The sequence below is a fragment of the Cuculus canorus genome, chromosome 16, assembly GCF_017976375.1.
Source record: "Cuculus canorus isolate bCucCan1 chromosome 16, bCucCan1.pri, whole genome shotgun sequence".
NCBI classification, from domain to species: Eukaryota; Metazoa; Chordata; class Aves; order Cuculiformes; family Cuculidae; genus Cuculus; species Cuculus canorus.
In genome coordinates this window covers 7488699-7614523 of record NC_071416.1, presented here as the reverse complement: position 1 = coordinate 7614523, position 125825 = coordinate 7488699, and the positions used below count along the sequence as shown (strand labels likewise).

The 125825-nt window shown below is 46.2% G+C and overlaps 9 protein-coding genes across 20 annotated transcripts; 3 read left to right on the top strand and 6 right to left on the bottom strand.

Annotated features, from left to right (window-relative positions):
• Nucleotides 1–14043: 14043 nt before the first annotated feature.
• SLC35C2 (solute carrier family 35 member C2) lies at nt 14044–32002 on the bottom strand. Its single transcript, XM_009558394.2, is given in 6 exon segments — nt 14044–29766; nt 29913–30042; nt 30740–30915; nt 31245–31327; nt 31602–31774; nt 31930–32002. Coding segments are annotated over 6 exon segments (801 nt in total). The 5' UTR covers nt 31996–32002; the 3' UTR covers nt 14044–29593.
• Nucleotides 32003–32820: 818 nt separating this feature from the next.
• On the bottom strand, nt 32821–50952 carry ELMO2 (engulfment and cell motility 2). Of its 7 annotated transcripts, none has more exons than XM_054081388.1 (23): nt 50817–50952; nt 48253–48335; nt 47581–47706; nt 47404–47444; nt 46854–46926; nt 46465–46515; nt 45902–46083; nt 43456–43549; nt 43095–43246; nt 41818–41896; nt 41165–41200; nt 38299–38349; nt 37845–37967; nt 37112–37246; nt 36576–36680; nt 36388–36496; nt 35590–35726; nt 35100–35263; nt 34902–35014; nt 34485–34592; nt 34068–34150; nt 33660–33737; nt 32821–33073 (listed from the first exon to the last, which is right to left on the bottom strand). In XM_054081388.1, exons 3-23 carry the CDS (start codon nt 47656–47658, stop codon nt 32873–32875), a joined length of 2193 nt encoding a protein of 730 aa, XP_053937363.1. In that variant the 5' UTR covers nt 47659–47706; nt 48253–48335; nt 50817–50952; the 3' UTR covers nt 32821–32872. The 7 variants fall into 7 exon arrangements, with proteins under 7 accessions (XP_053937363.1, XP_053937361.1, XP_053937357.1 ...); XM_054081386.1 differs by having other exon boundaries at nt 43456–43555; nt 48234–48335; nt 50817–50951; XM_054081382.1 differs by having other exon boundaries at nt 43456–43555; nt 50817–50951.
• A 41-nt stretch (nt 50953–50993) lies between these two features.
• On the top strand, nt 50994–53816 carry SNRPB (small nuclear ribonucleoprotein polypeptides B and B1). Its single transcript, XM_054081390.1, has 7 exons — nt 50994–51145; nt 51246–51397; nt 52107–52218; nt 52476–52628; nt 52998–53136; nt 53283–53408; nt 53636–53816. The coding sequence occupies exons 1-7, from the start codon at nt 51143–51145 to the stop codon at nt 53671–53673; spliced, it is 723 nt and encodes a 240-aa protein (XP_053937365.1). The 5' UTR covers nt 50994–51142; the 3' UTR covers nt 53674–53816.
• Nucleotides 53817–54276: 460 nt separating this feature from the next.
• DDX27 (DEAD-box helicase 27) lies at nt 54277–61243 on the bottom strand. Its single transcript, XM_054081381.1, has 21 exons — nt 61103–61243; nt 60897–61031; nt 60716–60775; nt 60429–60582; nt 60035–60081; nt 59785–59871; nt 58907–59012; nt 58640–58813; nt 58195–58345; nt 57941–58040; nt 57313–57454; nt 57085–57238; nt 56889–56970; nt 56636–56813; nt 56393–56499; nt 56109–56214; nt 55911–56005; nt 55683–55809; nt 55345–55429; nt 55086–55160; nt 54277–54836 (listed from the first exon to the last, which is right to left on the bottom strand). Exons 1-21 carry the CDS (start codon nt 61196–61198, stop codon nt 54821–54823), a joined length of 2277 nt encoding a protein of 758 aa, XP_053937356.1. The 5' UTR covers nt 61199–61243; the 3' UTR covers nt 54277–54820.
• A 58-nt stretch (nt 61244–61301) lies between these two features.
• ZNFX1 (zinc finger NFX1-type containing 1) lies at nt 61302–74157 on the top strand. Its single transcript, XM_054081143.1, has 13 exons — nt 61302–61442; nt 62395–64395; nt 65173–65304; nt 65562–65710; nt 65931–66074; nt 66521–66638; nt 66939–67186; nt 67305–67444; nt 67793–67947; nt 68596–68741; nt 69111–69221; nt 69930–70025; nt 71454–74157. The coding sequence occupies exons 1-13, from the start codon at nt 61400–61402 to the stop codon at nt 73884–73886; spliced, it is 5916 nt and encodes a 1971-aa protein (XP_053937118.1). The 5' UTR covers nt 61302–61399; the 3' UTR covers nt 73887–74157.
• On the top strand, nt 73967–80927 carry CCNDBP1 (cyclin D1 binding protein 1). 2 transcript variants are annotated; one of them, XM_054081151.1, is made up of 11 exons: nt 73979–74100; nt 74180–74239; nt 74645–74724; nt 75360–75441; nt 75873–75969; nt 77110–77183; nt 77490–77566; nt 78027–78280; nt 78695–78755; nt 80360–80406; nt 80788–80927. In XM_054081151.1, exons 1-11 carry the CDS (start codon nt 74034–74036, stop codon nt 80894–80896), a joined length of 1008 nt encoding a protein of 335 aa, XP_053937126.1. In that variant the 5' UTR covers nt 73979–74033; the 3' UTR covers nt 80897–80927. The 2 variants fall into 2 exon arrangements, with proteins under 2 accessions (XP_053937127.1, XP_053937126.1); XM_054081152.1 differs by lacking the exon at nt 77490–77566 and having other exon boundaries at nt 73967–74100; nt 78010–78280.
• Nucleotides 80928–81775: 848 nt separating this feature from the next.
• LOC104057054 (protein 4.2) lies at nt 81776–91188 on the bottom strand. 2 transcript variants are annotated; one of them, XM_009558377.2, is made up of 13 exons: nt 91037–91188; nt 89305–89490; nt 88511–88741; nt 87998–88116; nt 87132–87254; nt 86552–86729; nt 86042–86180; nt 85557–85660; nt 84998–85240; nt 83855–84175; nt 83386–83546; nt 82817–82950; nt 81776–81926 (listed from the first exon to the last, which is right to left on the bottom strand). In XM_009558377.2, the coding sequence occupies exons 1-13, from the start codon at nt 91044–91046 to the stop codon at nt 81776–81778; spliced, it is 2100 nt and encodes a 699-aa protein (XP_009556672.2). In that variant the 5' UTR covers nt 91047–91188. The 2 variants fall into 2 exon arrangements, with proteins under 2 accessions (XP_009556672.2, XP_053937121.1); XM_054081146.1 differs by lacking the exon at nt 81776–81926 and adding an exon at nt 81941–82318.
• A 591-nt stretch (nt 91189–91779) lies between these two features.
• LOC104057068 (protein-glutamine gamma-glutamyltransferase 6) lies at nt 91780–110511 on the bottom strand. 3 transcript variants are annotated; one of them, XM_054081144.1, is made up of 14 exons: nt 109306–110508; nt 107408–107581; nt 106390–106629; nt 105759–105877; nt 104438–104566; nt 103814–103991; nt 102876–103011; nt 101707–101810; nt 99408–99650; nt 98402–98737; nt 97208–97365; nt 96843–96976; nt 95500–95673; nt 91780–93734 (listed from the first exon to the last, which is right to left on the bottom strand). In XM_054081144.1, exons 1-13 carry the CDS (start codon nt 109310–109312, stop codon nt 95520–95522), a joined length of 2112 nt encoding a protein of 703 aa, XP_053937119.1. In that variant the 5' UTR covers nt 109313–110508; the 3' UTR covers nt 91780–93734; nt 95500–95519. The 3 variants fall into 3 exon arrangements, with proteins under 3 accessions (XP_053937119.1, XP_009556685.1, XP_053937120.1); XM_009558390.2 differs by having other exon boundaries at nt 98402–98734; nt 109306–110504; XM_054081145.1 differs by lacking the exons at nt 91780–93734; nt 95500–95673 and having other exon boundaries at nt 96944–97080; nt 109306–110511.
• A 934-nt stretch (nt 110512–111445) lies between these two features.
• Nucleotides 111446–124564, bottom strand: LOC104057067 (protein-glutamine gamma-glutamyltransferase 6). Of its 2 annotated transcripts, XM_054081148.1 has the most exons (15): nt 124347–124564; nt 124090–124238; nt 123036–123149; nt 120931–121104; nt 120493–120732; nt 119381–119499; nt 118486–118614; nt 118143–118323; nt 117775–117910; nt 117025–117128; nt 116701–116943; nt 114970–115287; nt 113853–114016; nt 113000–113124; nt 111446–111947 (listed from the first exon to the last, which is right to left on the bottom strand). In XM_054081148.1, the coding sequence occupies exons 3-15, from the start codon at nt 123040–123042 to the stop codon at nt 111797–111799; spliced, it is 2091 nt and encodes a 696-aa protein (XP_053937123.1). In that variant the 5' UTR covers nt 123043–123149; nt 124090–124238; nt 124347–124564; the 3' UTR covers nt 111446–111796. The 2 variants fall into 2 exon arrangements, with proteins under 2 accessions (XP_053937123.1, XP_053937122.1); XM_054081147.1 differs by having other exon boundaries at nt 124090–124564.
• Nucleotides 124565–125825: the final 1261 nt, after the last annotated feature.

Here is a 125825-nt window from a genome sequence, read left to right as displayed (position 1 = left end):
CAGCACTCCAGGTCATGGGGCAGGAACAGTGGCGCAGCTCTGCCTGCCGTAGAGTCCCCTACCAGCAGGATCCAGCTGAGTGCCAAGCTTACAGACCACGCTGGGCACAATGAGAACAGGTGGAAAGTGTAAGCAGGGAAGATACTCAGCACCGGTGAGGCTACAGTATAATTTTGGGACAGATCAATCTGTAAGTCGGGGTTTAGGCACAACTCAGGCAAACCGACCCCTGTGGGACATTTTCCTGTCTCCACTGTCTCTTACGTGGAGAAAATGCTCTCTGGTTTCCACAGCGTTCTCTGGTACTGGGCCTTGGAGCCTGGATGGAACATGAGGGAACATCAGAGAAGGCAATGCCCTGTTGTTCCATGTGTGCAGTGCCTTACACAAGGCAAACAGAGCCTCTGCTTGGCCAACAGAGGCCAAGAAACCATGGTAAGCCAGAGCAGGTGATCCACAAACCACCCTGGTCTGGTGTTTCCTACACAGGCAGGGGGGCCAGCAGGTCAGGGGATGGAATCATAGAATGATTTGGGTTGGAAGGGACCTTAAAGACCATCCAGTTCCAATGCCCCATGGAAAGCAAAAAGAGAGTGGTTACAGCCACAGCATGAATCTAGGAGTGACTCCTTCTCGCGACCGAGTTGAGCAGGGCATGGATCCAGTAGCAGGCTCAGCTCTCCTCCTCATCAGTACAAGGCCTCCCATCCTCACACTGCTGCATGACTCCCACCCTCAAAGGCCAATGGGGCCCTGAACAAAACCTAGGAAATGCTCTATACCAGCTCCTTCTGACATGGAAGCATCTAGAAACATCTTCAACCACAGTGTGGTTGCGAGAAACCTCCCTTTGGCTGGAGGCACTGCTGCCAAAGTAGATCCCACTTGTGCCTGATGCTCTAGTAGGGAACAGAGCAAAGGCTGGAGCACAGCTGCGCCGCCACTAACACTGTCTGCAAACAGAGGCCCTGCTCAGTGCCAGGCCAGCCTAGGACAGCTGCTAGGCTCTCGTGCCAACATTGACACAGGCACCGGGAATACCCAGATCCTTTCCCTGGGACAGCCAAGAGGCTGCCTCCCACAGCGCAGCAGCAGCACTGAGCCCACCTGGCAGAAAGCAGCCGATAAGCTGGTGTGATACTGGGTGGAGATGGTTCCAGCACTTGCCTGTAGCTGTCGTGCCCTTTTCCAAGATGTTTTTGCTAAGACCTCCTTGCCCTGGAGCCAGGGAAGGTTTGTCTCTCCTGTCATCACCCGCTCCCCCGTGTCACAGCTGCTCCATGCCCGATATAGTGGAAGGAGTCCCTGCTCGTTGCAGTGAGGGTCAGATTAGATGACTAGATGTCCCTTCCAGCCCCAACCAGTCAGTGATTCTACGCCCTCTTGCTGCTGCCCAGCAGGGCAGCCAGGCCTGCCCCAGCCCTGCTCCCAGAGAGCGCTGTGACAGGGCATGATCCAACAGTCCTTCCCTGAGACCGGGAACCCGCAACGCTTCAGAGCACGGTCAGGTCACACAGCAGCACAGGCCTGGAGCCACCCTTGCTCTTTGAGGAAGGGATGATGGAGGATGAGGAGAATGAGGACCATCTGTAACAATGATTATTCCCTTTTTGAGCGTGGCTTCCCCCTCCCAACACTGCACCCAGCCTCCACAGCTCCATCCCGCAGCTTCTCCAAAGCTGATGTGTCACTTCCATGTCATGTCTTCTGTTCTCAGTGACAGAAGGATGAATGGGTTATCCTTTGACTTAGCTGTCATCTCCTTTATCTCCATGGGAATTTAGTCCTCATCTGGCTTCTCCTTTCCTCTTATTCCCATCATTGCTTTATCCCAACATTCAAACAGCTCTTTTGTATTTCTTAGTTCTCCTCTACCTGCAGCACTCTTCCCTTAATTCTGATATACTCTCCCCATTTCATTGAGCTCCCTTTGCTTTGTTCTCTCCCTATCTCTCCCTTTCTTTCTGCTAGTTACTTGTTTCTTTCTTGTTGTGATTTCTCTGCTCTGCTCTGTCCCTTTCACTCGTCTATTCTCCTTATCTCTTTTTGCTTCTTCCTCTTCCTTTTCCCAGTCTTTACACTCCCCCCCACCCTGTGCCTTTGTCTGTAAGGAGTTGAAAGTTAAAAGCTTTTCCAACTTGATCCTGAGCAGCTTTCCCTGGTGCTTTCATCTCCACACACATTTGTAAAACTGCTCAGACTGAAGAGCCATGACGTGAACAACTGAAGAAATATCAGAGAGAAACAGGACTCCCAAGACGAGATGGAAATTTGCCTTCTCCAAGAAAATCTCCCTGGTTCACTAGCACTGGGCTTCTGTCTCCACAGTTCCTGTAAACACAACTCAAAGGTGTTTACCAAGATTTTCTTTCCTCCTCCTCCCTGGTGAGTTCAGTGCTGGGAGGGGCAGACACAGAGGTGCCAGAGGGCTCCCCATCAGGTCCTGCCAATAGGTAGCCATGACCACCAGCTCTCCATCTCCTCCCGCTAGCAGCTCCTGCCAGGTTTGTCATTCCTGCTGTACCGCAAACTGCTAGCCAGAGCGAAGAGTGGACCACACCAGGAAAGATGCTCTTGCTCTGGTCCAGTCCTGCTCCCTGCTCCTCCTTCATGCAAAGACAGCAGAGAGCTGGCCAGCTGTCCCAGGTGATGTGTCACCAACTCCTCCCAGTTGCCAAAAAGAGTTGTTTCTTACCACTTCCTTGTGTGTTCCATGCAGCATTCCGCATTGTTTGGGGCAGAGCAGCTGCTGACAACGACTTCAGGAAAATTCAGGGAAGAGTGCTTTGGAGCCACTGCTTTCTTGATGCTTCTGTGCAGCCTGTGCTTTGCAGGGTTCATGCATGAGCATGGAAGTAGAGTCAATCTTACCTGTGACCAGTGGCAAGGAATCCCAGAGTTGCCAGTATAGATCTGTGCTGTGTCATATGGAGCAAATCAAAGTGCTGTCTGCTTACTTAAAAATCTGTTGCTGAGAAGCGTATGAATCCTGGCTATTCTCACAACTCAATGAGATTTATCTCACTAAATCCTACTTCTTCCTTATTGGAGAAACAGATTCAACACAGGACAAGCTCTGTGACTCACCTCTGTTGGCAGAGGTAGCTCCCATTAATCTAACTCCCTGTCTCATGTCCACATTTGGCTGGCAGGCAATCCATCTCCAGCCCAGCTCTCTCCAGGATCCAGCTCCCCTGTCAGTCAGAGCCTCCCTAATGCTTCTCTGTGGTGGGATGGGGGCAGTCTGTAGCCCACCGCCCAGGATGGCAGCAGGGGACAGAATCTGGGATGGATAGGTTCTTGCCAGGCAAAGCAATATATGGCTACAGTGGCTGTCGGTCAAAGTATCTGCCTGGCAGACCTGTTTCTATTCTCTGACCTCACCCTGTCTCATCTCTGTAGAACAAATAGATTCATATAGCTCAGTCCTGCCAGTCTTGCTCTTCCTGGGGTGCAGGATTCAGCCTGCTGCCCTTCAAGATCACCCTGAAAAGAGATGAATGCTGGGTGTTAGAACTGGCAAAGATGGATTTGCTCGCAGAGCTGCAGCTCATGATGCCATGAAGGCTGCATGGAAGCAAGTCCCTCTGCCAAACTCCCTGCAGAGGGCTCTGGGTGGTCACATTTGCTCCTGCTGTGCTTAGCAGCCCCCTCTTTGGAGCAGTGTGCCCTTGCCTGTCTCCTGGGGGCTGCAATGTGGGATGCCACACTACATGCCCAAATTGCTTCTTGCCTTTTTGTGGATGCTGATCTGGCACAGGTCTAGAAAGGTGAAACCCACGGGGCTGGTTGCACCGCATGACTTCCTTCATACCCCATCGCTGGGGAGAGGCCTCTGCACCCACAAAAAGGCCCTGCACTGTGGTTCCTGCTGGAGATAGGCAGCAATTCTGGGCTCATACAGGTCCTGCAGGGTTCGGCCATTCCTTACTACTCCACGGCGCGTGCCCACACAAAGCTTGAACTGACACAACATGGTTGGCAGGGGCACTGCCCAGTGCTGCTCTAAATTTGTTGGGCACACATGGGCCAAAATCCCCAGTCAATTGCCCAGAGCCACGTCTCCTATGCCAGCTCACTTACTGCTGCCCGCCAACCAGCCCTGCCTCGCTGGTGTGGCTTTGAGCCTTTTCCTGGGAGCAGTCCCATTGTCCCACATTTTTAACTGCTGCCTGTCGCCACAGCCTGGCAGCTTCCCCCATCTTTATTCTCCCCAAGTACTGTGTCATTTGCAGACTCCACGGTGTCAGCCTTGTGATTAGATTCCAATGCCTTTATGAATAATTTGTTGCACAATTATTAAGCAAATATTTAATTGAACTTCATATAAAATTGCTTCTGCCTCTGAGCACTGAACCACTGTTTGTGATAGGTGCTGTGTGGCCACTCCAGGCCCCAGAGCCCTGTGAAGAGGCTGGCAGCAACTTGTGGGACCCCATTCCCAGCAGATGGCTCTGGCTGCTTCCCACCGAGCCTGTGGAGCAGAGTGCAAAGGGCTGGTCTGCACTGGGCCCCGGCTGCCACAGATGCACCAGCTGCAAAATTGCAGGGCTCCCTTTCCTTGGGAGCATGTCCTCAGGCACCAGCAGGAGAATGTGCATTCCTCAGGCACCAGCAGGAGAATGTGCATTCCTCAGCTGAGCAGCAGAACCTATCAGCTAGAGCATTCCCACAGTGTGGCCAGTGCTACGATGGAAAAGCTGAGCATGAAGTATGTCACTGTAGAAAACATCTTTGTGACAAGTTGTTGGCAGTCACGTTTCAGCACAAGGTTAAGGACAGATGCAAAGACACCACCTTGCCCTCTTTCCAGTCCTTTTCCTTCCAGGACAAGAATGGAGTATGCAGATAGGAAACTTGCACTGCAGCTGACTCTTCAAAGGTAGGGAATGCCTTTGCTCTCTGGCCATGTCTCAACAACAAAGGGCACCAGAGCTTTGGCACCTGGGTGCCCATCCTGGGAGAGGCTCCTCAGCACACAGTGGGACTGTAGTCTGTGCGGAAATACTCTGGGTCCCACGACACCTGAAGGCTCAGCTGGAGGAGTTTGAAAGGAGGGAGCCCGGACACACCTCAGATTGGCCATGGCGTTGCCTCTGTAGGAGAAAACATCTGTATCAGCAAAACCAACAGAACTGGACAAAATCCTAATTTACCATGGTCTATAAAAGAGGCTGAAGTGCCTATTTCCAGTGAGACGAATTTGAAATTGAAAGAGGAAAACGAGTGCATTGAAGAGATCAGAAGCTCCTTTCCAAGTGCGTATCTGGTGCAGGTAATTGCTAACTGACCTGGAGGGGCTCTTGAAATCGACCTAATGCAGCGGATTCTGTTGCCCGGAGTGACTCCGGGGCTGGGGCCAGGCATGCGCGTGCAGCACCTGCGGAGAGACTGGCGTGACGGGGCAGGCTGCTGCGCAGTCAGGGGGGCAGTAAGGGAAAGTGTGAGGCCTGAGGCCAGGGAGATGTGGTGGAAGAAGGTATCAGCCACTTGTGTGACACACCACTGTGAGTACCCTACACCCAGCCAGACTATGTACAGCTGGAAGAAGGGGGCTGGTTAGCTGCCCCTCTTTGTAGTGATGGGGGAAGGAAGGGGTGTAGCCTAGTCTGGAGTGGTTGTGCTGACACACTGGGAAGGGATGGATGGGAAGCCTGCTCAGATGAGCTCAGCAGCTGAGGCGCTGGATCTGGACCCTGCGGTGGGAGCCAGAGGCCCAGCTCTGGTGCTGAGGGGTGCAGAAATGCAGAGTACCCTGCTGACAGGAGTGTGTGGTTATTAGTTTTTCTTCATAGACCATAGCAATGAACAGCAACCCTCTGGAAGCCTGGGCTTTCCCCTTCCCCAGCAGCACTTTCATAGAATCGTTAGGGTTGGAAGGGATCTTACAGATCATCTAGTTCCACCCTCCCCTGCTATGGGCAGAGACATCCCACTAAATCAGGCTGCCACTTTCTTACCTTTCCAATCAGCCTGAGCAGCCCCTTCACTCAGCCCTGGCTTTTATGGATACGGATGAAGCAGCACAACTTGCCCTTTGGCTCCCAGCCCTGTGCTCCCTGCTGCCGGCTTGCCCAGGAGCAGCTCCCTTAGCTGTTGCCTCTTGCAGCTGACCCTGATTCCCAGCCCTTGTTGCTTTTCACTCACAGGTGTTAAAGTTTCCTTTCAATACACACTTTTCTGCTTCCTCTGCAATTGAGGCATTTCTTTAATAAATAGCATTTTTACTGTCTCTGTGACATCTATTTGGCTTCGAGCTTTCATCTCTACTGCTGGTTGTGCCCAGCGTGAAATGCTGCCACTCAGCCTGTAAAAATTAATGGTTGGGGCAGGTATTTGCAGCAGTCATTCAGAATTTGCCTCGCTGGTCCGGTCCCAGACTATGGCCTAAAGAAAGTCTAATGGCAAGTGTTTGGCCCTGCCAGTGGGCAGGCAGCCAGTATGACTGAGAGGTGAGCTGGGAAGAATGAGTCCCTGCTGTGGGATGAGTTTACCCAATGCCCTTCCCTTGGTGGCACTTGTTCCAAGTTTTTTGTTCCCAAGACCTACAGCTAGAGGCACAGCTACCCACCGAGGCATTGCAAGAGAGTGGATAATTGAAGCTATGCCCCAGATAGCAATATAATAAAGGAACAAAGAAAACAGAGGAAAGGCAGAGCTTCAGGCTATCAGCTGTGTGTTGCATCCAAGGGTCCCAGCTAGATGGAAAGCTTAGGACAGGGCTAACTGGCAGGAGTAGCATGATACCACCTCCTTTTGCCACTCTCTCCCTAGGAAACGCACATGCACGCACACTCTCTCTCTAACACACACACACTCTTCCGTGGCCCTGACACCAGGCAAGAGCTGATAAAGAAGGATCAAAGCAATTATAATCATCCCATAACAATGGTAGGAGAACTGTGGTGCAGTGAAAGCCACAATCTGGCTGCAAAAAGCTGTGGAGAGGATGTAAGCTGGAAAACAGCTGTTTATTTCTGGTACTGGGATGGACTTTGGACTCACATCCCAGAAAGGCAAGGTGATATGACTACTTCTGGAGTTCTGGAGTACCCTAGTACTGAGTCCAGAACTCCGAAGGATTTGGAAGACTACCATGCTGTGGTTGGGAGGGACCAGCAAAGCCCTCCTACACTGAAGGGAAAGGAAGCCCTATCCAGTGCGTATGCCTGAAAAGTGCAGCATCAGACCCAACTCAGCTTATCTTTTATCATGCCCAGTCCCTTCTGACTCAAATCCTGCTCAGCCACCACCACGATCCACTGCTTTTAACAGACAATATCTGTGCATATCCAGTCAATCCACGGCCTCCTTCATCCCTCTGGCAGCCCCTGTTGTACTGACTTCTCTTTAGAGTTTCCTTGTGCCACTAATTGTTCCGCTGTTGCCAGCAGAGGCTTCTCTGCGTATACAATAAGCTTCTACAGCTTAACCAAAGTGCAACTGAACCTCCCCAGAAGGCACGTTATAAGTGCCTCATGTTGAGCTCCTCTGCTCACTGAGTTACCAGGATTCAGAGAATGATTCTATCTTTCTAAAAACGTTAGTATTTTCAAACCGTGCAATTGTGCCTTCCCTGCTACTTTTCAAATGGCCTAGAACAGATATTTTTAGAATAGATTCAAACACAGTCCATCACACCCTTTATGCACATACCTAAGTATTCATCTATTTAGCGCTTGTTTAGTCTTTCCTTTTTCCAGGGATACTGACCTACTATCCTACCTTGAAATTGCCTTCGTCTTGACATTAGCTGTCATACAGAATCACAGAATGGCATCTCTTGACAGAGTGAAGTCTATGAGATGCTCTTGATGGCCAAACGTCCTTCATAGCCATGGCTGTGGCTGCAGCTTTTACAAACACATTCTGAGCCACACTTTGCAGGTTTTTACAAGGCTTTGATTTAGGGCCATGTTTGTTGTAACTTTGAGTTTTCTGGGAAATACTCCTGCTTTCTGTCGGTGCTCCATAGCCATTGCCATTAATGGTTTCTGCTCTCCAATGGGTGCACATCTGGGTGGGCAGAGGAGCCCCCGTGCCCAGCAGACTTCTGCTGTTGCAGCTTCTGGCTTTTATACATACCCCTTGCCATCACTTTCGTGCTGTATGCAGAATTCCACCAGCCAGTGCGTGTTAACAACTCTCACGAATCCCCCAAGCTCCAGGCTTTTACTGCAGGTCTTTAATTCTGTCACGTATTGATGGACTGTTTCTGCTTGCATGAAAAGGATTGGAAATGTTAAACTGATTCATTGTTTTGTGGGATACAGACCCACATTTTGTCATGTTTACATTTTCACTTACACATTTCTTTCCTCCTCCCACCTGAGGCACAGAGACTGGGTCTTTCTCATTAGTGCTCCTTTCATCTGCACTAATTGCTGTTAAGTGGATCTCAAACTGCCTGACAGTTTCTGTTCTCTACTGCATCCCAGCAGGGAAGGATTTAACACTGGACCTTGCGATATGCTTGTTAGTTCTTCCAAGAGCTCCTGGAAACTATTAAAGTTCATACATAAACGTTGTCAGAGCCACCTTGCACAGAGAAGTTTATGTATGAGGAAAAGATTGCCTCCATCGGGGTGCTACTGAACCAGCCCTGGCAAAACTGACTGAGTTCTCTAAACAGTGAATTCCAGGGGGGGTAAAAATAATTTCCCAGAGCATCTTTTTGTGCCCCCCTGTCCTGAGAACTACTTGACACTGTGCAAGCACAGAGACCACCGATGGCAGCAGCCCTCAAGGACCTGGGGAGCTGCTTCCAGACCCTGCAGACTTCAATGCGCCCTGGAAGACTCAAGCAGCAGCGCGGTCTGCTCTCAGCAATAGTGAGAAAACCAGGCAAAAACTTGGCATTGCAACAGCTCAGGACACTGCAAGTCCTTCCTCCCTCCACCACTATTAGACACACCAGACTGGTGAGCCTAGAGGTATCTCCTTTCGCCCAGTAGCAGCCAGCCTGTAAGTCAGTACCCCAGCAGGTCATGTTTGCCCATTGCCACCTTCACTATGTTTCACAGCAGCCAAAACACACGCTGGCATTGAGCCCCTCCTGGCCTTTGGCTGGCAAGCGAGGCCCTGAGTCGCTCCTGCAGGCAGGGGCTCAGTCTGTGGTGCACACAGCGATCCTCCAGTGCTGGCACTGGGTGGGCAGCTGGGTGAAAAGGAGGCCATTGCCCCTCTGGTACCCTGGGAGCCTTGGCCTCCAGGATGTGAGCATCTGGAAGGTCATGCCCGAGTAAAGCCATGCAATGTTCAGAGTTTGGCTCCTTAGGGAATCCTTGAAATTGCGTTTGGGAAACAGCAGCAGCCTGCACCATGGCCCTGGAGCAGGGATTGAGGAGCAGGCTACACATGCCACTTCCTTCTCTTAAAACTTCAAACGTACCATCAGACCTAAATTATTCACTTGTAATCCCTGGAGCTGGCAGCAGCTCAGAGAGGATCCGACTCAGGTGATAAGAAGGAAGAAAGAAAAAAAAGAACCCATTAAATTTAAAAACCTCTGAGACTCATAAAGTGTAAAAATATAGTCAGGACAGGAGCCAAGCCAGGATGAGGAAGCTGGGTGTAAGCAGGTTCTGACACTGGCAGCTCTCTGAGCATGAAGAGGGTACCACAAAAGCTGAGGGAACCTGAGACTGAGAAGGCTTGTGGGGCTTGGTGGTCCTGAATGCTCAGCACTGTTACCTCTTCTAACTCCTCACAGTCCTTTGTGTTCTCTCTGTGGTGTAGGTGGAGTGCGAAAAGAGCAGGAAACACATGCAGAGGAAGTAAAGCTGTGCTAAGGGTGTCCAACCCAGGCTGAGGGTCCATAGCCAGACCCCTGGCTCAGTCTCCCCGGAGAAGGTGCTGAGGGTTCCCAAAGCCAAAGAGCAGCTGTGTCATGGTGCCAGCAGCACCCAGCAGCCTATCCCCAGGGACACGACCGAGATGCCCAGAGCTGCCTTGGCTCCTGCAACGTACTTGGAAAGCTCTTGTTTACTGGGATCTGAGGCAGTTATGAAGCTAACTGAAAAGAGAGAGCAGCCCCTGGCAAAGCATGGGCTACAAAGACCTGGAAAGAAAAGCTCTTAAAATGTCTTGCTTCACCAGCCTGGCTGCCCCATGCCCACTAGCTTCAGTCTGCTCCCACAGCAAGTCCTCCATCACCTCTGAAACAAACTGCATCAATCGAGGAGAAAGTCTCATCTCAGGCCTGGAATCATGTCCTGGCACAGCTCCCTGTGAGCCAGCACAGGGGTAGAGCAAAGAGCAGGCACCTGAGGTTACGTCTACTTTGCCCTGTGGCATACAGAAGCATCTGCAGCCAGTGGCACAGCTGCAGCACAGCTGCAGCCCTCTGTCCCCACAAAACAGAAAGCCCCAGCAGCCCCTCTGCCCTGGCCTGGCTGTGCAAAGACAAGAGGCTCTGACAACAGGGTGGTGGGTGCCCGCTAGCTCAGCCCTTCCCAGAGCCTCTAGAGATAGCTTCAGCAGACATGACAATGTCCTGGCTCAGTCTTAGCAGCTCTGCAGCCATAGAGCTTGACAACACCGTCAGGAGCCTGAGCTCCATCCAGGCATGGGTCAGCTCTCCCTTCATCTCCACCAGCTGCCAGTGGCACATTGCAAATGGCTAAGGGGGACAGGGAGCACCAATGCAACACTGACCATGCCCACCAGCAGATCCTTGTTCCCAGGTGTTCCGTGCCCTGGCAGACCTCTGCAGGGCAGAGGGGAGGACTTGTCGAGGACTGACCCTCACAGCAACTGGGAGAAGTGGTAGCTTTAGAGTCTCAAAGGCCTTGGGCATCGTCTTCTTGCAGCCCACCGGCTCCATCCTCGGTGCTCAGGATGCACACCCTGGCTGAGCTTTCTGTTTCCAGCAGCTTGCAACACAGCTCAAGCTGCCTGAGATGACTCAAATCCCAGGGCTCCATATCAGCTCCCAGCTGCATATCTGAGGTGATCGAGCAGTCACTGCAGGAGCAGACCGAGGCTGTAGACACTGCCAGGTTTGCACCCACCTGACTTGGAAGGGACAAGCTCAGACTGTTCTGCGGACAGAGCAGCTCCACCTCCCATCTTGGCTGCACCTCCAAGTGACGGCTGCCCAGCACCTGCAAGGAGCATGGATCATTCCGCAAAGAGCAGCCAGATGGGAAGGTCTGTGTGCGCCTGATAACAGCTGCTGCTTGGCTCCTCTTGCTGGCAAGCCTGCACAGGGCACATTGGAGCACACACGGGTGCCACTGTCTGGGTCCCAGGAAAAGAGGAACCGTGTGCCCTGAGGCCAGGCTGGCATCTCTGTCCTTGAGAGACGCCAACACAGCTCCTCCTGCTAGAACCTCCCCAGGGAGGGCAGCGTGGATGGTCCCCCAACGGCACAGGTAGGATGTGGGTACCTGCGGAGCAGTCAGGCACGTTGCAGATGCTGAGCCAGTCTCCCCATGCCTGCAGCAAGCACAGAACTGGGTGCTGTGGCGCAGAGTGAGGAATCAGTACCTCTTCCCTGCCAGGGCTCAAGGATTTTGTCCCTACCCTGAGGAGGACTGAAGGACATGGAATGGCTGTCTTTAGACCACCTGGGGCCAGATGGGAGATCAGGGCCAGGCAAGTGCTTTGCTTGCACGGCAATGCCAGCAGAGAAGCTGTGAATGCAAGGGGTTAAGCCAGGTGAGAGAGAAGAGCGAGGCCTGGCTGTTAGTGGCAGGACTGCTGAAATTCACTGTTAAACTACACTCTAAAGAGATTTTTAAAGTTCTCTTTCCTCTGGAGGTAGTGAAACAATGAAAACACGAGGTCAAGTAAACTGCCTCCACTTTTCTGCAAAGCAGTCAATAACTCTTCATTGCATCAAACCAGGTGGAAGTGGGCACCTTCACCCAGCACACACCAATTCCAATTCATTCAACCTCCACCAAAGGCATCTCAACAAGAAAAGCAGCTCTATGCTTCTTCACCTCCTGAACCAACACTGCAACAAAGGAAGGCCAGGGTGCTGAGCAGGCTGAGGCAGGATGAAGGATGTTGACTGGGTGTGGAAAGCGGAGGAAGGCCTGGGAAAGGTCTCATGATGCCCAAGGACCATGGAAGCCACAGGGAACAGGACAAAAAGGAGAGTCGCTAGTTCAGCAAGAGTTTATGCATGCTTCCGCAACACATTCTTGCAATTTAGATGGAGGATATATGTGATGGCAAAGGCAAAATCTGGGGGTTTCAACCCTTTGCACACTCAGAGCCTGTTAGGTAGGCTTGATTTGTTAGGTAGGTGAAGAGATCACAATGGTTATACCTGAAGGAGGTAGAAAACCAGGCAGAAAGAGTGAAGATTGTGATCAGTCACAAAATATCGAAACAAAACTAAAGCCCAAGGTCCAGCACTTGGCTTTTTCTCATGAAAAGCCCTCTGCACCCTTGTCATAAACAAATCTGAATCAACCCCCATTCCCACAGGTAAGGAAGGAGGTGAGAGAGATCAGCAAGGCATTGCAAAATTGGTTCTAGCTTTAGATGCATAGGAAGCCTTTGAAGGAGCAAGGAATTGCCTGTTGCCTCTATTTTCACCTGACAAAGGCACCAGCACTTCCTGGGCCAGCATTGCCCAAACTCTTGGGAGGTTCTGTTCTTGGCTGTAAAGGCAGTACAGGCCTTTCTTTGGGCAATTTGATGCTTCAGGGCAATGGATGTCCCAGCAGGCTCCCCACTACCTGCTGGGACCCTCTGCACCTCTTTCTGGCTTTTCCAGGAGGTTTGGGCAACAGATCCGTACCTCCTGGTCTGGTTCCATGGCACAGGCTGTGCTCAGCTCCTGCCCCACAGCACCAGCGAAGGGTAGGAGCAGCAGCAAGAAGTACACGATGCCAAGGCAGGCAGCACCCTTACCCTGAAGATGGACGCAGCTGACATTTCTGCACTGGTTGGACTTTCCTTCCTGCACGAGGCCAGTGATGTGGTTTTGCAGCAGCCCTATGGTGGTGACATCCAGACCGCAGCAGAACTGCAAAGAACAGCCTCTCCACTGATTCCACCCTTTGCCAGTTCTCTATAACCCACGGGTGCGCAAATCCCAGCACCCCATCCCACCCCAGCTGCTCGCTGCCGCAGAGCAGAGCCAGGCACAGCTGGGCAGGAACAAAGCCCTTTCCTGAGTGGGCTGAGCTGCCTTGCCTGCAACTAAATATTCAGAGGCGCTGTGCACTAGCCCTTTGATCAGCAATTTATCTCTCCATACCACAAGTTTCCTAGAGCCTAGTGTTTCCGCCTCGTGCTCAGCCCAGGCCCCAGGAGCTGGGGAGACAGGTGTGAGGAATTAGTTAAAGAGACTAACACTCTGACAGGAACCAGCACCAAAAGCAGGGGATGGAGTGTAATGTTTATTACATTTGAAGCAAAGCAAACATGTGGCCTACTTATGTATCTACAGAGGATTAATTGGGGAGCTCCACAAAGCAGCCGATTATAAATTAGAATCATTTTCACCTACTTCAGCCCATTCATCTTTTTTTCACACCAGGCCTGTCAGCCCAGCCTGATGTGGCCGCGCGCAGCCCCAGACCCACAGCCCCTGGCTGGTGACGCGGTGGGGCTGAGCCACCGGCCCACGGGCACCGCACGCCTAAACCCACGGGAAGCATGTGGGGTCCAGTCCAGACACACGCCTCCAATGGAAAGCAAACTGAGAGCCTTAAGGATGGCTCCAGAGGTGCTGAGTGCCACCGGCTGTCATCTGCAGGGGGGATCAAGAGTGCTCCGCTCCATGGACTGGGCCCAGAGACTGCAGAGGTGCCGAGCGCCTGCCCTCTGCTCCGCCAGCCCCTTCACTCGCGGGCAGGCAGCAGTGGTGAGGCCAGCAGCACTGTGCCTCTCCTCATCCTCCTCACGCTGTTAGGATCCCAGGTTAGGGACCAGGCTTTGCTGAGGGCAAAACAGGCAGCCTCAGGCCAAGGCCAGGTGGAGATTCTCTTTGCACGGCTCAGCAGTCACTTGCGCTGCGTGTGAGGTGCAGGCACACACCCCGAGCTGGTGGGAGCACAACGCTCTGCGTGCCCAAGGCGCTGAGGGCCCCGCACTCACACCTCACTGAAGGGCAGCCCCTCTGCAGACAGATCCCTGCGCAAGGAGCAGCAGTGTCAGAAATGGGCAGAGCATCTTCTGCCTGAGACACACCAGCCCTCAACAGCCCAGTGCCCAGCACTGCCCTGAAGGGCACTACAACAAAAGCCCCTTTGCCTTTCAGGGATTCTGAAGCCGGAGTACCCACTGCCTCCCAGATGGCAGGATCTGGCTGGCACCTCTTAGAACAGAACATTAGAATAACTCTGAATTTTGCCCATACTTAAAGAAACCAAAGAGATAGCACGCAAAATATGATATTGATGCTGGGATCGTTTCTCTCCAAAAGGTCACCTGCTGCCTTGCTGGAAGGAGTGTTAAAAGAGCCAGTGGAGAAGACTGGGCAACGTCTGAAAAGGAGGAGCTATTCCTGAAGATGCAGTTCAGGTCAGACGACAGCCACCATGATCTCAATTCTCCTGCCCCTCACAGCGACCAGAGGTGGGATCAGAGCCTCACAGCACCCACCTGTGCAAATGAGAGCACTCCCAGGAAGGTGTCTGCAGGGCTCCAAATGCAGCCAAAATCATTTCCACAAGGAGAGACAAAAATGTGTGCCAAGTCTTCTAGACACAGCATGTGTCTCCAGAGTGGCCACTGTAGCAGAACAGGGACAGGGTAAGCAGGTCTCATGCTCTTCCTGATGCTTTTCCTAGACTCCAACGATTTTCAGCTCAGACACACATGCCACATGTTCTCTCCACAAACTATCCAGGATGCCCCAAGAGCTAGCATGCTGCCAAGGGCTTCAGAGATGCATATAACAGCCATGCCTCAGCTGACAGGGCCAGATAACCTTCATTCCATGGCAGGGATTCCCATCAATCTGCTTCCAGCAGCTGTAGCAACCTGCATTGACCCACGAGGCGCCTGGTTTAGCCAGTCCACCAGAGCCCACACAGTGGAGCATGCGTGATCAAGGCAGAGCCCACCAGACCCCATCGCCCAGATGTGGCATGCCCCACACACCAGCGGCTGCCCTGTCTCTCCTGGCTCTGACCATGCGATGAAGCCCTGGGCTTCCAGATGAGCAGCAGAGGTGAGCCCACCACGGCCTGCTCCTGCGCCAGGGCAGCATTCTACCCCTTCACTGCTGCTCCCTGTGTCTCAGCTGCAGCCCCTGCTCTGCACCTGGCTGGCTGATAATTGGTGTCATAAGAGAAAGTTTGTTCAAATGGCTTTACCAATTAGTATAGAAAAGCTATTAGCATCACTAATGCATTCCAAAGAGTTCTACATGCTGGCACCAGATGAAAGCAGCACTGGGGCAGAGACCAAGGTGGCAAAGCCCAGCCAATGCCCGGACTGAGCCCAGATCTGTTCCGTGACATGAAGCAGCAGCGCAATAGCGTTGTCTCTACTCCAGCACTGCTCTTCCTGGCACAGGAATCAGTAACAGTTGGGCTGGGACAGATTTGTATCACTCTATGTGTGTACAAGCACACACCACAGATACCACACGTGTGTGTGGTAGGAAATCATGACAGAAACTACCCAGCACAGGCATTTCAGGACAAGAGAGGGAAACTGTTAGAAAGCAACTGAGGCAGGGGCGTGGGGTAGCAATAAAACCAAATGTAAAGTGGATGAATTATTTACTTCAAGAAACAATTGTGAAGTCACTTACTCCAGCTCCGTGCATCCTAAATGGTGTCTGCAGCGTTTCCCACATCTCCCTAGTGTGCTGAGTGATTTTTTTACAATTGGATGCATGAGGCTGGGGTAATCGCATAAGAGACTCCAGAAGATCAGTTTAGTATTGATCATGCGTTGAATTCAAAGGCTTTCCACATCTATCTGCTGCTGCCGCTGAGGTGACAGCTCAGCTGGGATCTGGGTGCTCGCTGGGTGCCTGCACGCCAGAGCCAACCTCACGCGGCTGCACCCTGTGGCTGGGCTGATGCGCAGCAGCTCGGGGCCACGGCATCACCCAGGAGCCCAGTTTATGAGTCAGCAGAGCCACAAGGCTGCTCCCCACAGAGCTTTTCCATTAAATCCCTGCAATGGATCAGTCTGCTCAGCTTCCCTCATCACTGGGGCCGGCCAGTTTGACTGGAACACAGCTGAAGCACAAAGGGCCCGATGGCAGCGACACAAGGCTATCAAGAGCCTGGAAGAGCTCCAACCCTGGGCAGACAGGGTGACAAGAAAAAGCACACAGAGAGACAGAGCACAGGAAGGAATAAGCATGGAGCAGGACCTCTGACCTATCTTGAAAGTTTACATGGTGTTTACCTTAGACTCTGCAGGTCTTCTAGGCACAGGAGTCCAAAGGGTGAGCCTGGACTCCAGAGGCAATGGCCCGGCAGCAGGATAGTTGCTGTGACATGACCATAAATGTGACAGGAAGAGGGAAAGGAATCGTTAAACATATTGCATCATGATGAGGTTTTAGTTGGGTTTTTTTTTCTGATAGTAATACGTTGTTACGAAGCCATGAAAGCTGCGCACCATGCCGTCCAAAAGACACCCTGCTTTACAGTGCTAAAATATAAAGTGTGTTTTTGCAAAATAACACGTTAAATGCATGAGAAATCTACAGATTTACTGCAACAGTAGATGCGCAGGGTAGAAAAATTACTCTTTCAGGCCCGTATTTACTCAACAGAAGACCTATACACAAATAACTCTTTGAGTAGGTCACTGGCATTCTCATAGAAGCTGAGTGGCTGAAAGTAAGGCTACAACATAAAGAGGCCCTCTTGATCAGCAGAGAGAGCATAAATTGTATGGACATGCTTTAAACCATCAGACACTTCTTCAAAATCCCCAGGCAAAAATTTTAGGCCAAAAATCTATTTTGCAAAGCCATCAACTGGGCTGAAGTGGGCCTGAGCTGTTGCACAGCAGCCCAGAGGTGAAAAAGTGCTGAGAGGCAGCACTCTTGACACAGGGCACCGCCCAGGGAGGACCTCAGTGCACTATACCTGATAGGTGCGTTGATGCAGGTCTTAAACAGAAGCATTGATAAGGCATCCAAATCTTTTGCTGTTGCTGCCGCTGTTACTGTGTTTTCAATAGCTGCAGCTGAACATTTAACCTTTACATTGATGGAATGACCTCAACATGTTCTTCCAGGCCTGTTGACAGCAAGGCTGTCTCACAGCAAACAGAGAAACGCCTTTCCTTTCAGCCTGGCAAATCAATACGCTGCGTGGCTGGCAGACTCACAGGTGTCCCCTGCTCAGCACATACAGAAGGGTCTCAGAGGTGAGGTACAGGCATCTCTCCAAATTGCTAGGTCTAACAGAGAAGGCACAAACCTCCATCTTCTTGGCAAGCAGGAGAGGAGCAGCTCACAATTTGGAAACCATGCAGTTGTTCCACCTGGGAGGCTGTCTCCGGCTGTTGCTGTCCCAAGCCTGTGGCTCTGCCAGCAGCTGAGGCACTTATTCAGCATCCTAGGATTTCAGATGGCACAGAAGGAATTAGAGGAAGGAGTAGCAGAGTAATTGCGAGTTAATATGGAGAGCCTGGTATCAAAGGCCAGAAGCGTCACCTCTCAACAACATGAAATCTATGTAGCCTGTGAGGGAAAAGCTGCAAGCCTCACAAAGGCATCCATAAAATTAACATTTGGATGAGAATGTGAGAGAATAGAGACCATGCACTGCAGCAGCAGGTTGGGCAAGCACCTGCCACCCCTGCCCAGCAATCCCCCTTGACTGGGTACATCCTCCTGCACCATCACCTCACTGAGCGGGGCCCCAGAGTTGCCCTCTTGCCAGGACGGGGCTGCCAGGGAGCTTTCAGGAGATGGTGGCATTTTGGTAGGGCCATGGGGAGTAAGCAACAAGGGCAGGAACAGGCCACATCCCAGCTCTCCTTAAGGGATCACTCCCTGGCCCCAGTGCTGGGAGCATTTCCCCTCAGTCTGGCTCAGAGGAGATAGGAAGGCTCAGACCCTCTCCCAACCCTCAGCTTTGTGCGTGTCTCACTCTGTGCTGTCTGAGCAAGCACTGAATCTGGCAAGGCAATGAGATCCGGGGAACACATTTTTCCACAAATCACAGATCCTGTGTTGCTGTGCCAGGAGCCATGAAATAGTGACCCCAAGCAGACCTCATCACCCAGAGAAGCCAAGAAGACCAGACCTCTCTCTTGCTGTCCCAGGACTCCACCCCACCAACCAAGTGCCTGAGGGCTGTCCCTCAGCACAGCAGAGACACTGGACACCCAGCACCCCGACAGCTTTCAGGGTGCATAGCGAGGTGACTGTGTCCGTGTGTGCATCACTCTGCTGGCACAGGCAAAGAGACTGCTGACATGTGGACCTGGCCAATGCTCTGTTACCGCTGCTTAGAGTAGTATTGCACAGTGAGGGAAATACTCCTTCCCTACCACAGACCTGAGGGGATAGTGTGCTGTGTACGGCCATGCACTCATCCAGCCCGGCTGACCCTGCACTGCCCTGCACACAGTTCCACGCGCAGACCCCACCACACGTCAGAGCTGTGCGCTTAGCCGTGTGCCGCGCTGCTGGCTCACACACCTGCTGCACTGTCTCAGCACCCAGAGCAAATGGAGCCATTCCGCTGCTGCCTGCAGTAGGACTGCCTTGCAATTAAAGGAATGAAATGTTTATATAGGCATAAATCTGTGTTAATGAGGTGAATCCTGCACCCGCCCCAACAGGCTCTATAACAAGGCTAGGAACGTAGGGGAAGGGAGAAGGTTCAGGTGTGTGCTGCTCCCAGTCAGTAGCTCGGCCAGGTAAGGGAGATGGGGTGGGAAAGGGGAGCAGACCCAGGCAGCCGGCTGGCTGTGTGCAGGAGCCACCAGCTCTCTCATTAACATGGAATTAGCAGGAGGGCCCAGACCGTTGTCAGTCTTCCTTAGGTTCAGGAGGTGCTGGAGCCCTTTCCTGCCCTGGGATGGTGACTGCATCTGACGGAAAGATTTAGGAAGAGCACAAGTGATTCAGACAGTGATGCTGCCACAGAGGGGGGACCTGCTGCTTTGGGCCCTTCCACCTCAACCGCCTGTCCAAAGAAGTCCTTTGCTGAAAGCAGCAGCAGGAGGAAATCCCTATGCAGGTCAGCCTCACTCTCCTCTGTTCCTCAGAAACACTGCACTAATCCCTGTCGCCTGCCTACACGGGAAACCACGGAGACACAGAATCCAATTAGTTTGAAATCCTGCTTCTGGCTCCTGCACAGCATTTCCCTCTGATAGAGCTGGGGAGCTGCAGAGATAAACGGTGCATTAGGATTCCAGTGGGGTCTGACAGGCAAGAATGGCTTTGGAACTGCAGCACCAGCCCAGAGAATGAGTGAGGCACCAGTGTGCCTTTCCCAAGCCCCTCTCCCCACTTCTACCAACCCTTCCTCCTTGCTCGTACCGCAGCACCACTCCCTCAGTTAAGCCTGGCTGCTCAGGGTGAAAGCTGAGGACCAGAGTTAGAGACAGCACATCTCCAGGTTGACTTATCTACCACAGAGCCTGCACTCTTCACAGGGGCAGGAAAACCTTGTAGGGGCTGAATAGTATCAAAGTCTCTTCGCTGGTGGGGTTGGCCAAGGTGGCATGAAGTGCAGTGCCAGGGCCCATCTCATCACTGAAATCCACCGGGGCACCTCTGTACCCACAGGTCCTGTCAGCATCAGCACGATACAGGTCACACTCGGCTCCCTATCCCTCCTCCAGCAGGGACTGATCCTGAGTGGCTGGCTCTCAGGAATGATCTGGGGGACAAAGCAGGTCCCAGCTCCACAGAGAGAGCAGGCAAAGGGACTGAAACAGGTGATCCTTCCCTGGACAAGCTCAGCACTGCCTCTAGCCCAGCCAAGCAGAGTGTAAGGGGCAACTGCTGTTGAGTGTGGGCTATACCCTGGCCCTGCCTGTGGCAACAAGTCTCCTGTGCCCAGCGCTACCACTGCCTTGCCTGCTGTACTCACACTCCTCCTTGCACCCTCAGTAAATTACCTGCTTTGCATTTTGCAGCAGCAACTTAACAGTATTAATTCATTGTGTTCTGTCTTTACAAACACCATTATCATATCACCAGCCAGGATTATGCAAATCCTGGAAAGGAATTATTTCTCTCCCCAAAGTCACCTTGATTTTTCCGTTTTAACCCAAAATGAAACAGGAGTTGCCTTGGATAAACTGTTAAAACACACAATCACATGCAGGGGCTCTTATGGTCCCATAGTGCAAAACACGCATCCATGCCAGCCACAGCAGTGCCCAGCTAGGTGACCCTTCACAGCCGCAGGGGACACGGGGACAGCTCTGTGCTGGCCCCACCAAGCCTGCTCCTGTGCCTGCACGCAGGTGGACCTGGACACTAGCGGACAGGACCCAGGACCAAGAGCTGGGGAAACAACTCCCTCACAAAATACTCCTGGGATACTCCATAGCTCCATACCCCAGGCACGGGGCCGTGGGCAGGTTGGACGCTGCGCAGAAGCATGCAGGGCTGGAAACAGGGGAAACATTTCAAAACTGCATTAAGAATTGCTCTGTAGCTGCAACTGGTCTGCCCGCATCCTGTCCCTGCTTTCCAGGCCACCACTTCAGCTTGAGCCTGCACCACACCTATCAAAACAGTGTGTCCTCCCACGCAAGTGTGGATGCTCCTTACGGATCAATGAGCAAGTCTGCACTCCACTCCAGGAATTCGCTCTTTAACAGGGTCCCTCAAATAACATAATGCCTTTGTCCATAACCTCCTTTGCTGCAGAAATAAAGGCCCCTCAGCCTCTGATGCAGCTCAACGTGGCTGCATTTGCCCCTCAGCACGTAAAGAAGCACTTGCACAATTAAAGGTAACCTTTTTCCTATTATTTGTTGATAATTTGAATCTGTCCTTCCACAAAGGGCAAGAACAATATTGTAGGTAGAAGGAAGGACTTCTACTCTTTTGCAGGGCAGACAGCAAGCCCCTGCAACCTTAGCACAGCATGCTCTTGTAACAGAAACCAGGCGCTGGGCTCAGGGCTGGCTCTGATGGCCAGCAATCACTACATGCATTCTGGCTCAGTACAGAGGGGCCATTCTGAAAGAGAGTTCTGCTTCAGATTCCATCCATGATGGATGGTAACCCTGTAAGAGCAGCAAAAAAACCCTTCCCATTAGTCCTAAGTATTTTTTATTTTCAAACTCAATGCGTTCTGGCAGACAAAGAATCAAGGGCAGCAGCCATACGCTGGTGAAGCACCATGTCTGCAGGTTGGTGCATTAAAAAGACATTGATGGGTCTACGCTCAGCAACTCTTGTGCTTATGGCTCACACGTGACTCTAACAGAGATGGGGAACTCCTCCACAAAAATGCACTGTGACAAAGACAAGGATAAAATCAGGTACTGTCAACCTATGGTAAAACGCAGCTTGGCAAAATACATTTATCCCAAACCCTGGAAACAAATCCCTGGCACTGTGCCTGGACACCCTCAGCCCCGGCTGCAGCCTGCAGTCTGCACAGCAAGGAAGCGTTCAGTCTGTATTCAGCCAAATCTGGTGTGGGCCAAAGGAGCAGGGAACTACCCAGGCTCTATGGGAACACCTGGAGCCAGTGCAGAGCTGGATACTCCCTGGCTAGTGCTTGTGGTGTTTCAAACCACAAATGGAGAACGTGAGGAGAAACTGAAAGAACCACCTTGGCCAACCCAGAACAGAGCCCGAGTGCTGACGGGAAAGAGATGCCTCCACCTGGTACAGCAAAGACCCAGGGTTCAGGCTGCTCCTAGTCTCACAGAGAGTCATTCTCATTCCTGCTCTGATGTGTTCAACATGGTCTCTCTTTGATCTGTTCCAGCTACTCTCATATTCCCCTCTGCCTTCCCACTGCTGCACGCCCAGCTCCTCTTTACCAGCTCTCATTTCCAGTTGTGCCTGATGTCTTCTGATCATTCCACACCTCCACTCATGCTGCCAGGCTCCACCAGGCCACCACTGTCCTCACAAGCTCAGAAGAAAGCTTGAAAGAGGGACTACATCCTCCTGGCCTTGACAATCTAAAGGATGAATCTTTCCAGATGCAGTCAGTCCTGCCCACCTTCCAGCCACAACAGTCTCTCTCCACAGACATGCACCCCCTCAGAGGCAGCCCCTGCTCTGCTGAGGATGGAAGGCAGGTGCAAACCTAGAGCACAGGAGGAATGTAATGGCGGAGACAGAAACGGGGAAGGCAATTCAATTTTCAGAGGCTGTCCCACCAATTCAGCTCAGAGACGATAAGAAACCCATTTCCAGCGATAGGCACCCTAATCCCCAGCCATCCTGCATTTCCATTTCTGAGAGGTGCTATTTCCAACAGGGAGGCATTTTCCCATCTAGGTTTGCTAGAAGGGACAGCAATGGATTAAATACCAATTTTTCCAGCACTGTTTAACTCTTTCTGTGCCTACTCCTGCCACTTATGCAAGTGCTGAAAGTGCAGGTCAGCAGAACGGCTGCTGCACTGTGCTGCAGAGAGAATAGAACTAAGGGCCTCTCACAGGCTTTTCGCAGTGGCCTGAAGAGGCAGGGAAGAGGTGAAAAAAAAGTTAAATGCATCGGCAGCGCAGGCTTAGATCAGGCATTTATTATTGCTCATACAGATCAGTGGTAACTAACCTCACTGTCCGCAGGAGGGCCATTCTCAGCACTGGGCAACAGCTGCTGTGTTGAACACGTTGTGTCTTCCCCCGTCGCTGTATTCTGAGGGTCAGCCTTCCCAAGGATGGTTGGTGTCCGCTCCCAGCAATCCTGGACTTTGCTGTTAGCAGTGGTTCTCTTACAAGAGCCACCTAACTTCCAGCATCCTGCAGGACTTTCTCCCACCACTGGGAAGCCACTAAGCTACAGCATTCCTTGGATAACAGCGGTCTTTCCCCAGATGCCTGCGGCCAGCCCTCTTCCTTGTTCCACTGCCCTCACTCTGTGATGAGGATCTCCAGTTATCTCTGTTTCCTGATGTCAGGACTCCTATCCACTGTCTGAACGTCCTTCAGGCAGTCAAAGGGCTGAGACTCCCAGCCCTGCTTCTGTAGCAAAATCGATTGCTCTGGCCCTGGCATCCCTCCCCTATTCCAGATATCAGACATAAAACTCTTCCCGCAGCACTGGAATAAAGCCTGACCACTCTGACTTAGCCTCTCCAAACCCCTCCCTTGATCCCTCTTATGAACTGAACCAGGGAATTCTGAGGGAAAGGAGAGCCCCAGACAGCCACTGCCTCACAAACTGGTAAGGCAGCCTTGGTGCAAAGCTTGCGGGAGCAAGCACCAGTTGCTCTGTAGTTAGAGCTCTCCCGTCCCTCCGCATGGCTCCAGCACCAACCACAACTGCCCATTCATCACCCACTAAACAAATGGAAATTTAAGGGCTCATGGCTCTAAAATACAGAAAAATATTTCCCTGTGTATTTTAACAGTGCTGTAATTCAGTGGCTCAGAAATGATGAATGGCAGCAGAAGGGGGCTGGGCCCAGCATACAGCAGAACGCTGATGCAGTGGAAGCCTGAGAGATGGAAAGCTGATGGAAGAGTCTGAGAAAGCTCCCAGGATTGCTGTTGCACGGGGCTGGGAGAACACCACCATCTACAAAGACCTATTCCCTCCCATAACTCGCTACCCCACCATTCAGTGCAGGATTTGCAGCAGAGGCTTTGAGACATCTACGTGAGGATGAACAGACTTGAGCACTGTGCCAGTCAAGCATGTTCCCTGTGCTCCTGGGAGGCACACGGTTACACTCCCCATGCAGCCCTTGCTGGTGGGTTTGCAGACTCAAGGTACCAGCAAGAAATGCAAAAAATGCTTCATTGCTGGGAGAAGAGGAGCACCTGGTGGAAAGACAGAGAGTAAACAGGAGCAGTACCGGCTCCCCCTGTGTAATCTCCCTGCTCTTTCAATTCAGCAGTAATTGAAACCAGGCTCTTTAACACAGGTGCCAATTACTGCCTGTTAATGCAAGGAGCTCTGATAGATACAGCAATTACTCAGCTATGCTGGGCTGGAAAGCACACGGTAAAATGGTAGGGCTTCCAGCAAACCTTCTTGCAGTGCCTGACAGGGCAAGTTCTTGCACTCACGCCCTCCAGAAAATGCTACTGATGTTACTGGGATGTATTAGGCAAAGCATTGACAGCAGCTCAGTGGAGGGGATCCTTCCCCTTTGGTCAGCACTAGTGAGGTCACGCCTGGAGTGCTGTGCCCGGCACTGGGCTCCCCAGTACGAGAGGCATGGACATGCTGGAGAGAGCCCAGCAAAGGGCCAGAGATGAAAGGACTGGAGCACCCCACATACGAGGAAAAGCTGCAGGGCTGGGACTGCTCAGCCTTGGAGGAGGGTTGGGGGTGGACCTGTCCACGTACATAAATACCTGAAGGGAGAGTGAAAAGAGCACAGAGACAGGCTCTTGTCAGTGGAGCCCAGGGATAGGACAAGAGGCAAGGGGCACAGACTGAAACACAGGAGGTTCCTTCTGTACATCAGGAAAACGATTTTTCACTGTGGGCGCGACTGAGCACTGACACAGGTTGCCCAGAGAGACTGCAGAGTCTCCATCCTTGGAGATACTCAAAAGGCATCTGAGTATGGTCCTGGACAACCAGATCTGAGAGACCCTGCTTGCACAGGGGTTGGACAGGCTGAGCTCCAGAGGTCTCTTCCAACCTCAACCATTCTGTGACTGTGATCTCTAACCATCCACATTCCTTGTTTCCTGTGCCCAGTTTCTTGACCCTTCCTGGTCAGCTGCCTTTGCTCCCTCTTCTCTGCCCAAAGACCCCATTTGTTAGCCTTTCTGGGGGTGATGTGACAGTCAGGAAGGGGTAGTGCAGTGATGACAGGGAGAGGACAACGGTAGGCACAATTCCCAGCAAAAACCTGCTGCTCCTTGGTCTTTTATCCTCCAGTAACAGCTGACCTGGAGAGACAGTGCCTTGGGAGAACCTCAGTGGGTGATGAAAAGAGGGTTGACCTACCTGGTCCAGCATCAAGTAGGGGGGGGAAATTAGTCTTTCACAGGACCACATCAGAGTCCTTTTTACTCTACACAGAGCACCCTTTGCCTCCTACACACCCTCAGTAGGTAATGTGCTGGTAGCAAGCTCAGAGGCGTGTATGGGAAGCAATGAGTGGGAGCAGGTTGGCAAGGATCTCCCCTGCATGGTGCTGCAAATCGGATAGGGTGCCCATATCTCTAAAAGGATTTTGACAAAACGCAGGATTTGCAGAATAATTACAAATGAGATTTGGAGGCTGGAGAAAACACTTGCCTTGGACTGCAGAGACCCAAGGCAGTGAACATGAAAACCTGCACACCCCAACAATAAAAAAACCACGAGCTTCCATGCAGAAGCAGCGGTAGAGAGCTAGTGGCAATTATTTTCCACTGCAAAGATCACATATGAATGCAAGACCTTTGCAGCCCAAAGCTGGGTAAACCAGACCTCCAGTCACCTGTAGCCCAAGCTCCCCTTTCCCCATCTCACTGTGCACCAACCACAAACCACATAATGAAAACTACAGAGATCCTCAGCTGAAACAAGAAATGAAGCATGGCTTGAGGTAGCCCTACTGCTGGACACCAGGCCCTGTGCTGCCGCTCCGCCTTGCTGCTCCTGTGTGGTTTGGAGCCAGGATGGCTTTCCCACAGTAAGCTTGCTGATGATCCCACGTTTGCTGGGCAGAGGACCAGAGGAATGCAGAGGAGTTTGCAAGGACACCTCCCCCTGGGCCCTCAGGATGTTCACTATACTGAAATTTCAGCAGGAAGCCAAGTATCTGTTCTTCAGATAAAGAGGCCTCCTAGGGGAATGAGCAGGGGGGCAAAATCAGCACAGACCTAAACACCTGGTCTTACAGGCAAGAATAGAGTTTGCAACGGGAGTGCAGTGCCTCTGAGATTCACTCAGTTTTGCTTCTGCTGGTTAATTAGCTGAAATGCCATCAATATTCAGTCACAGCCCTATTTCCTGTGTGTCGGTGGGTGCGTGTGGGCCCGCAGATGATGGAAGGTTTGCACATACGAACATGTGTGTGCTTTCCCCAGCAAAGGGGCTGTGTCTGTGCTGCCATGTGCACACGCCGGTCCTCAGCACCGCAGTGCTCGAGTGGTTCCAGCACATTCAGCCTTCAGACGCTGAGGAAGGTGGGCAGAACCAAACGGTGCCACACAATGACTGACTGTACAGAAAATTCCTTCTCGCATTCCCTAGAGCAGCCTCTGATTCAGGGCTCATCAGAAAACAATCTGCACAACCAATGAGCCTCATCACTCCTCCTGGGAAGACCCCAGAGACCACACTGTGGCACAAAGGGACCTCTTCAAGGCCCTGCACACAGGGTTAGATTTACACAGTGTTTCCAGTCCAGAGTGGAACAAGTGGCAGGGAAGTTCAGAAAGTGATAGGAAAGCATTCATCAGACTCTCTATCCCCAAGTTGTTGCTTTTCCAAACATAGGGAATGGAAGTGTTTCTGGAAAGCTCAGAGGTCCAATGGATAGGGGAAGAGAACTGAGACAGACAGCTCTGGCCAACAGGATGGCTGCACCTCACTGCTTTGACATCAGTCTTTGCCCATTTCCCCAAAGTACCAACACTGCTTCCCTGTTCTGTTGTCTCTGTGCCTCACCTCTGCATCTTCTTTAATCAGAGCCTTGAAATTTGTGATGGAGGACTGGTTTCAGGTCACCGAGTGGCAAGTTCCACTCTCCGCAAATCACAGGATGCGCCCATCCTCCATCATTGGTGCTCCTGCTGGTGCTGGAGGAGACACAGAGCAGACAGACACAGTAGATGTGGGTGAACAGAAGTGGAGCAAGCAGATCTTGGACCAAGAACACCAATGCTGGCAGAGGAGATATGGGGAATGGAGAAGGTACACACTGTGCTCCCTCCCTTGCAAAGTTTAGGCTCTCACCAGAAGCAGCTACAAAAGCAAGATAAACCCAGAAACAATAGCATCCTTTCATTTTCATTCCACGTTTCCCAGGCAACACCAAGTGCTCAACAACAGTTTAGAGTGCAAAAGCCCCCTCTGTTTGCCCAGTTAATGGCAGGAAGATGAAAGGACTTAAGCAGAGCTGCTCACTGCTTATTGTTTGGTAACCAAAGTCAGTCACCTGCAACAATGACATTTATACCCAACACTATGCTGTTTTTAAATGCGAACTTCCATGCTGGAGCTTTGAAAGCCAGTGAGGAAGATAAATTTCAATTCTTAAATTACAGATCTACAGCTACCCCTGCACACATGTCTGGGAATCCATGGCAGCTCTGTGAAGGCAGATGCACATGTATCTCAGCAGGAATGCTCCAGGCTAGAGAATGCAATTTAGATCCAGGACTGTTGCTCAGACAAACACACTGATGCACAGATGCCAAAAGAATCCCTAGCCGCAGCAGACCCTCAAAATCAGTCAGGCTGCATGGTTCCCAATACGACTCCAAGAATCCTCTCTTCAACCGAAGCGCAGAACTATGTCTTTAATACACAGCTGGGTATGTATGTTTAGCATTCCTGTTTAGGTCACTTGTGGAATGAGGGTGAACAGTGTCTATTCTCACCTCTTTGTAGCATGCTGGGGCCAGACCATAAGCCTTCATGCCGCAGAGACCTGACTCAGGGCTATTACAGAGATGGACCTCTGCTTGTAACACAACTCTTGATCTAACAGTTAAAGGAGAAGCTAATGGAACAGAGATTCAGCGGCTAAATCACAGGCAAGGTGATTTGAAGAGTCCTAGCACTGGAAGACTCTCAAAGCGATTTAGGCTCAAAAAGAAATTGCATTTTCCAATTATGCTCACCTAGGGGCTTGTTCCTTCTCTCTTTGATGAGTTATCATGCAAATTTGTTATGCCTCAAATCAAATGAGCCCTGAAGATGCTGTGAAACAGCTGCCCCTTCCCACCTTATTCTAGTAAGCCTGACTGAATCTAGATCTTGCGAAAACATTCTGGAGCTTTAGCCAGCAGGGAATACACTATCCCACGTGTGTTATTAAATCAATACGCCATTTCATCTGAATGGTCTGAGTAGTTCTAGCACAAAACAGACAACAAAGGACTTTCAAAGCAGTAGAAAAGCCATGTACACATTAACTTAATCTCCCACGGGTATGCAGGAAAGTAACTGTCCAGGGAAGGATGCAGAACTGCTTGTTCCAAAAGCCGTTCCGAGCACACTTCATTGAAGTGAGTGACAGTGTCGCATTTGTCATCCAAAAGTTGTGCCCAGATCAGGAAAGCTAAACGTGGACACTAGGCCCTAGGATACTGCCCTTCTCTTAAAGAAGAAATGAGACTGGAAACAACAGACTACAGGGTTCTACAGTTCACAAGCACTTGCATTGACACAATCACATTTCATCTACAAACACTGTATATCATGCAAATCTTGTCCTGTGAACAAAGTTGCCTTTACCTTGGATTTAAAGGGATCTGAAATCCCAGTCTGTGTGTGGTACAGTAGAAAAACGCCTGAAGTTCAGATCCAGGAAAGCGGAAAGTGAAATGCAAAGAGCACTGCAGTATAGCTAAACACAGATTCCGTGCAGAAAGCATCCTGCCCCACATCAAGTAGAGAGTATTCAGTGCTTAGGGCTTACACCTATCCGTAGGGTAAACAGGGTGAATCCCGCTGTAAGCATCACAAGTCCCAGCTACTGGAAAATCCAGCTAGGGTAGACCAAGCCATTCTCAGCTCCAGGCATCCTACTGAACGCACAAGATCCCTTCATCTGCCAGCCCAGACTGGAACTGCTAGTTTGATAGCTTTATATGAAGTGGCTGCACCACCTGCTGTCTGCTCTGAAGCAAGACACCAGTGTCTATTAGCACATCATAAAAGATGATCATCAAAAGTGTTCTTCTTCAGAAGCAGTTGGAATAATCTCCCCAGGGAAGTGGTGGATTCCCCAACATTGGACACTTAAGATTCATCTGGACAGGGCGCTGGGCTGGATTGTCTAGACTGTGCTTTTGCCAAGAAAAGGTAGACCAGGTGATCCTTGAGAGCACCACTTGTGGCTTAGCAGGAAGGTAAAAGACACATCTTAAATCTTGCACCATTCCCCTTCCCTGGACAAGGCTGGAGCACCCAATAATTCAATCCAATGGGGCAAAGAGATAAGGTTCCTACAAAAAACTACAATACTAAAAGTCTTCTCAGGATACGGTGTCTTGTTCATGCATGAAGGCAGACAAGTCGGTATGCTCTCCTGGCTGGCACAAATACGACCACCTGCAGGAAGATCCTGCACTTTTAGAGATCCTGTTCATGGGCGAGGATTTTTTGCGCCAGGTCTACACTCTCAATATACAACCTTCAGGATTCCTCAATAGGCTTCCCCGTCTCACCATGCCATCCTGCTTCCACCAAACTATGGCTCAGGCTCATCTTCCAAGTTTGCCCTTGGTGAAAGGCACAGTATGTGCTTCTGGTGCAGCACCTGCAGATCCACACTGTGGCAGAACAGCAGGACCTTCGCCAGGCCTTGGCTCTCCTTTGGGTGGGCACAGACAGAGGCTCTTGGATCTTCCTCCTAGGTAGCTGTCAGGCAGGTCTGGCAAGAACAGAACAGGGGCCTTTGTGCTTCACCTTCAAGTCTTGTTGGGGGCGTTCATCATCCTCTTCCTCCTTCTCCTCAGCTTGTTTTGTGTGGTGCAGCCATAGCTCCAAGTCAGGGTCAGAGATGGCCTCTTTGTGCAGCTTCAGAGCTTTGTCACCTGCATGCAGACAGCCCATTTAGTGACAAACTCAGTAGAGCACCCATCAAACCTGGCGCTGGCAAGAAGCTGTAAGTACACACAGTTCCTAGTGACACTGCGAGAATGCTTACAGAGAAACAGAGAAGGATTTAAAACACAGTCACCTTTGGAATTTATGGCTTTGAGAATGACATGAAAGGAGATTCCTGACAGGCAGACAGCAAAGCCTGGCCATTTCAAGAGACTGAGGCAGTCTCCCAGGAAATGTATGGCAAGGAATAAAATGCAGATTTCCTTGGAAACAAAAACCATGACAAGCGGCAGGGCAGGACCTGAAGAGACATGCATGAGATATTTTACAGCCCAGACCAAGACGCTAGGCTGCTCATTTCCCTCAGCACATTCTTCCACACGTAGAGAATTCTAAAAACAGTTTCTAGAAACAGGATGATCTGTTAAAGTGGGATGTGGGCTTTTGTATCTTCTGACTGCACAGCTTAGCTACATAGGAATGCTGCGACTCCTGGACCAGACAGATTTCACACATCACTCAGAAGTACGTGTAGTTCCTCAAAGAATCGGAGAATGTGCTACAATAGGTTAAAGAGAGCTCAAACCAGGGGGTTGTTCATATCCAGGTCTGATGCAAGAGCATGAACTTCTTACCCCTCCTCCTTCCCACACCACCCATTGCTCATGAAGCCCACATGTTTTAGTCTATCCCAAATACCACCAAACTTTGGACCTTAATGGTATTTTTTATAGAACAGCCACCAGTCTCTGCCCCTCGCTTGTCAGGGAGCCAGGGAGTCAACTTCACTGCAGAGATGGCAAGTCAAAGCATCAAGTTCCCACGCAAGGAGATCGAAAATAATGGAGATGATTTCTAAGGCTTTAATAAAGTTCCTCTAAAGAAGTCGCCAATACATGAGGTCCATTAGGGATGAGGCAGTACTTGCATTCCAGTATTAGCACCAGAACCATGCCTTACCTTAAAAATGCCAGCAATGGAAAGGGTGAGGCTAGATGTTCTGGAAATCAAGAGGAATTCAGAAAAGCCTAAAGCAAAGGCAAGAATTCCACCCAAGAACAACTTCCCTACCAGAAAGAACAGCACTCCTGCTTTATGGAAATGGCAGAGCTTCTCTGATACGGACAAAGGCAGGCCTAGGAATGAGACAGTGAAGAGCAGAGTACCTGTCGCAACTCCCAGGACTTCTCACAACAAGATGGGAGTGGGCTGCTCACATTGCAGTATCAGGAGGATGTGGAGCCAGTTCTGCATAGTCCTTACATTCACAAGGGTGTCAGGCTGCTATTCCTATGCACCCTTTAACGCTCTGCCAGTGTAAGATATATCTGGGTCCTTATAATTCCAAGTCTCTAACTACTTTGTAAAGTTCACAGCGGTTCACTTATCTAAATGACATCTCAAACAAGCTACTATGCAGTCTTCCCAACCACTCTATAAAGCTTTCCCTAATTAACTCACACACCTTAAAACACTGCGAAGAGTGGCAAGAGCCTCAGGAACATGAGCGGCTGCAGGTGAAACATGATGTCAATAGGGTTCTCAAGTCTTGACAGAGAAAAATCAGTAACAGACCAGGTAGCAACAAACCAGGGAATAACAACTCCTACAGCCTTTGTTTACCATTCCTAGACATACACCTTATTTGTAATGCCCATGTCTGTGCTGCTGCAGAGGCCATGCCACCTTCCTCACCCATCAATAGAAACCCCCTGCCCAGGTTCCAAATACTGTCCTTTGCACAAGTTGGTTTGTTTCTGCAGCAGGAGCTACCACCTCCTTACTCCCCGCTACCAGCATCACCCTCTTCCTAACACCCTACATACCCAGTCCGGCCTTCTGCATAAATATCTGTGCCCGAGTCCAGCGAACACTCCCAAGGAAAGAGGTGCACAGCACTAGCATGAAGCCCTGTGTGTTGAAGTGTGTGGACCTGCAGATGAACATGGAGAGCCCACCTGCAACGAGCAGAACCACCAGTAGCAATGACACCTTCTGAACAAGAGCAAACACAGACTCCTGGAGCTGAACAGACACCTCTGCTCTTTCAGATTTATCCATGTAACTGCATTCTTCCTCTCCTTGTATTTCTTTTACATGCACTGCCTGCTTCCCTGGGCTTGATCTTCTCCCTCCCATACCATCCTTACAACTTCCTCCAGCTTGAAGAGAAATGAAAAAACCAGGATGAAGAGAATGGCAGAGGATTTGGTCATCGTGTAGCTGTAGGGACCAAAATATGCTGTCAGCCTCCCTCCAGGGCAGTCCTTCCCAGCAAAGGACTGCTAGGAACCACCAAATCACCCCCTTCTACAGTGCTGCCAGCAAGCTGCTGCAGAGCCTGCTTGGAGACCCCACCGAGCCACACGCGTGTGCAAGAAATGAAGCACCTAATTCCAGCCGAGGCTTCCCAGGGAAGATGCCGTTGGTACTCACAGAGAGGCAATGACCTACAGAAAGCTCCAGTTACTCAGCCCAATATCCAGGGAAGTTGAGAGAGCTGAAGAATCAAAGAAAAAAATCCTGAAGTTAACTGCCTTCCCCTACATTAAAAGAAAAACCCCGAAGAGCCCCGTGCTTCTTGGCCACAGAGAGCAGAGCAGACAGAAAACCCCGGCGTTTCCCTCAGGTGAACTTTGCGGTCCCGGCATCCTCGGCCGCTCCCGTTCCCGCGGGGCATCGATCGCCCTCCCCCTCCCGCCACCAAGAGCGTCCCGCTCCGCGGTGCCTCTGAAGGGACGGCGAGCGGCGGCACCGGGGAGCGCCGAGGGCCCGGTGTGGCGGCGGCCCCGGAGGAGCGCCAGACCCACCCCCGGCCGGAGCGGCCCCCGCAGCGGCGAGGGGAGGCCCCGCGGCCTCGGCAGCGCCACGCCTGCAGCAGCCACTGAGGCGACGCCGACGGAACCCGCCCTTCGGCAGCGCCCCCACCGCCCCCCTACCCCCGGCGCCCGAACGGGAGCAACGGGGAAGGTAGGGCTGGGCGGGGCGAAAGGGGCAGGGCCGGGGGAGGCGGAGCCGGAGCGAAAGAGGCGGAGGCGGCGGAGCGGGACTTGGTTATTATTGTGACCGCGGGAGCGGCGGGGCGCGCGGCCCTCAGCCGTAGTGGTACACGAAGTCGTAGCTGCTGGGCTCCTTGGGGATGGGCGGCGGCGCCTCGGGGATCTGGATGTTCTCCAGGTCCAGCAGCCTCAGCTTCATCTCCATGCTAAGCAGCGTGTCCAGGTCGCTCTTGGTCAACTCGCTGGACATGTCCTTCCCCAGCAGAGCGTTCAGCCCGTCGATCCAGATACAGTACTGTGGGGAAAAGATCCTTCACAACTCCAGGCACCAGCGATGGGCTGCATTGAATCTTTCCATCCGTGCAACCATTGCAGACACTCCCATACAGCTCAGAAATGGGAGCCGTGGGAGGGAATTGACCCACAGGGGACAGGAAAAAAAAACCACCCCTCCAAAACAGTGCCCACAGAGAATTCCAGTGGAAGTGTGAAGCCCAGAGGAAAGCAAGACCCCGTGGCTCCAGGAGAGGGCCAAGAGTTTCTGCTGTGGCAGAACAACAGGAAAGCAAAGCTATTTTAGGCATCAGTATCTTATGGAATGGGGAAGGTGGGGACAACTGACTGCAAAGGAGGAAAGAAAGGGGCAGTCCAGACTGAGGGAAATTGGTGAAGGAATTACTGTTTTTTAAAAAAGAAAGTAACTTAAAAAACCAAAAAAACCCCAAAAAAGCCCCAGGAAGATTCACACTAAGCAATGGTAACATTTTCTAAGAACGAACCTGGGGGGAGACATCCCGCTCAGGCCTTTCACTAGAAGCCACTGATCCTCCTTAATCTCCTAGTTGTTTTGTATTCTACTGTTTAGCCACTATGTTTCTTACCTCATATTTATTAGGTGCGATGAAGTTTAAGGTCTCATCAGGATCGTATAATATCGAGAAGGCCAATTCTAACACTTCCTGAATGGAAAAGAATCTTTCATTCATCGACTGAACAAACATCACAGCACCTTCTGCCTGCTGACCCCACCCAGAGGAGCCGCCTGGCTGCCACTCAGCGCACTTCCCCCTATCAATGTTCCCAGCAGCTCTGAACAGCCTGGAGCATAAACAGAGCATGCTCACAGCACCCATCAATCACAGATGAGCTCCAGGGAAAGGCCGAGGTATGAGATGGGCTTTGCAAATAACGCACCTGCAGCATGGAACATAATTTGCTCCTGGTGCTTGCTTTCAGTCTTCAGCTCTATAGCACTGGACATTAATTACAGGCAAAACCGGAGCACTTACCTTGTTCTGTTTCAGTGCACTTTTCTCCTTCATGTGTGGACAATCCTTCCCTGTGACAACAGCTTTGATGTCTGCAACTGGAACTAACGGTGAAAAAGTAAAACTTACAAACAAGAAAACCTAACTATGAAAAGAGAACTGTTTTGTCTTTGCAATGAGCATTGTTCCTGTTCTTGTAGCTTGCTACTGCAGTTTTCCAAAACACATTCACAGCAACACATCCCTAGTCAGCTGTTACAAGAAATATCAAGCAGTTGCAGCAAGACTCGGAGGATGTGGGCAAGGACCAAAAGATGAGCAGCCAGGGCTTCAGACACAGCTCTTTTTCTCTCATCTCTAGGACGGTACTCAAAACAGCCTCAGACGGCAGAATGCAGCACACTGCACAGTGTACTCAGAGTAGTAATCCAGACTTACTTTTTTCCTGTAGAGATTCGAAGGTCACTTCCCCCTGGGCATTATCTTCCAGGTCTCCATAATGTAGCACCTTGTGATTCAGAGCCAGGCGACAATACCAAAACCTTTCTGGAACACACATCCAGTAGGGTAAGCTGAGCAAGATCATTCACAGAAGGTCTCACAGCCACTACATTACAGTCACACATCCGATCCCTCTACTCCCCCAATTCCTCTGCACTGCTTCCTGTTTGAGAGGGGATGGCTATATTCTTGGAAATTATTATCTGTTCCGTCCCAAACACCTGGCTGGTATAGACAGCCCAGGTAACTAGCTTTCCTTTCTGGCAACATGCCTGCTGACAGATTAATCCATTAGACCTTATTTGCCTACAGTTTTCCACATAGAAAAAAATACAGTAGGTGCTGTCACCTTACCTTGTCTTCTGCGATTTCCAATTTTTCTAAAGCTACTTCCCTCACAAAGCCTGTTCAGGCGCTGCTGCTTTATCAGCTCCAAGATCTCAGGTTGGATTTTCTCTCTCAGTTCCCTGACAATCAAATTGGAAGAGTAAGTAAGCAGAAAATGGAGATAAGAGCAAGCACAGAAGGCAACTGGTTTTGTTAGGCACTTACACAATAGGTGGTGACTGGAAGTCATCTTGGCTCATTCTCTCTGACTGGCGTAGTCGCAGAATCTCAGAATAGCTCAGGCTGCGCAGTTTGCTCTTGAACTGGTCCAAGGAGTTTGGTTTAGAGGGGAGAGCCCGTGTGATCTGTTCCCTTACAACCTGCATAACCTACAGAGGTTGGACAGGGAGAAAAACAAGTCACATTCTTGCTGCTTAATGGCAGCAGAGAACCGGGGTACAGCTCAGTGACAGCAAAGAACTGACACAGAATAACCAGGGCCAGGACTGTCAACATACTAGTGACTCTGAAGATCCTGAAAAACAAAGAATGACCTCAGCTCATACTAAATAGAAGTCGGACCATCCTTCCTTATGGCCCACGTCAATGCCCTGCCATACCTTCTGTTCCCTACTCTCTGGCCAAGTGTACAAGCTGAGTGAACACGCGCTGCTCTGCAAAACATTGTACAAAAATACCTTTTCTCCACTCTGACCTTATTAAAATCTTCTGCTGTCGCCCTCATTTCTTTCCAGGTCTTGTTCAACAGCTGGATGCAGATGGCAAATAGCTCTTCAAATGCACGATCATGGGTGAAAAACATGGGATGATAGTCATTTCGTCCTTCATTGGCTTCAGGAAGAAACAGAAATGACAACGCTGTGAGCATATTGCACAAGAGCTTCTATGAGTAACTAAAACCCACTATAGTGACAGAAACCGGATGGTGTACAATAGTACTAATTCAAAGAGATTAAGGCAGTTTGATGCTTCATCACCCTACAGACTGTCTATATTGGGAATGGCAACTATGCCCATGCTTCACCATGCAAACCGCTGTGACTCGTGTGCCCATTTCATATCACTCTCCCAAACGACTGCTTGCAGTTGTTTCCCACTCTCCTCTGGCAGAATTTCTTATGGTGGTTTCATTGTCTCAGAATGCTGCTTTAAGACTGTCAGAGCTACTAAACTTTTCGCAATTTCATGATGGTTTCTAGAATGTTCTTTTTTTATTTTATACAGCACCCTGCTCACGCTTCAGGAAGTTGAAGCCTTCCGCTTGTTTCAGTCTTGTAGGAGAATCACAGTGCACAAATCAGAATTTCTTACTTGACTTCGATACTGGTATTATCACTAGGACACTGATAGTACAACTCCGAGTTCCCCCTGTCCATACATGGCAGATGTGAACTTGAGGTACAAATGCTTGTGAATATTGGTAGGCCCGTACGCTACTTCCAGAAGCATCAGTCCGGCAACTCAGAAAGCTGGGCTAATAAATGGTACTTACGGAGTTCCCCAACTTGCAGGATCTCACAAAGCATCCTGGTAAGCTCAATGGCACTTCGCCCAAAGGGACACTCATGCTTATCTTCTCGACTGCTGTTCTCCAGAACAATCTACAAGAAGAGGATGCAACACACACTAAGAACAACTGCAGAGGTGTTCGTATCTGCAAAAAACAGCAGCTTCATTTACCCTGATATAGGTGTCCTGATGAAATTTGGCCAAGTAGAGCATGTTGTCCAATGCTAGCATCCCTGGAGGAGTCTGAGTAAAATCCATGGCTGGATTGATGTGATTCTGTGTGTAGAAAGAACCCAAACCCAAAATTAGCTCGAAGAAACTGTGTAAGAACCTTTTCTGAATGAACTGTACAACCGCCTGTTCATCAAGCACTCCTCCACATCTATCCAAGAGGTTAACCTTGGACACCTGCTGACTACGCTATCCAAAACTCCTAGGAGAAAGGCTGATTCCAAGTTCTTCATAGAATAGGTGCGTATGGTAAGTAAACACCTCCAAAGAATGCGCCTAATGGGCCCTGGCATTGCATTAGCAAGTTCATGATGATCTTCCCCAGGAGTCTGAGTGCAGCTGAATCTCTAAAACTCAGGTACAGAAGTATGGTGAAGCAAACACCATTTCTGTTCATTATTTCCCCACAACTCTGATGCAGATTGCTTAGATTGCCTTTACACGCTTTACAGTCCGCACTCCCTGTAGATGCATACAGTGAAACCCAGCATCTTGTAGTCCTTGGTGTACATGGCTTTGCGTTTTTCTGTTCCACTGCCAGGAACGGTGTTGCTGTCAGACTCTGCATCGAATGCAATTCTTCTCAACTCAAATATGATGTCTCTCTGTGCCTGAAGGACAGAAAGCAGGGAAATGGTAACACACAATCAATCACGGGGGTAGTATTTTCACATAATGCACCATCCCATCTCTCCCTCCAGAGCTCACACAGTGAATACAGTGAGATACCAAAGGTCATTAAAATTACGTAAGAAGAGGCAATCTATTTCAAAATGGCACGTTTCAGTGTATTGGGAAAGCATAATATTTGTTTGCATTTTCCTTTAACTGCTCCATTGCTAAGGCATTTCTCACTCAATATGACAACACACGTAAGAACTGTGTAACAGACACATGAAAAATGCCCAGCTTCCTTGTATACTGCAAGGAAGTACATAAAAGGATGTGTCCTCCAGAGGTGGACTAATCAGTCTGACAGCTGGTATCACACTGGTCAAGAAAAGAATACATGGCTTCCAGTGACCACTTACGTCTCCGAAAGCCCCACAGCATATAGCAGGATTGTCATGAGCACACCCTAATCTCAAGGACTACAATATGAGGGGTGGTTTTGAAACTTTATGTGCCATCTGTTGCAAATTCTATGGAGCTAAGGAGCTCAGGAATAAGGCTGCTTGTACATCCCATTTTATCAGATCTTACTCTTACCTGATCATTGGGATCCATCTTGGTCATCATTCTCTCTTCCAGGAGATTAAAGGTCAGTACCTGTAGCACATACAGCTGATGTGCCATTTCTGTTTTAATTGGGCGGTTTCCTCGGATCACATGCTGCAAAACAAAGGATAAGGTAGAAATAAAGAGAATACTAATAAAACCAGAGGTATTAACTGCAGACATATGCCAGGCTGCATGAACATCTCTGTATATGAAGATTCAGCTGTTTAATCTCCATATTCCATCAGAAGCGTAACGATAATGCTTTCTAACAGCAGAAAGCAGCACCCCAGTAACTTTCTTTTGAACAAGTGGCTCCAATTTCACCTTTGAAAGAGTCACTTTTCTGGAAAGGCCCCAAGGGCAGCAGAATTTACACTCTGCACAGGTGAAATCTCTATAGAAAGAACATTAGGAAGCACACTGTCATTACAGACATACTTACATTCAGGATTATAGACCTCAGGTGCTTCTGGGCAAATGCATTAGCCATTTCCTGTTGAGGAATTTAGAGATAAATAACATGAGTAAAATATACACAAAAAGCCCCATATTGTGCAGAAAGGAGAGAAAGAAGTAAGCCTGGGAATTGGAGATAGCACTGGCACACAACAAAGTGCTTTTACTACAGACTATCAATTTATCATGTCATTTCACCACAAAGCAAGCGTCAAGTTGGAATGCAAGGGTCACCTTTACACAGCATAAGTCATGGATGGCTACCCTACAAAACATCATCAATTTGGAGAAAGGCACTAGGGCAGTCAAAGATCAGAAGAAAATTTAGCTTAACACTGGACACCTAATGGTACTTCAATATGAGGCGATGCGGCAGCAGGGACCATACTGTGGGCTGCCAAGAAGAACCTGTCATCTACAAGAGGTTCCTTCCATCACCATTTCACAGCCTAGGCATACAGCCAAGAGAACAAGGGCTACAGTTAACATAGTTAACTCCTGAGGATGCAGTGTTCAGGTCTCCTCCCTCTCAAAAATTCCTGCTGAAATTAACACTTCCTTTGCTGCAGTTCCTAAAGACATATTTAGAAGTCAGTTTAAGAATTATTTTCAGAAGCGTTTCAGTTTACAAAAATAAAGGGTAAATAATACCCATGCTTAAAGAAAAGCTTCCAGTTTTCCTCATTACTGCATGACTTCCTTCCTCGGATGAGGAGGGCTCCCAACCATCGAGTCACGATGGCAGTCACAGCAGATTCAAGTATCTGCTGCAAGCCTTCAGTCCTGCAACAAATTACACATGCACCTGCAAAGATCTAACCTACGCTTTTCTTGTGAATTGTGAAGATGCACTGTTAAAAATACCAGCGATCTCATTACACTTGCTAGAAGAGTGGCACAAGTGCTAACGTAAAGATGGAATATTATCAGAAGTTTGCTGTTCTAAGCAAAATCTTTGGGTAAGAAAAATCTGTTTGGCAAAACATCATTTGGAAGAGTCTCAAAAACTACCAGTCTGAGATCTCTTCACATTCCTGTGCAGTGCAGATTGAGAGTTGGAAGCAGATGTGCAGTCTTAAATGATTACACTCAATCAGCTGTACATTCTGAGCAATCCCAGACTGTTCCAACTGCTCATATCAACCCTGCTCTTGACAGGTTTTAAGGAGTCTGGTAAAATGTGTATATCAGCTTCATTCCAAGTCCCTATTATCACTTTTGCTCCAAAGAGAAACCTCCTAAACCAAGAAAGTGATATACTGGCTGATAGCCAAGCCATAATGGCTGCAAGTTCAGCAGCACTCGTGTTACAACCAAAATGAGTCACTGCTCTGGTGGAAGATATCTAAGCAGCATCTAGATGAAGCAGGAAGCGGTTTTGGAGATAATACACTGCCCTTCGAGCCACCATTTTTTACTATGATTTGTGAGACACGGTACACGAACAAGGCCTGTTGTTAGGATTTGTTCACACATGCAACACAAAGAATCCTTGCTCTGAAGGAATTAGTTTGTACATGGGATGAAGTAACAGGTGACCGAAGCAGATAAACAGGGGGAAGAACAAAGACAATCAAACAATTCTAAACAACACAGTAAGAAGCATGAGCATGCACACAGCCTAACCACTGCTAAGGGATCTGTGTTATGCTGAGTCCAATAATGCCACTTTGCTGCTTGACAGGGGTCACAGAATCATTTACATTGGAAAAGATGTCTTGAGATAATCTTGTCCAACTCCCCTGGTTCAAGCATTGTCCAGTCAGATTTTTAATTTCTCCATTGATGGAGACTCCACAACTTCTCTGGGTATCCTATCCTGGGGTTTGAACACCCTCATATTTTTTTTTTGTTTGTGTGTGTTTGTATGTCTGTGTGTCCAGGTGGAATTTCTTGGGTTTTAAGCTGTGCCCATTACCTGTCAGCAGGCACTACTGGGAAGAGTCAGGCTCCCTCTTCTTTATTGCCTTCCATCAGATATTTATACACATTGATAAGACCCCCTGAGCCTTTTCTTCTTGAGGCTAAGCAATCCCAAATCTTGCAGCCTCTATTCCAGTCCTTTCACTACCTTCATGGCCCTTTGTGGTCACATGGGCTGCGTTCAAGGGGAAAAGAAAAGTGATAGATCCGTTGGAATTTTGTTTGCTATGAAGTTTAGTATCTTGGCCAAATTACCACCAGAGGAGTACATTCTTCCTTATTTTCATGTGTTAAGCATGTCCATTAATTTTAGAAATTACATAGCATTTGTGGGGACCACAGTTTCCCTCCTGAGGGCACTGCATTCCTGGCAAAAATGCAGCGTTCTCTGTGCTACCCAGAATATCTGAAAACTGTAACAGCATCTCAAGGTACAGGAGGTTCTACATCAACCTGTTAGCAAGAGAGGCAACTCCCTTGAAGACAGCACAGGGAAAAAAATGTTCTTCTAATACAATTCCCAATGGGAGAAGTCATGGATTAGGCAGAATGTATGCTCTAGCTCCCAGTCAGCACCAAGTTTTGAGACTGCTCTTCACAGACAGCTCTGTTTCAGAAGGACACAGCTGGATATGAACTGTCATTAACATGATATTTGAGGTATAACTCAGGCTGTAGTAAGTTTAAGGAGATCCAGGCTCCTAAAGAACTAGTTCTAGTTTTAAAATTGGTTCACCTGCTTAGTCTTGTAGTATCACTTTCCTTTTACAATCATCTTTATTGTCTTGTGTCCTCCCGCCCTTCTCCATAGGCTCATCTACTACCTGAAGCCTGTATCCATCATTTCTGAGATAAAAGGAGGTGTAACTGGGGAAAAGCTAACACGCCTAAAATTCCGCATGACCAGCCCCCAGGCTTGAGTTACTTACAGTGATGGGCAGGTCTAGCGGGTTAAGCAGCTTGTCCTGCTGGCAGAAAGCAGAAAGAGGCACAAAGAGAAGCACACAGGATTTAGCTTGGAGTCCAGAAATAAGGCACAAATGGAGCACTAGAGAAGAAAGGCTTAACACAGCAAAGCTACACAATACAGACATGTGCACATCTTGTAGGTAGTTGAGATCTCTGGGGTTTCCTCAGCACAGGACAGGCGTTTCATTTCTCACAATTGCCAGCAGGAATATCCCCCTATAGAATATCCTTAAGAAATATCCCTTTGCTGGGGAGGGGAGGTGGGGTGCTTGTTCAGGAAGTACATACAACCCCAGGGACTCTGCCCAGCCTTACTCTCCCACACAGAATTAACTCTCCTGAAAAATAATTCCCATGCTGTATAGAGGATTACTTTCTGTCTCTCAAGGCCTTGGTAGATTCCTTTCTGAGCATCTCCTAAACATAGATGTTGCACTCCATAACACATTATTTAATGGGATGGTACTTTTTCTCCTATGTTGTCACACTGAAACAGCTACAAAAGTTCTTGGCAAGAGGTCCTCTTTGCTCCGACAGAACGGTTTTGAGGCATGAAGTAAACACCCAGTCAGTAACCGCTATTCACGTTTAAAGACAAAAAGCCAGAACAAACCTGTCTTTTGTCCTCAGGTGCCTTCAGGAAGAGGGCGTTAATCAGGGCAATGGCATATGTCTGAATCTCTTGATTTGAGCTGCAGAAACAAAAATGGGAAGATCATAACAGAACAGACAGTATAGAACACTACAGCTTCCTGCTTTGCCTGCACCATGAGGACATTTACTGCAGCTATCTTGCATTTCAACAGAAAAGCAGGATTCAGGTAATCCACTTTCGTGCCACCCAACTTTTCGTAAGGCCTGGAAAAATCTGACAGAAATCAGTGACTGATAACTCCATTATTCAGAAGATAGTGTAGATCACAGCCCCGCAGAGCCTGGAGCTCAGCACCACCACAGTTTGTTTGCAATGCTGAAACCACTTCTGTAAAGCCTATTTATACTGCAGTCTGTTATATGGCTACAGCTCCCCTACGTGAATAGAAGCCATCAAAGGCAAAAAGAACTAAGGGGGAAGTATGCCTCTCACTACTGAAGGGTTCTTAATCCCTTCTGAGAACATGCACTGTCTGTGGTTTCACCTGTGATGTTTTGAATAAGCTTTTACTAAAATAGAAATTAGAAAGCTGAAAGAACACGTACTTTTTGCAAATCAAAGTTGCTGCAGAGTTCACGAGAACTTCCTTTTTTCTGTTAATCAAGTTCAAATTTATAAATACCCTAAGTATACAGTGACACCAATGCAACACATCGTTTGCACTAAAATGTTGTTAAACTACTGTTCATTGATTAAGAAATATTAACCATATTCACAAACGGTGCTTTTCCGTATTTCTACAGTTAAAAGGCTTAAGGGGGAAAAAAGTACTTAAAGCAATAACAAATGCATGCTGCTTTTTTTATGGAAGATAAGAACTTCCTTGAAAAACAGATATTCGTTTGTCAGTTCAATTGGAAAAAGAGGAATGGGAAGTGGGGGGAAAAAAAAAAGGCAGGAAACACCGTTGTTTTATTCCTTAATATGCAGAAAAGAAACCAGAAGATTATGAACTTTTATATTCCAGTGGAGACAGTTTAAAGTGCAGTGAAGGTGACAGATGACTGGATGCAGCTTTGGGAAACTGCTTCAGTAAAATGTAGGTTTGGTGCTAACACTGAGCATACTTGTGCAGTTGTTAAAGCAAAATATCTTTGTTTGAGACATCTACTCGTTTGTTCAAGCAATTCCAGAACACATTTTTCAGTGTTTTAAATGCAAAAAGGATGTGTTTTCAGATTAGCAGATATTCATAAAATTTATTTAAATCACACGGCTGTTGGGTAGACACTTACACTTGCAGATGAGAAATGAGCTGCCCCACGGTGATTTCTTCTGCTATCTTCTGATATAGAGTCTGACTGTTTAGCACCATGCTTTCTAGAATGGCTAACGACCGCTGGAGGATGGAGACGTCTACCATAGGCTGACTCACATACCCTGCAATCTAAAAACAGAGAAACCAGCAGGTCAGCCAGTGCACATCCAGGAAACCTTATGATGAGTGAGACAAGGTAAGCAAGAAAAGGCTAGGAAAGCTGGGTGCACTGTGCTCTCAGTGAGTATTCAGTTCTCAGAGTCATCTTGCTCGTCCTGGAAGCTTCTTTAAAGCACAAAAAGAAATAGCACCCACTCACCCTTTCTATCCAGACTCACCTGTTTGATGAAGGTTATTGAGACCATGTCCCAGGAAACAATACCATGGTCCATGAGCTCCAAGAAGGCAGTCAGGGTGAAAGCCAACATCTCACTGTAACTGACAAAGTGAAGAATGCAGTTACAAGAGATCCAGTAACAAGGAAAAAGCCCGTCCAAGTTGAATAAGCTGGGTAAAAGAAAAATGTCACCACCACCTCCTAATAAAATAGGCCACAGTTTGGGAGCTGGGGGAGCAATAAAGTATTTGCATTTACGATAATTTTATTGTTTTACGGAATCATAAGAACAAATTAAAACTAGGAATGATAGGTCTGCCCCATGGCTGCATCATGCTGGACATGCGCGTGCCAGTGGCGCTGTGATGCGCCCACCACTGACTGGCCAAAGATGAACTGATGGCACTTCTGTGCAAGAACATTTAAGAAAGGGTAAAAAATGCTGCACAGCAGCTGCGTGAGAGGAGCAAAAAAACATGAGAGAGAAACAGCCCTGCAGACCTCAAGGTTGGTGAAAGAGGAGGGGAATGGGGTCCTTCAGGTGCTGTAGCAGAGATTCCCCTGTGGCTTGTGGAGAGCCCAGACTGAAGCAGGTTGTCCCTTTATGCCCATGGAACAGATCTCCACAGTGCAGCCCGTGGAACACCCAAGCAGGTGGAGATGCCCTGGTGGAAGCTGCAGCCTGCAAAGGCGCCATGTTGAAGCAGGCTCCTGGCAGGAGCTGTGGCCCATCGAGAGGAGCCCATGCAGAAGCAGGCTTTCCAGCAGGAACTGTAGCCCAAAAGGGACAAGCGCTGGAGCAGTCTGTTCCTGACAGGCTGTGTCTTGTGGGGGACCTACACAGAATCAGTTTGTGAAGGACTGTATTCCATGGGAGGGACCTCACACTGGAGCAGAGGAAAACTATGATGAGAAAGGACAGCAGACAAAGTGTTATGTACTCAAAAGTGTTATGGACTGACCATAAGCCCCATTCCCTGTACCCCAGTGCAGCTGAGAGGCAGGACAGCAGGAAGTGAAGGAGTGAAGTTGAGCCTGGAAAGAAGAGGGTGGAAGGAAGGTGGTTTTACTTTTGTCTTTGTTCCTCACCACCCTACTCTACTTTTAACTGGCAAAAAAATAAACTAATTTTCCCCAAGTCAAGTCTGGCTTTCCCAACTCATGAGTTTTTTCATCTTGTTTTCCTCTTCTGTCCTGTTGAAGAGGGGGAGTGAGAGTGGCTTGGTGGGCTGCTGGCAGCCAGCAGAGGTTAACCCACCATAGCACTGAAGGTCTCTGAATAGATCAAAAAGTCAAAATGAGAACAGTTGAGTGCAGCTCCTGGACACAGAACAAAATGCTTTCTGCACTTCATAAAGCATTTTGAAAAACCTAAACCACTCAGCTGCTAGAGGGCAAAACCAAAAGCCTTTTCTTGCATTAATAACTGACTGAAAGACAAGAAGCAAAAGGGTAGAAATTCAATAGTTAGGTTTCGAACTGATGAAAAGTTACAAATTTCTCCAAAAAACACAACAGTATTGGAAAGAGCCAAGAGCCAGGGGAAGCATGGAAAGAACAATCAGCATTCCAGAGTGACTGCCATAGTTACAGTGCTAGTGGACTAAGACTACTGCTTAGAAAGGCACAGTTAAGGGTTGATACAAAAGAAAGATCTGTATGGTTACGAATGGTATGGAAAAAGACAGGAAATGACAATTTCTCATAACAAAATATGTAGAGGAAATCAAATAAGGTAGCATGTTTAAAATAAAGGATTTTTTTTCTTATAGGACAATTAACTGCGGAACTTCATTTCCACACGGTGCTGTACATGTCAAAAGGATAAACTGTTTTTTAAACGAAGAAGAAAAATCTATGGAAAAAACACCCAAAGGTTTTTAAATCAAAGAGAAACAATTTCTGCCCAGGCAATCCAAAAGTTGAAAATTGTTAGAGAATGAAGACTGATGCTTTCTCTGCTATTGGTTCTTTAGCCCTTTCCATTTCCTAAGGTAAACAAACAGCCCTTTGGCCTTCATAGCAACTCTTCTGATGCTGCAATCCAGAAAGCACTGACCACACACACTAGAACCAGCAACATGCTTGCTGCTGACTGGCACTGACCCACCACCAGTTCCACAGGAATGTGCTACATTCAACTGCACGTTGGTTTTTCACAGAATGCCTTCTCCCTTTGACCACAGAGTAACTGCTCAAGGAGATTTTGACCACAAGTAAGATAATAAAAATCATTTAAATTATCAGTGACCTTTCAACCCAAGTTTCACACATTGTAAGTGTCTCCTCTTTTGTCTCATGAGGTTTAACAAATGACTAGAAAGACTTTGTCTCAATTAATGGACCAGCATTTGCTACGAAGTCAGTTACCTACTGGCACTTCAGCAAGCAAAATTAGCTCCTTATTTGAAGCCCTGTTCCAGAGTTCTGGAATAAAGGAAACTTACTGGGACAGAAGCTTGGTCCCACTCTCCACAAGCCGTGTCAGCATTGTAATCCCTTCCATGTTGATGAACTCTGTGGCGAAGGTCACATCTGCTGAAAGTTTAGCCAGTTCCTTCATGGCATCCAGTCGGGCTTCCATACTGTGCGACTGGATCCTCTCCATCAGCTGGCGAGCTGCCCTGGACTGGAAGTAAAGAGGGATGATGCCAGGTACAGACTGAGCCGTGCCAGCATCAGTGTTCTATCAGCAGCCCCTGGATGGGCAGAGAGAGCGCAGCAAGGGCAGAGACATCAGCAATGACAAGGAAGAAGCAGCAGTGAGCAGGTCTAAGAAGACTAAAGAAAGCCTGCACTCAGCAACAGCTACAGTTCAAGCACGTGAAGGAAAGATACACACCACAACCAGGAAGGAAAACAAGAGTGTACACTTCACTGTGCAGGACGGCCCACAACAAAGGTAAGCCACAGAAATTTGAGGAGAAAAAGACAGGAAAGCTGAGAGGCAAGAAACAGCCTGTCATACGAGGATAGCTTCTGAGACAGAGGGATGTGAGCAAGCACTTACTGGGGAGACTGCCAGCTGCAGGATAGTTCCATTCTTGATGTCACAGCGAGTCTGAAAGAAAACATAAACTTTAAATTGCAGAAAAGTGAGGGGGAAAGAATGCAGCAGGATCTACAGTGCACATTTGTATGTACACGTAAAGGCGTTCCTATACCACACAGCCCTGCTCACGGTACTGAATTGAGTCACTAGGTCCTTGTACCTACAGACACACAGAGAGAGAAGCACATGGCTTCTCAGTGGAATGACACCATTCAAGTCAGTATTTCTGATAGCAGAGATGCTGTCCCTCAAGGATTAGTGACAGTATTGTTCCATGACACTCATTAGTCCAAGGTTTTTTGCACTCTTGCCCAGGACAGCAGCACACTGCTGTCTCTCACACTGACCTGTTCTGTGATGTACAGCTGAGGACCATCGGCATATCGCAAGGTGTAGTATTCAGGGTTTGGCAACGACCACCTGGCAGAGGAAGAAGGATACATAAGCTTCTTCCTCCTCTTTTATCTAGCTCTCAATTAGAGAACTTGATTCCAGGAGCGTGGCAAAGAACTCTCAAGCAAAGCTTTAGCAGAGGGAAATTTGTTCTCCTAAAGAGGAGAGGAAACACTTTCCTCTTGAATGGGACTTCAGCCTTAAGTCAAGCTCTGGAAAGTCTGAATAGTCCTGCACTTCAGGGGCCAGTCCTCAGAGACATTGACCCTCCGGGCAGAGATATGCACACACTCAGAGCTGGAACAAAGATGCAAAGCCCCTGCTTTCCATCAGATCCTTTTCTTCCCAATTTAAACCCTGGCCCATTCCATGGCCAAAACTGGCAGCAGGCAGCATGCAACATGCTAGCAGCACATTGACATGCAGAGAGACTTTGCACAATACACCAGCAAGGACTATCAGGAAGACAGACTTCTCCATGAGGGCTCCCAGAGAACTACTCACCCATCACAGACCTCCTTGATGATGGATGCAAGAGGCCTTTTCTAGAACAGAAAGAGAGAGTCCTCAGTAGCCACATTCCCTTCCACCAGAAAGGAATACTGTCCACTTCTAAGCTCCCCACCTTCCACTACGAAGGTTGTGGTGCATTTCCTCCCCCATCTGGTTACCAGGCCTCACCTGATCTATTTCCAGCAGCTGGGCATTGGCACCTGGCCACTCAACAGCTACTTTCACAATGTCCGAAGGTGGTGGCATTGCTCCGGACTCCTTCAGGTGCCTTTACAACAGCGTGCTTCTCCACGCCTGTCAAAAAAAAGGATAGTAAGCAGCTCTCTGAAAACTATCTCAGTCGTTACATTGCACCAAACACCAAGCTTTGAAGCTTTACATAAGACCAGCCTAACTGTTTGCTGGGCCTGCTAGGGACAAAACATCCAAGCCTCATACTGAAACAGCACATCCAACTTTATCACCTAAGGAATATTTCTGAGGGCTTGTTGGGGTCCTCATACGAGAACGAGAGCCACTGATCAGCAAAGCCCCATCTCCCACCTGTAGTCTGTAGTGACAGGTCTAGTAAAGCAATAGCTCAGCTACCATCTGTAGATGAAAAGGGAACATATTGTCCTGGCAGCCTTCGTCCCATGGGTTGGTGTTTACTGATGCCTCATTCGTATTTGTTGGATACCTTGACCTGCTCAAGATACCCAAACAGGCTTCTAGGAAGAGTAGCAGTTTTATCCCATTCCTTTCCTATAACATCATAAATCCAAAACATGAATATTTATCACAGAGGAAAAATTAACTCAGCATTTGCTTTGGAGATCTACCTTTCAATCCTTTATCTACCTTAGAGCACAAGCTTGTGTTCAGGGTTTGGTCCCAGACAGCTGTCAGACATGTTGGTTCGTGCTTCATCCGGTAGCAAGAGGCTGTAAAGAAATGTACTTGTTCAGTTCCTTTTTAATACTAGCCTGCGTGGAGGGAGTAGGCCTGCTCTCTCCCATAGAGCCAACAAGGAGAAAGTCCCATGGCAGAGAGACACCCCTCTCCATCAGCAGTTCCTGGGAACAAAGGCTTCAAGCTGTCAAGAATGAGATCTGACTGGACACAGAAGTAGCGCTGTCCTTAAGGACTCCTGAGACTCAATTTTAGCATATGCTGAATGAGATGGTAAACGTCCAAGGAACCATTTCCCAGCTCCTACAGAAGCTCCTATTCCTCCTACTGGGGCAACACAAACTCCCTTTCCCAGAAAAGAGATGAGACAGTGCTGAGCAGGGACACTGTTCCACGATTAACATACTTCCCCAACTTCCTTGATCAACTGGGAAAGAATTGCTAAGGTGGAGATTTTCAAATGGCTTTTGCAGCAATGACTTAAACAGGTATAACTCATGAACCAGATCTTTAGGTACACTATTGCAATTAACAGTACACAAGCAGCAATACAGCTCTCTATGTATTCTCCAGAAAAAGTGCTCAATTTGCACAACACCCCAGACCTGCAGGACGTACAGGTTTCAATCCACTAAGCTTAGAGAGAGAGAATCAGTTCTCAAACGGCATGTGATTTCCACTTGCTGTTCTCCACTGAGCAACTACAGCCTACGACGGCCTAACCCTAAAAGCCTGAGAAATCTTAGCCATACAGCATAAGCACATGTCATTGCCAACAATCAGACAGGCTTGCGATTACTGAACAGATAATTACTTCTCCCACAATTGATCCAACTCATGACGAGGAACCATGAAAATCCATTAAGCTTTCAAGGCACAGCAAATACACAGTGAAAAGGCAGGGCTCAAAGATTGCTCCCCTTGAATATTCAGAACCGAATTTGCAACTCTTAACTAATATACCTGCGAGTAATTAGCACCTAATTACCACTTCTCCCATCAGCCTCTTGCAGTACAGTCATAGTCTTTCATTTGTACTGCAATTGTTACTCAGCAAGTGGCTACCGAAGATCAGAAGGAAATACAGCCCTCTACCCCACAACACAGATGCTCCAATTACTGTCAGTAGAAGCCCTTACAGAGCTCTTCCTTGTCTTCTCCCTTGCAAAGAACAGGCATCATTTAGAGAGAGGAAGGGCATGTTAGAACAAAAACACTGATGTTATGGGAAGTTCTGCAGAAATCCTAAAATAATTTATGTTGGAAAAGACCCTTGAGGTCATAGAGTCCAGATGTGGAATTTTACAATGGATATTCTGCAGTGCACCAGTGATGTATCTGAAAAAACAACCATTCAGAAGCTCTTGGGAAGAGACACATTTTAACATAATTATGTATAATCTACATTTTTGCATAATTGTGCCTGCCTGTCACTTACAAGTCTCTCACGGCACAGTCTTCTCAACAATAGCATGTAAACAACTCTCAGTTTCATACAGGGAGACGGCAGGCAAGCTGAAATGCACCAAAGCCAAATGCACTCTGCTTCTGCCAAGAGAGCTCCTTCACACACAGCAGTAGTGCAGGGTAGCTGTAGGGCAAGAAGAAACCCGCAGAGCCACCAACAGCACACCGTTCAAGAGGCTTCTGGGAAGCTGCAAGCTAAAACAACTAGAGTATTTTTGAAAGAATTTCCCTATTCAGAAATTCAATCTTCTTTTCATTACAGAGAGAGAACAAAACGTGCTGTGCACAGAATGAAAATGAGGAGGGTGAAATAACATTCAATGAAAAAGAAAAGCTGTCCAGTAGAATCTTGCAGCCAAGAAGCTAAAAGCTGCAGTTCTCAGAATCCTGCACGTAAAATAAAACACCCTGGTCAGTTCTCGCAAGGCCCTGATGCGAGGGAGCCCCTCAGCCAGGTGAGCGGTCTGGCAGGTGAGCTGGGCTACCCAGAGCCTGCGGCACAGAAGGACAGAGAGCAGAGTCCAGCCGAAGACTGCTTCTACATCACCTTCTAGAACAGGCAGAAAGAATTACGTTCCACAAGGGAAACCAGAGAACCAGGCAGCTCAGTCTCTCTGGAACCCTGCGCTCCTCCAAAGGCCTTGCACGCTGCAGTTGTGCGTTGCACCGGGCCCCGACCCCGCGCAGCCGAGCAAGAACCGCCTCGTAACAACGACAGGACCCTGAGCAACAGAGGAACGGGAGGGCGGCGGGTTCGCCCTGCCCGCCAGCCCCGCGCCCACCGCTCGGCCGAGCCCCACTCCAGATTCTGGGTGCGGGGCAGCCGGGTTCGTGCTCCGCGGCCCCGGGAGCGGCGAACGCGCACTCCCCGCTCTCTCGGAGAGAAAGGCGGTGGCGGGCCCGGGGAGGGGGGCCCTGCGACCCCGCCCGCCCCAGCCCCGAGCTCACCCGGCCCCGCCGCGGCCGCTCCGCGCTGCCCCGGCCCCGCCCGCCCCGGCTCCGCCCCTCGGCGCCACCGGCCGCCGCTCCTCCAGCGCGTCACGCACCCGCAGCGCTGCCATGGACCCCGCGGCGGCGGCGACCGGCGCTGCCAGGCCCTGCGGCGCTCCGGGCGCTCACTCAGCCCCCGCCGCCTCTCGCGGCGCAGCCCCCGCGCGGCCGGCGGCGAACCCGGACCGGCCGCCCCGCCCGCCGGAAGCGGCCCCCTGCGCGCGCCGGAAGGGGCGGGGCGCTGGCGGGGCGGCCGCGTGCGGCGGGCGGAAGCGGCCGGTGCCGCGCATAGGGGCTTCCGGCAGGGCGGGAGGCAGAGGCAGGAGTGGGAGCAGCAGCGGCAGTACGAGCGTTAGCGCGGGGAGCGCGAGCAGCCGCAGCCATGGTGAGCCGGGCGGGCCCCGCCGCCCTTCACCCGCCCCCCCCCCCCCCCCCCCCCCCCTCCTCCCGGGCCCCTCTCGGTGTAACGGCACTCTCTCTTGTAGACGGTGGGGAAGAGCAGCAAGATGCTGCAGCACATCGACTACCGCATGCGGTGCATCCTGCAGGACGGCCGCGTCTTCATCGGCACTTTCAAGGCCTTCGACAAGCACATGAACCTCATTCTTTGTGACTGTGACGAGTTCCGCAAGATCAAGTGAGCGGGGCTCACGGGCTGGGCGGGGCGGGGCCCTGTGTGTGCGCCCGGCAGCTCTGCCCTGGGGAGGGGGGTTTCGGGGGGGCCTCTGTGTGTGCGCCAAGCAGCTCTCTCCCTGGGGAGGGGCCTGTGTGTGTGGGGGGGTTCTCAGTACCTCTGCCCCAGAGAAGGGGAGTCCTGGGGGTGGCAGGGCTCTGTGTGCACCCAGCAGCTCTGCCCTGGGGAAGGGGGGGCTCTGTGTGTGTGTGTGTTGGGAGGGGGCAAGGCTCAAGGGTTCTTTGTTCAGTTCTTTCCTAATAACTAAAATCTGCCTCTGCATGACTCCCACACTCACTGTGATGGTTAAGCATCGCAGGCAAAAGATCACGGGGAATCACACACATCTTGTGTTTAGACTTAGTTCCAGTGAGACACTGTGGCTGTCCCATCCCTGGAGGTGTTCTAGGCTAGGTTGGATGGGCTTTGGGCAGCCTGATCTAGTGGGATGTCCCTGCCCAAGGCAGGGGGGTTGGAACTGGATGATCTTTAAGGTCCCTTCCAACCCACACTATTCTATGATTCTCTATGTACTCATTTTGAGGCACATAGAATGTGGGGTATATAGTAGGATCTCTGGAGTAGCCTGGTTGTGGGTCCTGTAGCAAATGCCGGGAGCAGCATTGGTTTTTGTGTTCTCTGTCTTGCAATATTTTCTTTCTGTTCTCACTAGACCTAAAAATTCAAAACAGCCAGAGCGGGAGGAGAAACGAGTTCTCGGTCTCGTGTTGCTGCGAGGAGAAAACCTGGTGTCCATGACAGTTGAAGGACCACCTCCAAAAGATGTAAGAATAAGTGTAGAGCTGAGGAGGAAGGGAAGGGATGTCTGATAGTTTTGCTTCCTTGCAGGGGAACACCATAACAGCATTGTCGCAGGCTACCAGATGCTGTTGTGACTCAGTCCAGTAAATTTCACTGGAGAAAGTTGGGATTCCTTGGTGGGCTCAGACATTAATTGAACAAAGCAGGGTTGTGAGTATGTCTGGGATCTGAGGGTGCTTGTTTTGAATAATCTTTCTTTGGGGGGGATGTCTGTTTTCAGACTGGAATCGCCCGGGTACCTCTTGCTGGAGCTGCTGGAGGACCTGGAGTTGGGAGAGCAGCAGGCAGGGGAGTACCGGCTGGTGCACCCATGCCACAGGCTCCAGCAGGATTGGCTGGCCCTGTCAGAGGAGTGGGAGGACCATCCCAGCAGGTGAGATGCTGTGCCCCATTAAAAGCGTTGTCTGAATGCTGTGGTAGGTTTTAATAGTTGTTACTGATATGATGCAAGAATTGGCAGAACGGAAGACTGCAATCTTAGTTTCTGTCACCTGGCAGTTTGAGCCTAGCAAAGATTTTTTGGTCTGAGATTTCCCTAGGGAATTCTGTCTTATGATGGAAAAAGAGGCTTGAAAAGTGCAGCTTCTTGCACGGAATTCACGTGGCATCCATTGGTTTGTAGAATTATTTAATACATTGAGAGGAGACTGGCATAATTGTCTGAAGGGATAATTTAAGTTGTGCTTATTAATGTTAAGCAGATGGTGTGCTCTCCCTGCCAGCCTGTTTGCTCTGTTTGCAGGTGATGACACCTCAGGGTCGTGGAACAGTGGCAGCTGCTGCTGCAGCCGCTACTGCCAGCATAGCAGGAGCCCCGACCCAGTACACACCAGGTCGTGGGGGTCCTCCTCCACCCATGAGCAGAGGAGCTCCTCCTCCAGGTAGGAATTGCTCTGTGGAGCGAGGCAGCAAGTAGCTAACACCACGTGGCAAAAGTGGTGTTATGGAGGTTTATTCTGATGTCTTAACTGATACATTAGGGTATCAGTAAGCTGGGTTTACATGCTTATTCTTTCTCTGGCTTAAGGAATGATGGGACCTCCTCCAGGCATGAGACCACCTATGGGCCCACCAATGGGAATGCCACCTGGCCGAGGTGCTCCTATGGGAATGCCCCCACCAGGCATGAGACCACCCCCCCCAGGAATGAGAGGTAAGCAAAGGTCATCTTCAATGCCTGGAAGCTGTAAGAGGCCGTAACATAAATGGAACATGTGAGGGGCAATGCATTTCAGTGCCTCCCCAGTTGTGCTTGTTGATAAATGCCTCTGTGCCAAAAATGGGTTCCCAAGGCTGCTTTGGGAATGGGGAAGACGTCTTTCTGGTTTAGCCTTGCTGCTGCTTTCCTCTTCAATATTCAGCTCTTCCCTTTGTTCTCAGGACCCCCTCCACCTGGCATGCGTCCACCAAGGCCATAAGATATCCCGTAGTGTACCTTTGGACTGTGAGAAGACGGATTAAGGGAATACACCGAGCAGTACCACCTGTCACAGCTTAGCTATGTATATTTTATATTTACTGCTTGTAAAGTTTGCCATTTTTAATAAAGTTGGAAACCCCAGTCCTTGGAGCCACTGTTGTACTGTTCCAGAAGCACAGCTCTTGCCTTTCACTGCTGCACTTTGGTCAGCCCAAAAGAGCAGGTTTGAAGTAAAACAGTTTGTATTCACGGCTTAGAATTCATGGCTGGTCTGGGCCGCTTTGGTCCTTTAGGTCTGTATCAAAGAAATTTAGCAAGGGTGATGAAAAGAAAGTTGTTGGGATGGTGGAGATGTTAAAAAAATCACAGAGTTTAACAGTTGAATATGGGTTAGTGATCTGAATTCTCCCTGCTTTATTACAGTGGAAGAACAATGCTGCCTGTATGGCGAATAGTAATCCTGGTGCTATGCTATGCCTGCAGTAAACCTGCTGGGTCTTTATAGGGAAGCTGCATTGCTTCTAGTCAAAAAAAAAAAAAGCCAGGATGAGCAAACTTATAATTAAGTACAGCCCTGCCCTTTCTCTCGCTGTGGTCTTTCCTTCTTTCCTCAGCTTACAGCATTCTTTTCAGTCTGGAGGAAGCTCCCCCTCAATAATCCTTTCCTCAGCAGCCTCTGGGAGATGTGCTCTTACTCCTGTGCTTCTCTCTGAAGCCATCTTTGTGACACACAGCCTGAGAAACTTCTCCCTGTTTTAGAAAGAGGCTCTGATAGGAATGCTGCTTAGCCATATTAATTTGAGATTACAGAAGTGTATGAGCAAAGCAATAAGTGTTCTCCAGGTTTTGCCCTAAAGACAACTCAACTTGCATGAACTAGAAGTCTGACAAAGATATAACAGATCTCAGCTATCCTACAAAACACACCAAATGTTTTAGAGAAAAAACAAACAATCCTTTATTGCATAGGCTGCTGAAGATTTTTTTACACAAGGTCTTCACCCAAGTATTAATGAACATCCCAAATCTCTTCCAGAAGAGGAAGAAAAACTGCAGTTTTACTGAAGTTGTATCCTTGCAGTACATGAAATCCAGGCACTGGAGAGAGCGTCTGGAACCGCCCATCTGGTAACTGCCAACAGTTCTTACTTTCTCTTGTACCTGAAAGAGAAGACATTTGAAATGATGGAAACAACACTGAGCTGCTTCTAGGCAGTGCTCTCCCAAGCACAAGCCTAGGAAAGTGCTAGTGACAGCACTGTCCTTGATCACCCCAGCACCAGGACTGCAGTAGGAGGGTGAGCTACCTCAGAAGTCACAAAACTTTTAGTGAGAACCTTTCCACAATCACAAGGGGAAAGAGAAAGCAGGGAAAAAAAATCCTGAAAAAGAAAGTAAAGGGAGCTGTACCTGGACTTGGATTTGAAGTTTCCTCCTTTCCTGCGTTGGGCCATGCCCAGGCGTTTTCGATCTTCAAATGATGGACTTTGTAAGAGAGAGGAGCAGGGGGAGTTTAGTCAAAAATACCAGAAACATGTCCACTGAATAATCCTTTCTCTGCTCTGCCCACTTTTTGCCCAATATCAGTCAAATTACCCCTGAGAAACTAGAGATCCAGCAAAAAGCCACCTGCTGACGTCTGGACTAATGTGTTACTGCAAGACCTTACCCGGCACGGTACTGTTTCAGAGCCTTCCTGCTCGTGTTTGTAAGCTCTTCATCAAACACAGACAGTTTTTTCTTCCGCTTGGGGCCTATCAGAGAGACAATAGTCAGAACGCTAGCTGTAAAGAGAAGGTCACAGCCCCATCTTGTTCAGCAGAGCCCAGTAGCGTTGACCACATTAGCTCAACCATCAGGAAAAGCAATGGTTCCTCTCTGCAAGCACACACCCTGGCTGGCACTGAGGCCATTCCTTCCAAGAGCGGTGCCTCCCTCCATATGGATCAGTTCACTTCACCTGTTGGTACCAAAGTCACTGACATAAGGTACAACAAATGTCTCCACCTGCTGGTGCTGCTGCTGGTTCCTCTTCTGGCAAGGCTCTGGCTCGCTTTGCTCGGCGATTCCTTTTTGCCAACCGCTCAGCGTACATTTGAGACTTCAAGATTTCAAACTGTGACCTCTCCTCTGGCTGAAAGGTGTTAAAATGCAAGTTCACAGTTCTGTGAGGTTTTGCTAATGGAAAACCAGGGTAAGCCAGCCAGGGTCCCAATTGCCCCTAAATATACTCACTGTCATTTGGACCTTTTTCTGACTGTCCTCCATAAATTTCTTCCTCTTCTTTTTGCCTCGTAACGCTAGGTCAAACTCCTGCAGGGCTTTAGACACTGGAGAAAAAAAGGAAAACACAAAGAATCTATTGTAAGTACAGACCAGAGTCCAGTTAGTTCCAGCTATGGAATTTACCATGACAGCAGTGTCATGACTCACATTTCTCTTTCTTCCTCTCCTCCCGGGTCTGGAACCAGCTCCGCTCCAAAACCTCACCCACAGCCTCCTTTTTTCCTGTCTCCAGCTGTTTCTTTGCCTTATTGATCTGAGATAATACAGGCAAGAAGTAAGATCATGGTGGCTAAAAATATCTATCACTTCCCTTACTACAGCAGGCAAGTTTACTACACTGGGGTAACCTCCTTGTGCACTGAATCTACTCCACATCCTTAAAAAAATAGGTAAAAAAGGTAAAAATAAATAAGTCCTAGAACAACTCTTACCTGGGCCTCTGACTGCTGCATCTCACGTTCTTCACGCTCCAAGCAAAGAACTGCATACACATCTTTCTCTAGATTCTCAATCTTCTCTCGAAATTTTAGTATGACATCTGAAAATGATACAGCATGAAGATCAGAAGCAGCTCATGTAAACTCCATGCTGTTTTTCAGCACCTCTTTTATTGTCCCTCTACTGTGACATCCCGTCTACTACTCTCCTGCTCTTTACCTCAGCAAAGTGTGTACCTTGGGGGAGGATTCTGGCTTTCACTGGTGTTTTGGCATTCTTCACAATATCCTTCAGCATCTTGCGCTCTTCCTCGCCCACAAGTGAGACTGAACGACCAGCCCTGCCTGCTCTTGCCGTTCGACCCACTCGATGAACATAGTGTTTGGTGGTGTTGGGCATGGTAAAATTGATTACCTGTAACAGAAACAGTGTTTGCAGGGAAACAATATTGAAGGACTCACTAAAAGGCTCAGCGCCACCAATACTCACTGTTTTAACGCCTTCAATATCAAGTCCACGTGCAGCCACATCTGTAGCTACAAGAATATCAATCTGCTCATCCTTGAAGCGCCTAAGCAGAGATAGCAAATGCATTAGAAATGAATACAGCAATCCACTTCTGCCCTAAAACTTCCAGCTCCTGACTTCTTTTTTGCCTATGATTGCCAACTAAGCCTACTAATACCTGAGTGCTTCCAGCCGCTGTGCCTGAGAGAGGTTTCCATGAAGCTCCCCAACCCGCAGGCCCATCAGCCCAAGCAGGATGTGCATACGGTGAGCTTGCTTCTTGGTCTGGGTGAAGAGCATCACATGATCCGGGAAGGTCCGTGTCAGTAGAGCTGAAAGAAAGTCCTCTCAGAGGTCAGCTTCACAGTCACTGACTCATTCCAGCTTTTCTTTGCCCATCACTAACCTGATACTATGGCCTCACGGTCCCCCTCTCGGCTGGGTCTGATCCGGATAAATTCCTGACGCAGGAAAGGGGCCACATCTGTGTTGCTGTTCACAAAAATTCGGACGGGATTTTTCAAGGAAACAGATGCCAAATCTTTCACCTATCAAAGCAGAGTAAGAAAAAAAAAAAGTGTCCACATAATCTCTGGTAAAAGACCAGACAAATTCTATTAATAGAATCATGGAATAGTTTGGGTTGGAAGAGATCTCAAAGCCCACCCAGTTCACCTGCCTAAATCAGGCTGCTCCAAGCCCCATCCAACCTGGCCTCAAACACCTCCAGGGATGGGGCAGCCACCACTGCTGTGGGCAACCTGGGCCAGGGCCTCCCCACCCTCACAGCAAAACATGTCTTCCCAGTATCTCATCTCAATTTCCCCCTCTTTCAGCTTAAAACCATTCTCCCTGCACTCCCTGATCAAGAGCCCCTCCCCAGTTTTTCTGTAGCCCCTTTCAGTACTGGAAAGGGGCTCCCCGGAGCCTTCTAAGGTCTCCCCGGAGCCTTCTCTTCCCAGGTTGCACAACCCAGCTCTCAGCCTATTCAACCTTCTGCTTCAATATACTTCAATATAAGCAGCCCATCTTACCTCCTCTGTCATCGTGGCAGAGAAAAGCATTGTCTGACGGTGGTTGGAGCACAACCTGATTATTTCCTTCATCTGTTCCTCAAAGTACTCATCCAGCATCCTGCGCAGAGGAAAAACAGCAACGGAAGGCATCTTTATCTGGTTCTAGCTAAGAAACGTGACTTAAGGCAGGGCAACAAAGACTACCTATAGCCTCGGAACAGGAACAAAAAAACCCGCCCTCTCATTTTTCACGGCTGCCCTGTTTAGCGTACCTGTCTGCTTCATCCAAAATCAGCACCTCAACACTGCCCAGGTGGAAAGAAGGGCAATTGTGGAGGTGATCAATCAGTCGCCCAGGAGTGGCGATAAGAATGTCTGGCCCAGAACGCAGAGCTGCTTCCTGAGTCTTCACATCTAGGCCACCTGAAAGACAACAAACACGGACTACTGACTCTGTGCTGCAGCAGAGCACAGATGCAAACTGCCCAAGGAATGGGAAACAACTCAGATTAATACCACATTCACAGTTTGAAGTGATCCTGCCTTTTCTTTCCAGAAACCAACAAACAAAAAGTACAGCATGGTACTGGAAATTAAGATTTTAAACCACAGCACACCTACTAGGCCTGCAATAACCATAGAGCCTCCAGTTTCACAACAAGGAATTCACAGTTCTGTGCAAGACTGTACAGTTCACACAAGCAACTTAATACTCACCTACAGCAAGGCAAGTTGTGACACTGCTGAACTGTGCCAGCTGTTTGGTGACAGAGTGCACCTGAATACCCAGTTCTCGTGTTGGCACAAGAACCAACACCCGTGTTATCGGAGCCTGACGAGGTTTGTAAATCAGACGCTCGAGGACAGGCAAGATGAAGGCAGCCGTTTTACCTAAAGAATAAAATTAAGAAGAATCATCAATAATTATGTATCATTAGGAGTAGCTACTTCTCCATTCTTCCTGCACCCTGCTCAGCCCCGTACCTGTCCCAGTGGCAGCACAGGCACAAATATCCTTCCCCAGAAGTCCCACTGGGATACAAGCCTTTTGAATCGGGGTTGGTTGCTTGAAGCCAAGAGCTGTGATTGCCTGCAAAGGAGATAGAGCAATTAAACTCTGTCTCTGTCTCATGAGGTCACACCTGGTGTGCTCTGCCCAGCACTGGGCTCCGCAGAACAAGAGACATGGACACGCTGGAGAGAGTCCAGCAAAGGGCCAGAGATGATGAAAGGGACTGGAGCACCCTGTATACGAGGAAAGGCTGACAAGAGTTGGGACCATTCAGCCTTGGAGAACAGAAGGCCTCAGGGGGACTTGTCCATGTATATAAATACCTGAAAAGAGGGTGAAAAGAACACAGAGACAGGCTCTTGTCAGTGGAGCCCAGGGATAGAACCAGAGGCAAGGGGCACAGATTGAAACACAGGAGGTTCCCTCTGTACATCAGGAAAACCTTTTTTCCACTCTAAGGGTGTCTGAGCACTGGCACAGGTTGCACTTGCACAGACTGCAGAGTCTCCATCCTTGGAGATATTTGAAAGCCACCTGGACACAGTCCGGGACAACCAGCTCTGGGAGGCCCTGCTTGAGTAGGGGTTGGATAAGACGAGCTCTAAAGGCCCATTCCAACTTCAAACAATCTACGATTCTGTGCCAAGTCTCACTTAAGATAGTGTTGACATTGCAAATCAAAGAATGGTACCCATTATTTGGGAATAACAGCTCCTAAATGATGATTACACTAGCTTCCACATAATTTCATTCTCAGAGAGGCTGCAAAGAGCAATTTTGACAGTTCACAGAGGAGGCTGTACAACATTCTTCACAGTAACATATGCAATAACTGAACTAGTTGAATTACCTTTAGCAAAGGTCGTGAAAGGTTCATGTCCTGGAATGACAAGTTATCATCATATTGAGAAGCATCTTCGAAAAAGCTCTCTGCTTCCTAGAAACAGCAAGAACATCAAAACTGGAACAACACAGGCAGCAACACAACCTGTTATCAAATGGCTCTGAGAAGGTTTTGAGCTGCAGTTTGTTAACCAAAGTCAAACTCCTCCAGCAGAAATGCTAGGGAATGACTTAGTGTCATTCTGTCCAACACTTACCGTTTCTCCCTTTTTTGCTCTCCTCCGCTCCTTCACTTTGACTGTATCTGCAAAAATGTGACAAGAATCAGCAATCACAGCTAAAAATACAAGATATGGTGACTATCTTCAGCTCAGTTTTTGAGGGAGAAGCCTCAGGAATGAGTATACGTATGCAATGGAGTAAAATGCCAAGCAAATATCCTTCCTTGGGGATGAGTTCAATTGAAGTGCCACGGCTACCATCTAAAACAAGCTTAAACAAAATCAGAACGAATGTTGCAGAAGGAAGCAGCAAAAAGTAAGTGGTTCTTGCCCACCCCAGCAGAGCTTCACCGTAGACTTTTCTCCAGTGAGCCAGTCTTTCAGATTCTCACTCCTGACCACACATTCTTGCTCTGTGTATGGCCAATACCTGCTTTGGTGAAGATGGTTTCATCATCTAGTGAATATTGAGACTCTGCATCTTCTTCATTCCTACCGACGTCCTCACACTCCCTCTTTTCCGTTTGAACATCTTCAGGGTCCACATCTTCATCCTTCACTTTAACTTGTTTGGCTTCTTTTTCCTAGAGAAGAATTTTAAAAAGCTTTAAAAGGAAAGGTAAAGAAGAACCCTCCATCTGTGTGAGCTCTCGCTTATCACGCGGAGCCTGTTCCCAGCCCCGTGGGCCGCCGGTAACGGGAGGGAAGGGCGCTCACCTGCAGCTTCCGCGCCTGCCGCACCTTCTCGATCTTCTCGTCCAGCGTCGTGGCCGCTCTCTGGGCAGGGAGCGAGAGGAGCGGGGCCGTGAGGGCGGTGAGCGGCAAGCCCCCCCGCCCGGGACCCCCGGCCCCGTGTCCCCCTCACCCCTTCCCGGCCCCCTTTCCCCCGCGGCCTCACCTTGCCCCGGAGCTGCCGCAGCGCCGCCGCCCAGGCGCCCTCCCCGCCGGCCTCGGCCTCTCCGAACTCGAAGGTGGCGCTGAAGTCCCCGCCCGCGCGGCCCCGGCGCCCGAGTCCCGGCGCCCGCAGCGGCTCCTATGGGAAAGCGGGTGAGCGGCGGCCCCGGCCCTCCCGAATGCCCCCGGCCCGGCCTCGCGCGGCCCCACCTGCTCATCCTCGGAGCCCTCAGACTCGGGGTCCTCAGGCCCCTCGTCGCCCTCCGCGATCGTCCCCACCAGCCCCAGGCTCTGCAGCGCGGCCATGGCCACCGGAACCGCGCGGCGACACGGGCTCGGACCGCCCCGGGACCGCCCCGGAACCGCCCCTACCCCGGAACCGCCCCCGGACCGCCCCTGACCCCCTCTGCTCGGGAAAGGAAAGCGAAAGCGGCGGGACTGAGCGCTGCCCGTCGGGACCGGCGTCGATATAGGGAGAGAAGATCGTTCGGCGGCTTCGCGCGGGCGATGGAGGGCTCCGGGCAGGAGCCGCCCCGCGCTGCGGCCAGAGGTGAGCGGCAGCCGGGAGGGACCGTCCCGCCGCGCCTGGGTGCGGGCTCGCCCCGGCCGGGTCGCCGCCGCTTGGCTCTCCGCCGCGCTGTGCTCGGCTGCTCGAACTCGGCGGCCGCCGCCTCCCTCTTTTCCGTGAGGAAGTCCTGTCTAGTTCAAGAAAACTCCCCTTTGGCCTTTTCTAGTTCTGCTCTTCTCAACGTAAGGTGGAGATGGAGCTGTTGGAACGGGTCCAGGGGGGGGGTCACAAAGATGATCGGAGGGCTGGAGCACCTCCCATAGGAGGACAGGCTGAGAGAGTTGGGGTTGTTCAGCCTGGGGAAGAGAAGGCTCTGAGTAGATCTTATAGCGACTTTCCAGTACCTGAAGGGGCTACAGGAAAGCTGGAGAGGGGCTGTTCATAAAGGCTTGTGGGGATAGGATGAGCGGGAATGGGTATGAACTGGAAAGAGGCAGATTAAGACTGGACGTTAGGGAGGATTTCTTCCCCCTGAGAGTGGTGAGACGCTGGCCCAGGTTGCCCAGGGAAGCTGTGGCTGCCCCATCCCTGGAGGGGTTCCAAGCCAGCTTGGATGGGCCTTGGGCAGCCTGAGCCAGTGGGATATCCCTGCCCATGGCAGGGGAGTTGGAACTGGATGATCTTTAAGGTCCCTTCCAACCCAAACTATTTTATGATTCTGTGATTCTTTCTGTTCTGTGGAAAAGGGCTTTGGTTTTTAGCATGTTCGTGGCTGAGCAGGGTAAGTGACTGCTGGGCACGGCACTGTTTATAGCAGAAAAGGGCGCAAAAGAAACACCGTTTTGAAAGTCTGGGTGCAAAAATAACTGCGGTTTTCTAACTGGATGCCAAATGACCAAAATGCACTATCAGACCAAAATGCTCAGTCATCTGTGTTGGGAGGGAAGCTAGTGTGGTTCATTTATAACTAAGGAGTGGTTTTGGTTTTTTTAAGGGCATGCAGATCCTTGGGATGCTGGCTTTATACAAAGAGGCGGCAATGGAACAAAGACTGTGTCAGGCTGGCCAGCTCTGTTAGGGGAAAGCCCCCAAGCCACTAATTATACTCTTCAGCCTAGGCAAAGAGAGGAGAGAATTTTGAGGTTTCCTCAATCAAGCAAGAATAAACCCAGAATACAAGGTGGAGAGGCCAACAGTGGAGGTATGGGACACTGGAATGAAGAGGAGAATGAGGAAAGGAGAATAAGGCCTCCAGGTGGACAAGCACCCGAGGGGGCCAGAGCACCCTGGAATGAACAAGAAATTCAGGGTAGGGGAAGGAGGCGATATGGTGGACAAGCACACAATAGGGCCAGAGGCCCGTGGAATGAGAAAGAAAATGAGGGTAGGGGAAGGAGGTATCAAGGTGGACAAGCCCAAGAAGGAGCTAGAGAACTAAAGAACAGGCAAGAAAATAAAGGCAGGGAAAGGAGAATGCAACCTCAGGAGAATCCTCATCTCTACCAGAATCATATCCCAGGAGGTGTCCAGCTCAGTGAGCAGCCTCGGCAAGTCAAAAGGATTGGCTATAGATTCCTAGAAAGTCTCCTCCAGAAAGACCCTTCAGAAGTTGTCATCACGCTTGCTTCCAGTTTAGGTTTGAAGGAGCTTCTTTCCCAAACTGCTATGAAACCCAGTTTCCTTGAGCTCATTTGCCAGGTGATTAAAAAAGCATGCAGTTCCCGAGTAGATAGACAGAGTGTCCAACAGCTTCTTGGAGAGGTGAAGGAGTCCAACTTTCTCAAGATCTGTCTGCCACAGTATGTGTCTGACATGGTAACAGAAACAGAGCCTGCTGTGCGTTACCAGTACCCTGTGCATATTGCTAACATCGTTTCACTTCTCCAGGACCTGATCAGTATTTTCCCATCCAGCTCTGTGCAGAAAATCTCCATTCTCTTGACAGTCTTGCAAGCATCCATAAATGCCCTAAGAGATTCTGGTGTGGACATCACAGAAGAAACAGAGAAAAATCTAAATAAAGTCCAGATGCTTATGCAGCATCTGCAGGAGAAGAAACGTGAAGGCACGCTGAGGGCTGATAACTATACTCTTATGCAGCCTCAGACTGATGGTGAAGAAGGAACCTACCGTACAATGACAATTTATCCGACATATGATGAAGTACACCATGATGGAAAACCCTTTCTACGTCCCAATATTGTTTCTGGAAGATATGATAGCACGAGCATTTATCTTGACACCCATTTTCGGCTTTTGAGAGAAGACTTTGTAAGGCCTTTAAGGGAAGGTATCTTAGAGCTTTTGCAGAGCTTTGGGGACAAAGGTTTGAGAAAGAAAAAATTTGATGATATCAGGATCTACTTTGACGCACGCATAATTACCCCCCTCTGTTCCCTAACTGGTATTGTTTACAAGATCCAGTTTGACATAAAACCATTGAAATATGTACGATGGCAGAATTCCAAACGGTTGCTATATGGATCCCTCATCTGCATGTCCAAAGATCGCTTTGAAACATGCCTTTTTGCCACTGTTTCTAATCGTGATAATGCAGATCTTGCCTGTGGGATTGTGCAGCTATGTTTTAATGCACAGAACCAGGCACTGCTGGCAGATGTTCGGCCCTCAGACTCCTTCCTCATGGTAGAGACAACTGCCTACTTTGAGGCCTATCGGCATGTGTTAGAAGGGTTACAGGAAATCCAGGAAGACGATATCCCATTCCAGAAGTACATCGTGGAATGTGATACGCAGGTGAAGAAGCCAACATACCTGACAATGAGTACTGCCTATAACTTTGCACCCTTGATGGAAGATCTCCTGTCAGATGAAGTGATGAACCCTGGTGTTTTGAGAGGGCAGAGTGTCTGTGTTCTAGATCCCAAGCAGTGGCCTTCAATGGAAACTTTGAGATTAGATGAGTCTCAGATGCAGGCATTGAATCTTGCTCTCACCAAGGAGCTGGCTATCATCCAAGGACCTCCTGGGACTGGTGAGAAACATTTGCTTTTAGTCTATCATTTAAGGAATTCTCCTTGATTCCCCCATTTAGGGAGATTGACTTCAGAAAGGCAGCTGTACTGTTGCCAAAGCTTAGTCCCATGCCTCATTGATGCTTGAGTAGCTCAGTTAGCATGAGCTGTGGAGAAGGTTAAAATATCCTCAATACCCATACCGGATCTTAAGTGTTGCCAACCAAGTTGTAAGTAGACACCCATTGCACTTGTTGGCTCTGCTTGTGTACTGGGGTGAAAAAAATTTAACAGCCTTTTGTATCATGGTGCCTCTTGCTGTGCAACAGACTGATTTGTCTTCATAGCATATTAGAACGTTGGAAGCATTCAGCCATGATCCTCTGTGTAAATAAAGCATTACAAGATGAACTGCAATTGTTTCAAATGGTACCTGAACTCAACAAGCACCACTGCCTGTATTCCACTAGTGTGTGGATATTTCACATGCAGCCAAATGTCGTGTTTGAAGTCAGTATCAGAGTGGGCTGGGGGACAGTGTCAGAGAAAACCCTGAGTCTGGGTGCAGTGTGTTAACATTCTTGCAGAGCGTGGCCTTGCTCATGTACAGGCCAGATGGATGGTGTCATGCTACTTTACATTTTGTAAACTAGTTACCTCTGGGGTCAGGCCTCTTGGCACAGACCAGATTTGCATCTTAGAAGGAAGTCTTGTGTCTGATTTTGATGGTTCCTGTGTTTCAAGGCACTGTGCGGAGGGTGGATTACACTTTTTCTGATCCTGATCTTGTTCTGCAGGGAAGACCTTTGTGGGTTTGAAGATTGTTCAGGCTCTCTTGACTAATAAGCACGTGTGGCAATGCATTGGCCAGAAGTCTCCCATCCTTGTAGTCTGCTACACTAACCACGCGCTGGATCAGTTCTTGGAAGGTAAGAGTACCTGACGACGTATGATGGAGGATCAGGCAGAAATAGTATAACTCCTACTCTGTCCATCTTCTGGCAAGATGACCTGCCCTTTTGGATTTATTTCCTAGTGACTCTAGTCCCATTTATACACAGTAAGAAAACTTCACTCAAACAGATACAGTGCAATGCTTGCAGACAAAGGGTTCTCCCTACCCTTTGTCCTACTGCAGAAAAAAGAGCTTGCCTTTTTAGTGCTGATATTTCTCTTTTGTTTGCAGGAATATACACATTCCAAAAACATGGGATGGTGCGTGTTGGGGGCAGAAGTAGCAGTGAAGTCTTGAAGCAATTCACTTTGAAGGAGCTGAGGAAGAAGTGCGAGTTTCGATACAACTTGCCACTGCATCTCCGCAGAGCCTATGTGAATGTACGTGCAAACTTCACTGGAGATGATGGGACTGGGTTGGCTGTGCACTGGAGGAGCCAACTACCTTTCCTCCATACTTGTTCTTTGACCTTGTCTTGCACTGAAGTTGGCGTCCTAATTCTTCTGCCCTCGTTCACTTTATCTGTTTCTTGTCCTGCTGTTTCTGAACTGTGTTTCTCTGAGTATGAGATGATGCCACCCTTTTCTTTGTTATGAACAGATAACCGCTGAGATGAAACAGGCTGAGCAGCAGCTCCATGAAGTAGCAAAGCACTTGGAGTGCACAATGCATGGAGTTTTGCATGAGCGCCACTTGGAAGCATGCATTGCGCCCCAGCACTGGGACAGTCTGATGAATGGTCTGGTGAGAGAGGTCCCTTTCTTCTGAGCCAAGCAGCCCCAATGTATGCTTACTACCCTTTATGCTAATGAGTCTGAGGTCCCCCAAACACACTTCTTTTTAGCATCACTTGGCTGCTAGGAAAGTGAGTAAGTGAATAGCAAGCTGTGCTAAGCGATAGTAGTCTAGGCTGGGCAGGGCAGAGCAGGCAGGGGATTTAAATCCTGGAAGTTGTAGAGACTCTTAAGTGATCCCTATCAGTATAAAAATACAAGTGCCCAAATGAAAGCCCCTTAAACCAAAGGGGAGGTGGGATGCTTTTTCCGAGAATCTGAGGATCAGACTTTCTAGCTCTGGAGTTCTCCCAGGGGACTTGTGCTAGTTGCCTGCTACTGCAAAGTGCCCCTTTGGCATCACCCTAAGCCTCTGAATAGCAATAGGCCTGGCTGATTTGACTTTCCTTATCTTAGGACGATAAGGAGTTCTACAACAGTGCTTTGCGACACTCAGTGATTCTGGAGTGGCTGGGCCTTGGTGTAACCGTCTTCACCCAGAATGCTGCAGAAAATGTAGGGGCTGAGAATCCAGGTAAAACAAACAGACAAACAAACCTGAAAATCAAAACAAAAAGAAATAAAAAATCCCAAAACACTTCCACCCCCTAAACTCCCCAGACAACCCCGACCATCCTCCACAGGTGTGTTTGCGTAAGCTGTGCGTGTGTGCCAGAAAAGAGACACTGCTACTTAACAGATACTGAAAGATGCATGGCACTGTAAGGTAGTAGAAAGAAGATTAACCTTAATTTCCACATAGTGATCTGACTGCTGCACTGTGATACTGCTAGAGTGGCTGTGGCTCACTGTGTGTAACTGGTGACTCTTACAGGTAGTCTGCAGGAGGAAGAGGAGGAGTGGGAAGATGAAGCAGAAGAGGAACTATTGGAGATCCCAGAGGAGGCTGACCTGATTCAAGCTGACAGAGTGATTGAGGATGAAGAGGCAGCAAAACCTCAGGGAGGAAAAGAGGAAGAGCACAGAGCCGTTCATGAGCTAGCCAGTGTGCTGTTGGCTATGAGGTTGGAGGACCAGGAAGAAGAAGCACCCCAACTCCAACAGACCGTTATGCAGTGGGAGGTAACTGCATGCAGTAGCATGCTTTGACTCTGCTTGACTGTGTAAAGAATAACGTGGGGATGCCAACACAGAAAAATATTTGTGCTCTAAGTGATTATTGGGAACTTTTATTCCACAGATAACTACTGCCCAGAGGAAGAAAATGAAACAGAGGATGAAGCTTGAGCTCCGTAAACTGAGTGCAATGACAGAGTTAGAGGCTAACACTATTCGGGATCTGTGGCAGCTTGACCTGAGCTCCCGTTGGAAGCTTTACAGGTGACAAAGCTATTTTGCAGAGCCTGTCAGGCAAGTGTTTCCTATGACTGTTACAGTTTACAGACTCTTTCTGTCAAGTCATGGTGTTTCTGTCCATATCTGTTCAGCTCCTTCTTTGACCGTGTTTGTTCTCACCTTCCTTTTATTGCATAGGCAGTGCTGTTATCTCTATACCTCAAACTATAAACTATCTCTATATCTCAAACTATGTGGTTTGGGACTAAGTGCAGATGTTAATAAACTCTTGCCCGAAAGACACAGAGGAAGTTTTGAACTCAGTCAACTCAGAACTTCTGGATCACTTCCCTGTTCCCCTTACTATGTGTGATAATGGCATTTTCTTCTCAGGCTTTGGCTGCAGACATATCAAGGGGTTATTCGCCAGAGGATTCTGCAGCATGAACAGCAGTACCAGGCAGCAGCAGAAAGGCTGACAGAACTGAGACTGCAGGAGGATCTTTGTATTCTCAAGGAGGCCGAAGTTGTGGGGATGACAACTACAGGTACACATCGGCAGGGAAGCAAACCAGTATTGCATTGCATCCAGTAATGGTTAAAGAACCTTGTTGCCAAAAGATTAGTATTGTGTGCTGCTTTGACAGCCCAGGACAGGATCTGCGTTAGTCTGTAGCCTCCCTAGTCTCTGACTTTGCAAATGTGGCGATTATATGAGTTGTCGATTAACTGCATGAGCAGTTTCTGTGCACTCTTGTACTCCCTTCATGTTGAGCAGTGTTCTTCTAAAAGAAATGCTCTACTTGTGCCTGAGTAAAGCACAGCTGATATACCAGAAGGTGATGAAAGCGTAAAGGTCATTGAAACATGACTCTTTGGAGAGACTTTAGGTTTATTTATGTGTGTTGATCAGTGTATTGAGTGGGTATCTTATGTCTGAGAAGAACATCGGAAAAGCACAAAGGGCCGGCATAGGACTCTAATCCCCACCTGCCTTCCCTAATATATCTTCATATTGAAGTCATCCTTGGTGTGGTGCTGTTTTAAAGTTCAAAAAGCTGTGTCCTGAAACAGGGAATCTTGGGAAGAGTGCCAGTCTTTTCTGGGACACAGCCTGCTCGCCTCCCTGAAAATCTTTGTCATACTGCCTGCATGTAGTTATATTCTGCTAAAGGTGGTCTTCTTTCCTTGCTCAGGAGCTGCCAAATACCATCAGCTCTTGCAAAAAATAAAGGCACAAATTGTTGTTGTAGAAGAGGCAGCAGAGGTGCTTGAGGCTCACACTATTACTACTATGACTAAAGCTTGCCAGCATCTCATCCTCATTGGAGATCACCAGCAGGTAAAATCCATGACTAATGCCTCTAACTTGTGCAAATTAGCTAGAACCTTTTAACCAAACACCATATGTGAAAGGCTGCCAGGAATTACTGCTCCCCAGCTGCCACAGATACCGCAGGTCCTGTCTCCTGTAGTTTTGGAGCAGAGCTCTTATGTGACTTGTCTTTCAATTTAACTGATACAATTTTACATGTGCTTGCAGCCACTTCAGTTGTGGCTGTATCTGATTTTCATATTTAGCACTTCTGCAGGAATCCAGTGTCTGACCTTTCTATGGGGGACCAGTGATAGAAAAATGAGACGAGTGAAAAATCTTCCTAATATGTAGGAAAAGTGCTGAAATGTGGACCTCTTATTCCTTCTCTTTCAGCTGCGGCCTAGTGTGAATGTATATGACCTGGCCAAGAACTTCAATCTGGAAGTCTCTCTCTTCGAACGGCTGTTGAAAATCAATTTCCCTTTTGTCTGCCTTAAATATCAAGTGAGGAAGAGCTATAAAGAACTCCATTGCATTTGTGTTTAAATTGTTTTAAGTCTGTAGTACACTTAAGTTCATATTTCTAGTCTCAGAATAGTCTGAGAGAAAAGATTGTGCTCTCGAGAGAGTTGTAGGAGCTATCAAACTACCATGATGTTTCTGTATATTTGCAATTATTCGTTGATGTTGTCCACAGCACTGTGGTTCCCATATGTTTTCATGCAATGAACATGGCTTATTGTGGTGTATGAAACTCCCAGAACTCTGGAGGCTGACAGCACAAGACTTCTCAGGCTTCTTCCTGCTAAATTACTATAATCATTTATCTTGGTGCCTGGAAAAGTTAATTCTACCTCCAGCAGTCCTGTATTGCAACTACTTAGAAGAGCTTACATGTAGTGGTTAGGGTGACATGCTGGCTTTCGTTATCTAGAATGTTCTTATATTTGCACTGAAACCAGCATTCTTATTACAACAACCTTGCTAAATTATTTTCTTGAAGATACTCTGCTACTTCTCCCTCTTCAAATTGCTGCTTGTGGCAGCAGTGATATGGTGAGGGAGGATGGGAATTGAGAGGTGCTCCCTTCTTTACTCTTACTGCAAAGTCATCCTTGTCTTGTATTCAGGCACAGTCTGTACAGTTGAACAGAACACTGACAGGGAAATATGATGTTCCTTCAAGACTGATCAGGCTGCTTTGTGTTTCAGCACCGCATGCGTCCTGAAATTGCTCAACTTCTCACCCCTCACATATACCGGGAACTGGAGAACCATCCTTCTGTCCTGAAGTATGAGAACATAAAAGTGAGTTTTCAGCAATCGCTTTTTTCCCCCGTTAATGGCTAAAATGAGTTTCTGTAAAATGCAGCGTTCAAGGATTTCAAATTTTTAGATCAAGTTTAGTTATTGAACTTTATACCTGAATCAAAGATATGTGTGATATAATTAGACAAGTAATTTGTAGTTCTTCTGGCATTAGTGATAAGAGTGGATGCTGGAAATTGATCCAGTACTGATGACTTTAAAAGAACAGTGAAATATGGAAGAGGGACTGAAAGATTTGTAGGAGATTGAAAGCTAGGAAGAAATCTTACATGAGAGAATTAAAGCATTATATTTGGATGCTGTGCCACTGAGGACACCTTGAAAAAAACAGGGATCTGTGTTTGACCTACAAAAGCTGTTCTTTCCTGGTAAAATCAGCCTCTGGGTTTTGGCATGAAGTCCAAGAATTTCTGATGGGTAGAAGAATTCCAGTTAATAGGCAAAAACTTAAGGTCCCCACTAAATCAAGACAAGTGGAATTTTTGAACAGGTTATCAGACAACTCTACACCCCTGGAGCTGGTGAAGGACTACTGGAGTCCCTAGTGGTCCTAGTTTTCCTGGTGGAAAAGCGATCCTCCTTGCTTGTTTTTGTTTTTATTGCAGTAACAGGCGTGGGTTTTGCTAGGTGTTTTTAGGCAAGTGCTGAGCCCGGTGTACTTATAACTTACTATTTTTTTCCCACATAGCCAAACCCAAACATTGTTTACGCCACAAATGTGAAACAGAACTATGATAGTAGAATCATGGAATGGTTTGGGTTGGAAAGGACCCGAAAGCCCATCCAGTTCCAACCCCTGCCATGGGCAGGGACAGCTCCTACTGGATCAGGGGCTCCAAGCCCCATCCAACCTGGCCTTGAACACCTCCAGGGATGGGGCAACCACGACTTCTCTGGGCAGCTTGGGCCAGGGCTTCCCCACCCTCACAGGGAAACATTTCTTCCTGATATCTTATCTCAGTCTCTTTCAGCTGAAAACTGTTCCTCCTCATCCTGTCTCTGCACTTCTCGATCAAGAGTCCCTCCACAGCTTTCCTGTAGCCCCTTTCAAGTACTGGAAGGCTGCTGTAATGTCTTCCTCGATGCTTTCAGAAATTTTATTAGTGCTTAATCCTCTCTTTTCTCTAAAAGGCATAGTAGGAAAAACTAAAATCATCCATAGGAACTGATTTCTTATTAGGATGCTGAAATGTCATCAGTAAGCTGAAACATGATGAATAAACTTAAGTTCCTATCAGATGAATACGCTGTGGAAATCTAAGAGCAAATTGCCTAAGTATGCAGTAACTGTATACTGTAGCCCTCTCCCTAAAGGTCTTCCTGTCAGTGAATAATCAGGAACATGGAAACAGGCTGCTGTGGCAGAAGCCAGCATTCTGTTTCTGACTTTGCTTTCTCTTGTTTCAGGGGGTCTCATCTAACCTCTTCTTTGTGGAACATGACTTTCCTGAGCAACAGATCCAGGAAGGGAAAAGCTACCAGAACCCACACGAGGCCCAGTTTGTAGTGGAACTGTGCAAATACTTCTTGTGTCAGGACTATCTACCTTCTCAGATCACCATTCTCACTACTTACACTGGACAGCTCTTCTGCCTGCGTAAACTCATGCCAGCCAAGACTTTTGCAGGTGTGAAGGTTAATGTAGTAGATAAGTACCAGGGGGAGGAAAATGATATTATTCTGCTGTCACTCGTGCGGAGCAACAAAGAGGAGAGAACTGGGTTCTTACAGATTCCTAATAGGATATGTGTAGCATTATCCAGAGCTAAGAAGGGGCTGTATTGTATTGGAAATATGAGAATGCTTGGCAAGTGTCCTCTCTGGAGCAAGATCATTCAAACCCTTCAGGAGAAAGGTCACATTGGTCGATCATTAGTCCTTTTCTGTCAAAACCACCCTGAAACCAAGACACCAGTATCTACAGCAGCAGACTTCAGCAAGGTCCCAGAGGGAGGCTGTAATCGTCCCTGTGAATTTAGGCTGAGTTGCGGACATGTTTGCACAAGGGCATGTCACCCGTATGATGCCCAGCACAAAGAGTACCAGTGTATGAAGCCTTGTCCAAAGGTGCTCTGTGCAGATGGGCACCGCTGTCAGCGCTTGTGTTACGAGCCCTGTGGACCATGCATGGTGATAGTTGAGAAAACTATTTTTAGATGTGGCCATCTGCAGATGGTGCCGTGCTCTACTGCAGACAGCGAGTTTCTTTGCCAAGAACCTTGCCAGAGAAAGTTGATCTGTGGGCACACGTGCAACAAATTCTGTGGGCAGGAATGCACTAAGTTGTGTCCTGAACTGGTTACAGTCACTCTGAAATGTGGCCACAAGCAGCGAGTTAAATGCTGGATTACTGAGCAGATGAAGCATGACAAGTCTGTGGAATGTAATGCTAAATGTTCTGTGCTGCTCGAGTGTGGTCACATCTGCTCAGGTTCCTGCCACACCTGCTTTGGAGGGAGGTTTCATAGGCCGTGTAGTAGCCCATGCAAGCGCTTTTTGGTCTGCTCCCACAAGTGTCAGCAGCCTTGCACTACAGAGTGCCCTCCTTGTCAGAGGGAGTGCCAGAACCGCTGTATCCACAGTAGGTGTGGAAAGAAATGTGGAGAGCCCTGTTTTCCGTGTGCCGAGCCATGTGAGTGGCAGTGCCAGCACTACCAATGTACCAATCTTTGCTCCGAACCATGCAATAGGCCTCGCTGCAATGTACCATGTGCTAAGCTACTGCGCTGCGGTCATCTTTGTTCTGGATTGTGTGGCGAGCCCTGCCCAAAGAAGTGCCTTGTTTGTGACCGTGAGGAACTCACCCAGATATTTTTTGGCTTCGAAGAAGATTCAGATGCTCGATTTGTACAGCTTGAAGACTGTGGCCATGTCTTTGAGTCCCAAGGCCTTGACCATTATATGGATGAAGATGATGACGTTATCAAGCTGAAGGTGTGCCCAATGTGTCAGACACCTATCAGAAAGAATTTGAGATACGGCACCATTGTGAAAAGGCGGCTACATGAGATAGAACAGGTGAAAGAGAAAATTCAAGGCCCAGCACAGGAAATTGAGTCCAGCAGGCAAAGGCTGCAGGCTGCGCTGGCAGAGAATGCTGTTCTGCACCAGATGCTGCCACTCAAGTACCGCATGCTGGAAGAGAAACTAAATGCTTCTAATCTTTCCACAAAAAGTATTGGACTAATTGAGAACCAGCTTTACTTCTACGAACACGTAGCAAACCTAACCAATTCTATAAGGAAAATTGATGTGAATGAGTGGAAAGGGGTGACAAAGCGGCTGGATGAAGTGCAGGAGTGGCTGGATAAGCCACGCCTCTGCTTTACGGGACAGGAGGTCTCTGACCTGCAGTCTGAGCTCCATAGACTGACCTGCTTGCTGAGCCTTTTGGCATGGTGCAAAGGCGCAAGCGGGATGATCACCCCTGTGCTGGTGCCAGAGATTGCCCGTGCACGGGAGGTCCTGGAAGGAACAAAGAAATTCACAGCAGAGGATGAGGCAGCAGTGAAGGCCAAGCTGGAGCAGCTCTATGCAGCCTTCCCCGTCTCAGGGCTGGGGATCTCGGATGAGGAGCGGGTGCAGATTGTCCGTGCCATCGGCTGCCCCCGCGGCCACTGGTTCAAGTGCAGGAACGGGCACGTCTACGTGATTGGGGAGTGCGGGGGGGCCATGGAGCGCGGGGAGTGCCCCGAGTGCCACGAAGTCATCGGGGGCGCCAACCACGCTCTGGCCAGCGGCAACAGCCTGGCCCCAGAGATGGACGGCGCCACGTACGCGGCCTGGTCCGAGGCGGCCAACGACCTGCTCGGCTTCGAGCAGCTCCGCCGGCTGCTGTAGCGGCCCGACACCCCCTCCCCGGGTGGCTTAGTCGCTAATAAAACGTTCACAGCTGCCGCGCTGTGTCAGCTCTGTCGGGATGGGGGGCGCCGGAAGAGGCGGGGCCGCCGTTCCCTGAGACCGGAAGTGACGCGCGGCTGGGCGGCCATGGCGGCGCGGGAGCCGCTGCGGGAGCTGGTGGCCGCGCTGCGCGCTGTGCTGGCGCGGGTCCGAGGTGGGGGCCGCGGCCGCGCGGGGGCTGGGTCGCTCTGAGACGCCCCTCCGCCGGCTGAGGCCTCTCTCTGCCGTTACAGAGGGCGAACCGGGCGAGGGCCGCGAGCCGTTCGAGCCGACGCGCTTCTGGGACGCGCTAGGTATGGGCGGCGCCGGGGCCTCTGGGGCCTTCGGGGCCGTGGCGGGGGCCGGGCCGCGGCCAGTGTCCGGTGGTCGTTGGGATCTCTGGAGCCTTTGGTCTCTGAACGCGGTGCGGCACAACCTGGGGAAGGCGTCGAGCGGGACGCAGAGGTGGCAGTGGGTATCGCGACCAGCTAAGTGAAAAAAGTAGGAAGAAAGCAGACGTAGGATTCGTGCACGTGCATGGCACGAATATACCGTGGAGTTTTGCTTCTTCTGTAGTGCGACTCAGTTTATTTATTTGTGTTACTTGGAAAGAAGACGTGGTAATTGAGCAGTAGGGCAAAGTGGCATCAGACGTTGCTCATCTAAGCTGCTCTTTTCCACGAGTTACTTTCTCTTTGCTTCCATTGAATTCCTTCTAGGTCAAGCATTCAAAATAACATCACAGGAAGCTACAAAGCTGAGCCTGGCATTCTCAAGGCCTCCAGTGGCTTCTGCAGAGGTTAGTGTATTCCACAGGCTGTGAAGTTGCAGTCTGTGACAAGTTTCAGATATTTGTTGGTTTGCTTGAATAAACTAGAATCACTTGCTTTAGCACAAACGAGTGATGTCGATATGGGCTTTCACTGTATTAATCCAAATCAAGAATTGCCCAAGGAATTAATTTCTGCAAGTTAGGGAGACGTAACCAATAGAACCATTCTTACATACTTTCCTTTAACATCTGCACCTGGTTACGGATAGAGACAGGGTTTTGGACATTACAGACCTTAGATCTGATAAAGAATACACAATATTTCTGTTGTTAATTGAGAGAAATCTATCACACCTGCGTTTGGAGAAGGAAAAAACCCACTTCCAGTTCAGAATATTGACAAAAGCTACTACTTCTTCCCTGCTGTGTGACCATCACGCCAGGGCATCTTTTGTTACCAAGTCACGGGGCGACTTGTAATGTTTAGAGCTTGCTTACTGTATCTTTCAGTTGTGCTGCATTTGTTTCTCAAGCAAGATGGCCATTACTGTGCTTCTCTTTTCTCAAAACAATCTGAATGTAAATGGTTGCTCCTGAGACTTTGTAAGTGCAGTGCAGCTGTGCACTACTCTCAATTAATCCTTTTGCCTGTCTGTTTTCAGGATTGCCAGAAGCTGAGTGAAGATGTCCAAAACGCTATTCTTGCAGTTGCCACCGTGTACTACTGGCTCCCTAAGGGCCAAGGTGAGTCCGTGACAGTGGAGTACTCGCTACTATGTAGAGTGGTCATTCTTTCACCACTATGTAAAGAAATCTTGTATTGCAGAGCCTAATGTGCGATCTGGCATCTGCAGGAAAGCAAGTTATCCTGAGCACATAGTCCCATTATCAGCTATTCTGTAGGCTTCTAGTGTGTTCCTGAGCAAACTACTTGTCTGTCTACTCCTGGAGATTTCTGTCTGTGAAAGAATGATAATGGAAGCTGTATAATTGATTGATCTTTGTCTAAAGTCCTTTTGGAACTGGGAAACTCCTTGTTTCCTTCAAAATATCTGTAACTTGTATTTATATGGTATACCTGCACAAACTGAGCAGTCTACATGTTCATCTTTGGCAGTTCCTTTCTGTCGGTTCTGACTTCGGCAACTTTTTTGCTCTTTCCTGATCTTGACCAGGTACTACTCTTCGGAAAATGGTACGAGATGCTACCACTGAAGTAGTGGAAGGAATGATCCAACTCACAGAAACAATTCTCAGTGCTCCATTGGAGAGGTAGTAATTTTTCAGAAAAAAAATAGGAAGAGAAGTTCCGAGAACACTTGTTGGGAAGTGGCAAGGGCAGGCTGCTTCCTAAGAGAAGGGGGAAGGCAAAAGCAGAGCACTGTTACGACACAGGGAGAGGCAGTGGCTTCAGCAGCAAAGGCCCAATCGCTGGTGTCTGAGTGGGCAGAGAAGTGCTGGTAAGGGTAGTGAGGCTCAGTTGAGAGTCCAGATATCAAAGAAGCCCACAGTGATGAGGTCAAGCTGGAAAGTCAGGCCAGCAAGTCAGGATCAAGTCCAGACAGGAGCCAGCTTCAGACACCACGCAGTGATTGCCCAGCTTGTCCATCAGGGCAAGGCAGGAAGGTCAAGTCAGTGGGTCATGACCCAGATCAAAATCAAGGGAGACTGGGTGCAGACGTAACTGCCGCACAGTTGTGATGTAGCACAAACAGGACCCAGCAAAAGAATCTCAGGGTAAACACACTTCCTAGGGTAAGCAAGGGCTAATAGTCTCTTCTAGCTTTTCTTCACTGATTTCTCCTGTCAGTAAAGGAGCTGACTGTGTCCTTAGCAAAATAATCTAGAAGGTGGAATGCACTCAAGGCCCTGGCAGTACCTTCTTGTCCTAGTGATTGAGTCAAGTATGTATGGAGATGCCTATATGGAGAACAGATTTTCATCCTGTCTGTGGCAAGGGAAGATGTTGGGGGTAGGATTCCCATGAAGGTGCTGGATAGCATTTGTACTATTTTGGCAGTTTTTGCCTTTGCGGTAGATTGTCACATGCAATGATTTATAGAGCTGGTTGTTGGACCACTGTTGCCTCTCTTTATGGGTTACACACCACTGCCCTTGGGCAGAGGTCAAGAAACTTGTGATTTGTGTAGATTCTGAAAAACAAATAATGTGCTTAAGTACATTGAGAGGCTTTTATAAGAGGCTCCTGTTTCTTGTTCCAGTGGATAATCAAACTCAGTAGGAACCAGCATGTCTTGCTTTACACAGATGTGGGATATTAGTGACAATCTGGTTGCTGATGTCTTTCCAGCAGAGCTTCTACTTGACTGCATTGTCTTCAATGCAGAAAATGAAAACAGTCTGGCAGTGATGTGATTGAGTCTGACTAGGGGGGGCTTTGTTTTGTTTCAGTTTGTGTCAGGAACAGCTTATATCAACTGGTGGAGTGTGGGAGGCGTGTGAGCAAGTGTCCAACCTGCCACGAGGTGGGTATTGCATATGCAGAAAACCAGAACTAGGATGCGTTGTCTTGTAGCGTTGGTAATCCTTGCAAGGGGCACACTCGCTAGTACAATGAAGGCTCACTCATACTGCAAAACCCAACTGTTTTTGAAATGTATAAGCTTGGAAGACGGGCCAGATTCTTCATGTGGCAGTAATGTAGCTCTGAGCTCAGCAAAAAAAATTCAATCTGTAATCTCGAGATCTAACAACTGCACACTAAGTGAACGTTGTTGCAAGCTGATTTGAGTCAGTGCAGCGCCATGGTTTTTGTCCTTTTGCTTTTGCAGATAACCAGGCAGCAGTTACATCAGCTCTGGCTGCATGTCTAGGTGTGGTCAAGGATGCTCTGGAGGAGATGGAAAATGTAAGGAAGCTCCTAAGCCTTTGAGGAACCTGCAGTGATGGAACCAGGGATTGTTTTATGTGCAGGCTTTGATTTAAATTTGTTCTGATATTAACTAGTTTATTGTATTATGCTTGGATCTTAATGAATTTTTAAACTTGAGCCTGATGTACTTTATATAACATTTCTATAAAGTCGTGTCCTGAATTTTGGGTGGAGTGGGGTGCAACAGTAAGGCAGTTTAGGTTGCTGTAAAAGTGGTGCTATTTGGCAGTTTGTTGCTATTTACTCTGTTTAATTGGAGTGAGGGATTAGTTTTCCTTAATCCAGTCCTGCTAGGATTAACAATTTGGCAGATGACATGCTGGTAGGAGAGAAATTCCTCTGTAAACTGTATGATTTCTAGATTGTTTTCTTTTCCTCCTGGGTGTTACTGGAATTGATGTTAGCATCTGGGTTTTCAGTGCATCTGTGTTCTCAGGCTGTTGTGGAAGGGCAAGACCCCTACAGCGACATCATGGAAGATGAAGAGCTTGGCTTTCGGGGCAACAGAGATACGTATTGGTCAGAAGCTGACCGGAAGTTGCTTAGCTCCTGCTTGGGATTAATGAAGGCTTCTAAAGCCTGCCTGAAGAAGGTCCTGGGTGTTGTGAAGGCTTACGGCAAAGCTGATTCTCCAGAGCAGATCTCTCAGCTAGATGATCTTGCAGACATTGCCAATGAGATCAGTCCAAGGTAAGCAGAACTCTCCACAGGCTGCTTTTTGCTCCAAAGCAGTCTCTGTCTTTCTTGAGGTCTAGAGAAGAGATTAGAAAACTCTTAATAATGTTTTATGATATTGAAGCTGTGAGGAGATGGTGGAAGCAGTTGTGATGGGAACACTGTTATGGCATAGCCTGTTGAGTTGTGCAAGTTAAGAGAGGAGCATGTTGCAGCTTGCACTGTGTCTGTGTCTCGCTCTAAGGTGAGAGTGGCATGCAGATGTCTGAGGAGGCAGTGAGAAGCATCCCATGGGTATGACCGACGTAGTCTCCTTGTCACGTATTGCCGTTCCTGACTTACATTTAGGGTGGGTGTAGGTTTTGACTAGGATCCATAAGTTGTGCTATCAGGACCTGTCTTTCATTGCTTCCCTTTCTCCTGTTCCAGTGTTGATGAGCTGGCGCTGAGCATGTATCCACCTATGAACCAGCTTGGTGTGCGACTCAATGTAAGTATCTGCAGCCTGCATTTCAGTCTCCTCACTTAGCATAGAGAAGGGGAAGGAATTGAATAGGACTGTGTGACTGTCTCGGTAACAAGTTCGTAGGGATTAAGGGTCCCGTTTGGTTCTTGCGCTCCCGATGCATTCCCGATTTTTACTTCTTCATGGAAGAGCATGGCCACTTGAGCTTTGGCTTTGAGCTATAGTCCATATTCACATCCAAGGGCAGTGCCTCAGGAAAGTGAGGTCTAAGGCTGCTGCTGCACTGCATGTGTGCCTGCTTCCTTGGGTGGCGTAAGCTTGCTCAAATAAAATTGTCTACATTAAAAATACAAATTAGAGATTTGTTGCAGTAAGCGTATTTAAGCACTGAAAGAAGCTACTCGGAGAAGCTGTGGAATCTCCATCTTTGGCAATACTCAAAACCTGACTAGGCAGGTCTCTGAGCAGCCCGACTGAGCTTTAAGGTGGGCCTTGCCTAAAGCAGGCGGTTGTACTAGACAACTCCCAGGAGTCCCTTAAATCATAAATTAAGCATGCATCTTCTTGTCCTGGTTTTGGCTGGGATAGAGTGAATTTTCTTGCCAGTAGCTGCTGTATTTTGTATTTAGTGCAAGAACAATGTTGATAACTTAGTTTCTAGCTATTGTTTATGCTTGGCTGGATAGAATTAATTTTCTTCCCAGCAGCTGCTTGTTTTTAGTTTTAGTATGAGAGGAATGTGGAAAGTATGCTGATGTTTGTAGTTGCTGAGAAATTAGGGGCACTTTTAGTTTTCAGTGTTTTGCTAGTGTACAGGTGCAGAGCCAGGACAGCTAACCTGAACCAATGGAATATTCTGTACCGTAACATCATGCTCAGTATAGAATGGGAATCGGGCTGCGGGGCAGGTGGCAGGTGATACGGATTCCATGTTCAGTGCTTTACGTTCTGCTATTGCTGTGCTTGCTCTTGTTTCTGTGCTTACTGCTGTTGCTGCGCTCACTGAAATCATTGGTTGGGACGGGCTAATCAACAGGCACTGAGTGGTTGTATTTTAATATATTATTTATATGCATGTAATTATTAATAATAATTCATTGTTCTATTAAAATGATCTTTATCTCAACCCACAAGTTTTACTTTACTCCCCAGTTCTCCTCATCCCACTTTGCTGCCAGCTGGGGCTCAACCGTGACATTTCTCATATCTAAGGTTTTTTTATTCCCAATTCTGGTTTCATGCCTTTAGCCAGTTACTTGATTTTCTGGGGTAAGAAAAGAAAATATTGCTTAATATTAAAATGCATTACAGTCAGTCACTTGTAACTTCATGCATTAATATCAGTTAACAATTTTTTACAGACTTGTCTGTTTAAAGAAAAAAGCATTTCAATATATGCTTTCAAACCCAGCCAGTCTTTATTTTCACCTGTCCCAGCCAGCAGCAGGTTGGGAGACACTCCCAGCATGGGAATGATAGATAGCTTCCTCCTGCACCAGGGTCGGTGCTGATTGGACTCGTTCTTGATTGTATTGGGCATTCCTACCCCAGCTCGTCTTTTCCAGTACTGCTGAGCCCCCTTTTTTTCCATGTTTGGCTCACTTTCTTTCCCTTTTGTTTCTTTCTAGGCTGCTAAGTTGGCCTCTGTTTTAAAGAAAGTCTTAGAGATTACAAAGTGAGTATGAGTTATGGTTGTGTGTGTGTGAGTTCCCTGCTATGAGGGGTGATGTCTTTCTGCATCCTGTCAAAGATGACTCATGTTAGACAGTAATTGCTGGCATTTTGGAATAATTATGATGATGTCCAGTCACAAAGGGTTGAGAATAAGAAAATAGTGGTAAGGATGAAGGTGATACCAACTGAAGACGGACACGTGTTAAGACTTGAGACTAGAGACATGGATGTGGGTTCTTCATTGCTCCAAGCGCTCTGGGCCTATAGCAGTCCTGTTTTGTGCTAGGGTAATTCAGTACTTTGCAATACCCACATGTTGCCTGAATGCATAGGTATAAGACACCAAGGAGGCTTTCCTAATGAATTTCCTCCACTTTTGCAGGACAAGCCATGTCTGTCCACCATCAGAGGAAGGCTGGGTGCAGTTTCTAACTGGTGCAGTAGATCACAACATGAACAAAATCAAGAACTTCACACAGGGTCAACTGTAGCTCTTCTGTGTCTACATGTATTGCTGCCACTGGCTCTGGCATATGCTTTTCCAGTGACTCTTGAGGTTCTCCATCTACTAGGAGAATGATGAGAACTATGTTTATAGGAGAGATCATTATTGCCACTTGGTAAAATTTTCCAGGAAGCTGCTTTTTGCCATTGCAGAAGGTGTCATTTTGCTTGGATTCCTGGGACTGTGCAGTGCTGCATCTTAATGCTGTGAATGTGCCCCATTCATCAGACGCTGAAACTACGGTGGGGTTCAAAGAACAATAAAACATTGCTAGATTTCCATGAGTGGCTTTATCTGTTTTCAAGTGGCAGAGGATATATACAGAAAAAGGATCTTGCTTCTTTTGCAAGCAGACCAATGAACCATTAAAAAATATGCAGCACTGCTGCTATTTTCTGTCTAACCGTAGAGAAGAGTGAACTTTCTTTTTCCTATTTCCTCAGAAAGCAGTAAAAAAAAAAATGTTATTTACTAGTTTACTAATGTTGAGGATCTGTAGGGGAAAAGAGTGTATCTCTAGAGAAATGCTCGGTGTATCATCACTTTAAAGTTCTAGGACACCTGTTTTGGCACAGGTAGGGAAAAATAGCTATGCAGTGGTGGGTTCAGCACGTAAGCTTAGTGAGAAATGCAGCATCTGCTTGGGTGTTTAACTTGTCTTTGTTGCCCTAACTTTCAGCTTATAAAACTGGGAAGTGGGCACAGTGGCAGATGAAGGAGAGTTGAGTTTGTGCAAATAGAGTCAGGCATGGTTTTAAATATAACTTTAATTAAACTGTCAACATCTGTGCTTGCCTAGCATCAAGGCACTGATCATGACCCCTCTTTTGTAAACAGGACAGCAGGACCTGTTCTGAGTTGGGCATCAGGCAGCTGCAATGTCGATAGTTTTGTAGCTCTTCAGGTTCTGGAATTGAAGGCAGGTAAGATGTGCAGTGAGTCTTCTTGGTCCTGCCTGGGTGGGGGTGAATGGAATTTGCAGCTCTTGAATGCTTTTAGGTTGCACGGGGCCCATCCTGAAAGTAGAGAAGGGATTATACAGGAAGGACACCTCTTTGTATTTCTTGCTCGCAGGGCTTAGGGGATGGATTTGCTAGACAGGGGACTGGTGCCAAAAAAAGGTAAGGAAAGAAAATGGAATCAGAAGGTGACTCACAGTTGTCTACACCACCACAATGGAATTGTGGTCTTACAGTACTTTGGGAGGGAGATACGGCAGGAAGGTTGAACTCCCTTTGGAGACATCTGAAATTGCTTTGTCTTAATGCAGCTTCTTGAGAGAAATGTGGGTTTTCTCCATGTGAATGAGAGCCTGCTTTTTTGGATGACTCTTGGCTAAGTCAGAGTTGCCCGATTCTCCAGTAGTGAAGGGGAAGACCCTCTTCACAGGGTCTGTCTTTACTGCTGGCTGCGGGTAGTGGGTGGAAGGAGTCACTAACAGTGACCGACTTATGGGTATTCAAGTTGCTGGCTAAAAAGCTATTGGTTTCTCAACTGCAAATAATTCCTGAATGTCAGAGCTCATTTTGGTGACCTATAACTGTTGTCTTATTTAGTGTGTCTTTCTGCCTAAGTCCCGTGGTACTTCTCTTGTTACCCCTTTGGCTGGGGGCTTTCCATCTCCTGGCTAGGCTCTTAGGGTTGAGGCTTTGACAACTATTACGAGCTTCCACTTATGCATCTGTTAGAAGTTCTGTTATCTGGATTTTTTCCTTTTCAGTGGGAAAATATTTTGTACTATCTGTAAATAAAGGATGAAATTCCAGGCTTTTCATGCTGTAGCACTCTTCCTGCCATGTTGTTGCACATTTAGTTTTGGGGACAGCCTTTCCTGTGCAAGGTTTTCTCTGACTTGTATTGTGTCTCTTTTCATTTACCATTCTTAAATCAGTCAGTTTGTACTTACCTGTACTTCCTTTGTCTGTAAATGAGTCCTCGCCCTACAACCACTATTGTGCATTTTTCCAGGGGCTCTGTGAGAGGGTTCTGGAGGCTGATCTTTGCTGAGCTTGGCTGATATTGTACCATCTTTTCTGGAAACTGTTGGAAGAAGGAAATGTGCTGAAACTGAGAGAAGGAAAGAGGTTCTTATACTATTAAAGGGAGATAAATGATTTTTTGGTGCCAGAAGTCTCTGCCTGAGCTGCCAGTTGCCAGAAAAGGCAAAGTCCAACTCATTCTCTTGTCAACTACAGATTTCTGCTCTAGTTTCCTTCTGTGGCCTCAGATTTCCAGACTGGTGAGTGAGTTGGGAGTCATTGGGATTTCCTTACGCTCGCATTCGTACAAGGTAGAAGTGAGAGTACTGAAAACAACAGTGTGGCGTAACTCGCCTTTTCCAAACTGATGTCTCAGAGCTTTGAAAGGAAAGAGCATGAGGAGAGCCACTCAACCTAGCAGAATTTTTCTGCTGCTTAATCAATATGATAGCTGTCTTTTCATTGCTACAGTAACAGAATGATAGACATGCCTAACCTCAATAGTGAGAGGGGAGTTGCAAACGCTGATCTCTTCCTGTGCAAAGTATACGTGGAAGGAGTCCTCGTCTCTCAGTGTGGCAGTCAGCCTAAGCACATGGTTCTCTCCCAGCTGTTCTCTGTACCGTGAGTAAGGCACGGAGACTTGCAGGTTGTTAACTGAAATAGAGTGGTGAGATACAGATGACAATACAGATAAGTACAGTCTGTTCTTGGCCTGCATGGCATCTAGGAGTGTTGAGTGCCCATCCTAGTACTAAAAAGCTGCAGCTTTTAAAAGCTCAATGAATCCCAACCATATTTGCAGATTCAGAATCTTTAAGGTGATGTTGCTGATGTGTTTTTATTTCAACCACCTACAATCAGCTATTCAGCCAAGCTTTTGTAGACTTAGGGCTAAGTGTACTTTTCTGGAAGTCAGAGGACTAGATTTACTTCTCTCACCATGGGCCCAGTAGAATCCGTACCTTCATTGCTTTTGAGGGTAAAATTAAACTCTTCCTTCCAAAGCAGGGCAACAGGCACACCATTGTAATGTAGAGACTGGGCTGCGACTACCAGGTGAGTAGCCTTTTCTCCACCACTGTGGTTAAACACTTCAATGGAAAATGGAACGTCTTGTCCCAGTAGCAGTGAACTCTTTGACTGGAGGTGGATGAAAAGGTTAACTGGTTCTTCAAGGGCAGTAGGAATGAACCTAAGTTGTGTTTCACTACTGCTTCTGGTAGTCCTAAGTTTCTCCATCTTTCTGTAGGCTTTGTCAAGTACTTGTTTTTCCTCAGGAGAACCTGTCACAAAAAGACGGAGTGCATATTTTAGTGTTCTTTCCTGTTTACTAGTGTGAAGCAGTAAATGCAGAAAGATTGTGTTGAATTATCCTGGCACTACTGTACGTAATTGTTTCTCAGAGCATAGAGAGAAATCCTGCTGTGATTCTGGTTGGTGCAGTTGGGGAATTTTAGCTGATGGCACACTCATTGGACATACCTGAAAGATTCTGCTTGAAAAGGTTTGTCGTGGTTTTTAATGCACCTTGGTGCTAACGTCTGTTGGAGTGAAAGAGGCAGTGGCCTCTTTAGCTGCAGATGTGTCTGGGACACGGTGCTGTTCCCTTGCAATGGACTGCAGCCAAGGAGACAGCGTGCCATAGGAGAGATGAGATGGTGGGTTCAGATCTCAGGGAAACAGCACTTCATAACAGATTCTGAAGGGGGAGTTACTTTTTGAGGTAAAAATTTAGACAATATCTGGGAGCACAACAGTCATTCTCAGAAAGCTGTAATCTGACATATATCTGTGTGTATGACAAAAGTAATGGGAGGTGACTGTATGGAATGAACAGGTAACAGAAATCGGGAAAGTAGTATTTCCAGACAGGAAAGTGCCTATTGAAAAAACTACCGGCCTTCTAGAGGGCTGGTTAGTATAATTAAGCATGATGAAATCTGTGGTATGACCTGTGCTTTGATTCTGTATTCAGCAAAAGTAAGGTGGTGTGCCATTCAGAAAGGGGAAGTAGAGGGACGTGGATGACCCTAATGCCCTGTAGTCCTTTATTCTTTGCTTGTAGCACTGGCAGGGAATGGCTTGGCCACTGCCCCATCCTGTACCTTCAGGATACTTGTAGTTGTGTGTGATATCCTCACAGCGTTCACTAGCCACACTCTTGGTGCTGATGTTGTTGCCAATGTACTTTGGCCCACCGAGAGCTGGTTTGAGGGAGTCATCTGCTTCTTGTATCCAGACCTGGCACTTGGCATTGATAGCAGCAAAGAAGTAGCAGACATCATAATCAACTTCTGTGTCCCCTTCCTTGATGGCTTGAACAGGGGCTGGCCCACAGAAAGATGGACCTGAAGAGAAAATGTGGCCCACTTAAGATTCAGGATTACCAACTTAGACCCATGCCTAGTTTAGGCCTGTACTGGGAGTGGTGAAGTATCTAGTTTAGGAGGACATAAGGGAGCAGTGCTGTGATAGAGCTTTTAGAGCTACACAAGCTGCACAAACCGGACAGGTGAATGGTGATTTAGTGCTTAAAATCAACAGAGTCCTGTCCTTTTGCATCCTTCCGTTGGAAGTTGGGGAAGGGAGGAATATTGAACTGCTTTATTTCTCTCCTGCACCACTCTCTCCTTCACGCTCCCAAGCCCATCTTTGATATCTTACCTTTGCTTTTCTGCTGGCAGGTAGCATCCAGTGCCTGCCATCCACTGTACTGTGGTAGCAAGTCTGCTCGAGCCATCCAGCATTCATTCCAAACATGGAAGGTCCTGCAAGAGAAAGCATCAAGTGTTTATACCAAGGGAGTGAGCTCTGACGTGCAGTAAAGTTTTAGCCAAACCGTAAACAATTAATGCTTCTTTAAAAGAGCTCGTTGCATGTTGAGGAGAGCAGAGGTTTATGACACAAGTGGAGTTTCTTTGTCTAGACTGGGCTGTCATTCTTGCTTTGTAGGCCCTACTAATAGAGTACTCTTCAGTTCAGGCTGTGGCAATTTCTCAATAACAGGTCATTTAGACAGGATCTCAGCTGAGCTGTGTCCTGTCCACTCCCCTACAGCTGTTTACCTCTTTCTTTCCCCCCTCCTCCATCACTGCCTAGATACAGGTATTGTCTCAAATTCTTGCCTGGGCCCTGCCATGTTTTCTTACCAGACACAGGCATTCTTGTCTTGTGTAAGCAGTGTCCCATCTTCATCATAATACTCATCCACTCTTAGGCTTCTGTTAGTGTTGTGAGCCCACGTGAAGCCTGTGACCACCCTGGTAGGAATTCCTAGGCACCTCAGAACTGTGCAGAAGAAAGAACTGTGAATGAGTTGTGCGTCTTGCCTTAAGAGTGCCTCTGCTGATAGATGTAGAGTTTTTTTGGTGCTAGACCGATTTGGAATGGCACCAGGCCTGCTGTTTGGACTTTGCAAGAGGCATTGCCCCCTTGAGAAGTAAGATGTCATAGGTGTGTTGTGTACTGAAGCTTTTTTTGTCTCAAAGCTAGCGATGTGCAGTGTTGATGAGGAAACTCTGAGGATCTGCCTTGCCCTGAAAGATTAGAGGTTATGTTACTGGGATCTGTGTCAATCCAGGAGTTTAGGCATGTGCTAGAGGTTCTGCAGACCAAATAAGACTTTGCTTAACGCAAAAGCATTTGAAACACTACTGTACCTGAACACATGACTGCAGCAAACACCCAGCACTGCCCGTAGCAGACAGGCTTGCATTGCAATGCAACCCACTGCCGAAGGATGGAGCTGCTTGCCAGCCACTTGGAAGGGGGTGTCCCGTTAGAGTATTGCCCGGTCTCACATTCTTTAAGGATTCCTCTAAACTCATCACAGTTCAGCTGCAGGAAAAGAGGAAAGAAAGATAGATTAAGGAATTGCTGCTCTTTGGTAGTTACTTTTCATCTTGTTTGATGAAGCTGCTCCCAAGGCAGAGGAAACCAAAAAGACTTTTTGTGCAAAGCATGAAGGCCATGGCTGAGCAGAACAGGTACAGTGTCCTCCCCTGAGATTTACCTAGTAAGTGTACTGTCATTGCTAAGAAACTCCTGCAGTGCTACTTGTCTGCTGCAGGAATATGAGGAGGGACTGAAGATGGGCAGGAGGTATTGTCTGGAACAGCCCTGGGCAGGCTTCCTCCTTGGTCAGGGTGTTGCCGTAAACTGGGCTTGACAAGGTGCCTGCCTTTGCTCTATGCTCAGGTCCTCTTTGCTAGGGTTAGAGCTGCTGTTTGCTCTCCTTACCATGGCAGCAACTGTGCGACAGATGTAAACAGGGTTCCTGCGCTGAGTGTGGTCCTTGTCTCGTTGATGGCGTTCCCCTACATCCAGCAGTGTGAAACAGATATCAACGATGTCCTCCTCAAACTGAAACAAGAACATATGATTTCAGGAAATTTGGCCTGAACAGTTGTACTCTGGAGGCCCTGCAAGGGTTTGTAACTGTGTGGATTATTTCTCCCTTTCTGCTTATAGTCTTCTATAAGTGGGCTGTGGAGAAGAGCTCCAGGCAGAGATTTGAGTGGGGATCACTACCTACTATAGGCAGACCTGCAGCTTTATTGAGGCAAGGTGGTAATGCATTAGTGTGATGCTGCATCCCCTGATTAAGGGAAACTGATGCTTTCCTGATTGTGCCACTCTCCAGATTTGCACAGAGGTGCTTTTGTGATCTAGTGGCACTAAAGCGGAATAAAATCCTTTTCTAAACCCTGGCTGTGTCAGATGGCCTTGGACAAATTGGAAGATCTACTTGTCCTTATTTTGCCTGTAAAATAGAGACCATATTAATTACTAAGCTATGTTAAATGCCTTTGTATCTGTTGATGGAAGTAAGACACGCAAAGCCCAGAAATGGATCAATACATTTCTCATAGAAGACAGCCTGAAAAGGTAGCTAAAATTACCTACACTGGGTTATGGTACTTCATACATTCATCCATGTTGTCCTTCACAGTCTTAGACAAAGACAGTGAGTGCAGAGAGAGAGCAGATTCGTTCATCAAAGCCATAGCATGAAGAAGGATAGCATCCTGTACACACAGGAGATAAGCACCCTTCCTCTGCTGGTGGCTGTAAGAGAGCAGAGACTTGGTGGACCTCTTGCTTACCTGACTGAAGTCCCAAGGTTGTGCTAGGACTGCATTTTCAGTCCCCCAGTAGATGACACCGTCTTGGTTTAAAATGTACTCCCGCCTCTGTGCCTCATTACCCAAGAACACTTCGTCATCTAGATGAGAGGAAAAAAAGCATCAAGAAGAAAGCACTCCTCAGATGTACCTACTGTCTCTTACAGCAGCAGACTCCATGGCAGTCCAGGGACTCGGGCAGTCCTTGGCATTCTGCCCTGGAAAAATACCACAGATTCTGAATTGGGCAGGAAAGAATTATGTCATTGTGTTCAGAACTTCCTCCAGACCTAGGCTATTGCACTAGGTGGCTCTTTTACTCTCCTGGTTTTTACTTCTCTATTCCTAAGCTGCTATGAGGAGTAGGGTGGGAGTGGCAAGAAGCAGGAGGTGAGTTAGCCTCAACCTTCTTCTTGGAGGCAGAGTGGCAGAGCTCAAAAGCTGTTCTTATGAAGTGCCTGATCCCAGCCAGCCTTTCTGTTTCTGACCACGTACCTTGGCACCAGGGATTAAAGAGAAGGGTGAAGTTGCCCAGGAGACAGTGAGACTTGGTGGCATGGAAAAGCAGAGTGTACTGGCCAATGGGAGCATTGGCAGGTGTGTTCACAGAGATGGTCCAGAAGCATGGATCCTGTTCTTCTAGTGCTGCGCTCCACTGCTTCTGGTCTCTCAGCCTCGAGATGGGAAATTCAATCTGGGTTCCATCTGCTTTGGAAGGATGTGATCCTGCAGCCAAAGAGATCTGGTTCAGTCTATTCCAGACACGCATCCTCACCCCATGCAGATGGTAGGGGCCTTGTCTATATTTGAAGCCATATCTCTCCTTTCTTGTGAGAGAGTCTTAACCTTTTAGCATCATGGGCTTGTGAGCCTTCTTAAGGTTAGTACTGCACTCAGGTCTCTATGTTAATCAGGAACAGACAGAATGGTGCAGACATGCTGCTCCTGGGATTCCATGTCTTGTAAAAAAAGCCACAGCCAAATGCTCAGATTGTTGTAAAGCGAGTTGGGGCTGAATGCTGCTGCCCCTCTGGAGTGTCCCACTAGACGACACTGTAACAGAAAACATCTGTAACAGGCTAGCTAAGTTTGAATGTTTCTAGACCAAAAGCTGGGTGAGAAGAGAGATTGGAATAGTTTTGAATTATGGAGTAGCGCACCTGCATTGGTTAATGTGTTTAGGTGTCTCTTCTGGGAAGAGATCTAGTTTTAGCTCTGCAGTCCCAACACAGGAGACTTGACTTTGCCTTAGATAAGCTCACTAGCTGAAAGGTATGTAATGATGTTACCTGTCTGAACTATGAGGAAGGTCCTCTTCAGCTGCTGCAGGTAGTTGTGTACTGGCGCTGAGAAGCTCACCGTGATAGTGAATGGCTGCCCTCGCCTCACCATAAGCCTTTCGGTGCTGATTTCTTCTGTGTGGTGGTTATTGTTGTTCATTGTGATGTTGAAATCACATTTCCTGATGCTCAAATCTGTAGCATGAGAATAAATAGAATGAGTTTGGGGCTGTGAGCTGCCCACAGTCTGGCCCTGGGCTACATCTTGAGATGCAAAACCAGCTCCGATGTGTTTTGCCATTCGGACAGAGTCACCCTGCCTTTGAGACTTTCTGCCCATTCAGTGTAAGGGCCTTCACTCTGAGCTTGGTTGTTCTTGTGTCAGGTGCCTTATGAGCTGCCTTTGCTTATATCTTAGCTTCATTAAGTGAACCAAGTGATAATGGAAAATCCCTGCTCAGGAAAGGACATGGAACAGAGCTGAGCATTCAGGTGATACAGGTGTTGTGGTTAGCACTGAACATGCGCTGTGACTACATTTGGACTATTAATGTGTCTCTGACAGATGCATCACGTGCACAGAAGTACTGAGCATGCTTCTGTCCAGCACCAGAAAAGAGAAGACAATTGCCACAATTTCAAGCACCGAGTTTAACGCTCAGTGGCTGCAGTGTGGTCAAATGCTTGTACTTTTCTTCTGGTTCTGGTGCTGTTCTTAATATTTCCAGAACTCTTGGTGAGGAGCAGGTAGCACCCTTTTGTTTTTCTCAGCCTTGGGCTTATCCTGACCTTGGTTATCTCTTCAGCTTCCAACTTATCTCTAATATCCATGAACTTCTGGATTGTAACGGCTGCTATTATGTGACACATCCTGTCAGCTGCCTCTCATTGCTGACCCAGGTCTCTCCCTTTGTCCCAGCTGAAAAATAAAATAATTCACACAGCATTCTGGTGCTATCTAAAGCTGTTCCTCCTGTGCTAAAGCCACAGTTGCTACTCTTCAGTTTTCACTGGTCTGCTCTCTCTTTCTGTCTGCCTTGCCTTGGTCTCTGAATTGATACCTTCTCTGTTGTCCCTTCTGTGTTTTTGGGAGTCCCACTGGAATGTGCGCTTTATTCCTTTTTTCCTGTGTGAATTTTGTCATGTGTTGAAAGTGAGTGATTGTGGTCTGGCTTTCAAATCTATTTATGGCTTTCCCAGTTCCTAGCTCTGCACCAGTTTAAGCTTTACGGAGGTAGCTCTGACCTCATATTTTTTTTTCTCTGTGATGAAGAAGTCTGTTCTGGCTGTCTTGTAGACTGGAGAGTCATCTGCAGTGTGGCTCCTTCCCTTTCTTGTGACTTTTCATGGATCTAGCCGTCACTTTCAAGGTTACTTGGAACGTGGATGCTCTCCTTGCTCAAGCAGCTAAAACAGTCATTTCTTTGCTTCAGTGTTCTGTTCTGGCTTACCCCACTCTCTGTCCCCCATCCCCTATGCTAAGGATAAGTCTCCTGCCTTTGCCTCCAAACTCTCATGTCTGACTTAGCTGCCTCTTACTGTTTCTCTCAAACTCCTGGGCGTTGATACCAGCTTCTTTGCTGTGCCTTTTTCTGCAGCTGAACTGTGAACTGAACTCCCATAGCCTTTGGAGCATTTGCTTGGCTCCTGCCCTGTAGGAAGCTCACCTCTTCTACAAGCCTCATGAACACAGGCATGAAGCAGGAAATTATTGGGACTAACCAATGTAATTTTTGCTTACCTTGGCCCATGTTTAGCTCCTTGTACCGTGGAAGTCTTCAGCTCCTGCTTGCTCTGGTGGCCAATGGCTCCTTCCTTCGTCTTTCTTTTAAAATTATCTACTTGCAAGGTTGTTTGTTAAATGTCTTTATACAGGGTGGGGCATGATGGTGCTGCCTCTCGTTCAGCTTATCTTGCTGGCCTGCTGTGCAGAAGTTGAGAACTCTCTTTATCTCTCAGACCACACTAAGGAATGGAAAGGTGACTTTTCCTGCCTACAGATGGATTTAAATTCCACAGCAGGATGTGAGCTCTTTAAAACAGCAAGTGATGATTTCTTCAAAGAACTGTGCATTGGGGACCCTAATGTAGGAAATGTAAATATTACCTTTGCTCTAAAGAATGCACAGAATGCACTTCAAATTTACAACGTAGACTTAACAGTGTAGATTTGCTTTCACAGAATTGCAGATTGGTTGGGGTGGAAGGGGCCTCTGGAACTTGCCTCAACCAACTTCTGCTCAAGAAGGGCCACCTAGAACTGGTTGTCTAGGACTGTGTCCAGGTAGCTTTCGAATATCTCCAAGGATGGAGACTTTGCAGCCTCTCTGAGCAACCTGTGCCACTGCTTAGTCACCCTTACAGTGAAAAAGCGTTTTGTGGTGTTCAGAGGGAACCTAATGCTTTACCTAATGTGCCTCAGCACATCAGTGGTGGGTTTTTTTCTGACTAAGACACATTGCTAGCTGAAGTAAGCTTTGACTGTTTTGACTTTTATTAAGAAGCCTAGAGGTCACAAGCTTGCCAGAAATTGGGGAAACTTTATATATAATCACGTTCCAGAAAATTCTGTGAGTTTATTATAAACATTGTGCTCAAACCTCTGACTTTCTTTGCTTGATCAAAAAGGCATCTGTTGTCCCTGTTCTGTATCCACTACATCCCTGACGTTCATAGAAATCTAAAGGACAAGTGATTGATAGGATCCTTAAATGTATACATCCTGCCTAGGTATTACTGTGTGATTATGTTTATAATACTTAGGGATTTCTTGTTTTTTTACAGGTCCAAATACAAATCTGTGAATTGTTTATTGTCTTTATTACCTATAAAAATAGAAGCTTAAAATGTTATGTGAGCATCTTTAGCGACTGGGTCTCTTTCTGAACGTATTGATCAAAAAATACATCTATCTAAGTTTCGCTTTTATGATTACACTTCCAGCTCTGACATGTGACATCCGTGAATTAGATCTGAATTTTCCTTTTTGGTGGAATATCTTATTCCTTTGGAGCAATAAGAAATGCTTGTACTGAGCCTTTTGTGTTGTCTTTTATCATGAGTGGTGCTCTCCGCATTCAGTACGCAGGAGTGGCATATCGCAAGTGGCAAAGCAGTGCAGCTTTGGTGCAGCTGAAAGAATGAAGTGATTTGAAACTACCAATTTCAGGTGTTTGTTTGCTTTGGTTTTAATCTGTAAAAGGACAGTAATTTAATTGACTGCCCGAATCACGGCTCTAGAAACTTAGATTGGGAGGACAGAATGGTAGGGAAATCATTCATCATCCTGGAGGCTGATTTTAGAGTCTTAGTAAAACCATTTCATAGTATGACTGTGTCGTGTCAGCTACTGCTTACTTGATTATTTTGAATGATCAGAATGCAGTGATCTGAGGGTGTGCTGAGAGTTGAACTGCATATTTATAAGAATACTGATAAGTAGCCATGTTTTGCTCCAATTCCGACTGATTTCTGACTAAGGGCTGTGTAGATACTGTAGGTTTGGCAAAAGCCAAATTTAAATCCCTTCTTGGGCACTTAGACATTTTTGTCTGTAATAATAATTAGCTTAATTGAACAGGTTTTTTATGTCTAACACAGGAAGAATGTGAATTTCTTGTACATGGCATGGGCCAGATCCGCATTCTGATGCTGAAACTGAACTGGGTGAGGTTGTTGAGGGCATTTAATAATGCTGACACCCTCAAAAGCCAGTAACCCGAAGTGTTGCAAAGCTTGGAGCTTGGCACAAGCTTTAGGGCTGATTTTCCTTTGATCAGCAGGCTTTGTTTACAAATAGTTAATTAGGATGAGGGCATTCCAAGCTCATGTGCCAAACACTGTCTGAAATGATTTCCTGGATTGTATTTAAGAAATACTGAAGGAATGTGAATGGCTTGGCTGCACTGTGTGTTAAATGTAATGACAGCCTGCCCTCTTGCAAGAGTTAATGAGATTTTGTACCATCACTTCCTCAAGGCTTTTTCTGAGGCCAGTGGAGGGTTTTATACCCTGACTTTCCAAGATCTTGCAAGACTTAATTGGTAGGTGCAAAGCTACCTATTCTCTTCTCCTTTGCCTGGAGAAATCCGAATTCCTCCATGTGTGAGTTTGTGTCCTTTCCAATCTTCATTCCGGTCTCTCTGGGTTGACAAGTTTTGAGAAGCACTTAAAAGGGATATGGAACTATATGTTGGTGGCAAAATATTGTAATTGATATAATGAAATAGGAGTTGCCGTGTTTTGAAGATTTTGTTGGCTTTAAATCAAAGAAATGTAAATGAGACCTCAGTTTAACCTGTGTCACGGAGTCAGCTTGTGTCCATGAAATGCTCTTTCTGGGAGAAGCTGAGACTGCGTTGCTGGACAGTATGAGGTGTTGTCAGGAGGAAAATTGTTTCTTAGGAACATTCAGGTCTCAGCTGTTTTGGCTTCTTAATCTGCAAGAAATAAGTGGACACAGTGATGGGATAATGTCTTTCTTATTGAGGATGATAATCTAAGCAGCTTTGTTGAGGGAAGATTTGTTGAGTGAATACTTCTGAAAGTGTTGTGAAGTATCTGCCTTTGCAAACAGAAAAATCAGTCTCTTTTCTATCTGCTGTATGGTACCTGCACAAAAGGAAACAGGTGGAACTTCCTCTGATGAAGATATGATGGTTTTGTAAGATACAGATAAAGGGCTGGATGAAGTGTGTGGCAGCAGGCAGGGGTGAATACCAGCCTTGACGGTAATGACTGTACAAAACAAAAATACATGTCATTGGCTGTATTTTTAAGTTGGGCTCGTGGAGAAGTTTGGGCAATTCTGGCAGGACAGCGAGAAGTTTCTGACCAGGAGCAAAGTAAACACACCCAACCTTGCCCACAGCCCCTACCTCTAATTTTATCAGAATGCATAATGTCAGAATAATTAGGACCAGTGCATTGACTGATTGCCTGTATTAGTTATGGCTTTTGATCACTACTTTTGCCTGTTAGTCGCAGGGTAGGTTCATGCTAGGAGGGTATGAGATTACAAAGCCAGAGGGCGTTGGAAAGTGAGTACCCACACACATCAATTTTCTTTTTGCTCATGTTTATGCTTAGCAAAGCTTTTGTAAATACTCCAAGGCAATTGCTACAGTTCCTTATGAAGAGGATGCCTTTTGGGGTCCTTTGCTGAGGGCAAATGGAGAAATATTTGGCGAAGAAATGACTGGAAATAATAGTATAAAAGCAGATAAATGAAACGTGTCCTTTACTAACGAGTGGCAAACACTAGAGCATCTGGAAATAATACAGGCTGGAATAGCTATTCCTGAAAACAGGAATGGAGCAGAACATCATCAAAGAGTAAATAGATGATCTGTCATCCGGACTAAGACACTTTGATTTACACACATAGCTCCTCAGACGTGCATCCCTGTCTCAAAACTAGAGTTCTTTCTGGGTGAGCTAAATGAATGAATGAAACCTCTCCAAAGATAAAAGGATAAATCATTACCACAGCCAACCTGATTGAGACCCAAATATGTTACATACCTGTCACTGGTATGGTTAAGCACTGTGCAAATTTTCATGTATACACATCCTACAAATTCACCTCCTCATACGGCCTCAATTATCACTTACTTTAGTTGGCCCTATCAGGAAAAAAAACAAAAGCTTTTGGTTCTTGAAAGGGGAGAAAAGCTATTTATCAGGAAAAACTAACTGAGCTATCATTCTGGCCACAGCAAAGGACCCCAAATGGTATCTTCTTCATAAAGAACTGCAGCACTTGCCTTGGAGTATTTATAATTTCATAAAAAGAGTTCCGTTGTATGCTGCCATATCTCATTGCTGTATTTTCCTCCTAGTAATTAGATGAAACAATTAATTCTAGAATTGAGTTGTGTCAGCAGATAGTATACTACTTTGACTTTACTGACCAAAACTTATATTTAGTGAATGTAAGTAAATTATATTCAATGACGCTTACAAAACCAATGACTGTAATTTGTGTTCCTGGAAAATCTAGCTGCTATCATTGCTACAGACTAATGCTGAAAAATCACCACACTCAATCCTCTCCTTCAAGTTAAATTACGTAATTATTTCCACTAGTAATGCTATTAATGAAGGTCCATAAAACAGGTTAGAGGTGAAAAAGTTGACACTGTGTTTACAGTATGGTATATAGTACCTTTTTATTCATTTCTGTTCATATTACCATCACTTTACCTTGGCTGAGTAGGGTTATATCATGGACTTGGAGCAACATCCAGCATCACAAATCCCTTAATGTCTGAAAAATGAGTGCAAACAAAGTCCACCTGTAGTTGCTTGGTGCCGCTCTTGTAGGGAATGATTTCAAATTGTACTGTTGAGCTCTCCATGGGGGCCATTCTTGCCACTCTAAAATAGAGGATACATCTGTGAGTTCAGGCAGCTGAAAAAATCCTTGCTATGTTATTCCTCAGAGTCCCCAGATCTAAGACAGGAAAGGAAGAGTCAGAGTAAGTGGCTGCTGTGTTTGTACGCTTCTGGCACAGGTGGACACCACTTTACACCTTCACACCTGAAGAACTAATCAAGCTGTAAATAGATGTAGAGGAATAGTTGCAGTTCTTAACCTGTGATAGAGAATTAGGGATTGTGTCACGAGAGCAAATCTTATTGGGCGCCTCAGAAATGATCAGAAAGGTTATCTTTAGAAGAGCTGGAATCCAACTTTGTGTTACCCTCAACACTGACAGCATTTATACTACTGTAGTTAAGCTCATGCTGTACTTTGTTGTGGTAAATATAATTACGTGTTGATTTTTAGTTAGAAATGACTCTTGGCTGTGTGACATAAAGGAGACTAATGGCAGCACCAGGAAACAGAAAGATTGGAGGAAAAAGACCTTTCTGTTCTAAGGAGGTACTCGAGCTGAGCAATACTGATGCTGGTAAGGGAGGTTCAGGTTCAAGGTCAGGATCTAAACCTGAATTTTGTATTCAAGTGAAGCCTTAGGGATTCACATCATTATCTGTCTTCTTTTATTTTCCTCTCACGGTTTCTTGGTGCTAATTCCCCCAGCAGAAATATTTTGGAGACTTAAAAAAAATAGATTTAAAATAATAACCATGATGGGACAACAGTTTCTTAGTGGTATGATATCAGTGTACGTATTTCTAAGAGATTTCATTACAGTTTGAGTCCTTTCTCTTTAGTAATTTTAATATCTGTGCAGTCATTCAAGGATTGTTTGCTTTTCCTTTTGCCAATCACAAAAATAAAAGGTTTTTAAGTTTTTGTGCTTTATGTAATTCAGTCACTAACTGCAGTGTTCTGAGTTACATGCTCTCATTAAGAGCAGGCCATCTCTCTGCTCCCTGACTATTTTGTAATTCAAAGCTTGACAAAGGAGGTGCAAAGACCTCTGACTATGTGGAGAGTACTGACATAATGGTATTTTGTCCAAAGTTGGTGCAAACAAAAGTCACAATGTTGACAGAATGTCTTTAAAAAGCCCATTTTTATTCCAGATTTCCCACAAAATGAAAGTGAACGTGTTATGAGATGGATAACGTTAACGTACTTGATTCTGAGTTGTTCTTTGAGCAGGCCACTACCTTCTGCTCTCAGCACACAGTCTGTCACCACTTCAGACAGCGGGTTGGTAAATGTGACCTCCACACCAACACTCTTGTGTACCACTGCTGGACCAAGGACCTACAGAGAGAAAGCATTCTGCTCAGCCACAGCAGGAGTCTCCTTCTTTCTCATAGTTTTCTCTTGTCTTTCCCATTGCAAACCACTTGCCTTCTTAGGATCTCCTGGACAGGAAGGAGCCAGGATTTAGCACATGTACATGTTTTTGGGCATCAGAGTTCAGGCTTGAATCAGCCATCCAGTGTGGCTGGAAAGAACAAACTACTGTAGTGTCTACCATTTATCTTTTACCTTGATGGTGAGAAAAGGATCCTGAAGTACAATATCCTTCTCCACTAGAAGTGAGGCTCCTTGTTTGGTTTCACACACAGCAGTCACCAGGATCTTCCGGTCATCCATCAGAGAGTTTTTGTACTGGGAATAGGGGATCTTGAATGAAATCTCTTTCACTGGAATGGAAATAGAAACAGAATTTCCGCCTCTTTTTTTGTGTCTAAGTATCAGCTATATATATCTGTATTGTATACGTGTCTATGTATATATCTCTCTGTATATTTATATGTGTTATGTGTGTGTGTATATATATATATCTGTATTGTAAGGAGCAAGGATGCCTTCACCCTTGGGCTGTCAATATTGACAGCCAAGAGACAGGAATCATGCTCATAGGTGAATTCTTAGATTCACATCAAACATTAAATGCAGGTACAGTTCGGTAGCGGAACGGTTCTGAGGATGGATAGATGTGACCATTCCTGATGGTGGGTTTTTTTCATTTTATCTGAAGCTGGGCATTTAATATTCCTTCCTTGCAAGGAAGGCAGAAGTGAAAAGATGGATTGTCTTAAATGCACTTGCTTATGCAGCTGTGCACCCCCTGCCTTAAAGAAGGGGCACAGTCAGAGTCTTTCTGTCACTGAGAAATGCAGTGGATCTCAGTACATTGAGAAAATAATTCATCTGCTGCTGGAATAGTGGAAGGAGTTATAATGTGTTGTGTATTAGCTTGAGAAGGTGCAACACAGCTCATTTTTCAGTACTGTCTCCATAAAGGCAGGGCAAAGGTTGCTCTCTGCAGCTAGCATAGCTCAGTGCAGTCCATAGTTGTTGTCCTACTGCTGCAAAAGGCATAGCCTTGTTTCCCCCTTTAATCTGTCGTTATGCTTTGCCAATGGGGAGCTAGTAGCTGGGTAGTCTCTGGTTTCTCTCTCTTAACTCTCTTTTAGTAAAAAAGGTCATGATGTAGAACTAATAGTGGTTGTGCTGGGTCAGACAAAAGGTCACCCAGCTCAGTATCCTTTCTGACAGTGGCCAAAAGCAAATGCTTGAGATGGGGCAAAAACTTATATGTTTTTCTTCCCCAGAATAGCCTAAACCTCCAGCTGTTTGCAGGTCATGCAGTTTTGAGCCATTCATTATTTCTATGTGATTTGGTCACAAACTAAAGCTATGTCTTGTCCTATGCTGTGATACAATTAAAATTACCTTCTTCGGATCCAAGTTTAATAGACCTAGACAACTGCAAGATCTCTGCCTTTGGTCGTCTTGTGTAGAAAACAGCTGAAGCCCTCAGTTTAACCTTTATGATCTTGAAATCGGAGATCAAGTTCCTGAGAGCCAAGGTAAGGAGAATATCCTGGCCAATTACAGGGGATGCATCAAGGATCAGCTTCCCGGAGATACTGGGTTTTCGTGCAGACTGTCTCCGTAGTGCTGAAGGTCGCCTTCTAGGTCTCGTAATTTTGGTTCTTTTTCCAGTGCTTCTCACATCAAGCAGCTTCAGTGCTTTTTTATACACCTTCCTTTCTTTCCGGGATCCTGCTTTGAAAGATAACGTAGTCAGAGATCTCATGCATGCTGAATGTAGTGCAGTGGAGCCATAATTCCTCTCAGTAAATACAGTCTAGGAAAGCTGAGGAGGGCAAAGATTCACAAGAGGAGAAAGTGAGGTCTAACCTAAATGCTAATTTTGACACAAAAGCAAATGAATGTATATGACCACAAAGGCTAGAAAGTAAAACCTGCCAATCAGCTTTAGCTGGCTGTTCGTGGGCACCTCTTGGAAGCTGTGAGCAGCAGAAAGATAACTCCCGGGAGAGTGTGGTTCTGCGTAAGCTGAGGCAATTGCCATATCTTCTGAAATTAAGGATGAAAAAATCCTTTTGCAGATACTCCCTGCAAGCAGCTCTCCAGAATGGCTATTGCAGCATGTCGTAACAGAAGTATTCCCACCAGCAGATCAGAACAGCTGGACTAGTGTGTTCTACAGAAGTAGCTTTGACTTCATATTGCATACATTAGTGTTTCATCAAGGGTCACAAAGGCCATATTGAATCACTATCAGCTGATAATGAGCCCTAAGACTTTGAAAATTCACAATTACTTTGCTCCAGAAGAAGTAAAGAAATCAATTCAGTGCCCAATCCAACAAAGGCCTAAATTCTTTATACTTCTGCCATCAGTGGCAAGACAACTGTAATAAAGAATTTACCTTCTGGATATTTGTAATTAGCAGTGACATCCACACGGGAGTTGGTGCCCACTGCTTTGGTGCTGATAAATTTTCCAATCTTCCTAGTATCAGAATAAATTCTCTTTTTTCTTTTGTTGCTATAGTGAATCCAAGTAACGTAGTCAGCGTTCACTGCTGCAAACACAAATGAGCTGTCATAATCCAGGTTCACATCCCCTTCCTTAATGGCTCTGGTGGAGGCAGGACCACACCGATATATGCCTGTGTGAGAGGGGAGAGAAGCGAGAGGACTGCCTATTGCAACAGAACTTATATGCTCATGCTGACAGCAAGGGGGAAAGGTGATCACTCCAAAGACAGGTTTGGGTAAAGTGTGTTGTTTCTGTATCTGTGCTTTATGGTAACGGCATATGCAGAGATGCCGCATGCATTTTCTATCAAAAGTTTGTAAGGCTGGTAGGGTGCATGGAGAGCTAACGCTTCTGATGATGTGGGCCATGTGAAATGCTCTAACTCTCCAAAGCTTGCAAGGTGGTGTGCTAAGCTGTCTCAAGAAAGGAGAGGAGAAGATGGGAGCAGAGTCAGAAGTACAATCAGACTTCTGAGATGTGAGTCATCAATGCTCTATGTGCATTGAAAAGAACCAGGAGGCTAAGTTTGGTAAACCTAGTAGTGGGGAGCAAGAACAGTTTATCTGGAGTTTGATGGGATCTAAATGGCCAAATGAATTAATCTTTTGTTGGATGTCATCAAACTAGAACCATAAAGTTGTGTCTGTATTAGTAAATAAAAACAGTGTGAAGCCTAGTGCTGGCCATTGTTCATCCACACTGTGAACTTGCTAGCAAGCTTCTTCATGTGTTTCTTCTTCCCACCTTGTCAATTGAATGATCTTTCAGACAGTGGTTGTGAAGAATTCAGGGAGTGGGGTAGATCAGGGTTTGTTCCCAGCAGGTTGTGCTGTTAATTTGGTCTGGAAGGGGGAGGTTTGGTGCTGTGAACAAAAGCCATCTGTGTCACTTAGTATCAGAATCATAGAATAGTTTGGTTTGGAAAGGACCTTAGAGATCATCTAGTTCCAACCCCTCTGCGACGAGCAGGGACATCCCACTAGATCAGCCTGCCCAAGGCCCCATCCAACCCAGCCTCGAACACCTCCAGGGATGGGGTTTCAGATGGTTTCAGAACCAGAGAACAGTTTGGATCTTCTTTCATGTAGCTTTGTATGTATATGCCACGCTCTTGCGTGCCACAGGGACATCATGTGATATTCCTACCTATTCCCATGTGTGCTGTAAAATACGTGTTAGAGTCATGAGATATGTTTTGTTGTTGTAAACCCTTTGGTTCAACCCTGTGACTATAAGCTCAAAAATCTTTGCTTAGTGTCTTACTAAAAGGGGTTTTAATTTGTTTTGCTGCTAAATCTGTCCAATGCAATCCACTAAATGTGCCCTTCCAGCAAGGAGGTCTGACAACATCCAGGGCTGCATTAGGAAGACCGTTTCCAGCAGGTCAAGGGACATCCTTTATGTTTACTCAGCATTGATGAGACCACATCTGGAGTGCTGTGTCCAGTTCTTGTACAAGAAAGATATGGGCATATGGAAGCGTGTCCTACAGAGGGCCACAAATATGATTAAGGGGTGAGAACTGGGACTTTTCAGCCTGGAGAAGAGAAGGCTTGGGGGAATTTTATCGATGTGTGTAAATACCTGATGGGAGAGTGTAAAGAAGACAGGATCAGACTCTCCTCAGTGATAGTCAGTGAAAGGACAAGTGGCAGTGTGCACAAATTTAAACACAGAAAATTCCATATAGACAGAAGAAAAACTTTTCTATGAGAGTGGTTGAACTCCGCAATAGTTGGCGCAGAGAGCTTGTGGAGTCTCCATCCTCTGCTGTATTCAAACCCCAACAGGATGTGTTCTTGAGAAACCTGCCCTAATTGACCCTGTGCTGAGCAGGTGGTTGGAGTAAACAAACTTCAAAGATCCTTTCCAACCTTAGCTCTGCTGTGTCATTTGATGAATTGATGTAATGTTGGGGCCTAAGACAAGCGAGAGGGCCATAAGTGAAGCTAAGGTGTGATGGATTTGTGGAGGCACAGGATCAAAAAAAAGCGAGAATTTGCATGCAATCCAGAGGCTGACACAAAAGCAGCCTGTGGGAGATTGATGTGTGTACTGATTTTCTTGTGCACCTGAAGTAATGCTGCTTCTACAGGGAGTAGATAGAATAGTGTTGTCCTGAGATCTCACTATCAATCTTCACGATTAACAATATCTACAGCTTTTTATATTTACAACAATGTTACCTTTGCTTCTTTCCTGGGGTGTTGCATCCAGAACCTGCCATCCATCATAAAAAGAGCCGAGATCTCTTCTAATGAACCAGCTTTCATTCCAGACGTGGAAATTCCTGTAAGAGAGGTTGAATAGGGGGAATCCCTGATTCATACAGTTAATTTTATATTGAAAGATTTGGCACATTTCTCGTATGATGCAAGAAATAACCCTAGTCTTTCTCTGTGGAGAGACCAGTTGCTGTCTCCTTTCTTGAGTACCTCTTTCCCCTTCTTTGCTAGCTTTTTGTGTTCAGATCTCTGAGAAATGTTTGGATATTAGGAAAAAAAAAATGCTAAAAGGAAAGTAATTAATTGCAGAGTAAATATTCAGTTTTGAGTGTTCCAGAATATCATACTGTGCACCCAGAGCTCTCCTGTGCACCCAGAGCTCTCTTGTGCATGTTGCTGTTGGTTGGTATTTTGTTCACAGATGCTTTCTGTTTCATGTCACTCTTGTCCCATTCAGTCCACATGGTACAGGGTGCTTGGTGACTGAAACACTGGTGCATCTGGTATGACACATGCATGCCATGCAGTAGTTTGTGTGCACTTGTTTGTCAAAAGCATGATTTTTAACACCTTTTCTGAGGTGAAACAGCATGTTCTCGGTAAGGGATGGGATGTTTTTTTTCTCAGTTGCATTAAACATATTACATTCACTTCAGTCACCTCTCCATATTACTCAGGTGATGTGTAAAGATGACTGTGAAAGTCTGAGATGGTCAACAGCATGTAACACAAGAGCTGGATCTAAAACTTAGAGTCTTCCTACTCTGCTCTAGGAATTGAGAGACATGCTGATATAGTTTTTGGGCAAGAGGTTAATCACTCTTCTTCTTTTTTAAAAAATTTAAACTTTCATACAGTAGAGACAAAATTAGCAGTTGTATTTTCAAATTATATGTTGAATAGCAATGATACAAAATATCTTTTGTTATCTTATCTCTGTTAGTAATTCAGAGCGATGAAGCTGACTCCATACTGCGTGGCTGAACACTCTGCTCTCTTGATTCTTTGGTCTGGGGTTTTATATCACTGGAAGCATGAGGTTGGGGTGGTTTTTCAGGAGCATGATTCTAGATATATAATTAGAAGAGAATATAATGGAAGAAATATTAAGAAAAAAACCCCATATTTACCACACACTGTCTTCAGTCAAGTGCAGGGTCTTTCCAGAAGTGTCAATGTACTTGTCAATGCTCAGATTTACGTTGCTGTCATGGGCAGAGTTGAAGTTTGTAATAACACGAGTAGGTATTCCCAAGCATCTCAGAACTGCAATATAGAGTACCATTAAAGTGCTGTAAACCTGTTTTGCACACGTTTAGATAGTATTTTTCTGTTTTTCTTGGCAAGGCAGTCTAGTGTATATGTTTGCAGTGGGGAAGCAAACCCTCAAGAAACTTCCCTCTCAGACACAGTGCAGGTCACAGTTAAATACAATTGCCTAGAAGACAGTTCCACTCATGTGACATTCTTATCTGCCGTTTTCCTTTTAAGAAGAGTTAGATTCACTCATTTATTTTGATTTTTCATTCTTTCTGTTCTCTGTCCCATTTTCTCCCTGTTTGTTTCTCTGTTGCCTGCTTCTTTTTCGTCTTGCTCTCTTGAGACATAGCTCCTGATTGCATTATTGCCTTTGTATTTTCCCCAAAGTGATTTTTGTCTTTCAGAGCAGCTCTGAATGCAAACTGCTAGGATGAAATGCTTTTCCTGACTTGCAGCTCCCTTTACAGGTCCTCAGAATTGTGATTTGGTTTTGTGTCACCAGTAGGTAAGGCACAACAGTGGATAATTGGCATTCTGAGGAGACAAAAGAGCACCGATTTTCTCTGAATCTTAGCTTTGAAACAGGAAACCTTGCTCTTTTCACCAGCCCAGACTGGCAAACCCTTTGTATTTTGTTTGATGATTAGAGAAACTGGGGTGTGCAGTTCTACAACCTATGGCTATTTAAAATAGAACCCTTCATGTGTGGAGAGCATAGGTTCTTCACTCCGTCTGTTAAAGCTGAAACAGTTACAGAAATTCCAATAAGCTTCCTTTTTAACTACATTCTTCATCCCTTCATTTTTACCTGTGCACATTACTCCTGCAAAGACCCAGCATTGGCCATACCGAACAGGTTTGTATCTTCTTCTGTACCACTTTTGAAGGATGGTCACACTTCCACTCCACTGCAGCGGGTTTGTTCCTGAGGAGTACTTTCCATTCCACTTCCCTTCCACTACTCCTTTTTCATCATTGCTGTTAACCTGAAAGAATCCTCATGAGAGAATGGAAATATTTACAGAAAAAGGAAGAGAGAGCAATAGGCAGAAATGACCATGTTCTTACCACTGTTCTCCCTGGCTGAGTGGTGGGACACAGTGTTTGAATCTTAGATATAATTCTGTCTGCTCAAGTGCAACAATTGGATCAAACCCAGATTAGATCATAGAGTCCAATGATTCAAAACTGTCTTGCTTTTCAGTACCAACATTCCCAAATGTCCTGACAACCTACTTAAATGTTCTCTGTTTCATTGATAATTTCACCTCTTTATATGTCATTATATTGCTACGCTGTGTATTAAATATTTGTTTGCGAGAAGTAGCAGAAAAGTTAGCTATGCCTGTAAAACATAGAGATATTAACAATAAAGTATTAGGGGGGTTTCTAGTAGGTGGATTTTACAGCTGTAACTGGTGGGTCACTTTACCGTAGCACTGATAACCCTGCTCACGTAGATAGGACTGTTCCGTTTGGATACATCAGCAGCTGGATCTTCATAGTGGTTCAGGCTCCGATCCAGTATAGCCAGAGAGATATCAAGAATATCCTCTTCAAACTGAAATCAAAACAATCAATATATTATAGGCTAATTTCATAAACAAACCCAAGGATAACCCTCCCACCTATTTCCTTCCTCTGTCGCAGTAGGAAGATGATGGTAATATAGGCATTTTCTGTACTATTAAAGAAAGCAGGGCCAAGAAGAAAGCATAAGTACTAGGCTGCTGACTCTCCGTGGTATTTTAAAGACAGCATGTTTATGAGCATGTCTTGGCGCTATAGCCACTAGCATTCATGAGGACTTTACGTGGCCTGGTGGAACAGATGAGACCTCTCTGGACCTGGCTTAGCAGGTTTCACACCCTCCCACATCTTGCCATGGCCCTACAGGTATCCTTCTGTGAGGAAAGCTTCACTCTGATGGGTTGCCTTTACCTTATATCAGATTACCTGAACTGAAAGAAACACACAGAAATAGTTATTGTGGATTAGGGTTACGGAGACACTTTGTGGGGCCCAGAGAATGCCACACTAAAGTTCTGTGCCAAGTGGATGTGGTCAGGCAAGAATGCCACTTGATCTCTGAGACAGAAAGCAGATTTGGCCTTACACATTTACTGATATGAAAGTAGCCACAGTGGTCAGGAGGATTAATAGAAATGCTGTCTGTATAACTGCTGGTGCGCTTGTAAAGCGTGCAGTGGCCAGGAATGGTTTTGACCGGCCCAACAAGTTGTGGGATAGCTACGTGACTGCAGATGGGCTGTAGTTATAACTATGTTTGTAGCAGTTACAGTAGGAGGGCCAAACTGATTTTCAAAAATTCCAGTTGAGTTGTTTCATTTGAGTAGATTTGGAATATTCTTTTAGTGTCTCCTGCCCGTTACTGAACCAACTGTATAATTATTTAGGTGTAGTAGCCTTCAGTACCTATAGGTTAATACTAGAATAGCTTGCTTTGCCCATTGTAATGTTCGAAAAGAAGTAGAATTTTGCCAGGTTTTGTAATAGGCAAAAGAAAACTAAAATTGTGGTTTGATTCTTTTATTTCTGTATTAGCACATACTAGATAGGGGAAATGATCCTGATAAGGCTGTAATGTATTGATGAGTGAGACATACCTGCATGGAAATCGTGAGAACAGAATACTGAGCTCTGATACCATGAGATAATGATTCTCACTCCTTAAGAGCCCGTTTACCCACTGCTCTTATTTTCAGAGTTCCAGAATAGGGGTTGCTGTTTACCTGTCCATAGTTCCAAGCTTCTTCTTGAATATGTTTTTCCAGTCCCTGAAATATGATTCCGCTATCATTGAGGACGTACTCCTGTCGCTCCTTTTCGTTAGCCATATAGACATCGTCATCTAGAAGCAGAATGAGGCATACTGGCTGAAAGGAAAGTTGGTTTGCTCTAACAGAAAATCTCACTTCAAGGCCAGTTCTAGGGAACAGATCAGGCTGCCTGTACATCCAGACTTGGGACTCCCTGCTATACCTCTATAAGCAATTAGGGAATGAAATGCAATAAGCATGGAGTTCTTTTCAGGGCAACTAACTATCCCGTTACTAATCTCAGTATGCATCTTACTGGTAGATACTATTTAGGTTACAACTGAACACAAGAATCAGAGGGAAAAAAATATGGAATAAATATTTGGAATACTTCCTACTTCTGATTTCTTATTCTACAAGCAAGTGGCTGGATCTTTGATGCATTGTGGCACTGAAGAAGAGGCAAAAACTTGATCCTTGATGACAGGCAAAAAAAAAAAATATCTCTGTAGCTGTGACTATCAGGTACATGCTTTACTGTGACATTTAGCTCTCCTGACTGAGACAGTGAGTTATTTGAAGGACATGATACATCAGAACATACTTGGACACCAGGGATTGAAGAGTAGCACAAACTGGCCCAGGGATGTTGAAGAGACCTTGTTCCCAGAAAGAATCTGGAGTTTGAGTTTGTATCGTCCTATGACAGCGTTGGCTGGGCTGCATATTGTGATGTTCATGCAGCCAGGCTCACTGGGCTCCTGGGTTGCACTCCAGCCACTGGCATCCTCCTCAGAAAGGTTAAATGTGGCCTTGGTCTGCAGTGATTCTGCTGGAGATGGTCCTGTCAGAGGGAACAGAGACAGCAATTCTGAGTGACAGCTGTAGGTGACAATCTTCGAGTCAGTGATAATCTCAGTTCCATATTTTTTTTAATGACTACATTGAAAGATTGCAGCTTATCAGGTCAAATGTTTATTCAGTCTAAACTAGCTGTGCCTCAGTTTGTAGGATTGTACTACGCAGCCCTCTGTGTAATGTGCACAACCCGGTAAGGGTGAGTATGCCCATAATCATTCTAGACATGTGAGGAGGCAAGCCTGTCATCCTGAAAACCTGACGGGTTCAAAAATATGTGTACAGAATGAGCCAGACATTTTAATAGAAATTTCATTAAGAGAATTAAGAAAATTTTTTGGATAAGCCCTTCGGGAAGATACAGATAGGAGTCTTATGAATGGGGACATAGGAGGTTTATCGGGAGTTTAGACAAGTGAAGTAGAGAGGAGACAAGTGGGGAATGATCATCTGTGAGAGGTAATGTTGCAAAATGTATGAAGACAACTTGCAGTATTGCAGGTAGGTCCTTAGGGCAGAAATATAGGCTTGTTTTTAGAATGAGGATGGCCCCTACTGTTCTGTTAATTATTACCTGAACTGTCTATTGCCTTAAGGTACAGAGTGAGCTTTAAAATGGGAGCTCCTAAGCCTAAAAGGACAGTGAATCCTGAGTGATACAGGATAGAGCTTAATGATTCAAGAGTGGACCTCAGAGCTGTAAGGCACTTGTGTTTTGGAGCTGGAGTGACTTGGATGTGAGATGAGTGCTGTAGCTAAATTACCTGTGCTTGCAATAAAGGTGAAGTTGTCCCCACATTGCACCGTTGTTTGGAAGCTGAGAGTGATGCTGAAGGCCTGTCCTCTCCTCAAGATGACTTCTGTACTGCTGTAATCAGCGGTGTGATGTGCAGTCTTATTTAGTTTGGAATGCCAGGTGACATTTGCTATTTTCAGGACTGGAAAGACACAAGGCAAGTTAATTAAAACATCAGTCCTTCAACCTTGTGCGTCTTTCCGGGGTGTCTAATGTAGTAATTTTATTATAGCTGGAGTTATATGCCATAGCAAAACAGAAAAATCCACTGTCGTTACTAAAAATTGCAAAATAAACAATTGCTTAGAGAAACAGCTAAAATATCTTTTCTGCAGACATGTTTCAGAGACAGAAAAAATGCCCATTCAGAGAACTCATCAAAAAAATATTGTACTTAGATAAGACTTCGTTACAGCTCAAAGAGACTGTTCTATTCGCACATATTCCTACTTTTTTTCTGTGGGGGTGTCTAGTGACCAGAATGCTTTACAAATGTACAGAAAGAAATAGTAGAGCTCTCATGAGCAAGTGCCTGCCTGATCCTGGAAACTGTGTGGATGTGATGAACAGAAGGCTGGTATCTTTATTGTCGAACTTGTACGTTGACTTGTCATGTGTCTTGTATCTCAGTAAATTTACAGTCTTGTTGCTTGAATCTAGGTGTAGGATTAGGAGTGGCATATCTTGAGGCAGCGCTATGGGTTGCTCTATCGTATCGTGACAGATTGCCCACTGTTTAAAATAGGATGTGGAAGCACAGATCACAAAATCTTCCAAGCTTTCTTGTTTGCTGCTCAATTAACAAACAAAAAAACACCAGAAAAAGAAAACAACAAGCAAAAACAAAGCAGAAAAAATACAGTTCCCTGTATGAACACATGCATTTGAGAGGTGCCCTTCCCCATTATGTTATTTCAAATGAATTTCAGTTGAAAAAACTTTCCTGCCACGACTAGAGAATCTTAACCCTTGTCAGGCTGGTGGTACAGTAAGCAACACTTCCATCATTTCAAATTTTTTGTTGTCTGGATCTTCACAGTTTCAATTTAAATCTTATGATTTCCTTTTCTGCTTTCAGTATCTCTTGCAAAAAAAATATTTGGAATAATCCTGTCAATGTACAATTGGACAAACGTCTAAAAAGTTGTTTGGGTATTTATCCTCTAATGGATAGACACTGGCAGAACACTCATAAGCAAAATCCTGCAGAATTGGTGATCGCTGCTGAATGTGCTGATCATTATGCGCAGAGAGTTCTTGTTGCCTCTGGCAGAAAGCTGAAGCTATAACAGAAAAAAAAATCCCTAGGCTAAATTGTAGATAAACTCTGTCTGTGTGTGTGATCTGACACATCTGTCTAACCAGAGATCTTTCCACAATAATACTTAGATACTGGGACTGCACTTTGGCAAAGCAGCACACAGGCTGACACAGCCACTTTGTAGGGAGGTGAACGTGTGAGCCCAGGGGCCGTCGTGAGCTGTCTGAGGCCAGACATCAGCTGTATATCAGAGTGTGATTAGAGCCTGGGGTTTCTACGTGGCAGTTTGATGCCCAAGTCACTAGCCAAAAGCGTTGATAGGTGGCTGCAAAAGCACTGTGTAAACTATTTCATAAATATGACAGAAAAATCTTATACTCTTTTACTGTGTTAGAGGGGAAAAAAGAATACGTTGAAGGCCATTGATATTAAAATTTAAAAAAAGCAACTCACTTCTAGTAGGATAACCCATGAGCGCATTTAACCTGAAAAGGGCTAAATTGCCAAGAGAACAGTTCCATATAAATCATCCCGTTTCCTCAGCAAATGTCACTCATCTGGTTTGGAAGAGTGATGCCTGGAGCAATCAGGCTATTTTAACTTACCCGCCATAAGGTTTCTTTCTTCTTTTCCACACTTGTGTGCAGTTCAGGTTACGGATACAAAAGTGTGCAAGAATATTCGGAGTCCTCTTCCACCAGCATGAATAACGACAGGCTGAGGACTCTCGGCTTCCCTACATAAGCTAGAGTTTATACTAGCTGGGTGTGACCTGTGGTTGCTGGTTACTGGTTTTGCAGTAATGTCCTGCGTAAGCGTCTACTTATGACTGATTTAATTGCACAATCTTGAATCTAATTATGTTTATTGAACTCTGGTGAATGGCTGAGGGAAGATGATAGACAGTATCCTGGTGTCTTGACTATTAAGAGAGGAAAACATCCTGAATTGGATCTAATGAAGGAAATACAGCTTTAAGTAGGCAGAAGAAATGTGATTGTTGATGGTTTGGTTTGTGTTGGTTTAGGTTTTTGGAGAGTGTACGTACAGCGGACAGGTATAGGCAGATGTGTATATCATACAGCATGGATGTATGGGACGTGAAGTGATCTAAGGAGCTATATGATGTTATAGCACTACTGCCACCCACTAGCATCATGGCTTTGCATAGCATAAACCACTTTTTAGTTTTGGGGTTTTTTTTTAAGGCAGGTCTGCCTGAAGATCTTTCATGTAACCGCATATAATTTGTTCTTTCTTGGAAGCTTACAGAGCTGTGTCGCTGTCATTATCTGTTCCTGACACAATTACTTGTAATATGTATTTCAGTGATACATCCTGCTGAGAGGGCATTATTATGCAGTCACCTGTGCATCAGGGATTCCTCTGAAGTACAGAGTGTTTAATGGCTACCTCTGCTTTTGTTCATTTTTGTTTATCATTTGGCGTCCATGATATACGTGCACAGTTCCTCTATAGCTATTTGGCACAGCGTCTTGAGTTAGACCCTGGAGGAAGCTGCAGAGCTGTTCTTTTGGTGTGAGTCCTGCCCACTTTTAATTACAGACACGCTCTCCTCCACTCTTGAAGCTCTCTTATACTCTCTCCTCCCTCATCCTGTGTCACATCTTATCTAGAATAATGGCCTCCCAGTTTGTCCCAAGAGGAGGCTGTGTGCTGTCAGAACTTTCAGTACACTCTGAGGAGTGAGGGGTGAAGGGGCAATCTCTTATTTTTCTCACCTTTAAACTTCTCCTTTTTGTCTGTTGTTGACGGTTTCTGATTTGTTTCCACATTCATATCAAAATTGCCTGCAACCCAGGAGGCAAAATAATTACCTGCAGCTTAAATTTATTTTCAAAAAGGAATCTAAAGTTTTGTTATGGTTTCTTTTGTATTTTTTTGGTAAGAATTTGCGATAGTGTCTGGATGCGTCAGACTCTGAACTGTGAACGCTGTCAAACAAAAGATGTCCACGTTGAGAGCCCTGCAGTTCAGATTTTTTTGGCTTTGTTAGTCCTGCATTTCTAAGTTGGACCACACATGCGAATGTTCAGGCTTGGCAGGGCTGTTTGTATGCCACTACCACCTTGCGCCGTGCTCTGAAGCGTGGTCAGTGGTGGCCACAGCAGCCCCTGGGGAGGCTGCGCTGCCCGCTGGAAAAGGGGGTCCTCAAAGACACGTGATGATGGGTTCCAGTGGCCGCTGGCACCTGGCAGCACTGGCCAAAGCGGCAGCTGTACTCAAGTAGTGTGGCAGAGATGTGGAGCAGGTCCAGCCTGTGGGTGCGTTACACCAGGGAGGATTGAGACAAGTGTGTTTCTTGTCTCTCAGTGACCTTGTGCTGGTGCGCAATAAGCGTTAGTGACCTTGTGCTGCTGTACGTCTGTACTAATGCGCTGCTTTCCCTGTGCTTCCTGATCTGTGAGACTCTGTCATGTCACATTGGAATTTGATTACTGCTTTGAATACATAAATGTGTTGTCTGTTCTATGACAGGCCAACGCCTACAGAAATAGTGTTGTCATAGACCTCAAACGTTACTTTTCCACCTTTCATAAGCTTTTTTCCTTCCCATTTACAGAGTTATAGGTGTCACATATCACAAAAAAAGAAATTAAATGAATGGTGGAGGAAATGTGCTACTTCTTTAGGTAAGAAACTTGTTAAATGAAGGAAAATAAACTTCTCAATCTTGTGATTTCTCATAATATTTCTATGGGTATTGAACTCATTACAAAAGAATACAGTTATATGAATAGTTTTTATTTATTGCTGACAATTAGAATGTGGTCACAAGGAGACAATTATCTGATGGAAAAGTCAAAATCAGGAGCTTAACAGGATGAGATTTGATGAAACAGTGAAACTTTCTACGAGGAAGGGGTTTCATTTTTCTAGACAAGAGGACAAAACAAAAAAAGAAATACAATTAGAGACTAAATAATTAAGCACTGTGAAAGAAGGAGACTTGATTCTATTACAATGTGAGAGGTCACTGGTTTTTTGGAGAGTTTCTTGCCATCGTCACTGTCCCTATACAGGGGCGGGTGTCTTGCCATGTCAACACTGAAATAGGAGATTGATTCCATCACATTACGCAGGTGCTACTGCAATGGTTACAAATCCTTTAATATGCGAAAACTTGTCACAAGAGAAGTCTACTTGCAGCTGTAAGGGCCCGGCCCTGCGAGGTGTGAATTCAAAATAAATTTTTGATCTCTCTTTTGGTGCCAGTCGTGCCAGACTGAAAACAAAACAAAACAAAAATTAATTAATTCAGACTTTCATTGTCTTTTCTTGAGATTCCCCAGAAGTAGAACTGCACGATAGCTGGAGCACCAACAGCTCCTTGAGAGCTGGCCTTGGCTTTTGAGAACTACTCAGGGTTTGAGACTTTGTGTAGACTAAGAAATGAGAAGAGATAGCATTATCTTCGTTCACTCTTGAATAGACTGATATAAATGAGAAGCGCTACGTCTTGCCTCCTTGGTAGGGCTGGGGTAGCGGGTTGGATAGTCTACACAAACTCAGAGTAGAAAAATTCTAGTATCAAAGGTCAGCGGTTTTTCCAGTGCCTGGTTGGTTCACATCCATTGTGGCAATAATTTGATTTTTCTCTTGGTCAGGGTGCTTTGTTTTGTGCCTCCTTTTGGCCTAAATTGACTTAGTCCTTCACTGCAATAATATTTTCTGTATTTTTATGAATTGCTATGTCTGACTATTTCCAGAGCCACAGCAAGTCAGGCTGTTATGTAATAAAACAAGCTTTAGGAAATATGTAATACTCAGCCCTGAGTTAATCCATAAAGCAGCAGAGTCCAGAGGAAAAGAAAAAAGAACGTTTTGCTCTTATGTGTTGAAAAGGCATGATTTTCTTCTACTTTAAAAGAGAACAGAGAAAATTGTTTGGACTGAAACAAGAGGAGCTATGGCAGCGTCTTATTTGCTTTAGCTCAGACTTATTTTTGTAGTATTACGGTACTGTATGTAAAAAGAGAAACACAAAGATAATCTGTAGAAGAAATGTCAGAGACAAAAGAATTTGACGTGCCCATGTGCTTTCCCAGGAAGGAAGGATGTTAGCTTTTAGATGTTAAAGAACTTCCAAAGTGGAAGAAACAATACATGATTGAGAAATCATAATATATCAACATATATTTGGTGGCGTTTTTATTTTTGTAAATAGAAAATATGAAAAAGACAGTTAAACCATAATTTTTTTCTTTCTTATTGAGAAACTAGATATGCTGTCAGTCTCGTCAGAACCCCTGAGTAAATGCTGCAGCTTTCACTTACTTTATCTTGACCTGCTGGTTCATCAGAGTCACGAGGAGTACACAGCGGTTCACGGGCTCAGGGAGAGGATTGGCATAAGAGATCTCCAGAGTAACAGCTTTGTTCACAACTACCCGACGAGGAATCTAGATAGCAAAGACACATTTCTGATCATTTACTGCTTTACACTTCTCTGGAGTCGGTCAAACTGTAAGCAGAGCATCTGTCATGTTTGAGGATGAATTAGATATTTGTAGGAGCAGGCAAATTCAACTGACAGTTGGCATGCCTTTCCTAACACTTGAAATTGGATTTGGAATAGCTAAATAGCTCTGGCAAGACGTATGTCGTATTTTGTGCATGATTTCAGTGAAATAGAGCCCTGACTATACAGATGCAACTCATTAAACCTGTCTGATCTTTGGGTTGTTGTGTCGGGGTGGGTTTTTTTGGCACATCATTGATTACAATTAAGTGTTTAAACAATATATAAACTGTCCCTAACACAGATTAGAATTAAGGGTTTAAGTCCATATGTTGGGAGTAGGTGAAGTTCTTTAAAGGCAACACAAGTACTTGCCAATAGCTAGAATACAGATGAAATGGAAACAATTTCTATGAACATAAAGCATTACTTATGACTGGGAAAGAAAGAAAGAAGGTGACAAAGCTGTTCTGAGGAATGGGGCAGATTCAGGCAAAGATTCAAATTCGGTCTCTCATATGGTTACTTTCTCAATGTACGTAGGCAGAATTTTAGAGCAACAGCTGAAATTGCAGCCTAAATGAATGCATTTATCCACAGATTCTCATCTTAAGAAAGACTCTTCAGTTCCTTCTGTCTTTTCAGGACTTTAGGGGCAGAGCTATTTACCTTAATGATAATGTTTGTGTCCTCTAAAATGATTGTCTTCTCCACCAGCAGCTTCAGCCCCCGCATGTTCATGACTTCACACAAAGCAGTAACTTGGATCCTTTTGTCGGTAGTCAGGTATTTTCCATAATAAGAATAAGGGATCTTTAACCGGATGTGTTTCTCTGGAATTCAGACATATGTTTAGGAAGTGTTACATTCTCAAAAAATGCTAAAGAAAAGAGAGTTATTTTGAGGGGTTTTGGAATTATTGAAGAGAACAGACGATAAGACAGCTGGAGTCTTTATATTTCTTCTCTGTGAGACTGATTGTGTATTTCCCTTTTCTGGTGATCTCTTTCTGCTTTACGTCATTTGACCCTTACAGTTTTGAATAGAGAATTTTGGCCTAAAGCTGAGGGAATCTGCTTGTCTGCATTTCACTGGATTGCTGCCTCTTTGTATTTCTTAGAGTTAGAGGTATAACCATTTCTATCTGTTCCCTCCTTATATCCTATTTGTTTTACTGCAGTCACAAAGAAAATTGGGGTCAAGTTTCACAGAGATCCTTTTCAGTGACCTGGTCATCTGCTTATTGTTATAATCCTACAGCTTTTCTCCTGTGTGTGGAAAAATGTTTATCTTTGCAGTCTCTAGGGATGAAAAGGCGCCTACAGTAATTTTAATAGCCTTGACTCTCCCAAAGTGAGACGGAGAGTTAACTTCTAACCTTTGGCCTGGTTAATGTCTATTCAGGTGTTGCCTTTTGAGCGCTGGGAAAAAAAAAGTCTGAAAAGCTCAGACTTTTTGTTAAAAGAGGAAAATGTGTTCCTATAATAATCGCCACAGATCATTACACACACACACACATGTATACTATGTTGCGTCTGAAGCTATCATGTATATATATCCTTCTGTATAACATTTCATGATACCTTCAATTCCTGCTGAAATAGGAAGTTTTCAGAGGAGGAACCCAACTCTTGTAAAGTATAGTCATAAACAATGCTATAAAGAGATGGAATGCAGATGCACAACAAGGCTGATATAGATGTGATAGTGATGTTTCTTTCTTCCATTTGCCTTCGTGGGGCTAAGAAGAGGGCTATATTGGCTCCTTAGGGACATTAAAAATTACCTTGTTTGGAACCAAGATCCACAGAGGTGGTTGCCTTCAGGATGTCTGCTACTGTTCTCCTTGTGTACAGGATGGTTGACGCACTCATGTCCACCTTTATGGTCTTGTGGTCAGAAGATAAGTTGTTCAGAATTAAGAGTAGGGTAACGTCTTTCCCAAACATTGGAGGTTCAGTCAGCTTGAATTTCCCAGAGATCCCAGGGTTTCTAATTGCCTCCGAAGATCTTTCACGTGGAGATTCTGTGCGTCCTTCTGTGATGCTTGATCCGAATATCTTGGCCAAGGCCTTTTTATAAACTTGTCTTTCCTCAGAAGAACCTGATTGAAAGAGATAACCAAGTAAAATTCATACTTCTGTTGCCATTGTACCTTCTCTGTGTAATCATTTCAGAATGATACAGGGTATCGGTTCTGCATCGCCCAGAAATATGCAATACCTAAAAGTTCTCTGTATTTTTGTTAGGCCTCTGCTTGGGTTTTTCACAGGAAAGTAATAAACATGTTGTAATAAGGTGAATAAGTCACTAAAATGAAATATGATGTGCTTGTATTTGTTCAGGATGCAAGATTTCTTTTTCTTTGGTCAGAACATGCAGTAGTGTGACAAGCATCACTTGACTAATCTGATAATAACCAGCCCTTGTATTAAATATGCTTGCACTAAAATCTTGAGGAATGAAGTATTGAGATGTGGCCACTGATTCTGAATGGCAAACCTTGAAAAAGTGAAATACATCTTCCTTAATTTTTTTTAAGACTATGAGCCATGAACATTAAGCAAACTGTTGTATGAAATCTGTAATCCTAAATTAAATGAAAATAAGATGGAAAGACATAGGCACCAAGTTTTTGAGGGAAGATAAAAATATTCCTGCAAACATATGGCTATACAGTTCTGAACCTTTGCTGCTTTGTTTTCCTAAGTCCAGGTGAATGTCATTTAGTCCCTTTACTGTTTCCCAATAGTTTTGTTTCCAGAAGCCAACAGTGTGGAGATTGAATGGCTGAGTAGCTGATGGCTCGATGTCAGAGCAGAAGCACAAGGGAGCATAACGCAGTGAATTTATACAGTCAGAGAGTGAGACTGAGTCATTCATTCCTTCCTCTTGGGAGCAGGATGTAATGGGGTCTTCAAAAGGAAAGGTGAGGAACTGGAATGGACACCATGAGAAAGAATTTATTGGCCGAGAGAGACTGAGCATGAAGTCATAAGGGAGATGTATATCTAGTGTTAGAGGGCTGGAGTTTAAGGTTTTGGATTAGTGGTTTGATTCTTGCCACACTCCCTCTGCTAGAATTGCAGGAAAACCAGTACTTATTAGGCTGTAACTTCCTATACTACAGACCTGTGTGCAGTTTGTGATACGTGATGGACTCAGTTTTTAAGACTTTTTGTTATGACAGCTTGAGGCTTTGTCTGCCTGTGTCTGCCTTGGGTAGTAAAACGTATTTTATAGCCCTGTTTTGCCTTTATATTATGTCTTGTACCTCTGTGTAAGGGACTGAAGTGTATTTTGTGTTGTATCTCAATTAGGAAACTACTAAATATGCAAAAAAAAATACGATACCCGTTGTATTAAAAAAGTAGTCTGATAACACTGGCAGAATTGTTTTCTGAAGAAAGGAGAGCTCCTCAAACAAACCAGGTTACCCATCCTAACTTCCTAGCACCAAGAATTCGGTAGGAGATAAATATGGTAACAAGGAGATAATTTGTGATAATTCCTTTACCTTCTGGATATTTATAATTATAGGTGATATCCACACGGGAATTGCTGCCCACAGCTTTGGTGCTGATAGACCTGCCAATTATTTCAGTATCACAATAAACTCTTTTCTTAGTTCCATCATTGTATACAATCCATCTGTTGCAGTCAGCGTTCACCTCCGTATACACAAATAAGGTGTCATAATCCAAGTCTACATCACCTTCCTTGATGGCTGTGACAGATGCAGGGCCACACTGAAATAATCCTAAAACATGGGGGGGAAGTCAAACTTTATTAGTCATGCTCAGTTTGTAGAAGGAATGTTAAGCAATGCTTATTCTATTACCTTTGCTTTGTTCTTGTGGAGTTGCATCTAAAACCTGCCATCCATTGTATGATGCTCCCAGGTCTGGGCGAATGAACCAACTTTCATTCCAGACGTGGTAATCCCTGGAAACAAAGAACAATATCTAGAAAGCATAGTCATAGAGAGCCGTAAATTTGAAAGGAGTAGGGAGATTTGCTTTTTAAAGGTTCTCCGAGACTCAAGTTACTGGCAGCACTAGTTACAGCAAGTCACTACCTCTTTCAAAGGATAGATTTACTGCCTGCTTTTGAGGTGTAGACTTCAGGGCAGGGAGGGTGAGAATGTAGATGTCAGCATGTTGCTTTGGGAGTGATATGATCTAGAAGTGACAGGTTTAAACCTCGGGTATAGGCAATGCTTGGTGGTTGTGTTCAGTAACCCTCAAATGTGGGAAATGCTTTAAGTATGAACTTAATATAGCTATACTGGGTCAGATAAAATGTTCATGAAGTCCAAGGTACATTGTCAATGGAAACATGAAGGCTGGTACATTGTCAATGGAAACACGCTTCTTAAAGAAAGTTGTGACTTGAGGTCAGGGACTGCAAAAAACTGTTTGTTGAAATAACTGTTATCCCAATTTTCTTTTGAAATGAATGTCTAGTGTATTAATTGAAATATTTCTGTTAAATTTTGTCCACTTGGTTACTTTTGTACTACTAAGGTTTATGTTTAGGTCTCATAAATCCTCTCTCTAATTGTTGAGGAGTTGCAAAAAGTTATATTTACCATGTGGAATCCTTGCTGATATTAAGACTCCTCCCAGAACTGTCGTAGTACTTATCGATACTCAGGTTTCTATCCACGTCATGGGCAGAGTTAAAATTTGAAACCAGACGAGTTGGAATCCCCAAGCACCTCAGAACTGAAATATATTTTAAAAAAAAACAAACAAAAACAGAAAACACACACAGCTTTAATTCTATGATTACAAATATCTGAGAAACAAAGCTATGTCTAAATATTTTGTCATTCTTCAGCGCTTGTAGTTTTCAGAGGACTGTTCCTCTTGTAGAATTAACTGCTTTGTAGTTTTGATGAAACCAGAGGTCACAAATGCCTCCACTCCACTACAGTCCTCTATTCTTAAAGCTTACCTGTACACATCACGCCTGCAAAAACCCAGCACTGGCCGTACTGAACAGGTCTGTAGTTGTCCTGACGCCATTTATGGAGGATTACCACACTGCCATCCCATCTGGATGGATTCTCATGTGAATGGAAACTTCCTTGCCACTTTCCCAGGAGAACTCCATTATCATTATCATTTCCGTTGATCTAAAAACAGGCCCGTGGACAGAATGCACAAAATCAATTGGCTGCAATGCACCATATCTCTTTAGATGTATTGCTTAAGGGGCAGGTGGCTGAGTTTTAGTGGTGTAACCGATGCTTTCTGCTTAAGCATGTGGAATTCAGACAAAGTTGTCCATTTCTTACCATAGAACTTATTACTCGGCCCACGTATTTGGGATCACCTCTTCGGGATACGTCAATGGCTGGGTCCTGGCGGTAGTAGAGGCTCAGATCAAGCATGGTGAGACAGATATTTAGAATGGGATCTTGAAACTATGATTAGATAAGATAAATTTTTAAGAAAATAAAGAGTTTCACAAACAGAATTAGAGGCAATTCTACCGCAGTTCCTACTTTCTAAGATGCTTCTGCCCAAATGACTTAGGGACAGTGAGGCACAAAGACAGTTCACACTGACATATTGGCTAAGGACACGACTGACTAAATAAAGCAAGTCTGTCAGGATGCCTTTTGCTGTCAGAAGAGAGGGCTGCAGTAAAATAAAATTGCCGAGCTCATTCTGACTGCAGTTATTAGGTTCTCTTGAGTTATATGCCAGGAAATGTTCAAGGACAGGTTGGACGGGGCTCTGAGCAATCTGATCTAGTTGAAGATGTCTCTGCTTAATGCAAGGATGTTGGACTAGGCGATCTTTAAAAGTCCCTTCCAACCCAACCCATTCAGTGATTCTATGTCAATGTCAATTCTGGCCCATTGTAACTGCATTACAAAAGCCCTATGTGTGTGTTGGTGCCACACAAGTACGTTGTCACTTCTGCTGTGGATGCTTTGGTCACAGATGGATCCACATTGGTACCATAAGCTTCAGGCACGGGTAGGAGTCAGTCTTAGCTGCAGTGCTGTGCTAAGCCAGCTCTCGCACCAAAGTCTTGTTGGGCACACAGTGAGCAAACTACAAGTAAGGCAAGCCAGGTCTGTTTAGTTTTCATGTAAGTAGGCACAGCTGCTAGAGGGGCAGATCATGGTAAGAGAAAATTCTACAGGGAATAAGAGCCCAAATGAATTCCTTATGGCTCACCTGTCCGTAGTACCATCCTCTTGCTTCAATGTACTTCGCATTGCCCACAAACATTATTCCGTTTTCATTTAGAACATATTCTTGTCTCTCATTTTCATTAGCCATGTAGACATCATCACCTGAAAATCAGTTGGATATGCTTTTACACTTGAAGCTGAGAACATCAGCAACCTTCCAAAGACATTTCCATCTTGATTTAGCAAGGGGAAAACTACCATTGGAAAATGCATTGTTATAGCTTCTGCAAAATCATTAGTTTTAAAGTGGAATGACGCAGTGTAGTTTTTCTTAGTTTTTATCTGAGAACAGTTTATGCGGTGAGTACCACACATTCCAGTTCAGTAGCTGTCAAATATTTCAGTCCCTGCAATGTGGTGTAACTTCTACTTGATGGAAGCCACAAGTGATCTTTCAGAAGGTTCCAGGAAGGTTTTTCCATCCGGACTCTTTATGTAGAGACAGTAGGAATTTCCTGAACGTACTTCTATAATTAGTTCTGTTTTCTAAGACATACTGAGCTATAATAATTAGCAGCTTTTTTCATCTTGGCTCTTGATACATTTCTTAGTGGCCCTTGAGTAACATACGGTTACAGAATGATGATTACAGAGTGGATGATTGTGGTTACTTTTCTCTTCTTTCATAGTCTGTTTAGTCACTTGGGTGGCCGAGAACTCCCTTGACTGTACGGTGGTATATTTTAAGGCTTATCTAGGTTTCTAGATTATTGCATATTTGCAAAATCTGAGTTTGGGAAATTGCATTTCTTCTGCAAAATATTGAAGCTGCAAAAATAAAAAATGGACCGGCAAGCAATGTCCCTTTTCAACTCATGATGAAAAACATTGAAAGTGCCAAGCTTCCTTGCATAAGCCCTCTGTCAGTTTTTCTAAAGTTAGTTGAGCGATTGTCTTTGCAGTTAACATCTACAAGAGGAATCTTGCTTTGATTTAGGTGCAAGTCATGGACATTACTGTATGCTTACTTCAAGTTCTGAGAAGTATGTGCACTTGGTGACCCTAAAGAGAGGCAGCTCGAGGGAACGAGCTTACTGTGCAGATGTGAAAGCAAATAGGTCAGTTATGTTCAAGAGCAAAGACATTGGTACCTACCTGGGCACCAGGGGTTGAAGAGCAACACAAACTGCCCCAGGAATCTGGAGAAGATCTTGTTCCCTGAGGTTACCTGGAGGAAGAGATTGTATCGTCCAATGACAGCATTGGCTGGGCTGGATATAGTAAAGTTCGTGTAGCCAGACTCCGTGGGTTCTTCAACAGCACTCCAGCCGCTTGTGCCCACCCCAGAGACATTAAATACAGCCCTTGTACGATGAGATTCTGAGGGGGATGGTCCTGCCAGAAAGAAGAGTTAGTTGGTTTTCACTCCAGACTGTGGTTTCAATAATAACCCCACACTTGAAATGAGCAATAGCAAGAAGGCATTGAAAATACATGAATAAAAATCACATCTTTAAATAGGATTAAGAGAGAACTACAAGGCGTAAAGGTTATGGTTCTCCGAGAACGTGGATTCAGCTAAGGGAGCTTTACCTATTTCAGTCACAAATCCCAGGCTCTCCCCAGTTTGCTTTGATCTATTGAAGTACAGGGTAATTGCGAAGGCTTGTCCTCGCCTCACAGTCAACTCAGTGTTGGCATATCTGTCAGTATGGTGTGCGCTTGCATTTACTGATGGCTGCCAGCTGATATGTGTGGGTGTCAGGTCTGTAAAACAGAAGAAAACACACAAAGAAGCAGCTAGCGCGGGAAGAAATCATTTGCTGGTAAGCGGCATGATCAGGTTGCTAAGAGCAATTACCTTTTACCCGAGGAAGGACGCCTAAAAAGCAAACATTGAATTAAATTGGTTAAGTCTAATGGAAGTTTTTGCTTGGGTTTTTTTACAGGGCTGTCATGCACTGAGGACGTACATACTTCCTGCGCAGTGCTGGATGCTGGTGTATCACTGGACTTAGAAAAAAATTTGCAAAGGTAGATCAGTGTCATTTCAGCACCAAATGAAGTAACCTACAGCCCCTCTACATCTTCAAACATGTGTTTTTTTTTTTAAATCACAGAAACTGCTATTGGGCCATCTTACTTTTCGTGCTTACATCCTGATGCCATTTGGCCTAGAGTAGGGAATGCATAGTGAGAGGTCATCTGTTGTATGTGAATGAACAAGAGGTATTTCAGGACATAAATTGGAGATTTTGACAAAGAATTCAGTCTGACTGAATTCAGCTCTGTCCAAAGTGACAACTGGACCAGTTGGATTCCTGTTCTAGTGGGCACTACCTTCATGTCCTAGAGGAATTCTAATGACTTACTGTGTGCTTGCAGTTCTCTGCTGTCAAGTGTCCTCCTGCGCGCATACTGTTATTATGGGCTGTGGTTTAAAACCCATAAAGTGGCTCTCACCACCTGAAATGCTAAACTACCTTTCTGGCAAGCGATCTTCCTTCTGTAATTCGTGTGTTATTGCCACGCTCACGCTTGAGCAGTTATGCTGTCTTCAGGAACTCTGAGAGGCACTGACATCTGTGTTTATATCTGCCCTGTGAGACTCGGCAGAGCCCTGGAACATTGCATGGCAGGCTTTGACAAATGCTATGGGCCCGTACCTTGGTGAAGATGCCTCCAAATGGGTTTTATTAGTGTTAGTATCATAAGTGCAGTGAGGTTGTGAAGGGGATGTGGGACAGGATAGGGAAACATGACCGCCACTGTTTTAAAGGGAATTCAAAAAGGAAAAATAACAACAAGAAAAGAGTGGGATTGAAAGGGTGGATTAAGGCCTAATGGCACCGTGCACTATTATGGTAGGGATCTTCAAAAAAGCTTATGTCTCATACCATATAGCACAGCAATGAAAAAAAGTCAGATGTGAAACAATATAGCTGCCTATTAAACTACAATTTACATGTAAGGAAAAAGCAAAATCTAACTTGTGCAAAAAAACAGTGCTATAATTAAATTCAAAGAAAAATAGATATATTTTTTATTTATAGTCCTCGACCACAAAGAAGTAATGTGAGTAAGTACTGGTGGGCTGAACAAGGGAATCTTTAGCGTGACTGTCTGGGACAGCAGTGAACTGCGGTAGGCTGCTGCTTTCCCTGCAACGCTGCATTTAAAAAAGCGATTTAGAAATGTTTGTTTCATAATTAAACAAGAGACAACCTGGCTTTGCAGTTGTCCAGTTCAGTAATCATCCTCATAAAGCAGAGATGTTGTCTTTACTATTTTCCTTTGGTAGGGTTGAATCTTTGAATTTTCATCTATAGGCTCTGTGCCCACAGCTCCATTAAGATGGTTACACTAATTTTGTTTAAATGTGTTTCATCTCTGAAATGGCATTTAAAACCTAAAAGATTTAGATGGAGTTCTGCATGGTGCCTTTTGAAGTAACAGGAATTTCTTTTGTTCCGTTCCTTTCTCTCCCAAATACCCTTTTCTTGGCTCAAAAATTATTCTCAAACTGGTCTTAATAATAACAACAATAAAACTATGAAAATTTAGTGCAGGAACAAATTATGATCTAAAATTTTCTTCAGATAAGAAATCTGAGGGGGTACCTACAGGGCACATATCTTAAGGAAATAGTCCTGAATAAAGCATCCACTGGAGGGGAGCAACTGCCATGCGGAACTCACCTGCCATGCCCTCAGCTTATGAGAATTTCATACACCTTCTGCTTTGTTCTTCAAGGGTGTCCCAAGTCACATTAATCACAAAAAGAAAAAACAGCTATCTTTTCGTGCTGTCAGCTGAAATTTGAGAGAAGGGAGAGGTACTTAGCAGTTGTTATTAATACCTGTAGACTCGTCAAACGAATTAACTAGTTGCTATAATACATGTATGTCTAATGCCAATGTTCCTGCTCAACGTGGGTGTAATTATGGGAGGAGATACCAGGATTATTTACTCAGAGGAAATGCATTCTCTTGAATCCCAAGTCAAGAAGAACTTCCTACAAGGGTAATAGGTGTGCCATGAGTAAATTATCCTTAAGGATGAGGAAATGGGGGATGTAAAAGCCATACAAAGGAAAAAGGAGCATTTCCTGATCACTTAACTTCCAGAGTGGTTAATGGCACTTCTGGTTTTGTTTAACAGCTGTGAGTTGGTTTCAGAGGGTTTTTTTGGAGACTCAATTTGTCTCCAGTGCCCTCCGATTTATGTGAAATTATAAACTCCCACCAGAAACAGTGTCTGTTTACCTGTTAGGCAGCCAGCTCCGTACTGCTATTTCAGCAGAAGTTTTATTTTAAAAAACTAACCCAAACTATTAACCATGAGTAGTTTTGAAAACAGTGCAAACTCTAAGTCCTTTTTATACCCTCACTTAAAAGCGTACAGGTAATAAAGCAACTTTGTTGTCAGGAGAAGTATTTGTTTAAGATTCTGCAGCTCCACTGATCATGTTTTAGCACTCAGTAAAGACTTAAAAAATAAATGAGTCTGAATTTTAAGTTACAAAGGAAATAAAACTGGAAAAGAAGCAGATGTGAAGCTCCAACAGCTGTTTCTAGGGTTGATTTTACCAAAAAAATTGGCTTCTTTCTTTATGAGAAATTTTGTTTTGATACCATGAAGAGTAAAAGAGGACTTATATAACATTGATAACATAGCCCTATACTGAAAGAAAAACAGTAAACCTTTTCATACATGACAGCAGTATATCAGGTATGGTGTATTGCCACTTACGTTATAATTCAGAGGTCCTTCCTCCTCTTGGAAGTCTCCAGGATGTTCAGGCTGTCAGAACTTGTTCCAGGAATCACCTCAAATGGATTTGATTGCTGTTCACAGAGCTACTTCAGTTGGTCTTTTTCTCTTTTCCTTAATGCATGTTCCTTGGAAACCATAAGAGCCACAAGCATCTGATGTTACCTGATCTTCACACACAGCCTTAGTGACAAACCGCATCGACCAGTTCTTAAGTTCGGGTGTTCAGTACTTACGGTGATTGCTTCAGATGTTACGCATTGCTCCCTCTGAAGTATGACTATTTCCTTTCTTCTTCCTTGCTACTCACATAAGTAATTAAATCTCAGAACACTTTTTCTGTCTTGGCTGCAACCACCTCCTTTACCCCTATGGCACGCCCACAGCGGTGTTCACCGAGCTACCAGAACGTCTCTCAGACTGGCCTACATCCCAAACTGCTGGTCCGCACCTTCACTGCAGCAAAGCATCGGCAGCTGCTTTTGTAATCCCTTTGGAATGCAGCGGTCATGGTTCCTAAGTGACTAATGACTTAACCTTGTCACAGGTGTTTTTCCTAACTCAATTCTACCTACCCATCTTTCAAAATATTTTGTTCCTCCTTTTCCCTTGTTTCAGAGCCATGAATTGCAGTGCGGTTTCCTAACTTTACTCTTTGATTTCATTCATCTCCTTAATAATTTTGTTTAATGTTCAGGCATTGCAGTATTGTATCCTCAGGGCAACCATGTTGCACCTTATGATAGAATCATAGAATAGTTTGGGTTGGAAGGGACCTTAAAGATTATCCGATTCCAACCCCCTGCCATGAGCAGGGACATCCCACTGGCTCAGGCTGCCCAAGGCTCATCCAACCTGGCCTGGAACACCTCCAGGGACGGGGCAGCCACAGCTTCCCTGGGCAACCTGGGCCAGTGTCTCACCACTCTCAGGGGGAAGAAACTCCTCCTTATGTCTAGTCTAAATCTGCCCCTCTCCAGTTTATACCCATTGCCCCTAGTCCTATCGCTACAAGCCTTTGTAAACAGTCTCTTCCCAGCCTTAAACTTGTTTTGATGATACCTTTTACTAGAAAGAGAAGATCAGTATAACTTCTACAAAAATGTTACGAGAACCCTTCTGTGAGTCTCTGTCTAAGTACACAAATGTTTAATTAGACACATTAACTTCATGTGCGTGTGAAGTGTTGCAGGGGAAGGGTGTTGCCTTCCTTTTAATTCCCTTTTAATTTACAAGCTTCTCTTATTTCTGCTAGTGCCATTCACTTTAGCATAGTCTGGTTGTTTTCATGTGTACATGGGACGTAAAAAGAAGTCATTAGCGTATATCTACGTTCTAAATCTAAGGCTATGCTTGAGCTTAAGCTTCCCATTTACTTCATCTACAGTGATCATTTTCAGTCAGAGACTGACTTACTGTTGCACGATTATTGTCCGTAAACCAAGTCACTCACTGGACTACACCTCGTTCACTTGTTCCTGGAGCCCAGCTTTTAGCCCAGACCTGTCGTCCCATAAAGGGTTCCAGTTTTGTTACACTTGAATTCTGAAAGATGACTTCTGGACACACGATCTGTAGTGAAGAATTCCTAATACTTCTCAAGTTGAAATACCCTTAGAGATAAGATTATTCTCCTTTTGAGTCTCAAAGAAAACTTCAGCAAGTGCAAAATATCAGCATGAACAAAATATCATGTGTGTAGGACTGGGCAATTA

Excerpts from the sequence above, each read along its gene's own strand:
- ELMO2 (XM_054081386.1), bottom strand. The coding sequence starts at position 47,658 with ATGCCACCACCTTCGGACATTGTGAAAGTAGCTGTTGAGTGGCCAGGT. Across the intron at positions 36,497-36,575 it reads ATCAGGACACCTATATCAGG|ATTGTTCTGGAGAACAGCAG; the intron begins GTAAATGAAGCT and ends CTCTTCTTGTAG. Across the intron at positions 34,151-34,484 it reads CGAATCTCTACAGGAAAAAA|TTCCAGTTGCAGACATCAAA; the intron begins GTAAGTCTGGAT and ends TTTCACCGTTAG.
- SNRPB (XM_054081390.1), top strand. Across the intron at positions 52,219-52,475 it reads AAGGACCACCTCCAAAAGAT|ACTGGAATCGCCCGGGTACC; the intron begins GTAAGAATAAGT and ends GTCTGTTTTCAG. Across the intron at positions 53,137-53,282 it reads CAGAGGAGCTCCTCCTCCAG|GAATGATGGGACCTCCTCCA; the intron begins GTAGGAATTGCT and ends CTCTGGCTTAAG.
- DDX27 (XM_054081381.1), bottom strand. The coding sequence starts at position 61,198 with ATGGCCGCGCTGCAGAGCCTGGGGCTGGTGGGGACGATCGCGGAGGGC. Across the intron at positions 58,041-58,194 it reads ATTTTGGATGAAGCAGACAG|GATGCTGGATGAGTACTTTG; the intron begins GTACGCTAAACA and ends TCCTCTGCGCAG. Across the intron at positions 56,215-56,392 it reads TGCAGCAGTCAGAGGCCCAG|ATCAATAAGGCAAAGAAACA; the intron begins GTAAGAGTTGTT and ends GTATTATCTCAG.
- ZNFX1 (XM_054081143.1), top strand. The coding sequence starts at position 61,400 with ATGGAGGGCTCCGGGCAGGAGCCGCCCCGCGCTGCGGCCAGAG. Across the intron at positions 66,639-66,938 it reads TGTAGGGGCTGAGAATCCAG|GTAGTCTGCAGGAGGAAGAG; the intron begins GTAAAACAAACA and ends TGACTCTTACAG. Across the intron at positions 67,948-68,595 it reads TGTGGGGATGACAACTACAG|GAGCTGCCAAATACCATCAG; the intron begins GTACACATCGGC and ends TTCCTTGCTCAG.
- CCNDBP1 (XM_054081151.1), top strand. The coding sequence starts at position 74,034 with ATGGCGGCGCGGGAGCCGCTGCGGGAGCTGGTGGCCGCGCTGCGCGCT. Across the intron at positions 74,725-75,359 it reads CTCCAGTGGCTTCTGCAGAG|GATTGCCAGAAGCTGAGTGA; the intron begins GTTAGTGTATTC and ends GTCTGTTTTCAG. Across the intron at positions 78,756-80,359 it reads AGCTTGGTGTGCGACTCAAT|GCTGCTAAGTTGGCCTCTGT; the intron begins GTAAGTATCTGC and ends GTTTCTTTCTAG.
- LOC104057054 (XM_009558377.2), bottom strand. Across the intron at positions 88,742-89,304 it reads CTTCCTCATAGTTCAGACAG|GATCACATCCTTCCAAAGCA; the intron begins GTAACATCATTA and ends CTTTGGCTGCAG. Across the intron at positions 83,547-83,854 it reads TACCCTCAAAAGCAATGAAG|TTAACAACCTGCAAGTCTCC; the intron begins GTACGGATTCTA and ends ACTCTATTTCAG.
- LOC104057068 (XM_054081144.1), bottom strand. Across the intron at positions 98,738-99,407 it reads TAATTACAAATATCCAGAAG|CAGGATCCCGGAAAGAAAGG; the intron begins GTAAATTCTTTA and ends TATCTTTCAAAG. Across the intron at positions 95,674-96,842 it reads AAAGAACAACTCAGAATCAA|AGTGGCAAGAATGGCCCCCA; the intron begins GTACGTTAACGT and ends CCTCTATTTTAG.
- LOC104057067 (XM_054081147.1), bottom strand. Across the intron at positions 118,324-118,485 it reads GCCGAGTAATAAGTTCTATG|ATCAACGGAAATGATAATGA; the intron begins GTAAGAAATGGA and ends GCCTGTTTTTAG. Across the intron at positions 115,288-116,700 it reads TAATTATAAATATCCAGAAG|GTTCTTCTGAGGAAAGACAA; the intron begins GTAAAGGAATTA and ends TCTTTCAATCAG.